Source organism: Nerophis ophidion, linkage group LG06 (assembly GCF_033978795.1).
Source record: "Nerophis ophidion isolate RoL-2023_Sa linkage group LG06, RoL_Noph_v1.0, whole genome shotgun sequence".
Lineage (NCBI taxonomy): Eukaryota > Metazoa > Chordata > Actinopteri > Syngnathiformes > Syngnathidae > Nerophis > Nerophis ophidion.
In genome coordinates, this window is record NC_084616.1 from 345 (window position 1) to 144523 (window position 144179).

Here is a 144179-nt window from a genome sequence, read left to right on the forward strand (position 1 = left end):
TTGGTACAAAATGCGGCTGCTAGACTTTTGACAAGAACAAGAAAGTTTGATCACATTACGCCTGTACTGGCTCACCTGCACTGGCTTCCTGTGCACTTAAGATGTGACTTTAAGGTTTTACTACTTACGTATAAAATACTACACGGTCTAGCTCCATCTTATCTTGCCGATTGTATTGTACCATATGTCCCGGCAAGAAATCTGCGTTCAAAGGACTCCGGCTTATTAGTGATTCCCAAAGCCCAAAAAAAGTCTGCGGGCTATAGAGCATTTTCCGTTCGGGCTCCAGTACTCTGGAATACCCTCCCGGTAACAGTTCGCGATGCCACCTCAGTAGAAGCATTTAAGTCTCACCTTAAAACTCATTTGTATACTCTAGCCTTTAAATAGACTCCCTTTTTAGACCAGTTGATCTGCCGTTTCTTTTCTTTTTCTTCTATGTCCCACTCTCCCGTGTGGAGGGGGTCCGGTCCGATCCGGTGGCCATGTACTGCTCGCCTGTGTATCGGCTGGGGACATCTCTGCGCTGCTGGTCCGCCTACGCTTGGGATGGTTTCCTGCTGGCTCCGCTGTGAACGGGACTCTCGCTGCTGTGTCTTGGATCCTCTTTGGACTGGACTCTCGCGACTGTGTTGTATCCATTGTGGATTGAACTTTCACAGTATCATGTTAGACCCGCTCGACATCCATTGCTTTCCTCCTCTCTAAGGTTCTCATAGTCATCATTGTCACTGACGTCCCACTGGGTCATTATTGTCACCAATGTCCCACTGGGTGTGAGTTTTCCTTGCCCTTATGTGGGCCTACCGAGGATGTCGTGGTGGTTTGTGCTGCCCTTTGAGACACTAGTGATTTAGGGCTATATAAGTAAACATTGATTGATTGATTGATTGATTAACGCCGATTTCCGCGCGGCAGTTGCTGTGGGGGAAGGCTACAGACGAAAGGCGGTGGTGCACGCCCCATCTGCATAGAAAGGATCTGGTGTCGGCAGAGGTGAATTCCGGTCCACCGTTAGATGCTAGCTCCTCAGGCGTCCCATAACTGGCAAAGGCTCGGCGCAGGTGGCATATGAGGTCTGTTGCGCCGGCAGTCGACCTGGATATGAGTGGCCAGTTGGAGTAACGGTCCACGATTACTAGGTAGTGTACACCCCTATGGACGAAAAAGTCTGCGCATATAGCTTGGAAGGGGTACACAGGTAAAATGGGGGGAATTGGTGGCGCCGCAGGCTGAGAAGGTGCCATACGGTTGCAGTGTTCACAGTTCGCCCGGGTTGTGAGGATGTCGGCCGTCATACCTGGCCAGAACACAGACGATTCCGCACGGGCAGTCATCATGGAGACGCCCTGGTGAGCGGCGTGTAGGGCGTAGAGTACTTCGTCGCGGAGGGAGGGTGGTATCACTACTCTGTCCCCGTACAGCACTACTCCGTCCATCGACGTGATGTCCTCGCGGTTCCGAGTGCCAACTGGTCTGCGTGACATCGCGTCAGAGGCTCTGTTCTTCATGCCTGGTATATGTATCATGCGGAAGCGGTAACGCAGTGTCTTTTCCTTGAGGTTCCCGAGGCGGGGGTTGGGTATGTCGTCCAGCGCCCTGTCGCCAAGGAGTTTGAGGAGGGGCTTGTGGTCCACTGCTATGATGAGGTCTTTGCAGCCCAGCACGAAGTCTCGTGATTTATCCAAGGCGTCGGCGACTGCCAGTGCCTCGCCTTCTATGGGAGCGTATCTGGACTCAGCTGCGTGGGTAAATCGGCTGCCAACTAGGGTCACCTTCCAGCCATTAGTGCAACAGAAGGGTTTGACTGGGAGGCATAAACAATGCTTTTGGAATAACCAGAAGCCGACCCCTTCCTTTGACCAGTCCGTCGCGAGGCATGTGGGCTTGGATTTGTCAAAGATGCGGACGCCTCGCTCGATCTCCTGGACGATCGTCGCCTTGGACTCGCGGAAGACCTCCTCCAGCTCCGGGGACCACTCAAAGCGCACGCCATGCGGCAGGAGCTTCCGGAACGGTTGCATGCGCTCGGCCATACTGAAGGCATAAGCCACCTGGTTGACAAGGCCGAACCATGACCTGACGTCGGGGATGTTTCGTGGCCGGGGAAAGTCTCTGATTGCGTCCAGGTAACGACTGCATGGCCGTACGTCGGTCATGGTGATGGTGAAGCCGGCAAAGTCCACTGTGGGAGAGGCGAAGACGAACTTCTCAGGGTTGAGGATGATGCCATTCCTGCCGGAGACGTCGAGCCATCGCACGGCCTGGAAGTAGGCTTTTTCAATGTCGTCAGCCCACAGTAATGTGTCTTCCACACACTTGGTCTTGTTACCAATGTCTGTGACTACCTCGTCATATCACCGTGAGTAGCCGTCTCCTGACGCTATGTATCCCTGCGAGGCTGAGAGGTATCGGTACCTCCCCCATGGGGTGATGAACGTTGTCTTGTGGCGATCATCCTCATGTAATGGGACGCTGTGGTAGCCATTCCAGGCGTCGAATACAGTTTTGTACATGCCACTGGGCACCTGCCTCGCCCGGTGGAAGGGGGACTGTGTGTGGTGAGTTTCACGAACAGCATGTTTGTTCAGGGCTTGGAAGTCAACTGTGCGCCGCGGCTTGCCGTTCTTTTTGCACATATTACCATGCGGTGACACCATGTTACCGGTGTGCCAACCGGCACCTCCTCCAGTACGCCGAGACGAACGTCTTGGTCGAGGCCAGCCTTCACCTCGCTCTGCCAGTGTATGGCTACTGGGATGGGTGTGTGGTGGGCCACTGGCGTTGCCTCATTATCGAGCATGAGGCAAAGTGGTGGGCCAGACATCCTGGGCAGGGGCTGGTGAGGTCTTGTGTTAAACGTACTCTGAGCATACAGCTACAGGAGGTGCCCCCGTAGCGCCTCCCTGTTGGCCTCTGTAGCTGGCATGGGGAGCGTAATAGGTGTGACTGGAGGCTCGGCGCGTCGGGGGCAGTTACATGGCTCCGAGGTCGCCAGGTTGACCTCACCCAGAGTTGGGAACTTTTCAGATATCATGCCGAGATCCACGCAGGCTGTGCGAGACAGATATATGCGGTCTGAGGTGTCGGTCACATATGCAATCTGGCGCGTTTCCAGCCTCCGGGCGTCGCTGCTGCTGCCGGCGAATCTGATGATGGCGGCCCCAAGGATGCATATACCTTCATTGTTCGCGGCTCTCATGGTCATTGATACAGGGATGAGGTCGTCTGTGCTCAGACCTAGTTGCTGGGCGACCTTGACGCCGATCAGACAGCTCTGGCACCCTGTGTCAGCCATGGCGGGTAGGGTTACAGCACGGGTGTGCTTTCGAAGGTCGAGTCCCAGCGCTTTGTAATCTTCACGCTCGATGGCGAGGGTGAGGCGGATGTATTGCTGTGGGTTGGATGGGCGTTTCGTCCACTTGTCGCACATATCATCATAAAGGTGGTGGGCCAAGGGCAGTGTGCAGATCTTGTCGTGGGCGCTGTCCATTGTGAGTGTGCACAGTTCTACATGCGCTGCTGTCTGTTGTTCCTCGTGCGCCCCATCAGCCTCTTCTGGTGGGGGTCTGGATGGGCGGCCCCCCAGACAGACTCTGTCGAGGTGATTTTGCCGATTGCATTTCTTGCACGTCTTGCCATATGCAGGGCATTCAGCGCGCCGGATGCGCCACTGCGGTGTCTTGCCATGACCTGTTCCACCACAATAGACACAGGGCTCCTCAGGTTTCGTTTTAGTTTTTTCTCCCCTTTGGCCCCCTTTGCTGCGGACGTCTTGCTGTTTCCCTCGCCGATATGAACTGCTGATCGAGTCTGTATTTTGGGTGTCAAGCAGGCGTGAGGCTGAGCGCTTCCCTGATTCTTTAGCTTCAATGTACTCTACCATGTCTTTTAATGGCATATTTTGATTTTTCTCGCCCAATAAATCCAGCTGTATCTCTTGGTCTGCTATGCACCGAGCGATCACATCATGCAGTATTTCCTCTGTGAAATCATTCATCTGGCCACAGTCCTCTTTTGTGCATTTCAGTTCGTATTTGCATGTGCCAGCCTGCCCCTTTAAACGAGCGTGGAATGACCTAATGGGCTCCTCGTGTCCCTGCCGCATGTTGGATAGGGCCACCCTGGCCACCATGATGTTTTCTGCAAGGACGGCGAGTGCTTTCATAGCCAAAAGAACATCCTTTTCATCACTATCCACGAGGCTTTTGCCAGCTGCGCGAGTGAGGTCTTTTCTTAGCTCCTCCTCGCAGCACTCGAGTAGCTGCGTGACTACGTCAGAACCGGTTAATTTGGTTCCTCTTTTGTATTCGTCCCAGCGGGTTAAGAAATATGAACACGTCTCGGCCGTTCCCGCCAAGGCGATGGAGGGTCGCTTGAGCTTCTCTACCTTAGCATTCATGTGTGGCTCCCTGGGGGCTGCAGTGTGTGTGGTCGCATGGATGTTCAGCATCGCCGCCACCACTGCCGCCTCTTCGTGCCGAGCCGTGTATTCACAGTTTGCGATAGGGCAACGTACCTCCATTGTTGGTTTTACTGGTTTGCGTTTCACCTTCTTTGTTTTGATGACTCACTCACTCTTCGGTCAATGGCGTGAATGCATTCGCCGCTCGCTCATGCGTTGTTTGCATTCCGATGTCGGCAAACTCGGTTTGATAAAGTCCATGTTTTGTTATAAATAAGAACGATCTTCCATTTGTTCACGTTGCTTTAATAAATTATAGCAGTGAAATACAATAACAAAACATGTTATCAACGTATTCCTAAGTGCCGTCTGGCATAACTTCAACACGTCATCCACTTCCTGTTTGCGTCTGTGTCACAATAATAGTACCGTGGTGCAACATTCTCTATAGTGTGTGAATGTGAGTGCGAGTGTTGTCTGTCTATCTGTGTTGGCCCTGCGATGAGGTGGTGACTTCGCCTGGGTGTACCCCGCCTTCCGCCCGATTGTAGATGAGATAAGCACAGCGCCCCCCGCGACCCCAAAAAGGGAATAAGCGGTAGAAAATGGATGGAAGGATGGATTATCCTACTGTAAATTCAAACTGATTTGTCTCAGAGAATACGTGGCACACTCTTCTTGTACAGCAAGTATCGGTATGCTGTTAAACCGAGAGATTAATCTACTACAAAATTACAATTGTGAACGTACAGCATTTAATTCTACCAATGTCATTAACCATAAAATCACAGCTCTGTAGTTGAATTGTGGGTTAAATAACCATAAATGATTCCCGGGCGCGGCACTGCTGCTGCCCACTGCTCCCCTCACCTCCCAGGGGGTGATCAAGGGTGATGGGTCAAATGCAGAGAATAATTTCGCCACACCTAGTGTGTGTGTGACAATCATTGGTACTTTAACTTTACAGTAAATTGTTGTAAAGATATTTCACAATAAATTTCTGTAAATGACACTGTAAAAGTAATGCAATTATTATCCAGTAATTTGCCGTGAATTTACACTGACATTTTCTTTCACAGTGTTGACTTTTACCTTTTATCAGGAATTGGAAAACGACAGTGCATTGAATTTTCCATATATGACATGGAAAATATTCACACTGGTGTCCTTATAACAGCTCTCCTCAAATGTGTTTTGATATAAGAGCTGTCTTTCAGCTATTTCATCTGCTTTAAAGTACCAAAAAAATAGGAAAACAAGTTGACTTTATATGCTTAACTGTCTTTCATTGTATCCAATAATCCATTTGCAATTGTTTTTCCAAAACGCAAAGTATGTAAAAACCCATTGGGTTGAGTTTTTTTCTTGCCCTGACGTGGGATCTGAGCCGAGGATGTCGTTGTGGCTTGTGCAGCCCTTTGAGACACTTGTGATTAAGGGCTATAAAAAATACACTTTGATTGATTGATTGATGATTGAAATAGCGTCTAAACTTCACAAAATGCCACAATTTCAGACGGCCATTGGCAATTTCTGCCGATTCGTGGTGGGATGACGTCAAGATAGGAACGCTTCTGCACTCTGACCATATCAGCATATTAGTCATACTGGAAATATGCCGACAAAGTCTGCATTATTAGCATTGTTTTTGATGGGGAAGGGATCTGTGGTTCCTACCTCTATGTCACGGATCACGTGACTGACTTTCTCATTATCTCTTAAAATGACTCAGGAATCTCTGGGAGATTTTTGATATTTTGACCATATCTATTTATTCACAAACATCGTAAATCTTCTGGTGTCATAAATAAGATATATATGGTAATAACTTCAAAATAGAGGCAACTAGTTTTTCCATGGGCTTCACGGTGGCAGAGGGGTTAGTGCGTCTGCCTCACAATACGAAGGTCCTGCAGTCCTGGGTTCAAATCCAGGCTCGGGATCTTTCTGTGTGGAGTTTGCATGTTCTCCCCGTGAATGCGTGGGTTCCCTCCGGGTACTCCGGCTTCCTCCCACCTCCAAAGACATGCACCTGGGGATAGGTTGATTGGCAACACTAAATTGGCCCTAGTGTGTGAATGTGAGTGTGGGTGTTGTCTGTCTATCTGTGTTGGCCCTGCGATGAGGTGGCGACTTGTCCAGGGTGTACCCCGCCTTCCGCCCGATTGTAGCTGAGATAGGCGCCAGCGCCCCCCGCGACCCCGAAAGGGAATAAGCGGTAGAAAATGGATGGATGGATGGATAGTTTTTCCATTCTACTGGTACTTTAAGTTGCTATCAAACATTTGAGTAACAAGCATCCCTGCCATTAGTTGGTGTAGGAAATGTCACAGTGAACCCGTAAGATCTGACTAAAACATCTAGGCCTCTGTTCCTAAATATTCTGAGAATCCTTTCAGAGAGCTCCTAACTTAAACTAAAAATTCCTAGCAAAGAGTCTTATTGATTCCAGAACATTCTCACCGAACTCGTAGCAAAAAATGGACAAAAACCACAATGAAGAGGTTCAGTTTCTTTAAAGCTGTGATTGGTTAATCCTAAAAATTCGACACAAATATTTTTTTAGAGATTACGGACAAAAGATGAACCTCCAATCGCTGAACTTAACCATGGAAACTAATCGAATGAAGCCTGTAATTGTAAATAATATTTACATAAAACCATTGGGATCAGAACCATCCTTGCTTGACCAGGCACACCCTCCCAGTGTTGAAGTATAAATATTTGGGGTTGTGGCACCAGCCACTAGACTAGATCTGACCAATCAAAGTCCAAGACTAGATCTGACCAATGTGCATGAATGGATGTAGCCTACTTGATGTGAGGCGAAACGGCTTCTAAGACAAACCAAACAGTTTAGTTGTGATCGATTGAATGCCCTGAGAATACAATGACCTGGATGAGTGAGAACACCCATCGATATTTTACATTAAAACAAATATCTGTTAAATGAATAGTAAACTATACTTTAAAATTATCCTACAAAATGTGTGACAACTTAGGCTCACTTGCATAGTATTCACATAGTAACAGTCATATTTATTAGCTCGAATTAGTTGTCCTGGTGGTAATGTTTGCATTTTTCAACTTTCAACAATTCAACTCAATTGGGTATATACGAGGGTAAAATGGCTCAGCTTTTATTAATGTCTGTAATTGCTGACCGGCCCCACAGGAAGCAGTGTTGGTTGGCTTTGATTTGGGGTGGTATTGCATCATGGCGTTGGGTTGGAGAAGCAAGTGCATATGAGAGCAACCACAAACTTGATTCCAGCATGATCCAATCCGTAGCATTTAATTAATTCACTCTCATCCAGTGTTTGGAGAATAGCTCTCATGCCCCTTCCGTCCTCCACTTTAAACTTTAGTGCTTAGGAGTCCCCTAAGGACTAAAATTTGAAGTCCTCTTTCCTGCTCTTAACAGATCTCATCTTAGGAGCGCTATTAAGAGGTAGGATTCTCTAGGAATAGCTTTTATCTTTACGAGGATCTATTTTTACCTTAAGGGGAAATTCTAGAAAAACATCATAATTCTAAGAATTTTCAAGAATTTTGGGCACCAGGATCAACTCTTTGCGCTAAGAATCTTTAGGAATACAGCCCCTGGTCTAACTAGCTATCTTTAGCCTATAGCTTGAAATTTACATACCTTTTATCCAATCATGGTCAGGAAAAAGTGAGTGCGAAGGACATTGCTGGGAAAAAGAAGTCGAGGATTTTCATTGAATACAAGAAAGAAATCTCCAAAAACATGACAGAGCGTGTTGTCACTGTCAGTCTGCACGCCAGCAAAGAATGTTATAATAATACCTAAACGGTGGACATTTATCCATTAAAATATGAAAAGCTGCGGTTGGTGTGTTTGACAGAGAAGCAGCTGGAAGGAGATACCATAGAAGCCCACTCGCTGAGGTAAATGCTATACATTATTATTACATTACTTCATAAAACTACTGTAGTTATTGTACTAGATTCTTTTGTAATATTTTTTATACAATATTTATCATATAAAAGTTTGGTTTCCAAGACATGTTTCGAGTTGAAATAGTGCTGCATATGCAGGCAATATTACCACCTACTAGCAAAATAAATATTATATATATATATATATATATATATATATATATATATATATATATATATATATATATATATATATATATATACCCCGTTTCCATATGAGTTGGGAAATTGTGTTGGATGTAAATATAAACGGAATACAATGATTTGCAAATCCTTTTCAACCCATATTCAGTTGAATGCACTACAAAGACAAGATATTTGATGTTCAAACTCATAAACTTTATTTTTTTTTGCAAATAATAATTAACTTAGAATTTCATGGCTGCAACACGTGCCAAAGTAGTTGGGAAATGGCATGTTCACCTCTGTGTTACATCACCTTTTCTTTTAACAACACTCAATAAACATTTGGGAACTGAGGAAACTAATTGTTGAAGCTTTGAAAGTGGAATTATTTTTCATTCTTGTTTTATGTAGAGCTTTAGTCGTTCAACAGTCCGTGGTCTCCCCTGTCGTATTTTACGCTTCATAATGCGCCACACATTTTCGATGGGAGACAGGTCTGGACTGAAGGCGGGCCAGGAAAGTACCAGCACTGTTTTACTACGAAACCACGCTGTTGTAACACGTAGCTTGGCATTGTCTTGCTGAAATAAGCAGGGGCGTCAATGATAACGTTGCTTGGATGACAACATATGTTGTTCCAAAACCTGTATGGACCATTCAGCATTAATGGTGCCTTCGCAGATGTGTAAGTTACCCATGCCTTGGGCACTAATACACCCCCATACCATCACAAATGCTGGCTTTTGAACTTTGCGCCTATAACATTCCGGATGGTTATTTTCCCTTTTTGTTCCGGAGGACACTACGTCCACAGTTTCCAAATATATTTTGAAATGTGGACTAGTCAGACCACCGAACACTTTTCCACTTTGCATCAGTCCATCTTAGATGAGCTCAGGCCCAGCGAAGCCAGCGGCGTTTTTTGGTGTTGTTGATAAATGGGTTTTGCTTTGCATAGCAGAGTTTTAACTTGCACTTTAACTTGCACTTACAGATGTTGCAACCAACTGTCAAATATTGTTCTTAAACTGTTCGACAAGTTGCTTACAAATTGGTGACCCTCGCCCCATCCTTGTTTGTGAATTACTTAGCATTTCATGGAAGCTGCTTTTATACCCAATCATGGCACCCACCTGTTCCCATTTAGCCTGCACACCTGTGGGATGTTCCAAATAAGTGTTTGATGAGCATTTCTCAACTTTATCAGTATTTATTGCCACCTTTCCCAACTCCTTTGTCACGTGTTGCTGGCATCAAATTCTAAAGTTAATGATTATTTGCGAAAAAACAAAATGTTTATCAGTTTGAACATCAAATATGTTGTCTTTGTAGCATATTCAACTGAATATGAGTTGAAAATGATTTGCAAATCATTGTATTCAGTTTATATTTACATCTAACACAATTTCCCAACTCATATGGAAACTGAGTTTATATATATATATGGAGAGAGAGAGAGAGAGAGAGAGAGAGAGAGAGAGAGAGAGAGAGAGAGAGAGAGAGAGAGAGAGAGAGAGAGAGAGTAAATATATTTAATAACACTCTCATGTATTTGAATAAATTGTGGTGAATTACTACTTACATGTGCCGATAATATTTACCGTATACCATAACAGCCAAGGGTTCCTCATTAACCCAATATCCGGCTGACTTTTATGACTGTTATTTCTTAATCTTACACACTTCTCTTGCTTGATCATTTCAAATGTCTGCCATTTAATACAGTAGACAATGATCTCTGTAAATGTATGTGTTTCAGCCCACAGAACTGCAGATATAGTAGAGAACACTGCAAAAAAAAGACATCAGGTCCAATCCCCCGTCATTGTGATCGATAATGAAACAGGGTGTGAAGGCAATGACAATAAACCGGGGAAAATGATGTGGGGGAGGAGAAGAGAATAAGAAACACATAAATAATGGCAGCCACCAAGCGGCAGTGCAGACCGGGTCATTTGTCTCCAGTGAAGGGAGGGAGGAGGTAATGTGTCTAGTAGTGGAGCTCTAAGTCATCCAGGCTCAATATAAAGTGGTTTTATTCTTTACTGAGGCTGCACACTTTGTCTCTGCATGAAGAGAAGAAAACAGTTCAGCTCCCATCAGTCATATTGTAGCAAAACACTATTTTCCTCAGACTCACATATGCTGAAGTTTACAGTAAGTCTACGTTGATTTTTCCACTTTTGATAAATAGTAGTTTCATGATATACTGCTTAGCATTTAATGTAGAGTGTAGTGTGTTTTTTATGGCATGTTGTCATTATGGAATGCACACATTTGCCGTCGTCTTACCAACGTGCAGTCAGGGCACAATAAGTTGTCTTGTTTTGTGTGTTGGTGGCTTTTGCAGCAATTTATTTTCTTCACAAACTAAGAAAATAAAAAAGGGCCTAACTCCCAATAGTAAAATAGCTATGAATCCAAATGGTGATCCATGTCAACCTCAAAATGTAATCATTTGTACCTTATCCCGTGAAAGATATTTGCTAAGGTTTAATGAAAATGTGCCCATAACTTTTTTGTAGCATCTTTAGCAGTATGAATTAAACCTCATGAAGTTGATTGTCAGTTATCCGCTGTTTGTCTCTGTGGGTGGAGGTGGGAACATCACTGTGAGGAGGCGTGGCCAGCGGATCTGCAGAGTGGCGGGGCACGCCGTGGCAGACTCCGAAATGGCTGCGAGGAGGCGTGGCCGGCGGACCTGCAGCGAGGCGGGACGCGCAGGCTCCGAGACGAGCATCCGGTGCGTAGATGGCCCACCTGGGCACAGTCAACTAATCGACCTGCACTGTGTAAAAGGGCAGAAGCAGAGAAGGACGGCGAAGAAGGAGTTGGAGAACCAGTGCATGAGGAGCGTAAGCGGCAGAGAGCAAGACGCAGACGACGACGTGCGGCTGAAAAAACAACCGAACCCAGGTTAAGAACCACTGGTATATAATAACACATTGTGGCAAAATTAGCAACATGTCTCAAGATTGGCAAGTCAAGTGATACTCTGTTTAGAAAAGAATAAAAAACCCGTTACTTAGATATAATTTTGATGAGGATCCAGGTAAAGGTGCGGAAGCAGAATGTTGCTGACTAACGCAGTAATCTGAATTATGCTTTAACCGTCATACTGTAGGCAATATGTATCCATAAAGGTGTTCTATTTGTGGCAGACGTACATTGCTATTTATTGAGCTTGAAATATCTGCAAACATAAAAAAAAATATATATATAAAAAGGTCTAATTTGTGCTATCCCAGTGTGTTTTGTTTTCTTGCCAAAAAAACAACACCCCCGTGCATGTACTGTGGTGTTTTGGTCACAACCCTCCTGCTGCAGCCCAGATGGCAGTGAAGCCCTCCCACCACAGCAAAGTTCTGAGCAGCCTGCCTTGACAGGCGGAGAGGAGACGCTAGGGAGAAGGGAACATTACAGCACCATGTTCATCATAACACAAGCCATGAGACGAAGGGTGCAAATATGGGAACCTGGCAAATTAATAGATGATATTGGCAGACTTCAGTGAAAATCACACCATTTTTGTATGACACAAACATGCACAAAAGTTTGCTTATTTCATTGTTTATATATATATATATATATATATATATATATATATATATATATATATATGCATATATATATATATATATATATATATATATATATATATATGTATATGTATATCCATCCATTTTCTACCGCTCATTCCCTTTTGGGGTCGCGGGGGGAGCTGGCGCCTATCTCAGCTACAATCGGAATAAATTCAGTTTGTTTCATGTTCAGGACTTGCTGTGCAAAATCATGGAGATTAGGATGCAAGTTGGATTCCTGGTAAATGTCATAGTGCCTTCAAGCCAAACACGTAATTTGCAAAGCCAATTCCATGTGTGTGAAGTATATTTCACATATCAAAATGTCCTAGGAGTAATGATTGACAGCAGTGCATTCAGTTATTATGTATATAAACCAGGTTACCCAGTAGAGGGTGCAAGAATACTATGTTGTAGTACATTGCTGCAGACAGACAGACAGTAATGAGAAACATTTCTATCAGATGACACAATGTCTGATGAGGAAGACATGCAAATATGATACATTTTAATAAAACATTCATATGTCAAAACTAAAACATGTTTCTGCTTTTAAAATTTACAAACGTACCATACAGTGCATGCAAATTATGGACTGAGTTATCAGAAGCAGTGAGACTTGAGGCGCCCTTCTGACTGTTATGAGCAGTGGCCTTTAAATCACTCAAGTCAATTAGATGTTCTGCCATGAATAAGCAAGCACACGGCATGGATTTTCTAATGGCTTAGCAGGAGGGAATATTTTCTGTATTCCTGATGGGATATGTTTATTTTTTAGTCCGCAGTTGTTTCATTGAGATGGATGGGACTAATATGATTATACTTATACACATTATTTGTTGGGTACAGAAGGAAGGAGATGGCACAGACAGCCGGGTTGTACAAACCCTGTTTCCATATGAGTTGGAAAATTGTGTTGGATGTAAATATAAACGGAATACAATGATTTGCAAATTCTTCTCAACCCATATTCAATTGAATACACTACAAAGACAAGATATTTAATGTTCAAACTCATAAACTTTATTTTTTTTTTGGCAAATAATAATTAACTTAGAATTTCATGGCTGCAACATGTGCCAAAGTAGTTGGGAAAGGGCATGTTCACCACTGTGTTACATCACTTGTTTTTTAACAACACTCAATAAACGTTTGGGAACTGAGGAAACTAATTGTTGAAGCTTTGAAAGTGGAATTCTTTCCCATTCTTGTTTTATGTAGAGCTTCAGTCGTTCAACAGTCCGGGGTCTCCGCTGTCGTATTTTACGCTTCATAATGCGCCACAAATTTTCGATGGGAGACATGTCTGGACTGTTGGCGGGCCAGGAACGTACCCGCACTCTTTTACTATGAAGCCACGCTGTTGTAACACGTAGCTTGGCATTGTTTTGCTGAAGTAAGCAGGGATGTCCATGATAACGTTGCTTGGATGACAACATATGTTGCTCCAAAACGTGTATGTACCTTTCAGCATTAATGGTGCCTTCACATATGTGTAAGTTACCCATGCCTTGGGCACTAATACACCCCCATACCATCAAAGATGCTGGCTTTTGAACTTTGCGCCTGTAACAATCCGGATGGTTATTTTCCGCTTTGTTCCGGAGGACACCACGTCCACAGTTTCCAAATATAATTTGAAATATGGACTCGTCAGACCACAGAACACTTTACCACTTTGCATCAGTCCATCCTAGATGAGCTCGGGCCAGCAAAGCCGGCGGCGTTCCTTGGTGTTGTTGATAAATGGCTTATGCTTTGCATAGTACAGTTTTAACTTGCACTTACAGATGTAGCGACCAACTGTAGTTACTGACAGTGGTTTTATGAAGTGTTCCTGAGCCCAAGTGTTGATATCCTTTACACACTGATGTCGGTTTTTGATGCAGTACCGCCTGAGAGATCAAAGGTCCGTAATATCATTGCTTACGTGCAGTGATTCTCTGAACTTTTTGATGATTTAATGGACCGTAGATGGTAAAATCCCTAAAATCCTTGCAATAGCTCGCTGAGAAATGTTGTTCTAAAACTGTTCGACAAGTTGCTTACAAATTGGTGACCCTCGCCCCATTCTTGTTTGTGAATTACTTAGCATTTCATGGAAGCTGCTTTTATACCCAATCATGGCACCCAACTGTTCCCAATTAGCCTGCACACCTGTGGGATGTTCCAAATAAGTGTTTGATGAGCATTTCTCAACTTGATCAGTATTGATTGCCACCTTTCCCAACTTCTTTGTCACGTGTTGCTGGCATCAAATTCTAAAGTTAATAATTATTTGCACAAAAAAAAATGTTTATCAGTTTCAACTTCAAATATGTTGTCTTTGTGGCATATTCAACTGAATATGGGTTGAAAATGATTTGCAAATCATTGGATTCCGTTTTTATTTACATCTAACACAATTTTCCAAATCATATGGAAACGGGGTTTGTAGTTTTATATATATATATATATATATATATATATATATATAAACAGGGTTTGTATATATAAATTGTATTATATATATATATATATATATATATATATATATATATATATATGTATATATATATATATATATATATATATATATATATATATATATATATATATATATATATATATATATATATATATATATATAGATTAATAAATAAATACATGGGTTGTACTTGTATAGCGCTTTTCTACCTTCAAGGTACTCAAAGCGCTTTGACATTACTTCCACATTTACCCATTCACACACACATTCACATACCGATGGAGGGAGCTGCCATGCAAGGCGCCAACCAGCACCCATCAGGAGCAAGGGTGAAGTGTCTTGCTCAGGACACAACGAACGTGACGAGGTTGGTACTAGGTGGGATTTGAACCAGGGACCCTCGGGTTGCGCACGGCCACTCTCCCACTGCGGCACGATATATACTGTATTATATATGTATATATATATATATATATATATATATATATATATATATATATATATATATATATATATATATATATATATATGTATATATATATATATATATGTACATATATATGTACATATATATATATATATATATATGTATATATATATATATATATATATATATATGTATATATATATATATATATGTATATATATATATGTGTGTATATATATATATAATACAGTTTATATATACAAACCCTGTTTCCATATGTATATATATATATATATATATATATATATATATATATATATATATATATATATACATGTATATATGTACATATATATATTTATATATATATAACAAATAATTTAAATCAACAAGGAAAATTGAGTGTGACGGATCCAAAGTGTGTGTGTGAGACTATGTGTGGTGATTAGCTGTTGAGTGTTACCGGTAGTGTTGAGAGAGAGGCGGATGATCAAGAGGGACAACGCAGAGCTCGGAGGTCCGTGAGCAGGCAGGAAGTTGGGGGCTTTAGCGAAGCGTAGAAGGTCCGTGTCCAAGTGGGAGGTGAGATCCAAGAGGCAGTCAGGGAAGCAGAGGGGAGACGAGACGCACGCCCTTTAATGCGGGAATGTGGGTAGGCTGCTGGATCGACAAGGACAGGTGGGACAATCAACTCGGAGGGAGAGTAGCACAGAGAGAAAGACTTGTATAGAGCTTGCTAGGTTTGGCTTACTGTACAGGCATACTTGCCAACCCTCATGATTTTCCTGGGAGACTCCCGAATTTCAGTGCCCCGGGGCACCTATTCTACCGAATTTTCCCGATTTCCACCCGGACAACAATATTCGGGGTGTGCCTTAAAGGGACAGCCTTTAGCGTCCACTACAGCCTGTCGCCATGTCCGCTTTTCGTCCATACAAACAGCGCGTCGGTCCAGTCACTTAATATATGCAACTTTGACACACACACATAAGTGAATGCAAGGCATACTTGATCAATCAATCATCAATGTTTATTTATATAGCCCTAAATCACAAATCTCTCAAAGGACTGTACAAACCATTACGACTACAACATCCTCAGAAGAATCAACAACCATCCAGGTCACACTGGCGGTGGTCGTATAAACAACTTTAACACTGTTAGAAATATGCACCACACTATGAACCCGCACCAAACAAGAATGACAAACACATTTCAGTAGAACATCCGCACCGTAACACAACATAAACACAACAGAACAAATAACCAGAACCCTTTGCAACACTAACTCTTCCGGGACGCTCCAATATACACCCCCGCTACCACCAAACCCCGCCCCCCAACCCTGCCCACCACAACCCTGCACCCATTTCCCAAATTTGGAGGTCTCAAGGTTGGCAAGTATATCAACAGGACAGGTCGCTACGTTCTGGCACGGGATAGCAGGTTGTGCAGGGTTAAGAAGGCAGGTCTGATCATCAGCTTCAGGTGTGCTGATTGCTGATTTATTGCAGCCACCGGCTGCAGGAGATAAGGGCCCGTGGGCTCCGCAGGGCTTACTGAAGAATACGCAGAGGCATGCGCTTGTGTTGTGACAGTATTTTTTGTGTATGCATGCATGCACGCTCTGCCTCTGTATGTTTTGAGGGCCATATTTCCGGCTATGATCAGTCATATTTTGTCTATTCCGGAGAACCGGCGTTCTCTACAGTAGACATTTGATTTGAGTATAAAATATTTTCTCAGAGTTAGAGAGCGTTCTGCTGTTTTTAAGAACCTTCTGCAGAAAAGCTGGTCAAAGACTGTACTCTAGTGTTTTTAAGAATCAGCTTCAGAACACAATTTTTTTAACCAAACTCATGGACCATACGTTGATGAAGAAGAGAGGACCTAGAATAGAATATTGAGGAACACTACTAATATACCTGCAGAAGATGAACAAATGTCTACTCACTGCATCTGAAGAAAACAAGGTAAAGCAACTCAACAATGTGTAACTGCCAAAAAGGAGAGGACTTAAAGGGGTGACTTGAGAAAAGCCTCAGTTATGTAAATTGCAAGTTTGGACCTCAGTGTCCTATGTTTGCTAGCAAGGTTAAAATGCCAATGTGTTTACAGTGGTCCAACTTCCTCTATACAACAGTAGTGTTAGGGTCTTGGTCAAGGTGTTGACACCAGGATGCAGAGACGGGAGGAAAGGTTGAATTGTAAAAAGGAAAAAAATGTATTTGTCAAAAAAGGTTAACAAAAGGCTATGGGGGAGAAGCGCGCGCCATGTAACACAGACAAAAACTGGTTCCTCAGTGGTCGGCAAGGGGAAATGGCCAGGGAGCACTAAGCACAGCAAAAAAGTAATTAAACTCTCATGGATGAGAATATAACTCGCTGCATTAAACATCATCATCAACACAATTTGTTGACATAAACCCTCAGAGGTGCTACTTTACTTAAAAACAAAACAAAAAAGAGTAGCAAAAGCAGCTCCAAGCTTGCGTCACAAATTCTACACAGAATAGAATGATTAACGAGGCGATAATCCTGTTGACGGGACATATTGTCTTGATGTATTTAGAGCAGCCCCCCCCCCCACATACACACACACACACACACACACACTACTAAACATACATATACTGTACGTGAATGTGGCGCCTTTTCTCCTTCTGCAAAGCCGAGTAAGTGGGAGATCATTTATAATCCAGTGACAATATCTGGATTAGTAGGAAACGTCATGGTCATACTGATGAATGATGACAATCTTAAGTTTGTTTTAGATTGTTCTATTTTTACTTCTGTAAATAAAAATAGATCAAAACAATTATAAAGTGACCGCCACTGCAGAATACGGTGCAGCGTGGCTCAGATACTAAGGAGGCCATTCAGATACTTAAAGTTTTTTTTTTTTTTTAGATATAAGCATATTGTCTTTTACAAAACGGAAATTAATATTCAACAGGCTCTAATACAAAATTACAGGACAGAACAATAACAGATTAAAAATTAAAGCTGCAAGCAGCGTTGGTCGGGTCCGCCGTTGGCCGCCGCCGCCTCCGCCGCCTCCGTGTCCCGAGTCCCGATCTTAGTCAGACCAACATAGAGGTCTTTTTTTCATGTCTCTACGACATTCCTAACAGAAGTTACAAGCAGTTTTGTCTGGAAAAAGGTGACGGCTTTTTACAAAACTTTTATTTTGAAGGGGTAATTGCCAACTTCCTGTTGATTTCAACTGAAAGATGCCAATCATCAAAATGTAGGTCTAAGTGAGACCTACATTGAGGTTTTTGTTTCATGTCTGTCTGACGTTCCTACCAGAAGTTACAAGCAGTTTGATCTTTTTCCTCTTCCTAGGAGCAGTTTTTTCTGTGTTTTATTCAAAAATTGCAATAAAGCGCAATTTTGAGTTTTAAGGTTTGTTTTTTTCACTAGATCGCAATTTCTGCCAGTCCTGATGTGTGTGCCAAGTTTGGTGAGTTTTGAAGCATTTTAAGGGGGTCAAATTACAGCTCAAAGAGGCAAAAATAGCGTTTTTTTCAAAAATGTTGCTTTGAATGAGTTTTTGCAAAATTTCTGTTGATTTTGGGTATAGACGTTTTTTATTGGAAATGTAGGTCTTAGTCAGACCTACACAGAGGTTTTTGTTTCATGTCTCTACGACATTCCTAACGGAGGTTACAAGCAGTCTGTGTTTTGTCTCTTACTAGGGGGCGCTAGCGCGCAATTTTCATTTTTGGGGTTTGGTTGCTTAATAAGTTGGTCTGCCGCTCCATACCGATGTGAGTGTCAAATTTGGTGAGTTTTGAAGCATGTTAAGGGGGTCAAATTAGGGTGCGAAGGTGCGAGCGCGCCTTGGGTTGCCGTCCCCGAGCCCCAGGGCTTAAGACGCCTTCGTCCCACTATTTAATGCATTGTGAAAGTAATGCAGTTGTTGTATTGAAGCGAAAATATCTAGCTTCCTGTTGATTTTTGCCAAAGTATGTTAATTATTCAAATGTAGGTCTAAGTTAGACCTACATAGTGGTTTTTGTTTCATGTCTCTCTGACATTCCTACCGGAAGTTACAAGCAGTTTTATCTTTGTTTTCTTCCTAGGAGCAGTTTGTCCGTGTTGTATTCCTAGGGGGCGCTAGAGCACAATTTTGAGTTTTGGAGTTTGGTTTTTTCATCAGCTCGCAATTGTTGCCAGTCCTGATGTGTGTGCCAAGTTTGGTGAGTTTTGAAGCATTTTAAGGGGGTCAAATTACAGCTCAAAGAGGCAAAAATGACATTTTTTAGGAAAATTTGCGCAGGGGTTCTTTGAACGCGCGTAAAATCAAAACCGGAAAACTTATCACAATTTTGTCCGACCACTTTTTTTAAAAGGGTTCAATCCCTCTCCTGTGCGAGTTTGAAGCCGAAACGACAAACGCACTGGGAGGAGTTTCGATTTGAAAAAGGTGACGGGTTTTCACGAAAACTTTTATTTTGAAGGGGTAATTGCCAACTTCCTGTTGATTATTTCTGCTAGCTGTCAATTACTAAAATGTAGGTCTAAGTAAGACCTACATAGAAGTTTTTGTTTCATGTCTTTCCGACATTCCTACCGGAAGTTACAAGCAGTTTTGTCTGTGTTTTCTTCCTAGAAGCAGTTTTTTCTGTGTTTTACTCAGAAATTGCGCTAGAGCGCAATTTTGAGTTTTTAAAAAAAAAAATTTCATTAGATCCCAATTTCTGCCATTCCTGATGTGTGTGCCAAGTTTGGTGAGTTTTGAAGCATTTTAAGGGGCTCAAATTACAGCTCAAAGAGGCAAAAATTGCATTTTTTGTGAAAATTTTGCTTTGAATGGGTTTTTGCAAAATGTCCGTAAATTTTTGCCCCAGAAGATACAATTATGAAATTTAGGTCGAAGTCAGACCTACATAGAGGTTTTTGTTTCATGTCTCTACGACATTCCTAACGGAAGTTACAAGCAGTCTCTTTTTTTTTTTCCTAGGGGGCGCTATTGCGCAATTTTGATTTTTATGATTTGGCTGCCTAATATGTTGGGAAGGCATGAAAGACCGACGTGTGTGTCAAATTTGGTGAGTTTTGAAATATGTTAAGAGGGTGAAATTGGGGCGCGACGGTGCGGAAGAAAGAAAGAAAGAATAAAACGTTACAGGAACAATAGGGTCCTTGCCTATGGCAAAGGACTCCTGTGGAGTCCTTTGCCATAGGCAGGGCGGACCCTAATAAAACCATAAAACATAGACACGAAATGGAAGCTATAAAAGATGATGCAAGTGTTCATCTATTTTTGTTAAAAGAGGAACTGCACTTTTTTCTGAATTTTGCCTATCGTTCACAATAAGTACGAGGGACAAGAAGAAAAACGTATTTTTATTTTTATTTTATTTTATTACCAGAAACACCATGCCTACCGTTAAGCATTGTGGTGGTAGTATTATGCTCTGGGCCTGTTTTGTTGACAATTTAACTGGTGCTTTACAGAGAGTAAATGGGACAATGAAAAAGGAGGATTACCTCCAAATTCTTCAGGACAACCTAAAATCATCAGCCCGGAGGTTGGGTCTTGGGCGGAGTTGGGTGTTCCAACAGGATAATGACCCCAAACACATGTCAAAAGTGGTAAAGGAATGGCTAAATTAATTAGAATTAAGGTTTTAGAATGGCTTTCCCAAAATCGTGACTTAAAAACTATTTTGAGAACATGTGGATAATGCTGAAGAAATAAGTCAATGTCAGAAAACCAACACATTTAGCTGAACTGCATCAATTTTTTTCAAGAGGAGCACAGACTTGCCAGAAGCTTGTGGATGGCTACCAAAAGCGCCTCATTCCAGTGAAACTTGCCAGGGACATGTAACCAAATATTAACATTGTTGTATGTAAACTTTTGACCCAGCACATTTTCAGTAGACCAATAATAAATTAATAAATAAACCAAACTTCATGAATGTTTTTTGTGACGAACAAGTATGTGCTCCAATCACTCTATCACAAAAAATAAGAGTAGAAATTATTGGAAACTCTAGACAGCCATGACATGATGTTCATTATAAGTCAGTGGTTCTTAACCTTGTTGGAAGTACCGAACCCCACCAGTTTCATATGCGCATTCACTGAACCCTTCCTTAGTGAAAAATAAATTTTTGATTCTTTTTTTCATATTCAAGAAAAAGTTATATGTTTTTTTACTGGTGCACAAAATGAACCATGCATGAACATCACCTTGCTCAAAGAACAAAACCAAGACAGAGCATGAACTCACAACAAATTACACACCTTAAACACATTACCATGAATTGATTGACGTGGACCCCGATTTAAACAAGTTGAAAAACTTATTTGGGTGTTACCATTTAGTGGTTAATTGTACAAAATATGTACTGTACTGTGTATACTGTACTGTTTCATATAATGTATTCTCTTCCTTTGCAATCTGCTAGTAAAAGTTTCAAATCGATCAATCAAACAACCTGCAAATCAGATGGAAAATTAGAGGGAACATTGTTTGGGGGTATCCATAATACGCTGTCAGGGAGAACTTTTTATTTATTCGATAAGTCGGATGTGTCCTTATCTCCATGGCGGAGGATCCGCCAAACCCCTGAGGCTGACTCACCGAACCCCTAGGGTTCGATCGAACCCAGGTTAAGAACCACTGTTATAAGTGTATGTAAACTTTTGACAACAACTGTACATACCGGTATATTAAAACATTGACGTTTTTAAAAGATAGATTGTGATGCTTTTGGAGAAGGGTTGGCCGTGGTTGCATTTGAAATCGGAAAATGCCACCACAGACGAACATCTTACAGACAGACTCAGAAAGTGGGTTGTAAATGTGACTGCGGGGCAAAATATACACCAAAGTATATCCAATACATTGTATCTAGCTCACAAGGCAGTGTGTTAAATGTAGTTTAAAATAATCGTAGGTCCCCTTTAATCTAAATGTCAAATGACTTGTATTTATATAGCTCTGTTCTCTAGACACTCCCAGCACTTTACATATTGAAACCCATTATCTACATCTTTACGTTTCTATATTCAAACCAGTGTGTGTGCCACTGGCAGCAGGTGGGTAAGGTGTCTTGCCCAAGGACACAACAGCAGTGACTAAGTTGGTGTAAGCGGGGCTCGAACCTGGAACCCTCAAATCGCTGGCACGGCCGCTCTACCAACCGAGCCATGCTGGCACCAACAAGCCCTTGACAGTTAAAATGCATGTCCTCCCTTCATTAACCGTAGGTGTTGTATCACCCCTCCAGTCACATGAACAGCAGGTTCGGGGATCTAAATGGATATAGACAAAGGTCAGCGATGGAATAATAAATGAGACCACACGGCTCAAACACAAGACGACAATGCTACCCAACATGCGAAGGATAAGGACGTGTAATGTGAACAAATGTGAAGCAGTGCCTTATTTTGTGTTCCTGCAACACAATATTGCCCAGTTGGGACAGAACAACAACAGGTAAATGCCAGTAAAGTGTCTGTCCCCCCCTCAAAGGTTGCACCACCATGCCCTGAGGAGTAGGGCTGTCAGTACGTGGACACAATCAGGACTGTACCATTCATAAGATGCAAGGGGGGGAAATGGTGGGAACAGGAGGGAACAGTGATGCTCAGCTGCGCAAAACCCCCCCCGAACACACGGGACAGCTTTTCACCCGCCAGTGTTCACCAGCCTGTTTAATTTGTGACCTGGCAACCTGCCTCTCCAGAGGGTGGCTGGTTGCATGGTGCGCCAATGATGGAGAATGTATGATGACAGGTTTGTGGTAAACAGCACATGTGCACACAACTGCCATTGACCATTGCTCAACAACAATAATGCAGTGAGCTCAGTGGGGAATGCCATATTTTGCATGGATGTTAAAAACAACTATTTATGTTACGGTAGAGCTGGTATGTTGTCGTCAGTGTGTAACTGTTTATTTATTTTTAATTTGTGTCAAACTTTTTAAAATCAAACCCGAATTTAATTATATGCATTGTTTGTACTTTAATTCATATGAAATTATGGTAACACTTTAGTGTGGGGAACACATATTCACCATTAGTTAGTTGCTGATTAACATACAAATTAATAACATATTGGGTCTTAATTAGTCATTATTAAGTACTTATTAATGCCTTATTCTGCATGGCTTTATTATACAACCAGTAAGCCATTAACTAAGAGTCTTCCCTCAATAACTTTAGAATTAACCCTAATCCTAACCCTTATATGTTCCCCTAGTGTCCAGATAACTCTAAATTAAGTTTTTGTTACTTTAATGAGCAACTAATTAATGGTGAATATGTTCCCCATACTAAAGTGTTACCGAAATGCTGTATGTTTTAGTGCAAAATAACACATTTATCACAATGAAAACATTAAGTTGCTTATGTTCTTGGCACAACCCTGACCAAAGATTCCATCCATCCATCCGTTTTCTACTGCTTATTCCCTTTGGGGCTGCGGGGGGCGCGGGTGCCTATGTCAGCTACAATCGGGCAGTAGGCGGGGTACACCCTGGACAAGTCGCCACCTCATGGCAGGGCCAACACAGATAGACAGACAACATTCACACTCACATTCACACACTGGGTGTTATGTACGTGAAGGGTGGAAGGAGACGACAACACGAAAAAACTCAGGTTACCAGGTTTATTGTAACTTTTGATGATTGTGTGGGATGTGTATGCCTCTCGATTTGTTGGTTGCAGGACTAAGTGGGAAATCAACAATGTAAATAGTACCAGCGGATGTTGTACGTGCGTGATTGATGAAATCTTCATCAGTCCAAGAGGGTGAGGCAAAAGGGAAGTCTAGGGACAGGCAGGAGGTCGAGGGCAGGAGAGAAGCGACAAAGGGTCATGTCCAACCAGGGGTCGAAGGTCAAGGGAGACAATCCAAAAATCCAGATGGAGGTTGAGTAACAAAACTCGAGCACACAGAACACACCGGGCACTGCGAGGGAAACCAGGGACAAGAGTCAACAAGACAACAAGGGACACGGAGAACAAGAGCGAGAACAGCGAGAGGGAAGCCAGAGACGTAATGCTTACTACAGAGAGTTAACGACGTTCCGGCGCAGGTTCTAAGGAGTGACTGGTCTTTATGCTGTCCTCCTGATTGCTGTCAGGTGGGCTGATTGCTGTCAGTCTACAACTGCGGCGAAGCGTGGGTGTGAAGTACTCAGAGCGTGCGGGGGCGTGTCCTGGCATGCTGCCAGACAGAGTGTTTAATCTTGCTGTGGAAGGATTGTGGGTTTGAGACCGCGCTGTGACAGTACCCCCCCTCCTTAGGCGAGGCATCTGACGAGCGTCTGAGGGCCCCCAGGTTGGCACGGAAGAAGTCCTCCAGAAGAAAGGGGTTGGCAAAGTAGGAGGCCGGCACCCAAGATCTGTCCTCTGGTCCGTATACCTCCCAGTCGACCAGATATACCAGCCCCCTACCCTGTCGACGGACCCTGAGGATCTTCTTTACCATCCAAATCGGGTCACCGTCTTCAAAGAACCTAGGAGGGGGCGGGGCAGGGGTAGAGGGGGATAGAGTGCTCTCTGCCACCGGTTTTATCTGGGACGCGTGAACTACCGGATGTCGCTTGACTGAGGGTGGGAGAGCCAATTTAACAGATGCCGGGTTGATTTTGGAAATGATGGGATAAGGACCAACAAAATGGGGAGCTACATTCTTGGATGGTACCTGGAGGCTAAGGTCCTTGGCTTCCAGGTACCTCCAGGGTAGCAACATGACACGTTGTCCTGACTAATAGGAAGGTGCCGGGATTTGCACTGCGACATATCCTCTCGGATGCCCTCACCAGGGCCGAACGGGCGGCTCTCCACACTCTCTGACATCTCTTGGTGTGAACCTTTCTAGATGGTACTGCAATCTTGAGCTCCTGTTGTGGAAACATGGGATGTTAGTAGCCCAAAGAACATTCAAAAGGGGACATACCGGTGGCGGAGCTCTTCATGGCGTTGTAGGAATACTCCACCCAAGGGATGAACTTGTTCCAGGAAGAGGGCTAATGTTGGGCAACGCAGCAAATCATGGTCTCCAAACTCTGGTTGGCTCTCTCGGCTTGCCCATTGGTAGCTGAGATAGGCACCAGCACCCCCCGCAAACCAAAGGGAATAACCGGTAGATAATGGATGGATGGATGGATGGATGATGCTGATGAGCATCAGCGATTTTACATGGCGATTTCAACACCTCGAAATTTGGTAATGAAAATGAAAATGAAAATGCACGTTACAATCAAACATCTGGTGTGTAATAAATACAATAATTACAAACTAAAAACTTTACAGGGTGCAACATAGGACTAGACTGGCGCAATCAACTTAATAGCAAGGACTACTTCCAAACTAGGCAAAACAATGTAGTCTATACACACCTCCCATCTAACATTTTGGAATTACAACTGCGTGCAAAACATGCTAATGAATTTTAACAAATTAGACTCGGAAGCGTAATAAAACAATAACAACTGGACATCACAGCTATATTAATCAGCTTTTTTTTTAAACGTAAAACAGTTTATTTAATTATTAAAAAAGATAGAATTTGTTATGTCGACATCGAGAGAAGTTAGATGAGATGGTTAGGGCATCTGGTCAGGATGTGTTTAGGGCATGTTTGGCCTGGAGAAGGCCACGGAGAAGGACACGTTGGTCAGACTATGTCCCCCAGCTGGCCTGGCAACGCCTTGGGATCCCGACGGGGAACTGGATGAAGTAGGTGGGGAGAGGAAAGTCTGGGCTTCTCTTCTTAGGCTGCTGCCCCCGCGACTTGACCTCGGATGAGCGGAAAATGAATGGATGACATGGATATTTGTTAACACAGAGAAAAGTACAAAAAATTGGTACCGAACAGTAACGGTATCGATTCTGAGGTACCTTGAATCGTTACTGTATCGATTCAAATGTGAAAGTTACCCTATTTGGAATTTTTACTGAGTAAACATGGACCAAACCAAAACTACACATCACAGAACGTGAACTGCTAAAGCACCAAGAAGGAAATAAATTTACATGTTTGGTCCTGCACTAGGTACCCCATATTTGTAATTGTATCAGTGTAGACACAGAAATGGACTCTGTCTGAATCTCAAGGTGTCGACACTGATACAATTACAAATGTAATGCGGTGCATATATATATATATATATATATATACAAATCCTCTTTCCAGTGTTCTATTTGTATATATATATAAATATGTGTGTATATACAGTATACACAAATATATACATATATGTACAGTATACATATACACATTTGAAAATCCTCTTCCCAGTGTTCTATTTTTATCTCTATCTACATTCTCACCGTCACTATGAACACTACCTAGAGTGTGTTCCTGAAGCTTTACAGTGAGTAATGCTGCAGCAGAAAAGTCAATGTGACAATGGCCAGGGGACACCGCTTCTCCTCTTGCATGATTTAAAGGTGTGATAAGCTCTATGTTTACATATCAGGTCACACGTCACATACAATCACAAACAAAAGCACGAGGCCAGGGTTAACCAACGGGTAATGTTGTGCTCCACTAAAGTGACCCATTCACAGACGTACAGCCAAATACCAGTAGGTACTACAGGGTGGAAAGAGTGAATTGGGAGGAGAGAAAAAATACTTGCAGGCTGAATAACCATCATATGATCTGTGGTTGCCATGGAAACTGATCCCAGCAGTCAGCCCTTGGAAAGTGAGTCACATGAATTGAAGGAGACAGGAAACACACTGCGCATATTTGCTGTAGGATGACGCAGTAACGTGTATGCATGCGGTGTGTGTGTGTGTGTGTGTGTGTGTGTGTGTGTGTGTGTGTGTGTGTGTGTGTGCGTGTGTGTGTGTGTGTGCGCGTGTGTGTGTGCGTGTGTGTGTGTGTGTGTAAAAGCGATGTAACACAATGTTTTCTACAAACTGTACATTAGTTTGAATTTTGTCAAGTTAAAAACATTTATATGAAAATCAAAATAAACGCCTGAATACACCTGTCACTTCAACAGATGCTATGTCTGAGAAGCAGCAAATTATATCTTTAAATGCGCTAATAATCATTGCAAAATGTATATAATTTCACTCATTCTGACAACCGCAGTGCCACTCTGCTAGTTTTGGTGGAAAATGGAAGAAAACATCTTAGGACAGACTACAATTTTTCTACAATCGTCTCTATGTTTCAAAGGCATACCCGATACAAATCCTCATTTTGTTCCTAGCTTTGTCATCAACAGGTTGGGAATCGTAACGACGCCTTTTAAATTTACTAAGGTCTGACATGTTTAGTAACTTTACCAGTGGCAGTAGATCGACGAAGGTGGCGGTGCATAAATGGCAACCTTAATGTGACACACTCACAGACTTTTTAATTGGTCAAACGGTGGAGGGCTGAGCGGGGCATCGAAATGAAAACAACAACAATATTTCGGGGCTGTAAATCTAATTTTGAAGCGAGCATATCCCGTTATCAGGTATAAAGGTATTTGAAAAAAACATGATTTATTTATGCGTTTTGAAAAATCAGGGCCATTTAATGATCACTTGACATGAATTTATTACATATGGCACCTTTAAGTAACACATAATTATTCTTAACTGCAATAAAAGTGTCAAAATAAGTTAACCACAGTTAAACAACCATCTTTTAAATGTTATCATTTTAATGGAGAGAGACATGACTCTCAAGGTAGAACTATTGTCCAATAACGGAAGGGTTCCCTGTTTGAATCCCCACGTGCTGCATTCTTGGCAAGATAATTTACCCATAGGGTCATCCAAACATCATGTTTACTTCACTGACCAAGAGTCTTACCCATGACCTGGATCTAGTGAACACGTTGAAAGCATAAGACAAAAACACGCAGTACAAATTGCAGATGTGAAATTTTTATTTTTTTATTTTTTCGTTAACATTTTGTAAGTTCCACTGCAGTCCAAGCAATATTATTGGGAAACAATATGCCCTGCATATTCCTGGATTTTTTAAAATATTATATTTAGATAAGATGGTAACAATTATTTATCTATACAAATTTTAAAATGTCGACAAATGCATTTGCAACTAAAAAAAAGTAAAGAAAAAGCCCAATCAATAAAAAAAGTAAAACAATCAAATGTACATAAGTTTTCACAGCCTTTGCATGACACGACAAGTCAAACACAAATACAAATGACGGAATAGAAATTGGGGCAGCACGGTGTGAGAGGGGTTAGTGCATCTGCCTCACAATATGAAGGTCCTGAATAGTCCTGGGTTCAATCCCCGGCTTGGGATCTTTCTGTGTGGAGTTTGCATGTCCTTCCCGTGACTGTGACTGTGTGAATGTCCCACTTCCAAAGACATGCACCTGGTGATAGGTTGATTGGCACCACTAAATTGCCCCTAGTGTGTGAATGTTGTCGGTCTATCTGTGTTGGCCCTGCGATGAGGTGGCGACTTGTCCAGGGTGTACGCGCCTTCCACCCGATTGTAGCTGACATAGGCACCAGCGCCCCTCGCGACCCCAAAGAGGAATAATCAGTAGAAAATGGATGGATGGATGGATGGATGGATGGATGGATGGATTAGAAATTAAAAGAGTAAACCAAACCAAATGTCTAAGTGTATTGATTGGTGATAAAATTAACTGGAAATCTCATGTAAAAAATATACAACATAAAATAGCAAGAAATACGTCAAAAATGAGTAAAGCAAAACATGATTTAGACCAAAAATCTCTCCATATTCTCTAATGCTTGCTAGTGTTACCATATCTGAGTTACTGTGTAGAAATATGGGGAGACAACTACAAAAGTAAACTTCATTCACTAACTGTGTTAAAAAAAAGATCAGTTATAATAATACATAATGTTCGATAGAGAGAACATACAAACCCTTTATTTATTGAATCGAAAATACTGAAATTCCACAACATAGTGAATTGGCAAACAGCTAAAACTATACACACAGCAAACTACAATCAGCTGCCCAAGAATATTCAACAATTCTTCTCAACAAAAGAGGAAAAATATAATCTTAGAGAAAAATGTAATTTAAAACATTTGTTCGCACGTACAACACTTAAGACCTTCAGTATATCTGTATGTGGAATTAAATTATGGAATGGATTAAACAAAGACATCAAACAATGTACTAATATGATCCACTTCAAGAAACTCTTTAAACTTAAAGTGTTTACAAAGTACAAAAAAGAAGAACCATGTCAAACATTCTGAATTTTTTTCATCCACCCATTCATTTTCTAGATATTCTTACTTATCTCATCATATGAAATATAATTTACTTCACAAATTATTATTTATTTATTTTTAACGTTATTATTAATGAAGTATATTGTGAATAAATTGAGAACAGGAAGTGAACAAAAGTTTTAGGAACTGCTAAGTAAAGGAAAAGTTGTACGATTAAATAAGCTCTGCAACTTCCTACTCCTTTTCAAACATGTTGAATAGAGAAACTTGAAATTGTGATTTATTATGTTGTAGGTATGCATGTTCCAAATAAACACAAACTCAAACTCAACACTTTGTTGATGCACCTTTGGCAGCAATTACAGCCTCAAGTCTTTATGAATACAATGCCGCAAGCTTGGTACACCTATTCATGCGCAGTTTCAACCATTCACCTTTGCCCATTCCTCTTTGCCGCACCTCTAAAACTCCATTGAGTTGGCTGGAAAGTGTTGGTTTTCATCCAGGATGTCTCTGTACATTTTAATTTTCCTGAAGGAATGCTCCTAAAGGAATCAGTAAAGTACTATCTATCTATCTATTGCTGCATTCATCTTTCCCTTCTACCCTGGCTCTATTTCCAGTTCTTGCCCACATCTGCGGTCCAGTCCAAGGTTTCTCATTGTCATCCCATTGTGTTGAGTTTTTTATTGCCCTGATGTGGGATCTGAGCCGAGGATGTTGTTGTGGCTTGTGCCGCCCTCTGAGACACTCATGATTTAGGGCTACATAAGTAAAAATTGATTGATTGATTTATTTATATCCATCCATCCATTTTCTGCCTCTTGTCCCTTTCTGGGGTCGCGGGGGGTCGCTGGAGCCTATCCCAGCTGCATTCGGGCGGTAGGCGGTATACACTCTGGACAAGTCGCCACCTCAACCCCGCCCACCTAAACCGACGCAGGAGGGGTTGGTGGGCGGGGGGGGGTTGTTGCTAGCAGGGTTTATAATGTATCCTGGAATAGTCATGGTTGCATGGGATTCTGGGTATTTGTTATGTTGTGTTTATGTTGTGTATGAGTGCGGATGTTTTTCCAAAATGTGTTTGTCATTCTTGTTTGGTGTGGTTCACATTGTGGCGCATATTTGTAACAGTGTTAAGTTGTTTAAACTGGCACCCTCAGTGTGACCTGTATGGTTGTTGAACAAGAATGCCTAGCAATCGCATATGTGCGTCTGCAAAAGCCACAGACGACACGTGACCTGCCTGTTAAGCTGTCTATACAATTTGTGGAGGGCACTAAAGACAGTGCCATCGTAGCATGCCCCTTACTTTTGTTGATTGGGAGTTACACAGCAGACGTTCGAGGGAATAGTCACTCTGTTATCCGCGAGTCTCCCTGACAAATCGGGAGGAATTGTATGCGTGATGCTAATAAGGGGCATTAATATAAAACTCACTGGCCGCACTAACATCAAATCTTCATATTTAATTGCGGGTCACGTGTCTGAGACCCCTGGTTTGTACATAGCACAAATCCAAACTAAATTCTCTATACAATGTTATTTCATTATAAATTTCAAGAGTCTTGTGGCTCCCATTATTTTGTGAAACGGGTCAAAATGGCTCTTTGAGTGGTAAAGGTTGCCGACCCCTGTTCTACGGGTAACAAATGCATATATATGTCATCAAAACATGCTGTGTGTACTGGTATAAATTGTGAATGGGGCGTGGGATTTGTGTCTACAGCGCCAATATACCTGCAATACTGCAGCTGTTTTGTCTTTTGTTTAGTTTCATGGTCATCTGCTGACGTGAGCGCAGAAAGATGAGTCAAACCTGCGTCACGCATGATCGTGACTTGCCATAGTAATGTTTTTTTTTTTTTTTTTTGTACTTTGCGCCACCACCAGCACGTGGAAAGGAAGTGTAGAGGTATATGTGCACAGCACGTAACTCCTCCATCGCCCCCATAGACGCCATCCACACCATGCCCACTCTACCTCCGCGGATTTAATGGTATTATTATTATTATTATTATTATTTTTACCAGAGCACAATAGTCTCCTGCGTCAGACCTGCCGCGCCATGCGTGTCCTGTGAGCGCCAACCGCCGCCTGGCTGGATCCTCCACGAGCGCAGTGATGTTGCACACGGACTTACAGTAGCAGAGCCTCGATGAAGAACATTTCATTCGCCACGGCGTCCTAACGTCCTAACGCTACCTCCACTTTTCAGAAGGTAGGTGCTGTCTTCTCTTTTTTCCCCCCCTTTGGTTTGACAATCTTACGACTCCTTTCGTGTCAATTGAAATTAGTTCCTCATCGTCCACTCCTACTCCGCCCAGCATTTGTTTGTACTTCTTGTAAAGGGGCGCCATTTCCCCCCCACCTTAACACGCGGCAAGCATCACTTTAGCATCGTTTGTCATTCATCACCATGCACATTTGTCTCTTCATTGGGACGATCAGCGCCATGTCCTTATTTGTTTAGTGATTCAATTGACCTTGATGAGGCAGCAGAGGTCATATCCACCTTTAGCACAATGTAGCTCCTGTCTGTTGTTCTTATCTCCATATATAGAGAAGTTGTATTTCCCGTTCTGTTTAAAGTCTAAATGATATTCATGTCATCTAAATGGCATACAGTAAAACTAATTATTGCCAAGGTGTCAAAGTCAAGGCCCGCGGGCCAGATCCGGCCCACGAATGAATTATCTATGGCCCCCATTTTTATGACTTGATGGGATACAAATACATTGCAATGGGGATAGGTTGATTGGCAACACTAAATTGGCCCTAGTGTGTGAATGTGAGTGTGAATGTTGTCTGTCTATCTGTGTTGGCCCTGCGATGATGTGGCGACTTGTCCGGGGTGTACCCCGCCTTCCGCCCGACTGTAGCTGAGATATGCGCCAGCGCCCCCCGGGACCCGAAAAGGGAATAAGCGGTAGAAAATGGATGGATGGATGGGTCCTTTTGATTGATTGATTGATTGATTGAGACTTTTATTAGTAGACTTCACAGTACAGTACTTATTCAGTACAATTGATCACTAAATGGTAACACCAGAATAAGTTTTTCCAACTTCTTTAAAGGCCTACTGAAATGAGATTTTCTTATTTAAACAGGGATAGCAGGTCCATTTTATGTGTCATACTTGATCATTTCGCGATATTGTCATATTTTTGCTGAAAGGATTTAGTAGAGAACATCCACGATAAACTTCGCAACTTTCGGTGTTAAGAGAAATGCCCTGCCTCTACCGGAAGTCGCACACGATGATTCTGATGTTTTTAGAGACATTTACTAGGATCATTCTGGGAAATCCCTTATCTTTCTATTGTGTTGCTAGTGTTTTAGTGAGTTAAATAGTACCTGATAGTCGGAGGTGTACATCCACGGGTGTCTTGACGCCAATGTCTCAGGGGAGTCGACGGCAGCTTTATGGACGACACAAGCTCAGCTTTTCTTCGGTAAGAAGAGACTTTTTACCACAATTTTCTCACCGAAACCTGCTGGTTGATATTCCGTCGTGATTCATGTTTGCTTGACCGCGCCTCGATCCATAGTAAAGCTTCACCACCCGTAATTTTAAACAAGGAATCACCGTGTGTTTGTGTGGCTAAAGGCTAAAGCTACCTAACTCCATCTTTCTACTGTGACTTCTCCAATATTAATTGAACAAATTGCAAAAGATTCAGCATCACAGATCTCCAAAATACTGTGTAATTATGCCGTTAAGGCAGACGACTTTTAGCTGTGTGTGTGTGCAGTGCTCATATTTCCTTAAAACCTGTGACGTCTTGCGTACACGTCATCATTACACAACGTTTTCAAGACGAAACTCCCGGGAAATTTAAATTTGTAATTTAGTAAACTAAAAGGGCCGTATTGGCATGTGTTGCAATGTTAATATTTCATCATTGATGTATAAACTATCAGACTGCGTGGTGGGTAGTAGTGGGTTTCAGTAGGCCTTTAAGTCGGGGTCCATGTTAATCAATTCATGGTATAAATATATACTTTCAGCATAATACAGTCATCACACAAGTTAATCATCAAAGTATACACATTGAATTTTTTACATTATTTACAATCCGAGGGGTGGAATGTGGAGGGGGTTAGGTTTGGTTCGTATCAGCACTTCAGTCATCAACAATTATGTCATCTGACAAATGGACATTGAAACAGTGTAGGTCTGACATTGTAGGATATGTACAGCGAGCAGTGAACATAGTGAGCTCCGAAAGCATACAAACAAGTATATACATTTGATTATTTACATTTGATTATTTACAATCCGGGTAAGTGGGATGTGGAGAGGGGAGGGTGTTAGTCTAGAGTTGTAGTTGCCTGCAGGAGGTTTTTGGAGGTGCTGGGGTACCAGGAGGTGCATGCGTAATTGAAAAAGGGTTGAATGAGAGTTCCCGCTAGAATCTTCACAATTATTTTGTTGATCAGAGAGGAGATCCATCCATCCATTTTCTACCGCTTATTCCCTTTGGGGTCGCGGGGGGCGCTCGTGCCTATCTCAGCTACAATCGGGCAGAAGGCGGTGTACACCCTGGACAAGTCGCCACCTCATCGCAGGGCCAACACAGATAGACAGACAACATTCACACTCACATTCACACACTAGGGCCAATTTAGTGTTGCCAATCAATCTATCCCATGGTGCATGTTTCTGGAAGTGGGAGGAAGCCGGAGTACCCAGAGGGAACCCACGCAGTCACGGGGAGGACATGCAAACTCCACACAGAAAGATCCCGAGCCCGGATTGAACCCCAGACTACTCAGGTCCTTTGTATTGTGAGGCAGACGCACTAACCCCTCTGCCACCGTGAAGCCCCAGAGAGGAGATTCTACATAGCTCGGTTAGTAGTGCGGCTGTGCCAGCAACCTGATGGTTTGAGGTTTGATCCCCGCTTCTGCCATCCTAGTCACAGTCTTTGTGTCCTTGGGCAAGACACTTCACCCACTTGCTCCAAGTGGTTTAAAAATGTAACTTAGATAGTGGGTTTCACTATGTAAAACACTATGAGTCAATAGAGAAAAAAGCGCTATATAAATATCATTCACTTAATTCACCTATAACTTTCCTCTGCAAAATGTTCGATTGTGGAGGCGTTGCCAGATTGCAAAGTAAACCACACCCCACCATGTCCAAATGTATCATAATTTATCCTTTGAATGTGTCCACTGTTAAAATATGTATCTTGGAGTCCTCACCACATTTTCTTTCCAGACACCGTCAAAAGTACATTTAGTAAACAATATATCGATTCATCCTGTCACAGCATTAGGTACACCTGATATCGAGCTGCATTGAAAAGCTGCTTTTAGCAACATTTATGTCACTGCATGTCAGTGTGTACATGCCAAGATTAGATCAAAATAATAATAGTGATAATAACAACCTGCCTTTTTTGTGTTTCCTCTTAGCCTGAATACCTAATGTCCAAATTAGTACATCCACCTCGCTGTGACATCATGAGGTAGCCAGATTGCAAAACCCTGCAAACAGAGGCATCCAAAAGAGCATGCAGGCTCACGCCAAAATGCATGAATCTTATGCTTTGATCCTTTGACATTGTTTTAACACAAATACCCAACATTGTAACAATAAATCAGAAAAAACAAGCCCTAACCCCATTTAACATGTTTATTAAACATGTTTAACATTATGTTCTTGTTAACAAGTAACTGTTATTCACATTAAAATGTGGCTATTACCATAGATATCCACACAGTCTATCGGCCAGGCCAATACGTTTCAATTCTAGTGAACGTGTCAGTTACTACTTCGTTACTACATTCGCACTATACGGTTCTGCCAGACCGAAGCCCTCAACCAAATATATTCAGAGCTTCTGTTTTTCACAGACCCCGGAACATGGCGGCTCAATTCAGCAAAAATCAGCTAAATTATCTGGTTTATTTTCAAAATAAAATACTGCTGATGGTATTTTTAACCTTGAAACATTTTAATAGGCAAGGACAGACCTGAAGTCAAGTTGTATGATGGATAAAGAGGTGCTGATTTTGGTGGTCCAAAAAACAAATAATAATGTTACAGGCATAACGTGGATAGCTATTTTGGGGGCCTGTGTGAACTGCGACCTGACGTGGGGGCGGAAAAAGCAGGGAATGAGTGTGTGTGGTAACTCACCAGAGAGTTTGTTACTGGTGTGTTGTTTTTTGCATTAAATACAAAAATAAAGGAGTTGTTCTGCAAGGCAAAGCTGATGTCCTTTGTAGTAGTCAAGTCGGTATTAATTGACGGACGGCAAAGCATGGAGAAGTTCCGAGGCGTAGCCATTCAGCAGCCATTAAGCATCACGTGAAATCTGAGGTTACGCCTTTTGTCTTATTAATGTAGTATTTTAAGATGGAAGTGCTTAAAAGAAAACAAAACAGTGTCATGCGGGATGTGCATAATACTTTATATTGGTCGACTGTTCCGTCATTTTGTTTGTACTCAAAATTTCCATACAGTGCAGACCTGGGCAAAACATGGCCCGCGGGCTGCATAACCCGAGGACGTTTCCCAAAATTAGTTTTTGACCTTTAACATGTAGACTGTAGTCGCCATTATGATGTGCAGCGCTGTTTTCAAATTACCGTAAGTTTCAAACTAATGCAAGTATTTCAATGGTTGGAAGCTGTGCTTTTGAGTGATGTACAAGTTATTACACTTATCTGTGTCTCAGCAGCTACAGGCAGACGAGGCAAGACGCAGTGTGGTCGAGGTTTGTTTACAAAGCGGCCAAAATGACTCGGAAGCTGAATTTTACAATAAAGTTCTTTGGAAAAGTGGTATCATATCTGATTGATTGGTGTTTTTTGCTCTTTGCGGTCATATTTTGCTGTATTTGTTCCAATTTCATTGAACTTTGCTTGATTTTTTTGTTTGCCTGGTGGTCTCTTTCAGTAAAAAAAATAAAAATTCCGTTTTTTCAGGTGGGCTGTCATAATGTTTGTAGCATTCTGTTAGACATTATTCTGAGTTTTTGTACTAGTGTTCTTGCAAAAAGGGACCCAAGAACACATACTGTACAACCGATTTTTACACACACACACACACACACACACACACACACACATATATATATATATATATATATATATATATATATATATATATATATATATATATATATATATATATATATATATATATATTCTCGCCCGGAAAAGGGTAGAGTGCCATCTCCGGGTTGGGGAGGAGACCCTGCCCCAAGTGGAGGAGTTCAAGTAACTAGGAGTCTTGTTCACGAGTTTGTGAGATCGACAGGCGGATCGGTGCGGCGTCTTCAGTAATGCGGACGTTGTATCGATCTGTTGTGGTGAAGAAGGAGCTGAGCCGGAAGGCAAAGCTCTCAATTTACTGGTCGATCTACGTTCCCATCCTCACCTATGGTCATGAGCTTTGGGTCATGACCAAAAATATAAGATCACGGGTACAAGCGGCCGAAATGAGTTTCCTCCGCCGGGTGGCGGGGCTCTCCCTTAGAGATAGGGTGAGAAGCTCTGCCATCTGGGAGGAACTCAAAGTAAAGCCGCTGCTCCTCCACATCGAGAGGAGCCAGATGAGGTGGCTAAGGCATCTGATCAGGATGCCTTAGCCACCCTAGGGAAGTGTTTAGGGCACGTCCAACCGCTAGGAGGCCACGGGGAAGACCCAGGACACGTTGGGAAGACTATGTCTCCCGGCTGCCCTGGGAACGCCTCGGGATCCCCCGGGAAGAGCGAGACAAAGTGTCTGGGGAGAGGGAAGTCTGGGCTTCCCTGCTTAGGCTGCTGCTCCCGCGACCCGACCTCGAATAAGTGGAAGATGATGGATGGATATTTATATGTATATATATATATATATATATATATATATATATATATATATATATATATATATATATATATATATATGTATATATATATATATATATATATATATATATATGTATATATATATATTATTTATCTGTTCACACCGACCCCAGACACATTTTTGTCTCTCAATGAGGCCCCCGAGTCAAAATAACCGAAGTCTGCTCTCGAGGGCCAACATGCTGTATTGTGTTCTTTAAATTTACTTGTTTGCTTCCGCAGCTGTCACCGCCAAATCGACTGACCATGAGCGCCAGTAAAAATTGATTGATTGATTGATTGATTGATACTTTTATTAGTAGATTGCACAGCTCAGTACATATTCCGTACAATTGACCACTAAATGGTAACACCCGAATAAGTTTTTCAATATTTGGAAAACTACCTTAAAATGTGTTGCCAGAGACGTCAGGATTTTGAGTCATTCTGCGTTGCAAATGGGTCAATTGCGTTAAAAAAATGATTAATTAAATTAATAATGACAAAGGATTAATCTAAATCAACACATTAACTTTGAGAGCCTTGTAGTTTATTTCAATGTGATATATGTGTTAGTGGTGCTGAAAAAAAATTGCCATTCTTTTTTATTCTGTTTCTGAATTCATTCATAATTTTTAACGAATGCACTTTTTTATTAACATTTTTTGTAAGAAAATACATTTAAAAAAATAAAGTTTTTAGGCCATTTTGTTGCTCACTCGCTGTGTGTATACGTCATATGTCAGCAGCCAAGAGCAGGTTTTTTTCAACGTATAATCTATTTTGAAAAGTTTTTTTAGTTTTTATACACAATTATAATTATTGCAAGAATCGATTTGAATCACATCCCTAATATTTATGCACTGCTTTGATGATAGGTAGCACATCATATGTAAGTTGCTACTCATTGTTTAAAGCATGCAAACAAAGACAGGGTTTATGTTTCAAAGCAGTTGGGATGCGTGTTACTAAGCAACAAGGAATCAACTGAATCAAATGAATTCTTCTTGTTAGTTGATATTCCAGCTGAATAAATAGCAAAGATGACCTACACCCTAAACTGGTCACCAGTTAATCACAGGGTGATTATGAAATGGGTGGGAATGTTTGGATTTGGCCATCAATTGTGGGAACATATGCACAAAAGTCAGCTTTGTAAACCTTTATGTAACCAAGGCCCCCCTCATTTTGTTAGTCTGTTTCTAAATGATCCCGTAAATTTTGGTAATCCCCTACCCAGCAGCCCACAATGCATTACTTATACAGCAAGTGTGTTATTTAAATTCAGATATTTTGATCATGCCAAAGGTTTAGATATTATTTGTAGACCTTCCTTTACGATTTGACTCGAGTAAATGTGTCAGTTTGCCTTTGCTGGATGGTTGACTGTCATCACACCAGAGGCCACAACAATCACATCCATCTCTGACACAGTCCAAGTGATTTGCAGCCAGCTCTCAGTGGATGTCACGTCTGTTTGCCATGGTGAGAGGAGAAACAGGCGGCCACTGATGCTGCAAGAGATGGCACCTCAATGTTGCAGGACGAGCCATTGCTTAGCAACCAGTCCAAGAAAAACAAGTCCAGTATAGCCGTGTGAGGGAAATATTGAACCTGTGCTGTGATTAACACTGCGGACAAGGACAATTGATATAATGTCCAAGAAGACACACACACCTGCGTCCTGAAGGTGTTTGCACAAGGTTTCACAATAATTTATAGTACCTTCCTTTTTTAGAGTTGTCTGTTAGTAGAGATGTGTTGCTTATGAAGTTCGTGCTGAATGTATGAAATTTAACATGATGTCAGCCAGTTTAGTGTGCATGGTAATGCCTCCATGTTGTGTAAGAGTAAAAGGTCAGACCTGCTGCGTGTCGTGACTACTTCATGGCCACTGTTGAGGAATGTGATGTGCGTGCTGCTGGTGCGGCCTCAGGGTGGGCTTAAAGTCCGCTCGATTAGCTGGTAGTGGTGCTAAGACCAGTCACATTGAACGAACGAGCAGCTCTGATCCCAGTCAAATCCATCTGTTCATCCACTGTCGTGGACTTGTCGGATCAAAAACCTCTGGCTTCTATTCTCGGCTTGGGAGCTACTTGAGTTTGGTGCAACTGCACTGTGCTATAGCAACAGACTGTCTGCAGCTAAGTCCTCCAACTCCATGTGTTCCCAACATTATGCATTGTTACTGTGATATTTAGCTGGCTTGTCGCACCGTAGGCTTATTGCCTCACAATGTTTTCATGTAATGTTTAAGCCCCCCGCTTTTGACACTCATGGGTTCCCAGCCATGTTGGCTTGCAATTAATCCTGGGCCAAGAGTCAGTAAATCAATTAATCGAACAATTAATTGAAATGGTCTTGATAACTTTGATAAATTCTCATGTCCCTGTGTTTTGTTTTTTCTTTCGTCTCTTCATCCTTCACAGCACTTGAACGTATTTATTCAATGGCAGAATTAAATGAACCGAGTGAACCCTCTTTTCAGTCATCCACAATCTTTGTCTCGGAGGGCAGAGGCAGGACCCCTAGCTTACACACACTGTTGTGCTCAGACAGAGCCTCGCTAGTCACCAGTGAGAAGTACTGCAACATAACAAAAACTTGGAAGCAACAAGGCGATTGCCAAGCGTGTTGTCCCATTGTGGGAAATTTTAGTTACATATTTTAGATACAAGATTGATTGATTGATTGAGACTTTTATTAGTAAATCGCAGAGTACAGTACATATTCCGTACAATTGACCACTAAATGGTAACACCCGAATAAGTTTTTCAACTTGTTTAAGTTTGGGTCCACGTTAATCAACTCATGGTAGATACTTTGATACTTATAGGTATTTTAGATATTTTAGATACAAACAAATAACCAGGATGTGCCCATGAACACGGACAAACCAGCAAGTATGCTGAATTTGTTGGAAAGTAATGGCAACAAAAAAAGACACCAAAACAAACCCACACGACCCAGTTTTTCCAACCAGGGAAACACTGTGCTTCAAGTTGTTCATTGTTTATTAAAGTTAAATTTTTGCTCTCAGAGCAATGTATTTAGGGTAATTGATTTTATTTCTATTGTTTTTTTTATGTTTTGGATTATTAAAAGCTCTTAACCCACCCTTGATCACCCCCTTGGAGGTGAGGGGAGCAGTGGGCAGCAGCGGTGGTGAATCATTTTTGGTGATTTAACCCCCAATTCCAACCCTTGATGCTGAGTGGCAAGCAGGTAGGTAATGGGTCCCATTTGTATATTCTTTGGTATGACTCAGCCGGAGTTTGAACTCACAACATTTTGCCACATTTAGTGTGTGTGTGTGACAATAATTGGTACTTTAACTTGAACTAAACTTACAATGGTAAAAATAAATGACAGAGAAATCAAAGTGTATTGTGTTTGAAAGGAATATTTGCTTTGATATTAGGATTACATTTGTGCTTAATATGGTCTCAAAAGTAATACTGGTATTAATATTGTTCATAGGCTTATTTGTGGGACATTATATTGACTATAGCGAAATGTAATATCAGTACAGAACTACTTGCAACAAAAATCAAATATGATCAAATCATATTATGATTTGTCATATTTAAGGGTTTATATTGTTATAATAATAACTGGTAACTTAGCAACTTATTGGATTGTATGTCATTGACCATTTGCCCAAGGATGATAAGATGTTGAGGACATCTGTATTACATGAATGCGAGCATGTCTTCCAAGGCACACAATCCACTCTAGTCATATTATTGCTAACACTTTTGGTGCCGGTAGTTCAACTTTCCAGTCTGAAGCAGCACATTTTTTGAGAATGTTCTTCAATGAGATTTAATTTGAACAAACACTGCTTTTCAAATGTCACCACGCTGTGGCTGTTGTCTGACTAACATGTATCAAGATGTGTGGTTTACCCCCCTGCCCAGTGTAAAATCAGGATTTTCGCAGCACATTTAGCAGCTTTTACACATTGTCGTGTCATTTTCAAAACATCTGAGGACAAAGCGATACTAATGATGCTGTTGAAACTGATGGGAATTTAACCACATTCTCCTCAGATCAGTAGTTACACACTTAGACTGCTTACTGCCGGTCACGATAATCACATGACTTAACTTTGTAATAATAGCTTGTTATAGAAACTGGCTGGTAATTCAGCTGCTGTGTGTCCTTCATTATAATGAAGAGGATTAGCAAAAGGCATCAACTGAGAGCTTCAAGTGTAGCACTGGTACTACTGTTTTTTTTGAGTGGCCATCTTTACGTATACTGGGAATACTAACGCCAAAGATGTTGGAATGAGTTTGTAGGAATTTGTTAGCATGAGGTTCTTTACCCTCTTTACCAATGTTGATGAAAAAGGGCTACACTGTGTGTTTCAGCAGTTTCAGTCCAGGATTTTGTACGATTTTGACACAAAGTAAAGTCCTATTTTTTTTTTTTCAATCTGAAAACTACTGCTTTTTGTTAAAAAATGAAAAAAATCACAGGGGTGCTATTTGTAATGGAATTGACAAACAAAACAACTTCATAAATGTTTTTTATACTGTATGTATCAAAACATTTTTTTTTTCATTACAATTTGTGTTTTTGCACTATTTTTCCATTTTTGATGGTTTAGTTTTTTATTTTTCTACAAAGGGTTGTGAAAAAAAAACATATTTAATCCCATTCCAATTCGATTAATTATTTTTCAAGAATCTATCCATCCATTTTGTACTGTTTTTCCCTAACTGGGTCGTGGCGGTGCTGGAGCCTATCCCAGCTGCATTTGGGCAGAAGGCAGCGTACACCCTGGACAAGTCACCACCTCATCGCAGGGCAGATAGACAGTCAACATTTACACTCACATTCACACACTAGGGCCAAATTAGTGTTGCCTATCCTCAGGTGCATGTCTTTGGAGGTGGGAGGAAGCTGGAATACCCGGTGGGAACCCACACAGTCAAGGGTACAACATGCAAACTCCACACAGAAAGATTCCAAACCAGGGGATCGTACCCAAGACCTTTGTATTGTGAGGCACACGCACAAAACCCCTGTTTCACGCACTGCCCTTTTCAAGAATCTATTTAAATAAAAACAATTGTTTTTTTTAATGAATTTATTCATCAATCCAACAAAACAATACATAATAATGCAATCAAATTCCAAAACCGAACCCGACCCAGCAACATTCATAATAACAATAAACAGAGCCATTGAGGACATACAAACATGACACAGTACTATCTAAAAGTAGTGAAAAAAAAAATGAATATTATCAATGTTAGTAACGATTTCAAAATAGCAGTGATTAAAAATCCCTCATTGATATTAACATTAAAAACGTGAATACAAAAAATAATAATTAAAAAAAATGAACAATGCATCGCATCTCATAAGTTTGATAACACACTTTGTCCAATATTTTACACAAAGATGTAATAAGTCATATTTTGGTTCATTTAATACTTAAAACAAATTTCAATAATGGATCCCATATTCCAATATATGACTCATTATTATCTAAATATTATCTAAACTAAATGCAGTTTTTTCTACTGATATCATCTCCATAGCTTGTGTATACCAGTCAGTATGAGTAGGACTATCAACATCTATCCATTTGTTTAATATTACCCGTTTTGTTATTATGCATATTGAAAGAAATGCATTTTTACCCTTTGATGACACGTTACTAAATTGATGGAGTCCCCCAAGAATACAAGTTTGCGATGTCATTCGGATGTTTATATTAAGAAATGTGATTGTTTCTTTTGTTGTTTTCAACCATAACTCTTTTATTCTCCGACATTCCCACAATAAATAAACAAGAGTTCCCTGAGCTGCCCGACACTTCGTACATACCTTGCTATCTACCACACTGATTTTAAACAGCTGAGAAGATGTAAAATACAATCTATTCAAGATCTTAAATTGAGTCAGCTTGTTTTTAATGCTCCTAAAGGGCTTATTGGTATTTTTCCAAATATCATTCCATGATATGTCTCATTCATCTAAAATGTTTAAGTCCATCATCCATTTCCGAAACACATGCATCATTTGCATTTCTAGTGTGGTGTTCATTTATTATTCCATAAAATAGTTTAATTAATTTCTTAAATGTATCTTGATTAAAAAGTGCATCTTCCAGTTCATGACTATTTAAAGACATAGTTTCAGAGGATATGTATTTATTTACAGCGTGTTTTAAAGAAATAAAATTAAAAAAATTATTTCTGGGTACTTTATATTGATCAACTAAATCGTTGAACGGTTTAAAAGAGTTTTTATTAATAAAATGATGAGGTTTAGTAATACCTCGGTGTTTCCTTGTTGTCCATTTAACCACATTTTTATTAATTATGATATTAGGATTGTACCAAAGCGGTTGATTTACAGATGTCATTGGGTTGATTCCTAGTATTTTCTGACACAATTTCAGAATGTTAAAGGTGGCTTCTAATGGGCTTTGCCACAATTCGTTAGGTATTTTTTTAAATATAATATAAACTGCCCACATCAATGTCCAAATTCATTAACATATGTTTTTTTCTATGTTGATCCAGTCCTTATCTGCAGAAGAATGAAATAAGTGGCTTGCTTGTTCACAACCGAAGGAGATATAATAATGTAACAAGTTTAGTAATTGCAGTCCTCCTTTATCTTGTGTACAAGACAAACTTAAATATAAGCATCTGGCCTTCTTTCCACACCATATAAAATGTGATATCATTGTATGTATTTTCTTAAACCAACTTTTATTAATTAGGACAGGCATCATTTTCAGTATATAAATAACTGCTGGCAGTATACTCATTTTTACTATGTTTAGCCGACCCCAAAGTGATATTTGGAGACGTGACCAGCGTTCCATTTTGGATTCTATATTATTTTTTAAATGTTTAAGATGTAGATCTCTGCTTGTATAAAGGTTTGGTGTAACATGTAGTCCTAGATATATGATTTCTGCCTCTTTCCATTTAATTTTGGATTCTGAACTTGTGATTTCTTGCTGTTTTTATTAAGTGGTAATATTTCACATTTGTCCCAATTGACCTTATACCCTGATAAACAGCCATATTCAGTGATGAAATTATTGACATACTGAAGGGAGGAGTTAACATGTGACAGGTAGAGAATTATGTCGTCACAATACATCGATAGCTTATTATACTGAGAGCCAAATTTTATACCATGAATATTATTTTCACTCCTTATTTTTGCAGATAAGTGTTCAATAACCAAATTAAATAATAATCCAGATGCAGGACATCCTTGTTTTACTCCTCTTTTTAACAAAAATGGTTCTGAAATATGATTATTGGTTTTGACTGATGCCACGGTCCTTGTATAAAGTATCTTAATCCATTGTATAAAATTATCTCCAAATCCAAATTTACCTAATGTGCAAAACATAAATGACCAGTTTATGTGGTCGAATGCCTTCTCCGCATCAACAGTACATATTGTTGTAGGATAAGGGAGACTTCTAGCATAGTGAATAACATTAAACAATTTTCTTGTATTGTCTGAAAATTGTCGACCTACCATGAAGCCAGTTTGGTCAGTATGAGTTAATTTTCCTATTACATTTGATAATCCTGTGGCTAAGATTTTTGCCAAAATTTTATTGTCCATATTGGCTAGGGATAAAGGACGACAATTACTGCAAATCAATGGGTTTTTATCCTTTTTATGTATTAATGAGATATGAGAAAAATTGAAGGTTGGAGAAAACAATTGTTTATTAAATGAAGATTGGTACATTTGTAATAATAGAGGAGACAAATCTTCATTGAATATTTGATACAATTCTGTATTGTAGCCATGTGGGCCAGGAGATTTATTTTTTGCAAATGAATTTATAGCTTTTTGAATTCCCATTAATTGTATAGGTTCCTCCAGTGATTTTTTTGTCATGCTCTGATAAGGATGGCAGTTGTCCATCCATCGATTTCTACCGCTTATTCCCTTTTGGGGTCGCGGGGGGCGCTGGCGCCTATCTCAGCTACAATCGGGCGGAAGGCGGGGTACACCCTGGACAAGTCGCCACCTCATCGCAGGGCCAACACAGATAGACAGACAACATTCACACTCACATTCACACACTAGGGCCAATTTAGTATTGCCAATCAACCTATCCCCAGGTGCATGTCTTTGGAGGTGGGAGGAAGCCGGAGTATCACGGGGAGAACATGCAAACTCCACACAGAAAGATCGCGAGCCTGGGATTGACCCCAAGACTGCAGGACCTTCGTATTGTGAGGCAGACACACTAACCCTTCTGCCACTGTGAAGCCGTGAAGGATGGCAGTTGTATTGCGTCTAAATATTGTTCTAAATGTTTCATTGATTCGCCCAACTGTTTGATTCGAACACTGAAGAAGAAGAATTTGAGGGATTCGTGAATGAGGAATAAATTAATAAAGTGAGCTTTACAAGTTTTTTTTGTGTGTTGTTTGAGCAACGTTGAGTTATTGATATATTATTGCTTTGCACTATTTCGAGTGTTACTATATTTTGATTGCACTAGCGTTTGATTTACCGTAAAAATATCAGATTGTTTTTTACGTGTTCATTGAATCGGGAAAAATAATATAACAGCTGTTTATTCATTTTGGGAGTGAACAGAGTTGTCAGAACGCTGGTTTGTAATCTATTAATAAAGTTTGACTGACCTATCTGACTGTTTTGTTGACATTACCTTTAGCGCAGCTACATCTAAAGGATGCATAACGTAACCCAGCCTCTACTGCAGCGTCTATTCAATGCGCCTTATATATGAACAAAGTTTTAAAATAGGCCATTAATTGAAGGTGCGCCTTATAATCTGGTGCGCCTTATAGTGCGGAAAATACAGTAATCACACCAGTATTATGATTCTATATGTCTACATTAAAACATTCTTGTTCCTACTGCATTAATATATGCTCCTTTTAAACTTTCATGCAGAGAGGGGAAATCACAACTAAGTCAATTTACCATAACTGTATTTATTAAACAGTTATTAACCAGTGGCACAAACATTCATGAAATTTCCAAAACAGAAAGTCCAAGATTGTCAGAGACATTTTAAAACAAGCTTTTAGTGCACTTTTGTGCATGATGTCACTATGACGTATCAAAACAATACTAAAATAAAGTGTACTTTTTGTACAGAACGTCTCTACAATAGTTTAAAACAAATAAAATGCACTTTTGTGCATGATATCACACAAAATATTTCAAAACTGTCAAATAAAAATGAGCTGTATAGTAGGAAATCAAATAGTGTATTTCCTTTGCTATGTGGTAGGTTACTGCAGGAGTTATCTCCTTCTGTTGTTGACTATTTTTTCATACGGTGTAGATGTGGAAATGGTTGCTTCGGCATTTTGTTGGCTGTGGAATTGAACGGAGATGTTGACATGCGGCGTTTCAAGCACTCTTCATTCTCTACGGGGTGACTTTTTAAATGATGGTACATTAGTAGAGCTGCTACTTTTTGTAGCAACGCTTTTGCCGCATACTTGACATTACGGTTGTCTGTTCCACATATTCCCGCTTGAAGCCAAACCATGCGAGACAATAGACCCTGTGGTGTTTTTCTTGGGAATTAATTATTCCTTTATTTTTTACCAGATTGGCACCTTCTCTCTCTCATATTTTCACTTGCACCTCTCCGCTAGCATCACAGCTAACGTTACCCATGCTGCTACCTCTCTGCTCGGTGAGAGCGTATGACGTTGCACGCGCGTCAGTATGTGACGTATGTTAGAAGGTGCGATTGTTTTATGTCTCTGTGAGATGGAGAGACAACAAAGCGTTAGAAATGCACGTAGTGAAATGCCCGCAGCTTAAAGCAACTGCGTGAGAATATATACTCGAATATCACAATATAGTCATTTTCTATATCGCACAGAGACAAACCCTCGATATATCGAGTACATTCGATATATCGCCCAGCCCTAAGTAGAAGTAAACTTCTGACCAGAAATGTATATTTCCTGACTTTCTCCAAAATGTCTTTTTACAGAAGCACAACCTCTTCTCCCTGGCACCTTTCCACTTCTTCTTGAACTCCAAATTAAACACCTCCAAAGTCTCCTCTCTTCACCGTCTGCACGCCTTGGAGGAACATTCCTATTTTTCTAGCCATGCCAAATAACACCAGGGTGACCCAGCTGGAGCACAGCAGTGAGCCGGTCACTGAGTCTGTGGCTGACCTGCTGTCTCTGGAGCACCCCATGGACTATAAGAGCAGTCAGATGAGCATGGGCCTCAGCCCGGGCTCAACTGCCCCGGTAAGAGCACTGCTGCCTTCCCCTGACCCTGATGCAGAGGACGGACGGCCGGCATGGAACAACAAGATGCAGTACATCTTGGCGCAGGTGGGCTTTTCTGTGGGTCTGGGTAACGTCTGGAGGTTCCCCTACCTGTGCCAGAAGAATGGCGGGGGTAAGTGGATGGACATTATTTTTTAGTGTTTCATTAACTGTAAAGAATTATGCTAATTTTTCATTTCTAGTTAATTATTTGAACCTTCGTTCCGCTGAGTACTTACTATCAGTGTTGGGTTAATTACTGAAAACCTGTAACTAGTTACAGTTACTAGTTACTTTATTTCAAAAGTAGCTCAGTTAGTAACTCAGTAACTTACACCAAAAAGTAATGCGTTACTGTGAAAAGTAACTATTTAGTTACTTCTTTTTTTTACAAGGCTCCATTTAATGCCCTTATAGACTTCATTTCAGTACTGTTATTGTACTACAGAATAATACAATTTGTTGTTTAACTTGACATACATTTGCATCACTGAACTCTGCTAAGCAATGTGGTCAACATTCAACACACAAAGACAAAGATATGTTTCAAAGGGCCAATTTGTTTTAGGCCAGGACAAATTGACAAAACTATTTTAGATAGCTGCAACATAACATACAAAATTAAAAAAGAGCATAACAACATGTCACAACATAGCTGTAAACCTGGTTTCACCCAAGGATGCCACACATGACATACCAGGCGTTCCTTTCTCTGAAGGAATTCTGAAATAAAATCATGTCTTCAGGAAATCAGTGCTGTACAGAAGCCCAGAACACTCTACACATTTCCCCAGTTTTAGTTTAGAGATAAGGAAAGATTGGCCTGGCACACGAGGACCCCTCTTTATGTTTGTGAACTTTATAGTCTATACATTTAGAGTGATGTGATAATCTAACACTCTAGAAGACTGGAATGAAAGAGCAACAGTGTATAAGAAAATTCAGTGTGTGTACCTTCAGATCTGAATGAAGAGCAGAGGCAAAGTTTTGAGTGTTTTCTTTAGCTTGCTTTCCATTTTTATGTACTCACTGTCCAGGTACTTGGAAATGTTTTCCGTGCCATTTGCCATTTGACGCCCGGTATCATGCTAATTAGCTGCCTGAAAGCAGGTGACTCCACTGTAATGGGTCTATCAACTTTGTCCTGGCTAGCAGTCCGTCCGTTAAAATTCATCCACCCGCTGTTGGTTAGGTGGTGGTGGAGGTGAAGGTGAAGTGGCATCGGAGTCTGTGTCTCTCTTTACTAGCTCCGTCGAAGTTCTTTCGTAGGTGTTTCAGCAGATTGGAATTACTGTTTTGGGCAGTAGATAGGATCTTTGATCCAAGACACAACTTACATTTAACTAAAATGTTATTTTTTTTGTGCTCGACATAAGAAAAGTAGTGAGAATATCTCCATGTTAAGAAACTTGACTTCGGCTCCCCGATGATGTCTTGTTGTTAGTAAACACAAACACCCCCCCACCCCACTCCCACATACACACACACACACACACACACACGCACACACACACAGGTGGACGACACTGCAACTCTCCAATAAAACACACTTTTTAGCCAGTACTACATAAAAAATACCTTAAAATACCGCAGTAAGGCATCATGTAGTAACGGTAACTGAGTTACTGAATATAAAAAATAACGCGTTAGACTACTAGTTACCGCCGAAAATAACGGCGTTACATTAATGCGTTAATTTGTAACGCGTTAGTCCCAACACTGCTTACTATCCAATAAGCTTGCAATAATGGCATTTAGTAAAAATGTATTCCAATATACCAATTACAGATACACATATATGGTCATATCTATTGACATTAGTCTCACAAAGGACCTATGAATACAGTATTGCAATCTACATTTAAAAAAACTTCCTTGTGGTCTAAATCAGTGGTCCCCTTTTTCATGAAAAAAAAAAAAAAAAAAAAATTCCCCCCTCCGTCCCCCGCGGGACAAATGATCAAGCGTTGACCGGTCCGCAGCTACAAAAAAGTTGGGGACCACTGGTCTAAATGATATATAGTGGGTATGTTTTTGTATGACTTTTGCCCCACTGTCACATTTTAACCCGCTTTCCGAGTACTGTCTGTATGTTTTGATTGTGGAGGCCTTCCCTTTATATGCAAATTAACCCTTCCATTCCACAATCTCTCCAAAAGAATAAGAATTTGTCTTTTGAAACTGTTTAAATATATGCCTTAAATACGAACATCGCCGCTATTTCCCCCCCCCAGTGATTTGTAGGTCAAATTACAATAAATACACCTGCACACTCTCATGCCGCGATTAGATGAAAATAATATTTTATCCCAGTGTTTTTCAACCACTGTGCTGCGGCACACTCGTGTGCCGTGAGAAATTGTCTGGTGTGCCGTGGTAAATGGTGCAACTTTATCTAATTAGTCCAAAAAATATTTTTTGCACATCAATAATTATAATCTTCAAATAATGTGCCATTGTCAAGTGTCTGTGCTGTATAGAGCTCGGCAGGGAAACCATGTAAAACTCCATATCAGCAGGTGGTAGCAGGTAGTTCTTTGCTTTGTAAGAGTCGGAACGCGTCGAGGATGGTTTGTCGTGATCCCAATATGCAGAGCACAGCGGGAGATGGCGTGTAGGTAAAAAGGTAAGTAACGCTTAAACCAACAATTAACAAAACGGAAAGGAAAAGGTATTGAATCTTAGGGATGGCTATGCAAAATGTACGTAAAACTGAACTGCCTACAAAGTAAACAAAAAAAGGATGCTGGACGACAGCAAAGACTTACAGCGTGTGGAGCAGAGATGGCGTCCACAAAGTACATCCGTACATACATGACAATCAACAATGTCCCCACAAAGAAGGAAAGCGTCCGCACAACTGAAATAGTCTTGTTTGCCAATACAAAGCAGGTCAGGCAAAAGGAAGGTGTGAAGCTGCTACAGGAAAACACCAACAAAACAGGAGGGCCCACCCAAATAACAGCGCAAGACAGGAACTAAAGCACTACACAGAGGAAAACAACAACAAACTCAAAATAAGGCACGACAAACTGACGGAGTTTCATTTTTTAACGTTTTGTCTTTTCTTCATTCCAAAAATATTTTGTGGCTCAAAATAGTTTGAAAAACACTGCTTTATCCTACCTGCTATTCTGTCTCCTCAAACTACACAGTACACATGGCAAAACCGTTCTGTGTAAAATGTTTTGGATAAATAAACAGGGAAATAGTTTTCTTTTGTAGACGTCAGAGCAGTCTGGAGGACATGAGACTAGAAGAAATTATACAGGAAGATGCAGGCAGAAGCCAACAGTCTGGGTACACGGAGCACAGTGGAAAGGAGGGGCCATGCAGTTAGAAAGCATGTACTAGACTGCCCACATAAGTACGTCCAGCAATGTGCGACAACACAAATGGCCTGCTGTTGAAAAAAGACTGCCAAAAACAGCGCTCAGAGGCATCCAAAACTGCTTGCAGGCTTACGTCCAAATGAATGAACCTCATAATTTGAAGCTCTCTGCTGGAAAAACGCGAGCGGTAACATCACTAACTGTTATCAACAAATTAATTTGCCAGGGATAGTTGGTAATACTAGGACATTTGACACAAAAGAGGAACCAGACTACCATATGTGGGAGTTACCATACAATTTATGCTGAGCTGGGATCATTCTTGCATATACATTGCAAAACTTCACGAAGCTATTAAACAAAGATACATTGACTTGGCACGGACACGGTAAGACAGACATGGCAAACTACATTACTGTCTGTCCCTGGCACACTTATTTACTGTTGTCACAACAGGTGTTTGTCGGACTTGACTGATGTGCACGTGGTCATTTTGATAATATACGGTATACAGTATGTGGCACAGTTTATATGGCACAGTCTTCTTGGCCATGTGTTTGTCCAATATGTAGCTCCAACTATTTGCACAATTATTGGTAAACATAGTTACTGGTAGATAGAATTTCGTCCTATCAGTCGGCAACATATTGTATTATCGTTTTTTGTCGACAACGACGACTAATTGTTGCACCTCTATATGTGTCTTTATTTGCATTAAGATTGTATCAATTAACACTATCTCTAAAGCTTACATAAGTAATTTTATAGACTTGTGTCTAGATGAGTGACTTGAGCTGCAGAAGTTTATGGTAGGCAGATGAGGAACTTGATTGAGTAATTGATTTATTTTGATGATAAATACAAACCCCATTTCCATATGAGTTGTGAAATTGTGTTAGATGTAAATATAAACGTGATACAATGATTTGCAAATCATTGTATTCCGTTTTTATTTACATCTAACACAATTTCACAACTCATATGGAAACGGGGTTTGTAGAAAGGGATTTTTTAATTATTAAGCTCTAAATTTAATTTTCATTTTATTTTATTGATTACACGATAGGCACGTTTAAAGTAATCAGTGCAGCGTTATTTTCACTTATCTACTTGGCCGGTCTTCCCTCCAGATCCTCCATGATAAATTGGGTTCCCTCCACCAATGGGTACAGCCAGCATTGTTTTTTTTGTTATTTTTAAAGTTGCTTGCATGCGCCCGGTAAGATAGGATACATGTGACCGGTCTTTGTTTAGGAGATTCACAACCTGGTCCCTACATGCCATGGAGAGGAAAGTACTCAGCTGACTGTCACTGCATCAATATGCTTTGCTCAGAATAGACATCAAAGATCCATAAAAGTGGGCAGCAAGACAGCAGCAATTTGTGATGGATAATAATGCCACTTCTGAGTATCATAACACTTTCCTTTGTCTGCTAACTTTTTAATCATGGTAATGTCATTTGGGTTTTGTATGGCTGCTCCAACAACAAAACATTACTTCTCTGGAAGATTAAACATGAAGATAAATTGTTTTTCTATCTGTTTTAGGCGCTTACCTGGTGCCCTACTTCATCCTCCTCCTCCTCATCGGCATCCCTCTGTTCTTCCTGGAGCTGGCGGTGGGTCAGCGAATTAGGCGTGGCAGCATTGGTGTGTGGAACTATGTGTACCCCCAGCTGGGAGGCATCGGGGTTTCTAGTCTGATGGCAAGTATGACCTTGTAACCGGATACTAGTGATTGCTTTTTAATGCACGACTACAATATTATTAATCTTTATATAAAGTGTATGAGGTGACTTAACCCCAAAAGCAGTGTACTTACAGCGTTCGTGGTGAATGTGGGTTAAAAAAATCGATGTGATGTTTCAGTAAAGAAGAAGGCAATGGAGCCTATCATTCTGATATCCTGCTGGGTGCAAGGCTCGAGTTTTACACATAATTGAGGGAGTCGGTTGCCTTGGTGATAAAGGGAAGTTGCAGTATCCAGATTTATTTCAACATTTCTAATTGCTTCCTCACAGCGACATTGCTCCATTGAATCCGCTCCCTTTACACCATTCGTATTTTAATACATGCACTCATGCTCTGCTCACTGGTTAATTAAATTGCCTGTGCAACGTAAGCTCATGTGATCGTTGAACATGACCATCATGAGAATAGCAGCCTTCACTACAATAGGCAGCACTTTGTTCCTTTTTGCAGTCAATTTAGCTTTAATTTCCAGGATATAAAGCACATTTTTGTCCAAATTTTATTTTGTACATATATTGGCCCTATGATTCTATAAGTCACAGGTGTACACATTGAAACATGAAAGAGTTACAGAGGTGCTAGTGTTCGTTCACAAACGAAACAAAAGATGATGGTCTACCAGAAAGGTCAATGGGCGCCATCGTTGTCCTCCTCTTGCGGTCCGGCCTGTCGAGGCCCGTGAGTGGTGGTGGATTTCCATTCCGTGTGGAGGCTGTTTTATTTTTCGATGGTCGGGTCGATCATCTTTAGCTTTTGGGCTGTGTCTTGTGCATTTTGTCGTGTTTTCTCTTATGATAAGGGTGAGTCCATACTGCACTAAATGGCCGACTCAATAATTGCCTGAGTGCATTTGATTAAATGTGAAAATGCCGTTTGACAATTTCATTGGTCTAATTGGCGGCATGTGAAGCCTGTAAAAATGCAAAAATCCTTAGAATATCCACAGCCTTGTATAAAGTGCAGGGTTAAAAGCGAAGAAAAAAATAGCGGCTTATAGTACCAAAATGACGGTATTAGCAGGGGCTGAATGATGGTTGGTTGGATGGAAAGCTGGATGTAGGGTTGCGCAATATAGACGATTTATAATATAAATAATATACATTTGGCAGACAATAGAGCTTTTAATACTATCATTATATCATGATAGTGCATGTTGATGGCACATTCTAGCCGTGTCCTGCAATTTTGACAGCAACAAGCGATTATAATGGCAAGCCTCGCTCTACAACTCAAAGCCACTTTTAAGTCACCAACCCTCGCTTCCGTGGCAGCAAATGAACTACGTTTCTTACAAATATCCTCATTGTAGGATGAGCAGTAGCTAAACATGCATACAGTAGGAGGTACGACTTCAAACGAACGTGAAACTCACTGAACTACTTCCATTTGGAGACTTCCGTTCTGTCCCAAGGGACAGAGAGCAAGAGACTTTTGCACAGTGCCTGTGTTTTAAAAGGTGTAAATCTTTATTGTTTTACAGTTCTCTTTTATGTATTTTAAAATGTATGTCTTAATGTATTACTTTTTTGAAACTGCTCTGTGACATGTGCTGTTGACCTCTTGGCCAGGTCACCCTTGTGAAAGAGATCTTGATCTCAATGGGTTTCTTATCTGGTTAAATAAAGGTTCTATATATGCAAACCACTATCAAGCCAGAGCTTTTATTTGTAAACAAAGGTCAAAGAATTAACGGGTAGATTAATAATAGTTTTGACAAAATAATATAACCAAAAATTATGCAAAATGTTACTGCATACATCAGCAGCCAAATTAGGAGCCTTTGTTGCCTATTTTGAAATGGTTCTATCACCATTTACATACCAAATAATATATTGCAATGTCAATTTGTTTCACAGAAGGTTGCAATTTATATCACAAAAAAGACTTTAGGCCAAATCGCTCATTTCTAAATAATATTGTAAAATATTTGTAAAAATGTAAAAAACAGTGTAGGATACCTTTTTATTTCATTTGAAAATCACTTTTTAATTGTTATCATTCAGTTCAGTTGAGTTTCAGTTTATTTCTAACATGCATATGATACAATGTAATGCATCAGATATTTTCAGTTGTTTCATCACAGCACGTCCGAAAAGGATTAGGAAGAAACAGAGCTTATTTAATCCTGACCCTTTTCATACCGTAGCAATTGTGTCCTATTTCCTTGTTCTCTGTAAGATAACAGTGAACAGATAAATAATAAACCAAAAATATACCATAGTAAGTAAACAAATATTAAATATATAAATAATCTTTGTCTCAATAAAAAAGATTTAAAGAATAAAAAGGGTCCAAGATATTTATCATAATTCTTGTTCTGTGTACTTTGTGAACACCTGTAGTTTTACCGGTCTCTTAAACTGCATCATATTGGTGCTTTGTTTGAGTTCTTTGGTTAATCAATTCGATAATTTAATCCCACATACGGATATGCTAAAGGGTTTAAATTTTGTACGAGCATACAAAAATTTTGAATTAGATTTTCTTCTAAAGTCATATTTCTCCTCTTTTGTTGAGAAGAATCTTCCTGATTAGTTAAGAAAAATGTTGGTTTTACTGCCCTGTGTGCGTGTGTGTGCTTTTCCTTTTCCTGGGTTCCCTATACAGGGCTACATAAACAGTATGGCTAGTTTTTGTTGCGATCCGTGACTCCGATCTTCACATATTACTGTTTATTTTTCCATCTTTGTTCTTATTCTCCGTTTGATCCGTTTATTTACCGTTTAGTCCATCACCATGGTTACTTATTAATTTCAGCTGTTACTCCCGGTTCCTGCACACCTGTTCTCTGTTAATCACCTTCCCTTTATAAGCCTTCCTCTTTTCAGTCTTCTGCCTGGGACTCTAGTTTGTTTTCACACAACGGTACGTCTGCTTTGCACTTTTGCTTACATGCAATTCCTGTAGTATTCTCGTGAGCTCTCACGCTGCGCAATTTTATTTATTCTTAGCTCTCATGCTAAATGTTTTGTTTTCCCCTTTGTGTGCCTATGTGCCAGTTTAATTTACTATTTGTTTATCCTAGCTTTCATGCTAGCGTCTTTTGTTTCCCTTTCCTTATCTCCAGTATTTTTGTTTATTAGCACCTCTTGTTATTCAAATAAATAGTTAAACCTTACCTTTGCTGTGTTCTATTTCGACGCATACTCGAGGGAATCGAACCCAGCACCACGATGCCGAACAGACGTAACAGTTTTGCATGTATTATTATTACATATTTGTTAAAAAAAACACTTCTGGTTGATGATGGAACAATAATAAAAGACAACAAACTTGGTAAAGAAAGCTCTTACGGTGTCAAAGGAGAGGAAGTGACCCATCAAGTTGCCGTCACGTCAGCACCGACCTTTTGTCAGTCAGCGATTGACCTCTACTGTGGTAACGTTTGGCCTCTTACTCTGATGAGATTTCATCAATCTAAACTAACACAGGGGAGAGGGACGATTCTGGCTGGGGGCAGCGAGGCGTAGTGTGTGCTCCGATGTGGCAGGAGGGACATTCAGTAGCTATAAATACCTTCTTACACCGGACCCCAGCCTCGACTGCTGAGAGCCAACAGCTCAATAATTCATACGCACTTTTGAGTTAAGCTGATGTGTGCTCAGCATCCCTTGCCTGACGCCAACATTCAAGATGTTTGTGTGACACACGTAACAATGTTGTTTTTTTCTTGTTATGCATCAGGTTTGCGGCTTTGTGGGCCTCTACTACAACGTGATCATCGGATGGAGCATCTTCTACTTCTTCCAGTCTTTCCAGTACCCGCTTCCTTGGGCTGAATGTCCCGTCCAAATCAATGGAACTCAAGCCAGTAAGTGAACAAAAAAGCGGCAAAAATTATATAGAAAAGAATGGTTTGGATGGTTAAATTTATCAGGTAATGGATTTTTGACACTCAAATTGGTATTGCATATATATAACATTTTTAAATGATTATTTACTATTAGACATTGTCCTTCCCTGCAGCAGTGGGGCTGCCATTATGCACAATGTCTGGCAGCTTATAGCTTGCAGTGCAGACATCATTTTTCATCAGCATTATGTTGTCTACTTTGCTTACAAATCCAGCTGGAATTAAAAAAAACAATCTCTTTAGTTCAAAACAAATCATTTAAACACGTGCACACACAAGCACTTAGGTTCACTTATACTGGGATCACTTTATTGCAGCTTCCACAATTGCGAGTAAGCTGCTTCACTGACTTATATAAAGTCATACAAGCAAAACCATGGAGATGTGAACGGTGGCATTGGTGTTTGTGCTGCGGGCAAAATTTCATTTTACATTACAGTTCAGGATGCAGTGATGTCAGGCAAGTGCAGAAAAGAAGCCCCCTTTTTTTAGAGAGAGAAAACTCAGGTAACGCAAAAAATAAAGATGGTGAGCTGAGAAGTGCACAGAGAGCAAACGTGTATAAAGCGCAAAGCTAACGAAGAAAATGATCAAGCCCCATCAGGTCTGGCATAAGTAACATTCTGATTGCCAATGAGGGACAGGTGAGGGACTAAATGCTCAGACCAGATAAGTAGTGAGCTAATGTTTTAAAGGCCCACGGCACATTCAAAAAATACTATTTAAATAAACAAAAACATAAACAAAAGTGAAATAAAAAAGCTTAAAGACTGAATGTAATTTAGAAAAAGTTGCAACGTTAACTAATAAAACAAAGCTGTTTTTTTTTCTTTCTAACTGTCATTGCTCAAAACATTATATTGAATCAAAATCAATGTTATTATGAATTATTGACCTATCCAAGTTTCTGATTACTTCACATCAGATATTCCACTAAGAAAAATATTTTTGGTGGAAGATTCAGCAAATTTGTTAAATAAATAATCCAAAAATGTATATTTTGTTGTTTTCTTACCGTACCGAAAATTAACCGAACCGTGACCTCTGAACTGAAGTACGTACCAAACCGAAATTTTTGTCTGCCGTTACACCCCTAGTGTTACATCACCTTTTCTTTTAACAACACTCAATAAACGTTTGGGAACTGAGGAAACTTATTGTTGAAGCTTTGAAAGTGGAATTCTTTCTCATTCTTGTTTTATGTAGAGCTTTAGTCGTTCAACAGTCCAGGGTCTCCGCTGTCGTATTTTACGCTTCATAATGCGCCACACATTTTCGATGGGAGACATGTCTGGACTGCAGGCGGTCCAGGAAAGTACCCGCACTCTTAAACTACGAAACCACGCTGTTGTAACACGTGGCTTGGCATTGTCTTGCTGAAATAAGCAGGGGCGTCCATGATAACGTTGCTTGGATGACAACATAGGTTGCTCCAAAACCTGTATGGACCATTCAGCATTAATGGTGCCTTCACAGAAGTGTAAGTTACCCATACCTTGGGCACTAATACACCCCCATACGATCACAGATGCTGGCTTTTGAACTTTGCGCCTATAACAATCCGGATGGTTATGTTCCTCTTTGTTCCAGAAGACACCACGTCCACAGTTTCCAAATATAATTTGAAATGTTGACTCGCCAGAGCACAGAACACTTTTCCTCTTTGCATCAGTCCATCTTAGATGAGCTCGGGCCCAGCGAAACCAGCGGTGTACCTTGGTGTTCTTGATAAATGGGTTTTGCTGTGCATAGCAGAGTTATAACTTGCACTTACAGATGTAGCAACCGACTGTAGTTACTGACAGTGGTTTTATGAAGTGTTCCTGAGTCCATGTGGTGATATCTTTTACACACTGATGTCGGTTTTTGATGCAGTACTGCCTGAAGGTTCAAAGGTCCGTAACATCATAGCTTACGTGCGGTGATTTTTCCAGATTCTTTGAACCTTTTGATGATTTTACGGACCGTAGATGGTAAAATCACTAAATTCCTTGCAATAGCTCGTTGAGAAATGTTGTTCTAAAACTGTTCAGCAATTTTCTTACAAATTGGTGACCCTCGCCCCATCCTTGTTTGTGAATTACTTAGCATTTCATGGAGTCTGTTTTTATACCCAATCATGGCACCCACCTGTTCCCAATTAGCATGCACACCTGTGGGATGTTCCAAATAAGTGTTTGATGAGCATTTCTCAACTTTATCAGTATTTATTGCCACCTTTCCCAACTTCTTTGTCACGTGTTGCTGGCATCAAATTCTAAATGTAATGATTATTTGCAAAAAAAAATGTTTATCAATTTTAACATCAAATATGTTGTCTTTGTAGCATAGTCAACTGAATATGAGTTGAAAATGATTTGCAAATAATTGTATTCCGTTTATATTTACATCTAACCCAATTTCCCAACTCATATGGAAACAGGGTTTGTAGAATTTGTTTAGAAATGTGGCAGTAATAAATAATGGTGATATGAAATGTAGAATTACAGGAAAAGTAGACGTTTTTTGGCCGTGGAAAATGTTTAGGCCAATTGTCCTGAATGTGCTGAATTGTAAAAATTGTCCATTTATTATGAATGTGGTACTTTTGGCTGTGTGTCAAAATATGTTGAAGAATTTGACGTTGGAATGGCTCGAAACTAACCGCTACGTTATAACTAATAACAAAAACAGGCAAATTGTTGATTTAGCCATAACTGTTAAAGTAGTTGAAGTGCCAACAGTCAAGGTAGGCAAATCATGTCAACAACACATCATGGAATAAAAAGAGAAAGTTTAAAGGAGGCACAATTGAAGCGAGGACAGTTATTGTCACATGGTGTGGAAAGAACCACCTCCAGCTCAATGTGACGAAGACCAAGGAGCTGGTTGTGGACCTGGGATAACATATCTCGAGAGTGCTAGCAATTTAAGTGGAACACTGAATTAAGTTTTCTTGTACACCACGTTCAAACATATGAACGTGGGAGCTTATACACATGGTTCTGTTATCAGATTGAAAATCTCATGTTTTGGACACTCGGGTGAAGAGAGAGGCGGAGCTTTAAACTGATTACCGCCAGGTGGTGAGTCGGCTTCGATGGTGGGGGAGGATGCCAGACAGACCTGGCAAGCCCAAAGACAATATTGAGGGTCTGCTGGGCTCATCTGGCAGAATCTCACGTCAGAGAGAGTTTCAATTCCCTCCTCCGGGAGAATTCTGAACATGTTACGAGGGAGGTGCCAGATATTATGGCTGAGTGGACCATGTTCCGTGCCTCTATTGTCGAGGCAGCCAATCAGAGATGAATGACTTCCGGACAGCTTTGAAGCAATTCTGGACCACCTTCCGCCCCCTTTAGGAGGGTTAAGCAGTGCTCTGTCAACAATGTGTATAATGGGGATGGTGTGATGCTGACCTCGACTGGGGATGTGGTGAATCAGTGGAAGGAATACTTCAAAGACCTCTTCAATACCACCAACACGTCTTCCTATGAGGAAGCAGTCCCTGGGGACTGCGCGGTGGGCTATTTCTGGGGCTGAGCTTGCCGAGGCAGTTAAGAAGCTCCTCCGTGACAAGGTCTCGGGGGTGGATGAGAGTTGCCCGGAGTTCCTTAAGGCTCTGGATGCTGTGGGGTTGTCGTGGGTGACAAGACTCTGCTGAATTGCATGGACATCGGGGGAAGTGCCTCTAGATTGGCAGATTGGGATGGTGGTACCTCTATTTAAAAAGGGGAACCGGAGGGTGTGTTCCAACTATCGTGGGATCACACTTCTCAGCCTTCCGGGTAAGGTCTATTCTGGTGTACTGGAGAGGAGGCTCGCTGAATAGTCAAACCTTGGATTCAGGAGTAGCAGTGTGGTTTTCGTCCTGGTCGTGGAACTGTGGACCAACTCTATACTTTCGGCAGGATCCCTTGAATTTGCATGGGAGTTTTCCCAACCAGTCTACATGTTTTTTGTTGACATGGAGAATCCATAGTGTCCCTCGGGTAGTCCTGTGGAGAGTGATCAGAGAGCCTGATTGTGGCGGTCCGCTTCCTGTATGATCAGTTTCACAGCTTAGTCTGCATTACCGGCAGTAAGTCGGACACGTTTCCAGTGAGGGTTGGACTCCGCCAGGGCTGCACTTTGTCTCCGATTCTGTTGCAGACCCTGTATCGATCCTTTGTGGTGAAGATGGCGCAGTGTTCTCAATTTACCGGTATCTACGTTACTATCCTCACCTATGGTCATGAACTAGGGTTATGACCGAAAGGACAAGATCACGGGTACAAGTGTTTGAAATGAGAATCTTCCGTCGGGTCGTGGGGCGCTCCTTTAGAAATAGGGTAAGAAGCTCTGTCATTCGGGAGGAGCTCAGACTACAGCCACTGCTCCTTCACATCGGGAGGAGACATATTAGATGGTTCGCACATACAGTCAGTATGCCCCCCGAACTCGGGATCCCCCGGCAGAGCTGAACGAAGTAGCTGGGGAGAGGAAAGTCTCGGCTTCTCTACTTCGGCTGCTGCCCCCGCGACTCAACTTTGGATAAGCAGAAGAAGATGGATGGATGGCTGGATCGTGTTAAACCAAGAATCGATTTTGAATCGAATCATCACCCCAAGAATCGGAATCTAATTGTATTGAAAAAGCCACACAAACATTCGCATGTTGCAAACAAGTCTGCCAGGACAGGTGCAGCGTGAGGCAGGTATAAATAGCTCTCTGATTAGGTGAGCATCCCGACCACTAATCAGAGGCATGTGCAGCGAATCAATGTCCTATGAAACTAAACCTAAAGAGGGTGCTGAAAACAGAAATAGACAATAAACTAAGGATATTACAACTAAACATAACATGATTCAGACAAAGGATCATGACATATACAAGTTTACCATAAACTGGCGTGAAAATAAATATAACTTGACCACACAAAGGTTGCAATTTGAATCTGTGATATTGATGCATCCTTTATTTTCCCACTGCCCTTTTTGTCCCACAACGCAGTCGTGGAGCCAGAGTGTGAGAAAAGTTCAGCCACAACGTACTTCTGGTACCGTAGAACGCTCAACATCACCAGCAGCATCGACGACACTGGCGGACTCAACTGGCAGATGACTCTGTCCTTGCTGATCGCTTGGATCTTGGTGTGCTTGGCTGTCATCAAGGGCATCCAGTCCTCTGGGAAGGTGGGCAGTCGCCATGCACTCAATAAACCCATCCATCACTATAAATGCGGCAGCTTGTGGCCGTGTCCACACCAACACCTTTATTGTGACCTTAAAAAAAAAAGCATTTTGTTACATCTATGTGGACGTGTGACATTCAGGAGTGTGGCAGGCTTCTCCTTGAGTTAGGTAAGTCAGGTTGGAGTTCTCAGATGATGTTTATTTTACAGGTGTCCAAAGTGCAAAAACAGCAAAATAGTGCAAAAAATATTACATTGAAAAAAACTCAAATGTTAAAAATATATTTATGATAAACTAAAAAGGTGTTCTTTAACAACTCAAAATCCAAGCACTTGATCAAAAACTGCCATAGACCGAAAGACATCCATCCATTTTCTACCGCTTATTCCCTTTGGTGTTGCGGGGGGCGCCGGTGCCTATCTCAGCTACAATCGGGCGGAAGGCGGGGCACACCCTGGACAAGTCGCCACCTCATTGCAAGGCCAACACAGATGGACAGACAACAATCACACTCACATTCACACACTAGGGCAAATTTAGTGTTGCCAATCAACCTATCCCCAGGTGCATGTCTTTGGAGGTGGGAAGAAGATGGAGTACCCGGAGGGAACCCACGCATTCACGGGGAGGAACATGCAAACTCCACACAGAAAGATCCCGAGCTCGGGATTGAACCCAGGACTACTCAGGACCTTCGTATTGTGAGGCAGACGCACTAACCCATCTTCCACCGTGAAGCCCAACCAAAAGACAAACAGACCAAATTGGCTCCATTTTAACCTCAAAACCCTTCGCATTTGGCGTCATTAGCTTGTTTAATAATAAAAGAAAATATATACATACATACATATACAGTAAGTAGCACTCATATTATAAATCAAAACAATACAGTTGGTCACTTGATCAGTACTATGCAGAGGAAAAAAAACATGTTTAACTTCAACCAAACAGTAACAGTCACTTCTGATGCCGGACGATGCTGCTTGTCGGGTAAGGTCTGTTTGATCATGTGTGTGAATAAATAGGAATAAAGTACACACAAGTGTTAACCCTTATCTCAACAGAAAACGAGGGGGAATGGTGTTCATGGGATAAAATTTGATAAATGTACATTTGATTTATCCTTTTAAATGAGGGCATCGGCCTGAATGTTCGGAATTGCTGTTCACCTGCCAATGTTTTATTAAGTAGAATAATGCTGCCCAAAAGAGTTGCATTGGTGGAGGTATTTTTCAATAGAACAGGTTTTTTCAAAGTAAAACTCGTGCGGGAGTGCAGCAACTTGAGAAAAGTAAATCAAAGCAGCATTTGTCAAACAGGCTAAGCTAACTTTAGTTATATATAAAGGCAAATTATTGTTTAGGTTCCATTAGGAGCAAACATGGTGAGGAGAAAACTACTAAAAATATGCTCTAGGGCAGGGGTTCTTAAACATTTTGTCCTCGAGGCCCAACTTTTTTATCACCAAGGGTCCTGGGGCCAACTGAAATATTTACACTAAATTAGTAATTACTTGATTATAATCGTATTCAGTCATTATAGCTAACATTCATAAAGTTCAACAGTTAACAACCTTGTGAAATTATAGGAAACCCTTTGGTAACTAAAAAAAAAAAAAAGGTTCTCAAACTTTTTTCCGCAAGTACTACCTCAGAAAAATGTGGTTCTCTATGTAAAACCATGATGACCAACATTTTTAGCGAGTGTATTTAACATTTTTGGGCACTGTAACATTACACACAGTTTGAACAATAACACTGTTTGAATATAGGAAAATAAAACACTGTATTTAAATAATGATTTAAATAGAATGAACTGCACATAATTAAGTGATTCTTTGGCCTACCACCAGTTAGAGCCAACGTACCACTAGTGGTACTCGTACCACCGTTTTGAGAATCATTGATTAAACACTTAAACTTTAGGCTTAGGTCAGGCTGATTAGAACAATAACTACTACCCAAATATACTCCATAAGAAGGGAATCATAGGAAATTATGAAAAATAAATTTACTTGCAATTATGTTGTGCTAAAATGAATAAACTCAGTAACTATCCTATCAGGCAGTATAGCTCGGTTGGTAGAGCGGCCGTGCCAGCAACTTATGGGTTCCAGGTTCGATTCTTTATTCCGCCTTCCTAGTCACTGCCGTTGTGTCCTTAGGTAAGACACTTTACCCACCTGCTCCCAGTGCAACCCATGCTGGTTTGAATTTAACTTAGATATTGGGTTTCACTATGTAAAGCGCTTTGAGTCACGAGAGAAAAAGTGCTGCATAAATATAATTTACTTCACTTCACTATCTTTTGCACTTAAGAAACTTTTATTTGACATTAAATTGCAATCGGCCCATTTGGACCACAGCGGAGAAAGATATATTTTTTGGTGGTCCTCTGGGGAGAAACACTACATTAGAGCAAAGGTGTCAAATTTGTTTTTTGATGTATTACTTTAATGAAAAAAGTTACCACCGTTTTTGTTACAGTGAAATTCTGGTGACTGAGCTGCCACGATTTCTTTCGTCCATAGTGTACAATTTGATAGAAAACTTGCTTTGAAATCATGAGTCAAGCAGCTATTTGATTATTTATTATCATTTTAACGAAAAACATGTTTGGAATGTATAATACAGTTGTCCCTCATCACATCACGCTCAAATATTGTGGCTTCCCCCCAGAACATATTTTTACTATTTATTATTTTTAAATCATATTCAACAATTTATTTAAATTAAGCATTTCAAGCAAAAAATGAACTAAAATATCAATACTACAGTTGGCCAATATGTGACACAAAACCAATCAGAGATCACAGTTCAGTATTGTTGCCAATGATTGGCTCAGTCTCTGGCAACAGTACTATATTACATTAAAAGCATGTAAAAATGACTACCGGATGTTTTTTCATGTCTAGACAGCTCTCATAATCTTGAAAATGTATTTACAACGTAGTAAACCGTATTTTTAGTCCATTTATAATTATTGATTCCCCCTTAGCGCGAATAAATTTTTCACGATCATGTCAGAAATCAATAAACGAGGAATAATGCAATTACTCTAGAATGTTTGTTGCATTATAACAGGTGTCGGGAATCTTTTTTGGCTGAGAGAGCCATGAAAGCCAAATATTTTAAAATATTATTTCCGTAAGAGCCATATTATATTTTTTTTAACACTGAACACAACTAAACGCGTGCATTTTTAAGTAAGACCAACATTTCTAGAGTATAATAGGTCTCTTATTCTTTGTAATAACATTGTTATTCTGAAGCTAACTGTGGAGGGGGCGTGGCCTGTGGGCCTGCAGCAAATCTGGGTGTCCCAGGAACGGCTTCGAAATCAGCGACAGGTGCGTAGACGCCCACCCGGGCCTTGTTATCTAATCACCTGTCGCTCTGTTATAAGCAGCAGCCAGGAGGAGAGACGGGGTTGGGGCTGGAGCCACAGCGCGAGTGAGAATAAAAGAGAAAAATACAATTACTGGAAAGCAACTGAGACACTTATTGAAAAATAAAACAATATTGTAACCCTGAAAAGGGCTCTCATGTCGGTGCTTGGTGGTTTGAAGAACCACCAGGAGGGCAAGCCCCACAATAACCATCCATCCATCCATCCATTTTCTACCGCTTATTCCCTTTTGGGGTCGCGGGGGGCGCTGGCGCCTATCTCAGCTACAATCGGGCGGAAGGCGGGGTACACCCTGGACAAGTCGCCACCTCATCGCAGGGCCAACACAGATATTAATAAATAAATTACTTTTTACCATTAACACAACTTCTTGAACATAAAAAAACATGAGAATGTTTTATATTTTAAACGTTATTTTTAACACTGTGATTACAAGTGGAATTATTCATTACTTATCGTCTTAAGGGATGTCAGCTCAGATTTATCCGAGAGCCAGATGCAGTCATCAAAAGAGCCACATCTGGCTCTAGAGCCATAGGTTCCTTACCCCTGCATTATAAGATCATATTAAAGTTTAAAATATATGCAATTACATGTAAGAATTTCATTGTTTTCTGTCACAATGGAAAAACTGAAGATAAAGACAAAGTATTTTATTGACACATGCTGTTTCCAGGCTTTCATGGGGCATATAAAAGGATGTGGCAGGCCAAATCTGGTCTCCAGGCCTTGAGTACGACACCTGTACTCTGGAGAATCAGTTTTTCACAGATCCAGAGTTGTTCTGACTGCATCCTAAACCAGTGCCACACATAAATTAAAAAAAAAAAAAAATCAACAACAGCAACCCTGTGGTTTGCAGTCAAGTAGCACACTCTATTTTGCCTCCATCAGATGAAACATTTCAACAATACTCAAACATCTGTATCGAGAAAGTGAGTCATTTAGCACGGTGCAATATCCAACTCAATGTTTCAAAATGAGAAGCCACAAGAGAGAGTTCATCATAATCGTCATATTTTTCAGAACTTAATCCAATTATCAGAGCCAAGATGGTTCCATGCCCCCTGAAGGCAGCAGAGATGTTTGACTCATTTCTTCCAACCTCAACAAAATGTAGTGGAAATGTTTGTGAGTGCTTGTGGGTTTTTTATATGTTTAAACCTGTGTGTGAGGCATCCTGAAGAGTGTGTCCATGGCAACATGACCCAATGACTTTGTCTCCCTTAGGTGATGTACTTCAGCTCACTCTTCCCTTACGTGGTGCTCTTCTGTTTCCTGGTGAGAGGCTTGTTCTTGAGAGGAGCAGTGGATGGCATCGCCCACATGTTCACCCCAAAGGTGAGCACTAATAAATGATCACATTGCATTCAACTGCGCTGTGCATTTATTGCACCTAGGTTAGAAGGCGTGATGAAGACCTTCCTGCCATGGCGTTGTCAATAAATCATGCTAAATAGAAATGTAGCATATGTGACACTTCTGACACTTTCTCTATAAGCATGTTTGGTGATATCATGGCTGCCTGGTTTAGATCAAGGCCATTGCCATTCACAAAAGGCAAAGTGGCATCAATATACAGCAAGTGTTGGGGTGATGTTTCCCTCTAGTGGGGAGTGTTTGCAGTTACATGCAAATATGTGGACTTTGTGTCGAAGGCTCTGTGCATTGCAAATGGTTTAATTTATTCATACTGTCATTCAAAAGCTATTTGTACAGTACAAGGCATTATAAAAGTTAAAAGGTTCAAAAGTTAATGAGTGAACCGAAGCAAATAATCACAAAAAGCAGATTAATTGTGCAATTTATTCTGAAAGCGCATTTTCATATATCCTAGAGCAACTTTTCCACCACAGAGCGGGTTGGGGCCCTCTCAAATATTAATGCTGAACTAGTAGTATCGCTCTTAATTTTAGTCACATTCAATGATTATATCTGAACTACTTACAGTTAACCTTGTCAAATGATATGAAACCATGAGTTAATCGCACATGAATAAAGTTAAAAGTTAAAGTACCAATTATTGTCTCACACACACTAGGTGTGGTGAAATTTGTCCTTTGCATTTGACCCATCCCCTTGTTAACCCTTTGGGAGTTGAGGGGAGGTGTGAGCAGCAGCGGTGGCCGCGCTAGGGAATCATTTTTGGTGACTTTACCCCCAATACCAACCCTTGATGCTGATTGCCAGGCAGGGAGGCAATGGGTCCCATTTTTATAGTCTTTGGTATGACTCGGCAGAGGTTTGAACTCACGACCTACCAATCTCAGGGCGGACACTCTAACCATAAGGCCACTGAGCAATAAACTTTAGGCTTACTTCAGCCTAAGGTTTATTTCGTTTGGTTTGCTGTCATTGCAGACATTTTTATTTGCACTTTGGAGTCACAATTTATTAAACTGTCCTATTTATTATGTACTGCTATTGATATACTATTTACATCATAATGTACAGTACAGGCCAAAAGTTTGGACACACCTCATTTAATGCGTTTTCTTTATTTTCATGACTATTTACATTGTACATTGTCAATGAAGGCATCAAAACTATGAATCAGCACATGTGGAGATACTGTATGTACTTGACAAAAAAAAGGTGAAATAACCCATCCATCCATCCATCCATTTTCTACCGCTTATTCCCTTTCGGGGTCGCGGGGGGTGCTGGCGCCTATCTCAGCTACAATCGGGCAGAAGGCGGGGTACACCCTGGACAAGTCGCCACCTCATCGCAGGGCCAACACAGATAGACAGGAAACCTTCACACTCACATTCACACACTAGGGCCAATTTAGTGTTGCCAATCAACCTATCCCCAGGTGCATGTCTTTGGAAGTGGGAGGAAGCCGGAGTACCCGGAGGGAACCCACGCATTCACGGGGAGAACATGCAAACTCCACACAGAAAGATCCCGAGCCTGGATTTGAACCCAGGACTGCAGGACCTTCGTATTGTGAGGCAGACGCACTAACCCCTCTGCCACCGTGAAATAACTGAAAACATTTTTAATATTGTAGTGTCTTCAAAATAGCCATCCTTGGCTGTGATTACTTGTTCCCACACCCTTGGCATTCTCTTCAAGAGCTAGTCACCTGAAATGGTTTTCTAATGGTTTCGAAGGAGTTAGCTCATCGAGAGAATGCCAAGAGTGTGCAACGTAGTAATCAGCAAAGGGCGGCTATTTTGAAGAAACTAGAATGTAAAACAGCTCTCACTGGATCGGTTCGCAGCCGAGTGTGAAGCGACCGGAATGAGAATCAGCACCTCCAAGTCCGAGTTAATGGTGGTTGCCCGGAAAAAAGGGTGGAGTGCCATCTCCGGGTTGGGGAGGAGACCCTGACCCAAGTGGAGGAGTTCAAGTACCTAGGAGTGTTGTTCACGAATGGGAGAAGAGTGGATCGTGAGATCGACAGGCGGATCGGTGCGGCGTCTTCAGTAATGCAGATGTACCGATCCGTTGTGGTGAAGAAGGAGCTGAGCCGGAAGGCAAAGCTCTCAATTTACCGGTCGATATACGTTCCCATCTTCACCTATGGTCATGAGCTTTGGGTCATGACCGAAAGGATAAGATCACGGGTACAAGCGGCCGAAATGAGTTTCCTCCGCCGTGTGGCGGGGCTCTCCCTTAGAGGTAGGGTGAGAAGCTCTGCCATCTAGGAGGAGCTCAAAGTAAAGCCGCTGCTCCTCCACATCGAGAGGAGCCAGATGAGGTGGCTTGGGCATCTGGTCAGGATGCCACCCGAACGCCTTCCTACGGAGGTGTTTAGGGCACGTCCAACCGGTAGGAGGCCACGGGGAAGACCCAGGACACTTTGGGAAGACTATGTTTCCCGGCTGGCCTGAGAACGCCTCGGGATCCCCAGGGAAGAGCTAGACAAAGTGGCTGGGGAGAGGGAAGTCTGGGCTTCCTTGCTTAGGCTGCTGCCCCCGCGACCTGACCGCAGATAAGCGGAAGAAGATGGATGGATGGATGGATAGAATGTAAAATATGTTTTCAGTTATTTCACATTTTTTGTTAAGTACCGTGCATAACTCTACATGTGTTCATTCATAGTTTTGATGTCTTTAGTGACAATCTACAATGTAAATAGTCATGAAAATAAAGAAAACACATTGAATGAGGAGAAGGTGTGTCCAAACTTTTGGCCTGTACTGTACATAGTATCATTCTTTGGTTCAGTCTTGGGCTTCAGGTTCTACATTTCGTGCCATCTCACTTGTGCTAGCCTAATACGACTATAAATGAGTAATACGAAAGTTGATGTTGCAAAATAACATCAACTTAAACTTGTGTGAAATTATAAGAGCTGACATTTTGCCACTGCTCTTTACCCCAGCTGGAAAAGATGTTGGAGCCACAGGTGTGGAGAGAGGCAGCCACCCAGGTGTTCTTTGCGCTGGGTCTGGGCTTCGGAGGAGTCATTGCCTTCTCCAGTTACAACAAGCGAGACAACAACTGCCACTTTGACGCCGCCCTGGTCTCCATCATCAACTTTGTTACGTCCATCTTGGCCACTCTAGTTGTTTTTGCTGTCCTGGGCTTCAAGGCAAACATCATGAACGAGAAGTGTGTTATAGAGTGAGTATGTCATAGCAAATGTCAACCAGTTTATCAGAAGCTGTTGTTTTTAGCCCAACTCCTACAAATTCCCCTGCTTCTCCACTTACAGGAATGCCGAGAAGATACTAATGTATCTGAATACCAGCGTGCTGAGCAAAGAGCTCATTCCTTCTCACATCAACTTCTCCCACCTGACCACACAAGACTATGCAGAAATGTACGGAGTCATTAAGACAGTGAAGGAGGAAAACTTTGCCCAGCTAGGCCTGGACCCTTGTATGCTGGAGGATGAACTCAACAAGGCAAGTGACCTCTCATCTTCTGTCAAATATTACACATACAGTCGTGGTCAAAAGTTTACATACAATTGTAAAGAACATATTTTCTTGGCTGTGTTGGGTTTCCAATCATTTCTACAACTCTTATTTTTAGTGATAGAGTGATTGGAGCACATACTTGTTTCTCACAAAAAACATTCATGAAGTTTGGTTCTTTTACGAATTTCTTATGGGTCTACTGAAAATGTGACCAAATCTACTGGGTCAAAAGTATACATACAGCAATGTTAATATTTGGTTATATGTCCCTTGGCAAGTTTCCCTGCAATAGGGCACTTTTGGTAGCCATCCACAAGCTTCTGGCAAGCTTCTGGCTGAACTTTTGACCACTCATTTTGACAAAATTAGTACAGTTCAGCTAAATTTGTTGGTTTTCTGACATGGACTTGTTTCTTCTGCATTATCCACATGTTTAAGTCAGGACTTTGGGAAGGCCATTCTAAAACCTTAATTCTAGCCTGATTTAGCCATTCCTTTTCCACTTTTGACGTGTGCTTGGGGTAATTGTCCTGTTGGAACACCCAACTGCGCCCAAGACCCAACCTCTGTGCTGATGATTTTAGGTTGTGCTGAAGAATTTGGAGGTAATCCTCCTTTTTCATTGTCCCATTTACTATCTGTAAAGCACCAGTTCCATTGGCAGCAAAACAGGCCCAGAGCAAAATACTACCGCCACCATGCTTGACGGTAGGATGGTGTTCTTGGGATTAAAGACCTCACCTTTTCTCTTCCAAACATATTGCTGGGTATTGTGGCCAAACAGCTTAATTTTTGTTTCATCTGACATCACATGGACCAAGACAAGACCTTCTGAAGGAAAGTTCTGTCTGTATTTTGGACTTAAACCAGTAGCCAAGTTCTAATAAAAATATTTACAGACACCCAAATAACCTAATGTTGTAAAAGAAAGTGAAAATGGTGCAACAAAAGACAAGACTGGCACATTCGACTTAATGGTAAAGACTACTTTAACATCATCTATGTCTTGGAATTTCAACTGCATGCAAAGTGTACTACTATGCAATACTTTCAAAATGAGACTCAGATGTGTAAGAACTGGACAGCACAGTTACCATTATAAGCTCACTGTCAAAAAAAAAAAACAGAAATACATCCCAGGTATCGGCAATCGGCACCGTATCGGTACAAATGTGGAAGGTGTCCACCCCTACTTACTGTTAAAAAGTAACTGCATTTTTTGGGGAAATGTTGCAGATCATTTACATTCTCTATGTGAAGCAAGATCATACAGGTATATGTCTTTCTTTTTTTGCAAATTCTAAATTTAAAAAAAAAAGACAAGCAAGAGGTGGCTAACAATGTACTGTATCTACAGTAATTGGATTCATATAGTCTGCCTCTATAAAAACATCCAAAAACTGCCAACTATAGTCCATTAACATGGCGTGAGTTGTATAATAACTATTTATTACCGACATTGGTTTTTAAGAGCCAACGCAGAGGAACTATTTTTAGTGGTAACACGGCGCCTTGATCAAAGATGTAATTTTGACCTACTGAGTTGCTTTATTGCAGCTGAACTGGTAAAAAAAAGTCTGTGCTGGAGTATAAATCATGCTTCTCACCTAGTAGTAGTCGAAGGTTGTGTCCATAAGGTGAGAAGTTATTCAACTTTAAAATTCAATTTACACACAGACATTGATAGGAAGACACAACAAGATGCCGTTTGTTTACATAATTGTTTACCTGTGCGAGGATTGTGATGAATTAATCTAAACAGGGAAGACAAGTCCTGTACTGAAAGATACAAACATCCCATCAGTCTGCATCCAAGTAAGAGCAGACATTGTACGATAAGTGATTGTATTGTTATGTTCGTAGTTTGTATTTCTCGTTCAAAACTTGTAGCTCATCTTCCATAGATTCCGGCGTAAAGAATATAATTTCTGGATCATGAATGGTTCCAAAGTAGTCATTTTTGCCTCTCATTTGTAGTTGTTGGAAATAGTGATGTTGCAACCAAATGCCTAAAATGATCAGAATACGGTTGTTGCCAAAAATGTGCCTATTACTACATTGTATACAGTATATACTTACATCATGCATACAAAACATTAATGGAAGTTTTTTTATGTTTTAGAGCACTTTACATGCGGAATAGATTGAATCCCCATCACCTGCATTAGCCTCCTCTTGCTAGTGTGTATTTATGATTTAGAATGCATAAAAAAGAAAAAAAAACATGTATTCTTGTGAATGATGGGCAAAAATCCACAAAAAGTGCAGTACCCCCTACCTATAATTGGTCAAGTTATTTGTTGAAGATAGTTAACATGTTCTGTTCAATTTATGCATTTTCATCAAGTTCTAAGGCTAAATAATTAACTGTTATTGAGATATTTTGCATATGATAAACAGTATCTCTAATTATTAGTATGTTTAAATCACTGTTTGGTTTATAGATACAGCAATTATGCCACTTTTTAAGGTTCCCTTTTGTGGTCAAGGAAAACACTTTTTTTGCAATAAGATCTTTATTATCACATGTACAACGTATGTACAGCGGAAGCAGCAGATGCAGATGGATCTTTCCTATTGTCTCTTCTTTTCTGCTTCTTGCAGTCGGTTCAGGGCACTGGCTTGGCGTTCATCGCCTTCACAGAAGCCATGACGCACTTCCCTGCCAGCCCTTTCTGGTCTGTCATGTTCTTCTTCATGCTGATTAACTTGGGCCTGGGAAGCATGATCGGAACCATGACGGGCATCACCACGCCCATACTCGATGCCTTCAAGGTCCGCAAAGAGATCCTGTGCGGTGAGTCGACTCGTTTTGAATGTCTTACTGCTTGTGTTGTCCATATAAGTTCTGACTGCATGTTTATGTCCCTCAGTGGTTTGCTGTGTCATTGCCTTCCTATTGGGTCTGCTGTTTGTGCAGCGTTCAGGGAACTACTTTGTCACCATGTTTGACGACTACTCGGCTGGATTGCCGCTCACCGTGGTGGTCATCCTAGAGAACATCTCTGTGGCCTGGATATACGGCACTAAACGGTACTAGCATGTGAAACTAGAAGTCTTAAGTCCTCCATCATTAATGTTTGTTTGTTATTGAGCAAAAAGATTTTGGTGCCCCGTATAGGAAATATCTTCATTATATCTCGCAGGTTCATGCAGGACCTGGAGGACATGCTTGGTTTCAGGCCGTACTCTTTCTATTACTACATGTGGAGGTACGTGTCACCAGCTGTGCTGGTGGTACTGATTGTGGCGACCGTCATCGAGATGGCCATCAGCCCCGCGGGATACAACGCTTGGGTTGAAGCCGAGGTTAGTGAGTCTTTGTTCACCGTTTTGTGCGTTTCATCAAAGTACCAAATCTTCGCAATGACTTCTGTCCATGCACAGTAAACTATTCAGATACTCCAGGAATTTGCGTTGTTGCGATTGCGCCAATTCAAGGGAATTTGACCAATGCCTATAATTGGATAGGCAGCCTCACTACTTTGTCCCATCGCCGAGATTTTGGACATCATCACCCTTTTTAACTAATCGAGTTTGTCCCTAAGCAGTGTTCAAATGCACTCGTCAACTCTAACCCATTCAATTATACCTACTTTGTTTGTTTTGTAGACAAACAGGGAAAAGCAAGGTGTAACAATATCTCAACAATTTATTCCTCTAAAGGCACAACGCTTGTATTTAATTGTAGCTCAGACCCTCGTTTGGTTCTTGGCTCCAGCACTAAGCCCTAGACCCGGGGTGGGCAACCCAAAATGTTGAAAGAGCCGTATTGAACCAAAATACAAAAAAAAAATCTGTTTGGAGCCACAAACAATTAAAAGCCTTCTATAAGTGATATAATGAAGTCAACACATGATATAAGTGTCTGTATTAGCTATATTAGCCTACTATCAAAATGATTATGTGTCGCAGGCTGACACATATCTTTGTTGATAGAAATGTTGAATAGTAATGTTTTTTTAAAACATTGGAAAACATTAATAAATCAGGCTTCTCAGGGGGTGAGATAACTACTCTAAACGACTGGCTTAGAAATGGCCAAAGGTACAGATGTGTGTGTCCAAGTTAAGGAAAATGGCAGGCTGTATTTTTCTAATGGATTTATAACAATCTATGCAAGCTGGGTTACGTTCGCTGTGGTCTGGAACAACATGGCACACAAACCACTATCAGAAATGCAGACAACATTACATACAGATAATATGTCATGAGAAATGCTGATATAAATTAAATACACAGAGGACATGGGAAATTAAATAAGCTCAAATATACCTACAAGTGAGGTATAATGATGTAATACATAAGTAAAGCTAGACTAAATAGCATGTTAGCAGTCATGCACTGACCAAATATGCCTGATAAGCACTCCACACAAGTCAATAACATCAACAAAGGTGTGTGCATTCACACATAGCATAAAAAGATTGGTGGACAAAATGAGACAAACAATGAGTGGCATAAAATATGTCTTTCTCTGGCATCGTGGAAGAAAGTTGTACATGTAAACAAACTACGGTGAGTTCAAGGACCGCCAAAATTAGTAGGACAAAACGGCGCTCGCCAAATACTCCCAGCAGAGAACCATGTTTAAAATAAACAGTGGGATTTCTGACAATTATGGATGTTTGTGTCACGTTGTCCTCATACAGAAACCCTATTAAAACAAAAATATTTTTCTATTTTCATACATGTTTGAAAACGCTCCAGAGAGCCACTAGGGCTAAAGACTAAAGAGCCACATGCGGCTCTAGAGCCGCAGGTTGCAGGCCCCCTGCCCTAGACCCATGTTCTTATTCCCTCATTCACATTGACAGGGATGCTTACATGTGATAATGAGCTCTCCACCTCCAAAGACATGCACCTGGGGATGGGTTGATTGGCAACACTAAATTGGCCCTAGTGTGTGAATGTGAGTGTGAATGTTGTCTGTCTATCTGTGTTGACCCTGCGATGAGGTCGTGACTTGTCCAGGGTGTACACCGCCTTCCGCCCGAAAGCAGCTGAGATGGGCTCCAGCATCCCCCGCTACCCCACAAGGGACAAGCGGTAGAAAGTGGATGGATGGATTTCATGACTGCCACAAGTGGTGGAAAAGAGTATTACAACTGAGTACTGCTGCGGCCCCTACAGACCGAGGTTGAGAAACAGAAATGTTTTTGGCGGCACTCTATGCCAAGCCTAGGCAATTATTTTGACTAAGGGGCCAACATTTACAGAAAAATATGTGTCTGGGGGCCGGTATTATTTTTGGGAACACAAATACAAAACCGGGCAGCACGGTGGAAGAGGGGTTAGTGCGTCTGTCTCACAATGCGTAGGTCCTGAGAATAGTCAGGGTTCAATCCCGGGCTCGGGATCTTTCTGTGTGGAATTTGCATGTTCTCCCCGTGACTGCGTGAGTTCCCTCCGGGCACTCCGGCTTCCTCCCACTTCCAAAGACATGCACCTGGGGATAGGTTGATTGGCAACACTAAATTGGCCCTAGTGTTGTCTGTCTATCTGTGTTGGCCCTGGGATAAGGTGGCGACTTGTCCAGGGTGTACGCCGCCTTCCGCCCGATTGTAGCTGAGATAGGCACCAGCGACCCCAAAGGGAATAAGCGATAGAAAATGGATAGATGGAGCATACAAAACCTCACAATAATGTCTTATTGAATGCTAAAACGTTATGACAGACCGCCTTTAAAAACGGAAGGGAATGGGTTGATTGGCAACACTAAATTGTACATGAAAATAAAGAATGTGGGATTTACAATATTAACTATGAAACATAAAACACTAAATATTGAAAACATTTGAACGCCGCACCACCTCTGCATCCACATATTTTACAGTTAACAAAAATGCAACAAACACAGCCAAATAAGAATGCCAAGGGTAAAAAAAAATGCCTACAATCGGATATATCTGATATACCACTAAGCTGTAGAAGTTTGTTGTAAAAATCTCCTTCCGCGTCTGTCCCTAACACCCACGTTTTGGCTTTGTGGAAACACTCCCTACTCACACTGCTTGGTGCCTCGTCTGAGCTGCTGTGATTTACATTACCATAGTAGTGAAGTGAAGTGAATTATATTTATATAGCGCTTTTCTCAAGTGACTCAAAGTGCTTTACATAGTGACACCCAATATCTAAGTTACATTTAAACCAGTGTGGGTGGCACTGGGAGCAGGTGGGTAAAGTGTCTTGCCCAAGGACACAACGGCAGTAACTAGGATGGCACAAGTGGGAATCGAACCTGCAACCCTCAAGTTGCTGGCACGGCCACTCTACCAACCGAGCTCTGCCGCCCCATAGTAACTAATTAGATGACCATAGTAACTAGTATATCATGCAAAAGTGCAGATTCCAGATTCCAACCATTGAAAGACTTGGTATAGTAGAAGACTTACGGTTATTAGACAACATCACTGGACATCATAACGGCAAATACACATTCCAGCTTAAAGATCTAAAAAAAAAAAAATTGGGAATGTCCGGCGGGCCAGATTCAAAAGCTTAACGGGCCGCATGTGGCCCCCGGGCCTTAATTTGCCCAGATCTGTTCTAGAGGATGCTCGCTGGGCCCTGGCCATATGGTAAAGAAACACTGCTCTAACACTATAAAACAAGTTTAAAAAAACTATTTATTCAATTATGATTAATCAAAATGAATCCAAAACTGTAATTAATTACATAAAAATGTACAATATAACATATAATATTTGTATATATTACCAGAGCTGGAGCATGCAGGATTGTCCTCAAAAAGTACCTTAGTGCAACTTCCTGCTTATCCATCTTGTTGCCTTGTGCTTCAATGTTTTCCTCCCCATCTTTTGCTATTCTCTCCATCATTGTTTCTTTGTCAGGGCTCAGAGCGTTTCCACAGCTACCCACCCTGGGCTTTAGGCATGGCCTATTCCCTCATCGTGCTGGCCATGCTGCCCTTACCTCTGGTTTTCATCGTCCGCCACTTCAACCTCGTGTCGGACGGCTCCAACAAGCTGTCAGTCTCTTACCGTAAAGGCATGATGAAGGATATCTCCAACCTGGAGGAACAGGACGAGCAGCGCTTCATCCTCAACAAGAACCCCAGCGAGGCTCCTTCTCCCATGCCCCCTCACCATGCCTACCTGGGGCCCGGGGGTACCCAGGAGATGACCAACACCAACTATGGCACCAGCACCAAGACAGGCTACCAGAACATCGGCTCGCCCGAGTCCGAGCTATGATGCAGCATTTCGCAGTGCGTCGTCCGGAGAAAAGAAGAGAAAAAAAAAATCCACCGACGTGTTTTTTTTCTCCATATCACCTTCACCTGTCAAGTGATCAGTAGACGTTTTCCAAGCTTCAGGTGTGCCCAATTTGCCATGTTCTGAATAATAATCCCACATTTAGGAGGTGGTTTTCTGAATGTAAAGAGCACAATCTCGTACAAATTGTTCACCCTACATGGTCACAATACTAGTGTCTGAAACGTGATTGTGGTGTTGTTAAACAAGCACATTCTTATTTGTGCTACTGCGGGACAGATGCAGCTATATTTCCAGCATCTCTGAGCCTTAAAACAAAGCAGCACTTTTTCTTTTGCCATCATATCTTTCTTAGACAAACACAGCTCCGTGTTTGATCCCGGTTGTCCAACCAATCATGTTAAGCGCAAAATGCTTGTGTTTGATCAGCTTCACGCTCGCCATTGCCGGGGCTCGGTGGTGTGAGTTTTTTCATTCAAATGCAGAAATGCCTGTTTGGGCTTGTGCGCCACTCCTGAATGTGAAAAGGTGGGTAAAAATAGAGTTGTGCGTTACCCAGTGGAAGCCGTGGCAACGCGCCATAGATACAGAGCCTTTTGTGATGACGAGGAGGAGGAGAGTGGACGCCTTGGCTTTTGTTGGCTGCACTTGCACATTTGCTCAGCAATAGACGAGACGGTTTACTGTTAATCCGTTATTTACCTTCATTATAGAACATTCCGACACCTGGAACACAAAGGCTATATTTTGATGTCTGTACATGTGTATTTTCCTGTGAGTGCAATTTTTGGTGGATTCAAATTGTACAGTGATGTAACCATATTGAAGTGGCAATACACTACTGTAACCACTAGGGGTCTCTGCTGGTCAACAGAGGAGACAATGCCCCGCCCCCCTTTCCCTGTAGCCCCTTTTCGAGGCAAAACCAATGCTTGAGACTGATCAGGTGTAAAGTGATGCACACACAGGTCAGTCCAGGGGCGCCGCTAGGGATTTTGGGCCCCATGAAAAGAATCTTTACAGGGCCCCTCTATCTTTACAGGACCCCACTGTATTATAATTTCATCATCATTAGGGGCCTCTCTGGGCCCCCCCCCTCCATCATGGGCCACTAGAATCCGTCTCCTTCACCCCCCCTTTTCGGCGCCCCTGGGTCAGTCACAGTGTTGGGTGCCTGCGGAGCGTCTGTTTGCCTTATGCTTCCTGTGCCAGTTCGTTCTTGATGATATACTTTAACTATGTGCAGTTTTAATCAATGTTATTTCGTCGTGTCCACTTGAACACTGTAATTAGATTGAGACCCTTGAGTTGTTTTGTTAAGCACACACTTTTAGAGGGCAGCTTTGTGGGATTTGAAGTCAATAGCATGCACTTATGAGGGTTTGAAGGTGGTCAAAGCGCTTTAAGTTAGGTTAGGGTACTTTATTAGTACCCAAATGTGAACTCGTTTTGCAGCCAGCAAGATCAGGACTTCCATTGAATATAGAGAAAAAGTAAAATGATGAATAAATGAAATTAGTTTACTTCGGTCATATAATCTACCATTTTGTGTGATCAATTTAACAGCACAAATTATACATATTAACAATCATATACATAAACACACAAAAAGAAAAAGAATGACCGAAAAAGGAATAGGCTGAAGCCAAGACTTATATTTGCCTATCCTATACATTCACTGAAAATTAGATTGCCTGTAACATCAATGGGATGAAAGTAATTGATGCTATATTTTATATTTTTCCATTATTTCACCTTTGAAGGCTTTCTTAAACCTTAACAAAGAGTTAATTAAATAAATAATTAATGTACCAATGATTACAACACTCACGCTAGGTGTGGTGAAATGTGTCCTCTGCATTGAATCCATCCCCTTGATCACCCCCTGGGAGGTGAGGGGAGCAGTGGGCAGCAGCGGTGCCGCGCCCGGGAATCATTCTTGGTGATTCAACCCCCAAGCAGGGAGGTAATGGGTCCCATTTTTATGGTCTTTGGAATGGCTCGGTCGTGGTTTGAACTCACAACCTACCGATCTCAGGGCGGACACTATAACCACTAGGCCACTGAGAACTACATGTCGTCAACTCATCACTGAGCTTGTTCCAGCATTTTACTCCTAAAACTGAAATACATTTGTATTTATATTCGTTCTTACTTTACATATTTCAAAAATCAATACCCACCATAAATTATGGTTTTCGCCTCTTAATTTAAAGAACCTGAGAATACAAGCTGGAAGGCTGTTGTTCTTTACTCGAAACATAATTTCCATTGTTTTAAAAAAAAAACACAATATCTGAAAATTTTAAAACATTACAACTTATGAATAAGGGATTGGTAGGTTCATAGTAGCACGTTTTGTGTATTATTTTAGTTACGCTATTTTGAAGTTTAATTATTGGGTCTATGTTTGTTTCATAAACATTTTCCCAAACTTCATGTTAAATATAGAAAAAAGAAAGACTACTATTACATATGCAGACATTTCTTATTCAGCATGTGTCTTACTCTATAAGGAATAATAATAATAATATGTTAGACATGTAATTCATGGACGTACCACATAACCAGCATTGGTAAGATCATAAAATTGTAAATCAACTAAAGGTTCTCCATAAAAAAGATAACATATATAATCACAATAAAGTGAAGTGAAGTGAAGTGAATTATATTTATATAGCGCTTTTTCTCTAGTGACTCAAAGCGCTTTACATAGTGAAACCCAATATCTAAGTTACATTTAAACCAGTGTGGGTGGCACTGGGAGCAGGTGGGTAAAGTGTCTTGCCCAAGGACACAACGGCAGTGACTAGGTTGGCAGAAGCGGGAATCGAACCTGCAACCCTCAAGTTGCTGGCACGGCCACTCTACCAACCGAGCTAAACCGCCCAAAGTAGGACTTGGAGCAATCCACAATAAAGTATCATAAATAAAATGATAAATTACACCAAAACAAACATGGGCAAAAAGATGGACTACAACTTGTTTAGTTAAGTTATGGCAATTGGTACAAAACTGCATCTGTACTGTTTTGTTTTGCCTCTTGAATTAAAATATAATTATTCATAAACACTGACTGCACAGTATCAGGAGCAATTCCACCTACTGCAGTGTTTAAATGACTGGAACTTTACATTTTTAGGTGAGACGACAGGGCTGTCTAGTAGTTGACCACATGTCACCTTACATAGTGGAACCTCGATTTACGAACTTAATTGTTTCTTCAACATGGTTCACCAACCGAAAAGTTGGAACAAAAAAGAAGAGTTCGAATAGTGAAGCAGAGTTCCCCATAAGAATCAATGTAAACATGAATAACAGGGGGTGAATAACTTAACAATCTCTTTTTTTTAATCCAAACAACACAACAACATAACAGCAAGCTTAAATGTCAACACGTATTCTTGTTGGTGCGCTCTAAAACCCCAAAAAAAAAAAAAAAGCAACTAGTTTTACCATGTGCTTGGGAATATTTGTGCCAGCGTTGAACACTAGGAGTTTTGGAGTGTCAAATGAATAACTTTGATTTATATCGCGCTTTTCTAAACACTCAAAGCGCTCACAGAGAAGTAGGACTCATCATTCATTCACACCTGGTTGTGGTAAGCTACATCAGTTGCCAAAGCTGCCCTGGGGTAGACTGAATGGGCAGTGGCTTCACATCGTCACCATTATCGTTAGCACAAACAAGCAGTGTAAGGCGATCCTTCACCATATTGTGTCTAGGTAGTGCCTTTTCCTTCTCTGTAATAAAGGTCCGCTGTAGCATCTTTTTTGGTCTCATCCCAATTAAAGTCTTTCTGTGTAACAAAGGCCCCTCAGCTTATAAAATCCCCGAACTGGAGGAGTCGCAAGTCAGTCACACAAAGTGAATTCTAAGTGCTCTGACCGCGCCAACAATTGTAGAAATAAATCGTATACTCCAGCACAATCGTAGAAATAAACTCATCAGAATTGCCACTTGGCGTTGAAGCTCTGCAAAATGACAGAGTCCAGGTGTATAGGATGACATGGGGGCCCCCCATCTCTTCAAAATGCAAAATGAATGAAGTAACCATTGGTTGAAACATGGTCCGAACACAGAGGCATATTTGGGGCGATTGTAAACGTTTGTAAACCGAAACGGTCACAAATAGAGGCATAAGATTTTGTTGAAATAACCCACAAAATATGTTAGAGGCTCCAAAAGCACTACAGTCGTTCCTCGCCACGTCACACTTCAAAGTTTGGGGCTTCACCATATTGAAGTAGTTTGTTTTTTAAATAACCAATTCTTGGTGTTTCGGGGCTGAATTAAACATTCTCAAACATAAAATGGCTAAATGAGCAATAAAATACTAACTCGACAGTTGTATTATCCACGAGAGTCAAACGAATCAAAGTGCACTTTTCAGTATCGTGGCCAGTGATTGGCTCAGCTTCAGGCAGCATTACTGTATTGGATTAAACAGTGTAAAAGTGACTATGGCTGTTATTTTAGGTCTCATACTGTCAAAACCTGTCTTTAGAAGGTCGTAAACAGTTTTTAATGCTCTAGCAATGAAAATGTACAATTCATAATTAATCATTCATACTTCACAGAAAGTAATTTACCTCGGTTAAGGCCTGGAACCAATTGACAATGATAAACGAGGGTTTACTGTATAACCTTCTCAGATCCAGCATCCTCTGCAGTGGACGTCTGTATTTTGCATAACAGGGCAATTTTTTTTTTTTTTCAAAAGGTGTAACTGAAAAAAAGCAATAGCCCAAAAACAAATGTCCACTAAAGAAGACATTGGTTCGAAGGACAAAATATTGATTATCATAGGATGAGTATAGAATTTGGTACTTTTATTGCCACCAAGCAATTCAAACGGTGCCATATTTCGAGAGCTCTGTTGCACATGACGCCATGAGCGGGTGCCTCGAAGATATTTTGGAAAAAAAAAACAAGTATGCATGTTAGAAAATGCTGGAAAATAAGGTTGTATTTCTCAAAATGTTTTTGCTTGAAGCTAATATAATTGGAATTAGCCTTAGACATGCTACTGATTAGCATCAGCGATTTTACATGGCGATTTCAACACATCCAATTTCGGTAATGAAATCTACAATTACGATGCACCTTACAATCAAGTGGCATGTACCTATTACAAGGTACAATACTTACAGGATAAATCATTTTAAGGGCGCAACAAAAGACTAGAGTCATCTGACTAGACAACACATTGTCTATGCAATACTGCCATCTAACGTTTTTGAATCGCAACTGCATGCTAAGTCTACTTTTTGATACTTGCAAATGAGACTCAAAATTTTGAGAAAAAAAGACCCACAGCACAGTTATTATTAAACAAATAACATGTATTTCCACATGAACACATGCAGAAGTAGCGAAAATTGGTATCGTATTGATTTTTAAACGTAAAATGTAGCCATCTCTAATTATCCAAGATGATGTACCGCGTGTCTATCTTGTTTGCCTGTTGCACGGTTGTAAGAACATACCTATAGACAACAACTGTTGGAAAGAGAAAACTGCTCGGTTATGATTTTCCTTATTTCAGACATGCTTAACAGCGTTCCATTAACGTCCATCACATGTTTACACTTGCACAATTCAACATGTCTGACATCCATCCATCCATTTTTCTACCGCTTATTCCCTTTGGGGTTGCGGGGGGCGCTGGTGCCTATCTCAGCTACAATCGAGCAAAAGGCGGAGTACACCCTGGACAAGTCGCCACCTCAACGCAGGGCTAATATATATATATATGTTTTAGTCAATTAGTGCATGAGGAATATATATATATATGTATATATACAGTATAAATATATTTATATTAATATATATAATTATTTATATTAATATATATATATATATATTCCTCATGCACGAATGAGGAATATATATATATGTATATATATACAGTATATATATATGTATATATACAGTATAAATATATATTTATATTAATATATATATATACATATATATATATATATATATTCCTCATGCACTAATTAACTAAAAGAGTGCGCACTTGCCGCACGCTCGCCCGACACTGCGGCGCGATGATGTCACGTTATCAATGAGAAAATGTATTTTTAGACAACAAGTGATAGAAAATAGATTAGAAAGGACACATTTAAAAAAATTACTTGAAAATTTCTGCGGGCCGGATATTGTATGCTGCCGGGCCTCATTCGGCCCACGGGCCTTAGTTTGGGGTCCCCTGATCTAAGCTTTGTAAATTCCGGGTATTATTCTCTATTCTTTCATTATCATATTTTCAGAATGTGTTTGTTCTATTTTTGGCCAAAGTAAGACAACGGAATCAATCTGAAGTTGTCTTTATTTTTTAGTTTCAATGTCATGATTTTAATGCGCAGATTTCCCTCCATGCGGCCCCTTGAGCTCAAATGAGTTGGACAGCCCTAATGTACAGTATTACAGCATATGTAACAGCTGCGGCACAAAACAAAGGGCAGCATAAAAATAAAGAGTAGATCCAGCAGAAAATAGACATTAAAAACAAAGAAAGGAAGCTAACAGAAAAGGTCGGACAAATTGAAATAAATAAATTGAGACTTCCCGCAGGCTGGATTTTGGACGCTGGTGGGCCGTAGTTTGGGGACCCCTGCTGTAATCTGTCAAAGCCCTTGTCTTATAAAATGCATTGCCTTCTTTGCTGTTCTTACTGTACAGTAACAGTAAAAACATTTGATCAGACTGTACTGTGCATACTTGGAAGGAGCTAAAAAGACAATGACTTACTGGAAAGGAAACAATGCACTTGTATTATCATTAGACTGCAGCGGGTTTTTTGCCCTTTTGCCACCAGCAGAATATAACCCCATCTTTTTTTTAATAAGAATCGCTGGGTTGGGATGTGTTGTCGATACAAGTGACCCTCAAACTCCCAGGTGAAGGTATACCTTTGGCCTGCAGGGGAAGAAGAGCTGTCAGAGATTTTTGGAAAAAAAAAAAACGCATTTGAGGAAGCACAGTAGTGAGCACAAAGCAGCCACACATGTCTCTGGGTGAGAAATGAGCTTCAGCAGCCGGCGAGCTAAAAATACTGCCAGCCAGCCAGAGTGAATTAGGTGAAGAAACGTATTGATCATGTCAGCTGTTCATCTTCAAGGAGTCTGCACACAGAATGGAAGCACTGGCATGGGCCTGGTATCACCACAGTATCACTAACTTTAATGGTATCAGCATATCTGCACAATTTATATGAAAAAAAAAGACAATTTTCCAATTTTCTGCTTCTCTCAAAGCCCCTCTAATAACTAAGTAAAACACTGTCACGTGATACTCAATGTAGACAAATGTATTGGGACACCTGATAAACTTGAATGAATAAATTAAAATAGTATCCCAATACATTTGTCCATGTCTTGTATTTGTTGTTTCCACGGGTCTTCTTTGTCTTCTAAGTTGCGTTAAATATGTATTTCTAGCTTCAGTTTCTGAAATTAATATTTTTAAAAAAATAGAGTGATATTATCTATTTATTAGTGCAAATAGTATAAATATGTGTGACTAAGCTAAGGTTATATTTATTGTATTTAAACTGTAAATATTGATGTACATTCTGAGACATTCACAATAAGTATATCTAGTGAAAGTGAGCAGGTGTATACTTGAGCTGTAAATAAATAATAATAATTGTATATTTTGAAATATTTTTTTGATTTTTGTACAGTAGGTCAATTTACTGTCGCGGTCATGTCTGTTTGTGCGTTGGTGGTGGTACCCGAGTCAACATGGCCAAGGGATGTGTGATGCATTTTGTGTGGATGTGCGTGTGTGTAAAGTAAAAGTGTGTTAAGTAAATGTAGGTTTTTGTGTAGTTTCTCTGCTCTCACTGTTATGTGCTGCTGATTATGGGACCACTTCTGTAAACTCTTTTGTGTGTTTCTTCCTGCCAACAGCAGACTGGCAACATAAACAATCAATGAGATGGAAAGTTAAAATGTTGTCATCCTTTATTTATTGATTTATTTATTTTTTGGTTGACCAACTGTATAACTTAACATAAATTAGCAAACAAAGAGAAATAAAATGATCACTTTGACTAAAAAGTCTATAATGTGTGTCTGTTTTGTGATGTGCGTGTAGTATTTGAGATACAGTATGTTACGTAACACGCAAAGGAGTGCAAAGAGAGCACAACTACAACCAGATATTTTAGAGACTAAAATGCGAATACACGTTGAAAGACGTAAAGCCTTCTCATCCAAATTAATTTAGTTTTGGGCTTCCGACAAGCTGCTCCGCCTTCCTTGAAAATTTGGCCGTGAGGGATGGAGTGGATAGTATTTTTTTTTAAAGACAATGTGTTCAAATCATGGCTCGATTCACATTCACACAAGCAGAAATACCAGTTTGAAATTGTAACCACAATAGTTAACTGCAGATTATTTGCACACAATATTGTAAAAGTGTATTAACTTTTAAGGGGGAACTGCACATTTTTTGGAATATTGCATATCATTCACATCATTCATATATATATATATATATATATATATATATATGTGTGTATATATATATATATATATATATATATATATACATATATATATATATATATATATATATATATATATATATATATATATACACCGTATTTCCTTGAATTGCCACAGGGCATATAGTATGCGCCTGTCTTGAATTACTGCCGGGTCAAACTCGCTTCCCAAAATAATTAGCGCATGCTTAGTATTACCGCCTGGTCAAACTCGTGACACTTCCTCTGTCATCATTTTCAAAATGGAGGAGGCTGATTTCAATACCGGTAATTTGAAATCGCATAAAGGGAAGAAGATTAAGAGCTATTCAGTCGGATTTAAGGTCCAAACTTACATCACACTTAAATATTTACTGCATACCTTTGGTAAGTGCTGGAGTGAGAAGAGGTTTTAAAATAATTAGCGCATGCTTACTTTTACCGCATGCCTTTGGTAAGCGCAGGAGTGAGAAGAGGTTTTAAATTAATTAGCGTCCCGGCGGCAATTCAAGGAAATACAGTGTATATATATGTATATATATATGTATATATACATACATACCTATATATATACGGTGTATATATATATTTATATATATATATGTTTATATACATACATACCTACATAAATACATATATATATGTATATATATACATATATACACACATATATATATATATACATATATAAATATATATAGATATATATATATGCATTATATACATACATATAGATATATACATAATATACATATATATATATGCATAATATACATATATATATATATATATATATATATATATATATATATATATATATATATATAAAAGCATGGAGCACGTGGAAGACGCTCGCAACAACAAATTGATGACATCTGCGCTCATCTACCAGACCTGGGATGCAAGCATAGGCCTTTGGTTGATACCAGCACAGGCGTGAGTAAAACTGAATTAAGTAATGCTGATAATACTGGGCCCTATAAACAGTATAGAGCTAAGATTCCAAATAACGCAGCTTCTTCCAAACAACGAGTTTCAAACTGCAAACCATGCACAAATATTATGGGACCAAAATTCAAAGCCTAAAGGAATTGATTAACGTGGACCTCGATTTAAACACGTTGAAAAACTTATTCGGGTGTTACCATTTAGTCGTCAATTGTACGGAACATGTACTGAACTGTGCAATCTACTTATAAAAGTATCAACCAATCAATCAATCAATATTTGGGGGTCACCTTAATATTAGAAGTGTTGTCCAAAAGACTGAACAAATCCAGCAGTTATTGTCAGACTCTAATCTGGATTACCTTTGTCTATCGGAGACATGGTTAAAACCTACAACACCTTTTGCTGCAATTAATGTCCCAGGGTACAAGATTTAGAGAAAAGACAGATTGGTGGGAGAAGTTATGATCTATGTAAGGGAAAACATTAAAAGTGAACAAATAACCCTCACAGTAGATAACTTTGAGTGTGTTGGAATTAAAATCACATTGTCCTCAGAAATGTATTTCAAGGTAATCGTTGCATACCGACCACCCACAGCTAAAGACATTTGTCTCAGTTCATTTTCAGACATCCTCAAGCAGCACAGTATGAAATTAAGGGAGTAGGTTTGATTTTGAGATTGGTGGGGACACAAAAGTGCTCCAAGGCAGCACTCTGAAAGTTTACTCTTTTTTTTTTTTACATTAGCAATCATAATTTCACGTCATGCAGATGTTATAGAGTAAAGCAACTAAAATGAAAGCAAAGGAGACAACTTCGAAGAGTTCTCATCTTTAATCTTTAGTGTAGGGCTGTAGTGCAACTGTGCATCATACTGTCAATTAACATAGCCTACTATGTAACGACAGATACATTAAGGACAATGACCATAGAGCTTGATGGTACAGTTACTGCCTGAGCAAAAAGGCTTTTACTAAATATGAATATTACTTAATATTAATTAATTATATTTTATAATTGTAAAATCACATGATCATCTAGTGAGGTTTTATTGTTTTTCCACCACAACGTTTTGTTCATTGGTATTTTCAAATCGTTGCTCACTTTTACACAAATACATGAAACTAAAAAATAATTTCAAAAATAAAACGGAAAGGTGAAATCCGGCGATGTGATTGGCTGTTAATCGTGGTTTAAATATTGAGCACGGCTACTATTCTAAAGCCTTATCACAGCGCAGGCTATCACTCCGCCTCAGGCACGTATGACTGGTATGAATGGAAGTTGTTGTCATGTATCCATGACAACAGACTGTTGCAGTCCGTAGCAAAAGACAGCTGATGTTTTTACGATGTTAAAAAACGGACTAAAGTAGTTGAATTCACATGTTTAACTTTAACTTTCACCTACGGGGAGGGTTAACAATGGTAAAGGGGACCGAGCATTGACTTTCACCTGAAAAAAAGCGGAGGAAAAGACGAGATGCAGTGCTAATTTGGAGCTAACGTCTGGAGAGATGCGACTATTTTTTCCACAGTGAGGCTATTTTATTGGATAATATGTATTTCTCAATTGATTGATTGAGTATTCATATTTCATATTGCCTTTATTGGTAACCGTTTTATAAAAGCAATATATCACTCCAGTCCATGGTATATGCTCATTATAGCACTCTAAGGGGCGTGACTGCAGTGATATATTGTTGAATTATTCAATATTGTGGAGCCTCTATACACCCTTGAAGTAACTTACAGTTTGACTCCTAAAGAAGTTTCTTATATCCAGTTTTCTTTTATTGACATCCTTCAAAACCTACAGCACACACGCACGCAAACAGACACAAACACAATGTCAATCACAGCACTGATATTAAAATCCATCTAGCTACCGTGTGCCAGGAACAACAAATGCCGAACATGTTGACAACTTACACTTACTTACAACTTACAAGTTACAACTTACACTGACAGTTGACCTGCCTCTCGTCCGCTCGCTAGCAACTAGCATGTAGGCTAGCTTTTACAATCAGAAGGAGTGACAGCGGGGACAACCAATCACACGTAAGTTAGCATGAAACCGGCAACCAATCAGGCAGCGATATTTAGGTTAGAGGCGGGACTTCTAGCAGAGACCGACATTTAACCCTTTCTGTGCCATAATCATTGACTAAACATTACTGGCAGCGCTTGTATTGATAGTGACTACACAATAGCGCCTAGATATTGGTAGGGACGTGTGCCTAGCATCCTTACCCAATTCTACGCTCTTGTATGAAATAATTATTCGTTATGGGGGACTTTAATCTGGACTGGCTGAATAAATCACGTAGAAAGAAACTTAAGGATATTATAAACGGCTTCTACATGACACAAATGATAAACTGCCCTACTAGAATTACACATTCCTTCCGAACCTTGCTGGATTTGGTATTTACTGATAAACCTGATCACATAAAAAAAACTTACAATTTACTAACCGGCTTATCAGACCATAATATCACATTGATAACACGGAAGTTGTCAAGATTTAGGTATCACAGCCAAAAAGGTGCACAAAAATGCTTGCCCTATACCCCTAAAAAAGAGCAACACTTACACGAGAAGGAACTTAAAACTGTACCATGGAGTGACATAAATTGGATAAGCACTGGGCTTCACGGTGGCAGAGGGGTTAGTGCGTCTGCCTCACAATACGAAGTTCCTGCAGTCCTGGGTTCAAATCCAGGCTCGGGATCCTTCTGTGTGGAGTTTGCATGTTCTCCCCGTGAATGCGTGGGTTCCCTCCGGGTACTCCGGCTTCCTCCCACTTCCAAAGACATGCACCTGGGGATAGGATGATTGCCAACACTAAATTGGCCCTAGTGTGTGAATGTGAGTGTGAATGTTGTCTGTCTATCTGTGTTGGCCCTGCGATGAGGTGGCGACTTGTCCAGGGTGTACCCTGCCTTCCGCCCGATTGTAGCTGAGATAGGCGCCAGCGCCCCCCGCGACCCCGAAAGGGAATAAGCGGTAGAAAGTGGATGGATGGATGAACAAGCCTGTGATGACCTAATGACAAAAATCAAAGAGATTATCCGTAAATACACTAAAACAAAACCCAGAAAGAAAAGTGCTAAAATAAAAATACCGTAGATTAATGAAACAATTTGGATTCTGATGAAAAATCATGACTCAGCTCTCAAAAGAGCAATTAAAACATGTCTAAATACGGATCGTATGATTTTTAAAAGTTTGAGGAACAAAGTTACAATGCTGCTGCGGAAAACTAGGGCTGACTTTCACTGAGAATTAATCAAAGCTGCAAAAGGGAACATTAGACAGTTATGGAAAACCATTGACAAATGGATGGATATATATATATATGCAGAACTTTGCTGCTCGTCTGCTAACACAGACCCGCAGACGTGAGCACATCACCCCTATATTAGCGTCCCTTCACTGGCTCCCTGTGTGTTATCGAATCAATTTTAAACTCCTTCTATTTGTTTTTAAGTGTCTAAACAACCTCACGCCAACACATATCTCCGACCTCCTTCAGCCTTACAGCCCCACCCGATCCCTAAGATCAACCGATCAGCTGCTACTGACAGTCCCTGACACAAGGCTGAAGCTTAGAGGTGACAGAGCTTTCGCCGCTGCTGCTCCCAAGCTCTGGAACGACCTACCTCTGAGTGTTAGACAAGCCTCCTCTCTTCCTGTTTTTAAATCTCTCTTAAAAACACACTTTTATTCCTTGGCTTTTAACACTAAGTGATATCCATCCTGCAATGGCGTCCCATTATACACCTGCTGTGAACCTGTTTTTATGTTTTTATGTTTTATTTATTAATTTTTTATCATGTTCTGTTTGTGTTGTGTTGTTTGCTCGGTTCTCGTACTATCTTTTAACCTGCCCATTGTACATAAATGTGCTTTATAAATAAATTTGATTTGATTTGACTAGACTCGACTTGTTATATTCCTATTTTTACTGTTAGATTTTTTTACTCTTGTTGTTGCTTTTTATTTTTATTCTTATAGTAATATTTTCGATTTTATTTCCATGTAAACAACCCATTATTTACTTTGTACTAACTTTTTAAATTCAATCTCAATTCTGTACACTGGAATTTAAATTTTCCTGAAGGAACTCTTCTGAAGGTAAATGGTAAATTGGTTATACTTGTATCGCGCTTCTCTACCTTTTTTTTTAAGGAACTCAAAGCGCTTTGACATTATTTCGCTAACCAGGACCCATGAGGAGCAAGGATGAAGTGTCTCGCTCAAGGACACAACGGATGTGCTTTATATGGTAGAAGGTGAAGATTGAACCAGGAACCCTCAGGTTGCTGGCACACCCACTCTCCCAAATACGCCACGCCGTCCCCAAGGAATCAAAGTACTATCTATCTATTAAAATTGAAGTACCACTGTACTGCTTTAGGTAATAGTTTGGCAGATTGGTAAACAGCATTAAATTCGCCATTAAATAATTGAAGCTCTTAACATCGAACTCCAGCAGCACGGTGGTAGAGGGGTTAGTGCGTGTGCCTCACAATACGAAGGTCATGGGTTCGATCCTGGGGCCGAGATCTTTCTGTGTGAAGTGTGCATGTTCTCCTCCTGACTGCGTGGGTTCCTTCCGGTTACTCCGTCTTCTTTCCACTTCCAAAGACATGCAGCTGGGGATAGGTTGATTGGCAACAATGTGAATGTTGTCTGTCTATCTGTGATGGCCCTGCGATGAGGAGGCGACTTGTCCAGGGTGTACCCTGCCTTCCGCCAGAAAGCAGCTGAGATAGGCTGCAGCATCCCTCGCGACCCCGAACAGGACAAGCGGTAGAAAATGGGTGGATGGAACATCAAACTCTTCTCCTGTAACAATGTGTGTTTCTGTCTCTCTTAACATGAGTTTTTTTGTTGGCCTTCTCTACAAAATCCAAATAAATGTATCTTTACTTGTTGACATTGAGTCACTCTTGATCACTTAAAACACTCCACTGCTTCTGCAGTGGAGTGTTTTAAGTCTCGTGTTAAGACCCATTTTTATTCTCTGGCTTTTAACACTGCGTGAGTTGTGTGGTCCTCTGTTGTCCCTTGTGTTTTAAAATTGTGATTTCTATTTACTGTTTTAATTGATTTTACCCTTTAAAATCGTTTTTAATCATATTTATTTTGTATTGTTTTTATATTGGTTTTATAAGTATTTATTTTTTAATTTTTTGTTTTTATTCAGTCATTGGTGGAGCTCAGGATAGTATTTGAATATTGTTTTTAATATTGTTGTCCAGCACTTTGGAAACATTTTGATGTTTAAATGTGCTATATAAATAAAGTGGATTGGATTGATTGGATTGATCCAGTCTTCCTCAGTTCCGCCTATGAAAAAAAATGTGCTACTTGTGCATTGCCTTGTTTGCTTATAATATTCCAACACTGACCCAAAGTGGGCCCTTTGCCAGATTATATAGACTGCCATGCACTCTTAGTTGATTTATCATGGCCTGTCGACAGGAGGGACGCACCATCCGCACGGTCCATCACCTGCTGCTTGGCCCAGATTTTCATCACGCGGGGTCGTGTCGGGTGAACATCTGCACAACACTGCGGTTAACCTTGTCTCGTCGCAGAATACACGACTTCTGGTGTCAAGAGTGCAATTGCAATCTCACTATTGAGCAGTGGATTTAATCAAATGTTTCGTTCCTAGAGACCATCTCGCAGTCTGCAGAGTGAAGTTGCTTTAATTGATATTGGACGACCTACACTCTGGAGCTATGTAAATGTCTCAGTGCATCCTGTAAATACATGTTTCCCACCACCTGACCCACACAAATAGGCCCACCGGATGTGATGCAACACATGAAACAAGGGTTAATGGGAATCCCACCTGCGAGCCTGCGGGATCTTTTCTTAGAGGTTTATCTAAACGCAAGGCACACACACAGCCAGGAGGCCACTTCCCATTTTCCCACTGCTCGGCCACCTGATCCAGGAAAAGAACCGCGGACATTTTTTTTTTTTTTTTTTTACACTTTGACCGTCATTTTCCTGGCGGAGGCGTTGCAGGGGCAGAGAGCCATCAGTCACATTCTCACATGGCTTTTTCAGCTGCTGTCAGCCTCCACACGCGGCAGAGAGCAGATGGTCCTCCGCCAGGCCCGTTCAGTGGGCTGACCTGACAGCCAGGACAGCTCATTACTGTTTGACCAGCCATCTCACAGCAAACACAGCTGAGCTTGAACAACATCCCCACTAAAGGGGCCACATGTTGCCGTGTGGAAGGACACACTTTGATTTTATGCGTGAATCTTCCATTCAGTCGGAATCATCTCAATTGCATTGTGTTCAGGCATGATTTTTATTTTTTATTTTTTACCCTACATATGTCTGTGCATCTTGCAGTGCTCACTTGCATGCTAGAGGCGTAATCGTATTTTTGGTTTAAAATAAATAAATAAATAAATAAAAGGTGCCTACATGCTCTACTGCAGTGGTTATCAACCTTTTTTCAGTGATGTACCCTCTGTGAATATTTTTTTAATTCAAGTACCCCTCATTCAGAGCAAAGCATTTCTGGTTGAAAAAAAGAGATAAAGAAGTAAAATACAGCACTATGTCATCAGTTTCTGATTTATTAAATTGTATAATAGTGCAAAATATTGCTTATTTGTAGTGGTCTTTCTTGAACTGTTTGGAAAAAAAGATATACATATAACTAAAAACATGTTGAAAAATAAGTGATTCAATTATAAATAAAGATTTCTACACATAGAAGTAATCATCAACTTAAAGTTCCCTCTTTGGGGATTGTAATAGAGATCCATCTGGATTCATGAACTTAATTCTAAACTTTTCTTCACAAAAAAGAAATCTTTAACATCAATATTTATGGAACATGTCCACAAAAAATCTAGCTGTCAACACTGAATATTGCATTGTTGCATTTTTTTTTCTCACAGTTAATGGACTTACATTCATATTTTGTTGAAGTATTATTCATTAAATATCTTTATATAGGATTTTTGAATTGTTGCTATTTTTAGAATATTAAAAAAAAAATCTCACGTACCCTTTGGCATACCTTCAAGTACCCCCAGGGGTACGCGTACCCCCATTTGAGAACCACTGCTCTACTGCAGTGTTGTTCAACCACTGTGCCGCTAGTGCCAAGGGAAATTCATGTAATTGGTCCAAATATTTTTTTTTTCCAAATCAATCATTCTAATCTGCAAATAATGTGCCGTTGCTTAGTGCCTGTGCTGTGTAAAACTCAGCATTGTAACCTCGTAATACTCCATGTCAGCAGGTGGCAGCAGTTCAGTTAATTGCTTAGTAATTGTCGGAATGTGTCGGGTGAGACGAGGATGATCACAATATGCAGGCCATGTATTTGGCACGCCCTTGCTTGCCTAACAGAATTGCTAATACAACACCCAGTGGACGCATTTAGAACAGCATTTTCTTTCATTTAAAAATGCAGCTCGATTTTACACTTCTCGCGGGCCGGATTGAACCTATTTGCGGGCCTGATTCGGCCCACGGGCGGCATGTTTGACATCCCTGTCAAAGACTGGCGTTCGCATACACCCATACACCGTCAACGGTTCCACGGGAGGTGGAACAGCTGGCTCTCTGGTGCAGTCAGAAACATCTAGAGCTGAACCAGCTAATACGAGGATGTTTGTTACTCAGATTTTAGCTTTTAACTTCAGGCATAATAATTAGCCGAGAGACAACTCTTTTCTCAAAATAACCTTACAGGGCTCTTATGATTTTTTTTTGTACATGAATACACTTCCTTGTTGTTTACAAAACATGTAATGGTGGTACTTTGGTCAAAATTGTCCACAAATGTTGTTTTATAGACCATTTTCGGGCCGCTTTTTGACTGTCTTGTTGCGAACCCGCGTGACCCCAAGATCCAGGAACCAGGAGAGTGCAGAGAGCCAGTATTTCATCCATGGATGAAGTACTGGCTGTTCAGAGTCGGGACCCAGGATGGACCGCTCGCCTGTGTATCGGTTGGGGACATCTCTGCGCTGCTGATCCGCCTCCACTTGGGATGGTTTCCTGCTGGCTCCACTATGGACGGGACTCTCGCTACTATAATGGATCCACTTTGGACTGCACTCTCACCGTTATGTTAGATCCACTATGGATTGGACTTTCACATTATCATCTTAGACCTGCTCAACATTCATTGCTTTCGGTCCCCTGGGGGGGTGCGGTCCTCTCCAAGGTATCTCATAGTCATCATTGTCACTGTCACCAACGTGGCATTGGATGTGAGTTTTTCCTTGCCCTTATTTGGGCTCTACCGAGGATGTCGTTGTGGTTTGTGCAGCCCTTTGAGACACTTGTGATTTAGGGCTGTATAAATAAACATTGATTGATTGATTGATTAAGTGATGATCAGGTAAGAGACTTTTAATACTCAAAACAGGGAAAGAAGCAGTCGTGCATGTAATGTTCTTAATATAGTCAATCCTCAAGCCCTGAGGAACAGGCGAGGCAGGCATATACAGCAGCCTGATTGGCAACTGCGACCAGGTGTGCCAGGCTGCCAGTCAGAAACAGGTGAGGAAAACGAGTGCGCAGAGGAGACATGCAGGAAATGGGAATCAAATAGGAGCACTGGCAAGAAATAAACACAAAACAAGAAAACGCAAACAGAATTGAAGTGACAGATCGTCACATATCTCTTCAAAATTAGCTGTTTTGTGGGAGGTCTTATTAACATGTCTCCGCTTAGTTCAAATCCCGGCTGAGTCATACCAAAGACTATAAAAATGGGACCCATTACCTCCCTGCTTGGCACTCAGCATTAAGGGTTGGAATTGGGGGTTAAATCACCATAAATGATTCCCGGGCGCGGCACTGCTGCTGCCCACTCCTCCCCTGACCTCCCAGGGGGTGATCAAGGGTGATGCGTCAAATGCAGAGAATAATTTCGCCACATTTAGTGTGTGTGAGACAATCATTGGTACTTTAACTTTAACTTCAAAAGCATCTTCTCTCCAATAGACACATAGTTTTAGTGCATCCATAGTAAGTCTACAATTAGATGTAAGTTAAAAACATACGCTAATTTGTATTTGAAATGACAAGAGCGGAGGATGCATGTGTATGTACGAGCAAGTCTTCCCCACAATAAGAGGATAGAGAAAAAGAAGTAACTTATCGGACTCGCGCAAAGCCCTTTGGGTAAATTACTACCATATTGTTTTGATCTGTTGCAGCAGGTCATATCTTTTGTTGTTTGCGTAAATTATTCGCCTGTGTTTAGTGTGTTTTGGTTTCATGCGTCAGGCGGCTCCTTTGTTTACTTTTGTTGCTAGGAGCGATAGCTACACACCTGTCGTAATTTTATGATTAGTGTTCTCACCTTTTGTAAGGCTAATCATCTCCCTTATTTATACCGGTCTCATATGATTGTCCATTGTTTGCCACACATGACTGTGTTTGTTGGTTTTATTGTTTGTTTCACACTACCTATGCAATTGATTTTAGAGTGAATCGCAATTCTTACTTGTAACGATTCCTAATCGATTGAAAATATTAGAATTTTTTATTTTAAATACTAATTTTTTTTTATTTTTTATTTTTTTTCTAAATGCTCTAGCCACTCAAACCAATCATTTTGTTAATGGAGATTTCAATAACTGCTGTACAGATATACTTTACAAAAGAGAAGTGTCAGATACTTTGCTTGTTGCTTAATTTGTATTTAAATATTTGGATAGAATTGTATTAAACAAAACCAGTTTTCTCCGATGCAATATAGAAATGTAATACAACTATTTATCTATTTGATGGAATATTGTAGAACTGGTACCCAATGTTATTGACAAAGTATTGATTTTGAAACGAGAATTGTTTTGAATCGAGATTCGATTCTGAATTGAATCGTTACCCAAAGAATTGAATCGAAAGAAATCATGTGGAGCCCAAAGATTCACAGCCCATACTAAGTTTCACGATGCTTATCTTCATGCCACGCAAAGATAGTGCTTAAGTTGTGGGTTTTCGCCTGGTGTGTTGAAGTAAAAATTAATCTTACCAGCAAACTGCCTGATGTCCTCTGCATTATTTGGAATTGCAAAACTTCACAACATGCCGGCAAAAGACAGGCGATTTTGTGGAAGACCTCTGTTTTTAAAGGAATCCTAGAGTGGAAAGTCAATGAAAATGCACCATTGCACAGAGCGGTTTTCAAAAAGTGAATCTGTGAGTTAGACACCACCACGGTCTCGGTGTACTCTGTTTTTGCCTGGCAACTATGACAAGTTGTCGAAACATGCTGCTAAATGGGGAAAATGAGGAAAGCTATGCAGCAGGTTAAGGTACAAAGTGCAATGATTCAGCATCCTGACCCTGATTTCCAAAAGTTGGACAGATGAGGGAGCCAGTGGACTGACAGGAAAAGTATTGGCAAAAAGGAGGTAAACAGAAAATGTAAAGTGCTGGACAGGAAATAAAGTAAATTACTAGAAACTAATAATTGCAATGAGAGATCATGACATGTATCTTGTACCCAACTTGAAAAATAGGGAGCATTTTATTTAAATAAACCTATTGAATTGTGTCACTGGGCTCTAATATCATATTCAAATGCCTTGAAATTATTGACACAGAATAGACGGTTTACCATAATAGAATAAATGCTAGAAGCTCTAATCTTTCATATGTAACCTTGTCTATCTATGACTAAGTGAAGGCTGGCACCTTCACAAGTGAGTTCACCTCGGTGACTCCAATGTCAGCCAGACACTCGATGAATGCCATTTCTTTGACTGAAGGCTGCAGATGAGCAGACGTTTAGAAAACCTATCCCCACCGGTCAATATTTAAGTATTACCTTCAGTTGGAGGCAAAGCCTTCACAGGCAGCATTAAATTTTCCAACCTCAGAATGACAGAGGAACGGCACTGCCTAGAATAAACAATTGGATGTTTATATGGGAAGCGTCCAGGTTTTATGCCAACAAAAGCATGAGGTGCTATACTGGAAATGTATTTCAGGGATGGGATAAGTCTATTTTAGAAAATGATCTGTCTTTTCACTGAATCACTGAATCTTTAATACCAAATCTCTGACTTTGTCTGAATGGGATTCAAAAATGGTCTGGTCTTATTAATCAAAGACACATAGCAAAGAGCCATGAATCTTATCACTCTGTGAGATTCTGGGATCCTTCTAAGACAAGTGAAGGCATTTTCCCAGTTCTTTTGTTGAACAGTTCCAAATATCTGGTCGTCATTCATGGTCCACAGAATCTTACTCTATAGGTCACAAATAGTAAAGCGCTGGTCTCAGTCTGCAAGTACACCAGTACCCAGAGGTGGGTAGTAACGCGCTACATTTACTGCGTTACATCTACTTGAGTAACTTTTGGGATAAATTGTACTTCTAAGAGTAGTTTTAATGCAACATACTTTTACTTTTACTTGAGTATATTTATAGAGAAGAAACACTACTTTTTACTCAACTCCATTTATTTACATTCAGCTTGCTACTCGCTACTGATTTTTATCGATCTGTTAATGCAGTCTTTGTTTGTTTTGTTTTGTCAGACAGACCTTCAAAGTAAGATCTATCACATGCCTGCGTTTCACTAATCAAATGCAGTCACTGGTGACGTTTGACTCCGTTTCACCAATCAAATGCAGTCACTGGTGACGTTTGACTCCGTTTCACCAATCAAATGCAGTCACTGGTGAAGTTTGACTCCGTTTCACCAATCAAACAGAGCCAAGCGGTCACATGATTAACAGCACTTTTTTTTAATATAAACATTTATTTATAAATTTCAACATTTACAAACAGTTGAAAATAATAATCAAAGTACAAAAACAGTACAAAACAGTACAAAAACAGTACAAAACAGCGCCACGGGGTTGTAAATTTAAAGTAACTAAAATAGAATGCAAAAAATATATATATATAAAATAAACAAAATGCAAAATTTGGAACACAGCATCATCGTTTTCACAGCTTTTTGGTTGTTAGAGGTAGAGAATGTTTTAATGTTGCGTTCTAAATATTGTTCAAAGGCACAAAAAACAGGTCGGGTATTGAGAAACTCACATTTATGAATACAAAACTTAACCGATAGTATCATGAGGTGGCAAAGGTAAAATTAATTTTCAAATTTTTTTTCAATACAGTGTAAAACCAAATATATATTATTAAATATATATTATTGTTTTAGTTGCTTAAGAGATATTCCTGGCTCTGAATTTGTTCATTACTATTTTTATGTTTTGTGTTTTTGTGTATTACTTGTTGCCGTCATCATTAATCGAACAGGTTACTCATCAGTTACTCATTACTTGAGTAGTTTTTTCACAACATACTCTTTACTTTTACTCAAGTAAATAGCACCTGGGGATAGGTTGATTGGCAACACTAAATTGGCCCTAGTGTGTGAATGTGAGTGTGAATGTTGTCTGTCTATCTGTGTTGGCCCTGCGATGAGGTGGCGACTTGTCCAGGGTGTACACTGCCTTCCGCCCGATTGTAGCTGAGATAGGCGCCAGCGCCCCCCGCGACCCCGAAAGGGAATAAGCGGTAGAAAATAGATGGATGGAAGGAAATATTTTGGTGACTACTCCTTAATTTTACTTGAGTAATACATCTCTAAAGTAACAGTACTCTTACCTGAGTACAATTTCTGGTTACTCTACCCACCTCTGCCAGTACCTTTTATTTACAAGCTCAATTGGTTCTAGGACCAAGCTTGTAACTCAAAACCCTCGTATCTTAAATCAGCCACGTCCATTAAAATCTATCGAAATCAATTTAATCCGTGCTTAGCCCACTCAAAACAGCACAGTGGTATCATGTAACAAGTCTTTTGGAATAAAATCTAACTTTTAGACAGTAGTTGTATGAAATAATGTAGGGATTCTCAAATTGTGGTATAGAGGCTCCATTTAGTGGTATGCCAAAGAATCAACATTTGATTCATTAATTACGTACAGTCTTTTATTTTCCAACAATCTTCAGTGTTACTGTTCAAACTGTGTATTGTTACAGTGGCCAAAAATATTACATATAGTTAACCTCCGCCCTGTTTTAACAAAGACTGAGGCCTACCACGCTAGTGTATTTTAATGTTGATCACTATGGCAGTACTTGGAGAGAGAATTTTTTTCTGTGGTTGTACTTGGTGAAAAATTTTTTAGAACCACTGAAATAATGTGTCAATGTACAGAACAAAAATGCTGGAGTCGTATCTCAAATTATTTCGTAAATAGAAGTCTACATTACGAAATGAGTCTGGACATTTAGTTGCAATCAGCTCATACACTCTCAGAAGTCAATTCAAGCACACATTTCTACACAAATTCAAGTTGGAACTAGCCTAATATGCAAATGGATCACATACAGGCATAAAACAGACCGCCCTGACTGCTTGTGTCTGGAATGTCGTATGGTGTGATGATGGTGTGCATTTAACCTTGAGCAGAAGAGAGACTTTTCCCTCTCGGGACAAAGTGATTTGAGATCATTCTTATAACTTACAATAACAGTATGATGGAATAATATAAAATTAGAAACTGCTGCATGTATACTGTGTCTCAGGATGTGTAACTAGAGCAATCAGGCTTCAGACAAGGTTATTTTCACAACAGAACATTTTAATACACTCGCTAATAACATTAAAACCAGTAATCGTATGTCTGCATAAACTTACTAGTTCAAATGATCCTAATCCCTGTGTCAAATTTCCTTTATCAACAAAGGTGAGTGCTCAGTTATGGGGGTTAGCTGGGCACTTATCAGCGCAGCCTGATGTTGAGTAAGCTGCAGTGTATGTGTGTGTTGGAAGAAGGTGTGTAAGTCAAAGAAGTAATATACAATACAAATTATCATTATTGTTATTGATGTGTCAGTTACAGTTGTGGCTTGGCATTGTTGACGTGGTCCCTGTCATGACGCGGAGTCGAATCCGCGTTTCCTCGTCGGCTGGAGCTGCGAGCGCCTCCCCTGGCAGCGTGATAAGATGCGCCTCTGCTGATAGCACGATAAGACGTGGCTCTGCTGATAGCACGCCCACGCAGCAACGAGCCTGCACACAATTAAGAACCAACACACCTGCACTTAATGAAAGGGAGCGGCATAAAAACCAGCAGACCCGAGGAACCTTTGCCAGAACGTCGCTAACTCTTCAGTAAGCATTACGTCTGGCATTCCTTTACCCATGATTTCCTTGCCTTTTTTTTTTGCTCTCTCTCTCCGTGTATCCCTGGTTCATGTTCCTTTGTGTTTTTATAGTGACTCCCGTGCCTTCCGTGATCGAGCCTTGTCATTCTACTCCCATCCGGATTCCTTACTGCTCTCCTCGATCCACGACTTCCCTGCTCGGACCCACATCACGCTGCCTCACTCCTGCCCACGACCCCTTGCCTGTCCACAAACTGCCTCTTCGCCTTTCCCCTCTTGATTCAACGAAAGATTATAAACAACACTCACAGACAACAACCCTTGGTAACATTTACATTATTAATACTACACATAGTCACACTCATTCACTTGGAGTAGCATACACACGTCGGGTACTCATCAAAGGTTTAAAATAAACATTGGAAATCGCAGTTCTGCCTTGGTTGTCGCCTCCTTCCCTCCTCTGTACACAACAGTCCCAGGATGCAGAAAAGGTAGGCGGTGTGTGAGTAGAAGGTCCCGTTATTAGATAAGTGGAAATAAAGCTTAACAAGAGAAACAGCACCGACATAGGAAGGGTAGTCAACCACGGATGAAAATACAAAATCACAAATGTCAGCAGGAGAAGCAAAGTATTCATTAGGAAACTAACATTGCTGTGCACTCGGTAATGCACAGGCACATTCTTAGAAGCGATACTGGCAAATATTCCCCTCTAATCAGTGATCGTCATAAACAAGATCTTAGAAATGTGTCTTCTATTACAGAGACAGCGCAGAACTCCACAAGTGTGTTTACTTGGAAATCTATGTATAGATGATCTGTGGTTTGGAAAATAATAACCGCATTCTATTACCAGTGTTGATACTTAAAATTGGCGTACGGTCAAATCCAGAAAACGGGTTATGCAAAAAAAATTCAGATGTATCAAAGTGTGCTCACGCACTAATCCAAGCACTTGTTTCTTTTACATCCAAATCAACGTGGAATTGCATGGGAGGGCAGCATAGACCAGGGGTGTCAAACTCAAATACAGAGTGGGCCAAAATTTAAAACCGAACAAAGCAGCGGGCCGAGGTTGAACAAATTAACCTTTTTAATAGGGACCCAAACAAGTTTTGCAATGAATATTGAACAAGCAAGGCTTATATAACTTTATAGTGACATGCAAAATCGAGTTTCAAATATTAATAATGATTAAAAAATATCAATGGCATATCAAATAAAATTTAAATAAAAATTGAATGCCTCTTTTCGGCGGTGGGGTTGGGTTTGGTGATAGCGGGGGGTGTAATGTATTGTAGCGTCCCGGAAGAGTTAGTGCTGCAAGGCGTTCTGGGTATTTGTTCTGTTGTGTTTATGTTGTGTTACGGTGTGGATATTCTCCCGAAATGTGTCATTCTTGTTTGGTGTGGGTTCACAGTGTGACGCATATTTGTAACAGTGTTAAAGTTATTTATACAACCACCCTCAGTGTGACCTGTATGGCTGTTGACCAAATATGCCTTGCATTCACTTGTGTGTGTGTATAAGCCTCATATATTATGTGACTGGGGCGGCACGCTGTTTGTATAGAGGAAAAGCGGACGTGGAGACAAGTTTTAGAGAACGCCAAAGGCAGTGCCTTTAAAGCCCACCCCAAATATTGTTGTCCGGGATGAAATTAGGGAGGGGCACTGAACTTCGAGAGTCTCTCTGGAAAATCGAGAGGGTTGGCAAGTAAGAGTGTCAGCGGTGAATGCAGTGTTACAGTGGCGGGCCAGCTCTAATTTTAATTTGATATTGCCTCAAGGGCCAAATGAAATTACACGGCGGGCCAAATTTGGCCCGCGGGCCAGAGTTTGACACCCATGGCATAGACCATGCTCAGGCCACGCCCCCTTAATGTATAAATTAGCGATGTGCCTGAGATTACACACTCAGCTGTATCAGAGTGTGTTATCTCAGTACTTTGTACAAGAATTGAATCAAAAAGTCTAACCTCCTATGATATAATAACGCTTTGAGTGATAAAATATTTTATCATATGTTTATTATCGTTGTTTTAGTTGGTATTGAAAGTGTGATGGATCCTTTAGATTATGAAAGTAGCCAGATTAGGTGTGAGCAGAGGATGAAATATTGGAGTTATAAGTGGCATCGTGACGCTAAAACAGGATTTTGTCTGAAGCAGGAAACATCCACATCAAGTCGGAAAGAGTCTCACTTGTAAAAAAATATATATATATTTTTCTATATATTAACTAGGGTTGTACAGTATACAGTCTTAGAATAGTACCGCGATACTAATGAATCATATTCAGTACTATACGGCCTCTGAAAAGTAGCGAATATGACCAATGTATGATACTGTAACGACTTGGCATCGGATTGATACCCAAATTTGTGGTATGCAAAAATAATGTAAAGTACCAAACAACAAAAGAACAAGATTATTACATTTTAACAGAAGTGTAGATAGAACATGTTAAAAGAGAAAGAGAACAGATATTAACAGTAAGTGAACCAGTACATTAATAATTCATTTTCTACCACTTGTCCTTAATAACTTTGACTAAATATTAAAATGGAAAATGACACAATGTGTTACTGCATACATCAGCAGCTAAATTAGGAGCCTTTGTTTGCTGACTTACTAATAAAAGACAAGTTGTCGAGTATGTTCACTATTTTATATGAAGACAAACTTGCAAAAAGAAACATATGTTTAATGTACCCAAAGATTTTGTGTTAAAATAAAGCTAACAATGCAATTTTTTGTGGTCCCCTTTATTTAGAAAAATACAGAAAGATATCAAAATAATTTTGGTACTGGTACCGGTACCAAAATATTGATATTGGGACAACACTAATATAAACAATTGTAGTTGCACTGCACTGTTTTTCTCGCAATGTTTCCTATGCATTCCCTCATTGGCATTAAAGGCCTACTGAAACCCATTATTACCGACCACGCTGTCTGATAGTTTATATATCAATGATGAAATATTAACATTGCAACACATGCCAATACGGCCGGTTTAGTTTACTAAATTGCAATTTTAAATTTCCCGCGGAGTTTATTGTTGAAAACGTCGCAGAATGATGACGCATGTGCGTGACATCACGGACTGTAGAGGACATATTAGCGCAGCACCAATTGCGGCTAAAAGTTGTCTCTTTTCATCGCGCAATTACACAGTATTTTGGACATCTGTGTTGCTGAATCTTTTGCAAGTTGTTAAATTAATAATGGAGAAGTCAAAGTAGAAAGATGGAGGTGGGAAGCTTTAACCTTTAGCCACACAAACACACGTTGATTCCTTGTTTAAAATTCCCAGAGGTGAAGCTTTACTATGGATCAGAGCGGTCACGCGAACATGGATCCCGACCACCTGTCAACCGGCAGGTTTCGGTGAGAAAATTGTGGTAAAAAGTCACTTCTTACCGGAGATCAGCTGAGCTTGCACCGTCCATCCAGCTGCCGTTGACTTCCCTCAGACACTGGCCTCAAGACACCCGTGGACACACCCCTCTGACTATCAGGTACTATTCAATCTCACTAAAACACTAGCAACACAATAGAAAGATAAGGGATTTCCCAGAATTGTCCTGGTAAATGTGTCTAAAAACATCTGAATCTGTCCCAATGCAATCGCCTTTTTTCTTTTTACTTTATTTTTTTTTTCTAGTCCTTCGCTATCAATATCATCATCCACGAATCTTTCATCCTTGCTCAAATTAATGGGGAAATTCTTGTTTTCTCGGTCCGAATAGCTCTTGCTGCTGGAGGCTCCCATTAAAAACAATGTGAGGACGTGAGGAGCCCTCACCCTTGTGACGTCATCGTCTGCGACTTCCGGTAAAGGCAAAGCTTTTTTATCAGCACCAAAAGTTGCGAACTTTATCGTCGATATTCTTTACTAAATCCTTTCAGCAAAAATATGGCAATACCGCCAAATGATCAAGTATGACACATAGAATGGACCTGCTAGCACCGTTTAAATAAGAAACACTCATTTCAGTAGGCCTTTAGAGCTTTCTGTAAATGTGAGGTTTGAAAGTGGTAAACAGGAAGACACTTACAAGCATCAGAAAGAGAGGGAAGTGGTGAGTGCAGAGTTCACAGGAACCAGCTGGGTTTTTTTCAAAATGAACAAGACCACAAAAACACTTTGGAATGATCACAGCTGTAGGATTACTAAACAAAGAAAAAGCAAGTACTGTAATTTTGCAAGAATAACATTCATTTATTTGGTGATTGCGTTATTTAAACATCAAGCATGCACAAAGCGCCATTGCAGCTTTTACCTCCTTCCAGGATACCTTACGAGACAGTAAGTCCTCAATGGATAGATATGAAATATGTGTCATGTGTCTGCAGACACAATGTGAAAAAGAATTTGAAAAACTCAAAATGGATTTTGTCAAAAAAAAAAACAGACCACACCCACGAGCAGATGGAAATACCAACAAGGCTTCCAGGAGGGAGGCAAACTGAGAGACTGCGAGCAGCTGCACAGTCTCATCCTGCAATCTGGTGTTTGCATTTCCACATTTTTGTCCCCTTTCCTGATTTATGCCTTGGCTCATTTTTCATGTCGCTCACATCCTGACTTTGTCTCGAAGTGCCCGAAAAGGTACATCATAGTTTCCAAATATATTACTGGAGCTTATCTACTCTAATGTTATGGTATGTATCCAATCTTTCTTCTTCGGCTCCCTAAATCCTGCTTAGGGACTCCACTGTCTGTCTCCTGTTGTCACGGCAACAGGCAGCAGCATCCGTGGAAATATTCATTCAGATTCTGCTCCCAAATAACTCGGCAGGCCCCCTTGTAACTTGGTCTTGTGGTATTGATCTTACTAATCAAGCCTGTGACCTGGAAATAGAACATGGCATGCATCTGTGAATACTGGTAGTACAGAGTCTTGCCTGGCATCGGATTTCCTTTGGGGAAACCTCCTGAGGACGTGGCCAAAAAGGAATTTTTGATATTGACCTTAGATGTGTCAAAAAGGTTTCATCCATTATCAGTTTTGCTATCAGTGAACAAGATAATGATTGGGTGAGAGGTGCTCTGTCCTTTTGTGCGTTGAGTAGCTTGATGTGTTGCATTGATCACTGCCTGTGGCTGATGTTAACACTGCTGGTGGTTACCATGGTTTCATCTTCTTCAACACGAAGTCTGTAAGGTGATGTTGGTTCCTTGTAATTACTTTGACACCATATTGAAAGTTAGTGTGAAAATAGGTGGCAAATTACCATCTGTGAAATGCATTGACGATAAGATGAAACACATAGAGCAGACTATTTGAAAAATACATTTTTGACGTTTACATGCAATCATTACTGGAATTGTGGAGGATTTTTACAGGGCTCCACCTAAATAATTTTAGTAATGGGTGCACAAGATTGAATGTATTTTGAATTTCCTCTCACTTTGCGGGGTGAAAGATATGCATAAAAGTTCAAATACATGCATCTACAACAAAGTACTACCTTGACTTACGAGTGCTCTGTCTCTTGGCTAATTGTTCTACTGTAAGTTGCGAGTAAAAAAATTGTGTTACGCGCCTCTACATCGCTAGTTGGCGTAGCGATTGTCAGAATGAACCCTGTAAGATCTGACCAAAATATCTGATCCTACTAGCTTAGAGCTAGATGGTAAATGGTAAATGGGTTGTACTTGTATAGCGCTTTTCTACCCCTTTTAAAGGAGCCCGAAGCGCTTTGACAGTATTTCCACATTCACCCATTCACACACTGATGGCGGGAGCTGCCATGCAAGGCGCTCACCAGGACCCATCAGGAGCAAGGGTGAGGTGTCTTGCCCAAGGACACAACAGACGTGACTACGATGGTAGAAGGTGGGGATTGAACGAGGTACCCTCAGATTGCTGGCACAGCCACTCTACCAACTTCGGAGATGGAAAGAACTGCACAGCTGTCTCCTGCATCTTGAGATCACAACTACCACAGCAATTCTACAAGTGTTTTGAGTTGAGAACTCCATCACAGAAACGATTAGTCTCGTAAGATTTATTAATATTTTTAGTGTTACGTGTACAGTTGAAGAAGACTGCACAAACAACGGGGCGTGGTTTTAGCTCTGTAGCTATTTATTTAATATTCCAATAGAAAGTGAAGTGAGTACTTAATCCAAAACTATGTATTGTGTGCGTCTATGTGAAGCGAGCATATGATGAGTTTTACCCGGAGTGTTGAGCAAGGTGCGGAAGTCCAAGAGGGGAAAGGCAGGCTCGGGGGTCCGTGAGCAGACGTGAGATCAAGGGCAGGAGCGAGGCATCAAAAGTCTGTGTCCAGACGGGAGGTCGAGATCCAAAAGTGGCAGCCAGGGAACCAGAGGGGATACGAGGAGGGGAGACACACAGCTCGTAACGCGGGAACGGAGGAAAGGCTGCTGGAACGACAAGAGACAGGGGACAAATGAACACGTAGGGGGAGAAACACACAGAGAGAGAGAGAGAGAGAGTGCATAGAGCTAGGGTTTGTCGGCTTACTGTACGGGAAAAGGTCGCTACGTTCGCTACGTTCTGACGCATGTTTGCACTGGCTTAAGAAGCCTAGGAGGCACATCAGCGACAGGTGTGTAGAGTTGATGGATTGTCGATTGAATGCATCCGCTTGCTGCAGCCGGAGTGGCGCACGGATGAATGCGCTCTGGGGTGCGCCCTGGCCGTGACATTTAGTTTATTTAGTTATCCTTAGAACGTTTCAAATGGATCTAATAAGACATCCCTAACTTGTGATGTTTGTAAAATGGAACTGTAAAACTGATTTGTTTGCATCACAACACAGCTGTATTCACTCTATATGATTTTTGATTGTTTGCAAAATGAAGAAAGCAGTGAAGTGATAGCTGTAATGTAAAAAGTAACTCATGTAGCAAGATATAGTAAACCAGGGGTGTCAAACTCCTTTTAGCTGGAGGTAAATGTATTCCCACGTGGAACGCACGGGTAATATCAAGGCATGATAACTTACTGTAAAAATACAACTATGACACCTTCAGATTGTTGTCTTTGTTTTACTTCGGCCCAAAATAGAACAAGCACATTCTGAGAATGTACATATCACAAATAATTATCTCGGCAAAACACTTCAAGTTAGTTGGAAGTTCTGAGGAGAAAAATGGTGCAGTTTGAAAAACACCACAAAGAACACAATTGTCATGATCCGTGGCCTGGATCATGTTTTGTTATGTTCTGTTAGTTTTGGACTCCCTTGGTTCCTGTTTGTGCACCTCTGGGTTTGTTTTAGATTCCATGGGGATTAATTGGGTTCACCTGCCTCTGGTTAGTGGTCAGTACGCTCAGCTGCTGCCAACCACTAATCCAGTGGTTCTTAACCTTGTTGGAGGTACCGAACCCCACCGGTTTCAGATGCGCCTTCACCGAACCCTTCTTTAGTGAAAAATAAAATGTTTTTTTTTTCTTTCCAATTCAAGACAAAGTTATGTTTTTTTTTTTACTGGTGCACAAAATGAACTGTGCATGAACACCACCTTGTTCAAAGAACAACACAAACAGTGCATGAACTCACAATAAATTACACACCTGCAAATAAGATGGAAAATTAAAGGAAAAATTGTTTGAGGTAGTATCCATAATACGGCGATAGGGAGAAGTTATATTTACACGATGACTCAGATGTGTCTTGACCTCAGCGGCGGAGTCTCCACCGAACCTCTGAGGCCGACTCACCAAACCCCTAGGGTTCGATCAACCCAGGTTAAGAACCACTGCACTAATCAGAGAGCTTTTTATTCACCTTGCTCGCCACGCTCAGCCTGGCTTCCTTGTTTGCTGCAAGAAACAGTTATGTTGAGTACTTCTATGTCTCCTGTTTCTAGTTCATGTGCTAAGCTTCGCCATAGCTCCCATTCTATCTTTTCAGTATTCTTGTGTTCTGCATGATTTATGGACAATAAATCATTCCTACCTTCACGCTTTTGTCCAGAGTTTTCCGTCTGCATTCCTGAAAGAACGACCCCGCATAAAGTTGCGACCCCGACGTGACAACAATAAACTAAGCTATGTCTACACTAAGCCGGATAACCCCTTAAACAAATATTTAGCCTAAGACCCGTTTCAGCCACATTAAACTATCGTTTAAGGTAACCCTCCTTGGAGAATTTTTTACACGTGTAAGTGTGCTGTGTATTTCTTGAATCTTCAGCTCTTAGCTTTGTATGGACTCATTGATCATTTTCAAAGTGAGTTTGAAGAGGAAGTGACGGCAGAAAAACCACACCCCACACAGGAAGGGACGTCAGAAAGAACGCGCCACAGCACAATTTCGTAACTTGGAGCTAACCACTGGAAATATGAAGGCAAGTCATCCAGACATGCCTGTGTTTCTCCTTCCGTCTGTACAGACACTTGTAGGAATCACACATGAATACCTTAAGAGAAAGCGAATGCAGTTATTTCGGATACAACACTTCTCAGACGACAAGAGAACTTTCCAATGTCCAGGTCAGCTGTGATTCTACTTAGCGAAAAACTTTGTCCATTTGTCGAAAGAGAGTCAACGAGAATGCGGGCTGTCGTGGATGTTATAACAAAGGTAGTAAAAATAGTGAGATTCCAGTCCAGTCCAGTCCAGTGAGGCCAGCAGGAGACCATCCCGAGCAGAGACAGGTCAGCAGTGCAGAGATGTCCCCAACCGAAGCACAGGCAAGCGGTCCACCCCGGGTCCCGACTCTGGATAGCCAGCACTTTATCCATGGCCACCAGACCTGTGCCCCCTCTTTCACAAGGGAGAGGGGGGCGCAAAGTAGAAAAGAAAAGAAACGGCGAATCAACTGGTCTAAAAAGGGGGTCTATTTAAAAGTTACAGTATACAAATGAGTTTTAAGATGGGACTTAAATGCTTCTACTGAGGTAGCATCTCTAACTGTTACCGGGAGGGCATTCTGTAGGACTGGAGTCCGAATAGAAAACCCTCTATAGCCCGAAGTCTTTTTTTGGGCTCTGGGAATCACTAATAAGTCGGAGTTCTTTGAACACAGATTTCTTGCCGGGACATATGGTACAATGCAATCGGCAAGATAGGATGGAGCTAGACCGAGTCCTGTTTGCTTCATGCAAATCCACATCAAATCCAAATCCTAAACCGTTAACATGCAACCGAAGCAAGTTACATGGACTGGACGGCAAGTCGAGTTGAATATTTAACATCAGCGTGGCCTGTACGGAGCGGATGAAGGTCGTGCATCATTCGTTGATGAACAGAGATGGCGCCTGACTGATTGCCTTCCCACCCACCTCTAAGGGGGGTGTCATCACTAATGCATTAGCAATTTGGCGGCCCCAGAGATTCGTGCAGCCATTCAGCCATTCTGCTAGACTGGCGCTCTGAAACGTCTTGCCTGTAATCACAGCGAGCACTGATTGTTAGCTGTAGCGCAAGAAAGCCATGTCGTCCAAATCTGCATTGATTTCACAATGATACACAGACTTCATTATGCGTAAGTAACAACGGACTCTGTAAGAGTTACCGTTAAGAAAAGGTCGGCTTTGCCAGCTTTTCTCAAATCTTTACAGTATATCAAGAACGGTTTCTGAGGGATGCCAAAAGGCATTCATATTCAAGTGCTGCAACTATTCACTTCCTTTCAACATGTCAGGAAGTGGGTGTAAAAGAATGCATCAAAAATGGATCCACTATTTCAGCGACTTCGGAGGCTGGCGTTAAAGAGGTAAATGCACATACTAATGGCTTTATTTCCTAATGGACTCTCTCGCTCTCTCTTTCTCTCTCTCTCTCTGGCCCAGAAGAAGCTTCTAGGTAGTCAATGCTCACTTGAAAGCGGCGTAAACTTTGTTTGACATCAGAGGAAGGAAGCGTTATCAAGTTAGTAGGTCACTCTTGAAACGATTCATGTTCAGGGTATAGATGCTCTTGTTAGTTACATTCACAATCCATTCTGGAGGTGAGAGGATGACTTTTCTCAGAAAATATTACGATTTACAGTACACCTGCCACTTTTTCGGTTTACAAACGTATACCTCGCTCCAAATATGCCTCCGTGTGAACCATGTCTCAGCGTACAAATCCTTTATTCATTCATTTTGCATGTCGCTTGAAGCCTCCCCAGGCTACCATTTTGATGGCATCCCTTCCTGTGTGTGGTACAAATACTTCCTATATGAGGCCATTTTTAAGAGGCATTGACGCCCGACGTCACATCCTGTTTACATCTTGTACACCATTTCGAAGAGCTTCCACGGTGATCTGCACTTCTGACGAGTATATTTCCGCAGTTGTCTTACCTTGCGCCTGTCAGAGCTGTGTCAGCCTCTCAGAGAGATCAATTTGTGTGTTCAGAAATGCTTTAAATGTGCCCAAACTCTCACAGTCTCCCTGTATAGCTTGGGGTTGCTAGACAACTGCTTTAAACTAGCGTTTTTAGCCAATTAGCATCTGGCTTGCGGCCCCTTCCATTCGAGGATTTTATCAACACAAGGGACTTGGTTTTGTTGCGAGTCTTTAATTGTGATGAGCCCAAAAAAGATGCCACAGTGGCCCTTTATTACAGAGAAAGAAAAGGCACTACCGGGTCACAAGCCAATGAAGGATTGCCTCACACTACTAGTTAGTGGTCGGCAGGTGAGCGTGCCGACCACTAACCAGAGGCAGGTTAACCCAATTAATCCCCATAGAAACCAAAACAAACCCAGAGGTTCTCAAAACAGGAACTAAGGGAGTCGAAAAATAACAGAACATAACTAAACAAAACATGACGCAGCCACGGATTATGACAATGTCATCTTACTTACTAAATCGGTCACAGTAACAGTCTAAATGTTATGTTTTCACTTCACCTTAACCCTGATCTGAACATGGAAGTGAAGCACCACCCACCTCTTTCTTTTAGTAGATAGTCAAAAAAAGTAATTACACATTACCAGATACTTTGTATAAGAAAGTTTCACAATATTATATCACTTAAATTCATTTTATATCATTCAGAAAACTGATAAGATGCACACACACATGCACTCGTCCTTCAGGTCTGCGGCGCCAGACTATCTGCTTGAATACGCAGCCGCATCTTTGACCTTCAGGCTTGTCGGTCTACTAGACATTAATGCATCATATTTTTGGCTTTTTGTATTTACTTGTACAAGACTGTAAGACTTTTTGTAACCCCGAGTAACCTCATGATGCATTAAATATGGTACAAAGCAGGGGTGTGGACTCGAGTCACATGACTTGGACTCGAGTCAGACTCGAGTCATGAATTTGATGACTTTAGACTCGACTTGACAAAATGTAAAAAGACTTGCAACTTGACTTAGACTTTAACATCAATGACTTGTGACTTGACTTGGACTTGAGCCTTTTGACTTGACATGACTTACTACTTTCCCCAAAACCCAACGATTAAAAAGTTATTCAGGAGCGCTCCGTATCTTCCCTTGTGTACGCGTGTCTGTCAGCGTATGTGCGCTACCTGTCACTACAACAGTCAATCAAATTACATCCACGTTATTTTTGTCACACAGCATTCAGCCAATCTGTCACGCCTATGGTTCATGTTTTGTTTTGGTCATGCTATGTTTAGTTTTTTGGACATTTAGTTTTGTTTTGGATTTCCTTGTTTGTCTTACCATGCCAACTGATTTAGTTTTCTGTCATGTCTGATCATGAGTTATGAATGGCCATATTACCCTGAGCACCCCCAATCTTATCTGTTCTCAAAGCTAAGCAGTGTCTGGCCTGGTTAGTACTTGGGTGGGAGACTGCCTAGGAATACCAGGTGCTTTTGACCCTCTGGACTCTAAGTTCCTTTTTTTCCCACTCCCTGTTTTGTTACCATGACAACCAATCAGTTCACCTGTCTTGTCTCACACCTGTTTTCACTTATGTTCATTATTTAAGCCACAGTTACCAGTTAGTCAGTCTGGCAACATCACCTCATTCACTTCATGCCTTGCTATGCTGTCCATTTTGTCCACGTAAGTTTTTGTTATTTATGCCACTGCGCAAGTGTTTTTGTTTCATGTTTGTAGTTTATAGCCTTTGTGCTAGTCTTTTGTTTCATAGCCCAGTTTTTTGTACCGCCATTGTGCGCGCTTTTTGTTGGTTCCTATTTTTAGTTTTAGTGTTAAAATAAAGATGTACCTTCCTTCACGCCGTTTCCACTCCATTCGCTTTGCACCTCGGGAAAACAACCCAAGACCAAGTCCAAGCCTGACACAATCAAATTGCAGGAAAACCAACGAAGAAGATCTCTCAAACAACCCGCCAGTGAGGAAAAATTATGCCAAAAATATTTTCGTTAGGGGATTAAAACTACGAGTTGGTCAACAAAAAACGAATTCCAGTATGCAAAGCATGCGGTTCGAAGATTACAGACGGAGACGCAACAACTTCCTACTTCGTTTGACATTTCAAGATGCACAATGAAGGGTAAGTTTTGAATGAAAGCTAACGTTTGTTGGCTGAGTAACGTAACTTTTATTTATTGTGTAGTTAAATCAGTGAGGCTGTGAACTCACTGCTAACGTTAGAGCCATAGACATCTTATAAGGGTAGCAGCATGGAGCGCTACTGCCTACTCGCGCAGACGAAACGCGGAGCCGCCATCTTGGAGTGGTGATCCACTCCACTCAGTGCAATTCATTTGGCAGGAGCAATTAACTGTCAGCACATTTAATTCATATTACCTCACTGAATACCAAACATTTTCAAAGGCTTTTTTGTCATACGTGTAGCTATGATAAAGGACACATGTTTTGGCGTGTTCCTAGTTTGCTTAACAGTAATATAATATTCTTATATACTATAAGTCAGTGGTCCCCAACCTTTTTGTATCCGCGGACCGGTCAACGCTTAATAATTTGTCCCGCGGCCCGGGGGGGTGTCCTTTTTTTTTTTTCTTCGTTGTCATGAAAAAGGGACGTTTTTGTCATGAAAAGGGGAGTTTTTTGTGGTTGGTGCACTATTTGTAAGTGTATATTGTGTTTTTTATGTTGATTTAAGAAAATAAAAAAAATAAAAAAAAATGTTTTATTTTTATTATTTTTTTTAAATAAAAAATTCTTCTGCAGCCCGGTACCAATCGGGCTACGGCCCGGTACCAATCGGGCTACGGCCCGGTGGTTGGGGACCATTGCTATAAGTGACCAGACGTCCGAGATCAAAACTGGGAATAATAACCCCAGAGAAGGGGGAAAAAAACGGTCAGCTATTTTTAAATTGAAGAAACAATATGATTAGGTTAGATATACATGTGTATATCCTACATAAACAATGTATGAATACATTAGATATCTATATATCTTAGGGACTTATAGACTGTATCTCCGTTTTTGCAGCAACAGAGAGTTTATTCTGTCTTGACACTTTGTATTGATATTTTCTATTACATTCTTCCCTTAAATAATAATGTTTACAGTGATTGTTATATATGTATTTTTTATGTATGTTGCTTTGGACAAAAGTGTCTGCCAAATACTTAAACATATATAAACACCTGAAAGTCTTTATATGAACTAAAACCACCAATCTGTTTCACTGGATTCAGAATAAAACCAAAGTCTGTCTTACCCAACAAAGTTAGTATTTGAATATTGTTACTGGAAGACTTATTCCTGGTTATAATTAGACTGTTAAGAGAGTATTGTCTTGTATTTTGCCTAAAATGAAACTGCATCATAATCAGTGGTGGCTGGTGAATTTTGTTTTAGGTGGGGCTGAAGTTTGTAAACCAAATCCCTGTAGGGGCGAGGTCATCTTCCCCCAAAATATTTCTTTGTGATTTTCACATACAAATATTGAAGATCTTTGCTCCTTCTCAACTCTGTGGTGATATTATTTTCACAAAATACAACCAATAGTATGTTAATGTTAAATCTTACTTATGAAAAGTAATCCCCCGATTCCTATTTTCAACAGTCCGCTCATTTGAGCAGGAAAACGCTGAACACCAGCCCGACATCTTTGTTTTCTTACTGTCAGTTTAGGCTGCTCGCCGGCACCTTGTCACCTCTTCAAGATGGCGGCCAAAGTGCTCGTGTAATAGCAGCCAATGCTGTGTCTACTTATAAGATGTCTATGGTTGTAAAGTCATTGCAAACACGACAATCTCTTGCGTCCACTGCAGTTCACTACTTTATTCATACTTTTTGTCAGGGGACTTTTTTTTAAGCAGGGTTGCATGAAGTACCTACACATAACGTTACGTTGGTGAATGCATCACACACAGTAACGTAACGTTAGACGGCGGTCAGCAGCACCGCGTATTTTAGCCACTTACAAAAAGACAGACATAGTGAAATAAAGGTTGGTTAAAATGTATACTATATTAAGAATATGTGTACATATTGCATAGGGCCCTTACATCTAAAAAGTGCGACTCTGTTCATTGTTATGTTCATGTATTTGTTATGTTTTTCATGTGTACGCACACATAAACACACAGAATATGAGATGAGATCAATGAGATAAGGTAAGAACAGGATAGAAACTGCTGTGGAACTAGTTACAATGCAATATTCCATGGAAATACAATGTTAACACGTTTGTGCAAATAAGTACAGTTGTACTTGTTTTTTTTAAATGTGTTTATTCTGTAAAGGAATGAGTTAAATGTTTAAAATGATGGGTTAATAGTGCTATTATGAAGTGCAATGTCAGCACTATTTTTTTCCTGCAGTTTTAAATGCACTTGTTTTAATAAATGCATACAGCATTTTAAAAGCATACACAATCTGTGTAAATACATTAGTCTGGGGTTAAAAGGACTTGAAATGACTCGAAACTCAAAATGCAGGACTTGGGACTTGACTTGAGACTTTCCAGACTTGACTTTGGACTTGACTCGGGACTTGCCTGTCTTGACTCGAGACTTGACTCGAGACTTGAGGGCAAAGACTTGAGACTTACTTGTGACTTGCAAAACAATGACTTGGTCCCACCTCTGGTACAAAGCTACCATTTTTCAAAAAGAGGAACTAACCTCAGACATTAATGTTGTAAAATTATAATCATTTTAGTTAGTTACACATCACTTTGACAAAGATTCCATTTGCCATGGACCAGCCTTAACCTTCATGAATTCTCAATGATTCTTTTTTCCTTGGGCTCGTCCGCATTATCTCGAAACCTTGGACTTTCTTACCCATTGGATTTGTTTGCTCTTATACTAAAAAGAGAGAGAACAATTGTTGGTCTTGGTTTATTTGTGGAGGCACCCACATATGTAGGAAATTGACTGACTTCTGCGGGTGTTTTGATTAATGGGGATTTTATCAGTGGATTGCACAGTACAGTACGTATTCCGTACAATTGACCACTAAATGGTAACACCCGAATAAGTTTTTCAACTTGTTTAAGTCGGGGTCCACGTTAATCAATTCACGGTATAAAGGTGAGCGACCAGCGTTTCCCTGTGACCGGTTTAAATAAATGATTGTGAAAACTTCCTGAAGACCCAACCTCTGACTGTTGAACACAAGAATGCGGTTACAGTCTCTTTTTTTTTCCCAAGATGGCGCCACTGTAGTGGCTGCTGGTTGCAGGAGCTCTGTGCTCTTGTGTCATTATTTTGTGTTCTTTTGCCTTTTGGTTCAAGCCATTCGGGACTGCACAAGTCGAAGTCTCTTGTTGCCTGTTGTCACCATCAAAACATTGAATGGTAAATGGGTTATACTTGTATAGCGCTTTTCTACCTTCAAGGTACTCAAAACGCTTTGACACTATTTCCACATTCACCCATTCACACACAGATGGCGGGAGCTGCCATGCAAGGCCCTAACCAGGCCCATCAGGAGCAAGTGTGAAGTGTCTTGCTCAAGGACACAACGGACATGTCAAAGTTGGTAGAAGGTGGGGATCGAACCAGGAACCCTCAGGTTGCTGGCCCGGCCACTGTTCCACCTCGTGACGCCGTCCCCTCTTTTGACGAGCTCCTACGCCTTCCATAGCCAGCTACAGCGCGTCTGAGATTCATCCTCAGGCGCCTGCAACAAGCCGAAACCAGAGCGTGGCAGACGAGGAGAAGCTGACCATAGACTCCGGCGCATTGTTGGCAAAGGAAGGTTAACTCTTCTGGTTATACTACTGGCAAATGTTCAGTCTCTGAAAAATAAAAGGTGGATGAACTCCAACTTCAGTGGAAAGACTCGGAAAGGAGGAAATTCTGCCCTCGTTAAACAAGCGTGATGCTTGGACAGTAAGATTGTAAACTCCTGCTTTGAAAATGTGGAATATCAGGCTTTGAAGTTAAGGCAGTTTTTTCTGCCCAGAGAACTGCAATGTGTTATTGTGAGTGTCATGTTCATCCCCCATCCGCTAAGAAGGAAGCTGCGCTGAAGAACATACACTATATTTCCAAAAGTATTTGGCCACCTGCCTTGACTCACATATGAACTTGAAGTGGCATCCCATTCCTAACCCAGCTTCAATTCTTCTGGGAAGGCTGTCCACAAAGTTTCGGAGTGTGTTAATAGGAATTTTAAACCATTCTTCCAAAAGCGCATTGGTGAGGTCACACAATGATGTTGGTTGAGAAAGCCTGGGTCTCAGTCTCCGTTCTAATTCATCCGTAAGGTGTTCTATCGCGTTCAGGTCAGGACTCTGTGCAGGCCAGTCAAGTTCATCCACACCAGACTTTGTCATCCATGTCTTTAAGGACCTTGCTTTGTGCACTGGTGCACAGTCATGTTGGAAGAGGAAGGGGCCCGCTCCAAACTGTTCCTACAAGGTTGGGAGCATGGAATTGTCCAAAATGTTTTGATATCCTTTCACTGGAACTAAAGGGCCAAGCCCATCCATCCATCCATTTTCTACCGCTTATTCCCTTTTGGGGTTGCGGGGGGCGCTGGCGCCTATCTCAGCTACAAGCCCAACTCCTGAAAAACAACCCCAGACCATAACTCCTGTCACACCACAGTTCACACTCGGCCTAATGCAGTCCGAAATGCACCGATCTCCTGGCAACCTCCAAACCCAGACTCCTCCATCAGATTGCCAGATGGAAAAGCCAGATTCATCACTTTAGAGAATGCGTCTCAGCTGCTCTAGAGTCCAGTGGCGATGTGCTTTACACAACTGCATTCGACGCTTTGCATTGGACATAATTTGTGAGGTATGGTTTAGATGCAGTGGATCGGCCATGGAAAACCATTCCGTGAAACTCTCTGCGTACTGTACGTGGGCTAATTGGAAGGTCACATGAAGTTTGCAGCTCCGTAGCAACTGACTGTGCAGAAAGTCTTACCACTATGCGCTTCAGCATCCGCTGACCCCTCTCTGTCAGTTTACGTGGCCTACCTCTTTGTGGCTGAGTTGTTGTTGTTCCCAAACTCTTACATTTTCTTATAATGAAGCACAGAGTTGACTTTCGAATATTTAGTAGCGAGGAAATTTTACGACTGGATTTGTTTTGCACAGGTGGCATCCTATGACAGTTCCACGCTGGAAATCACTGAGAGAGGCCCATTAGTTCACAAATGTTTGTAGAAACAGTGTTCATGCCGCAGTGCTTGATTTTATACACCTGTGGCCGGGCCAAGTGATTAGGACACCTGATTCTGATCATTTGGATGGGTGGCCAAATACTTTTAGTACATGACATGATCATGATGAAAATACTGTATTTTCCGGACCATAGGGCGCACTGGATTATAAGGCACAGTGCCGATGAATTGTCCATATTTGATCTTTTTTCATATACTGTATAAGGCGCACCAGATAATAAGGCGCATTAAAGGAGTCACATTATTATTATTTTTTTCTAAACGTAAAACACTTCCTTGTGGTGTACAAAACATGTGATGGTGGTTCTTTGGTCAAAATGTTGCATGGATTATGTTTTACAGATCATCTTCAACACGCTTTCTGACAGTCGCTTCCGGATGCGCCGTTTTGTGGGCAGTTTTATTTACGTGGCTCACCTTCGGCAGCGTCTTCTCCCCGTCATCTTTGTTGTAGCAGTGTAGCGTGCAAGAACGGGAGTGGAATAAGTGTCAAAAGACGGAGCTAACTGTTTTAATGACATTCAGACTTTACTTAAGTCAATAACGGAGCAGCATCTCCTCATCCAGAAACAACCACACAGGATATGTGTCCCATGAAAAACCGTCCAACCAGAACTCTCTAATAAACAAAGTTCCTTGGGTAAATAACGTAAACTCACTACACCGGTATATTTCAACGCTTTCATGGCGAGTTTACTGACAGATATACAGTAAGTAAGAACTTTACACTACTTTATATTAGAAATGTCAACAGCAGAGGGTGGATATCACATGACATGAAGATACAGAAAAAAAAGAAGCTTATCGACTACGGTGTCGGCACGGACTCCAAAAGCGGACTCGCGCAATACTTTTCAGGATTTATGTAGTTTCTAAATAGAGATCAGCAGGTACCAGAAGGTAAGAAAAGTTGCTTTTGCATAAGATCGCGAAACAAAACGCCAAATAATGTCTTACCTTATACACACATCATAATAATATTTTTTTTTGTCCTGTCCAGCTTCTCAGGCAAATCATATAGTTGATGTAGATGCCCATATCGACTGTTCAGATTTACTTTACAAAAGAGAAGTGTAGGATACTTTTCTTGTTGCCTTATTTGTTTTTGACTTTATTAAATGTACTTATATTATCATTTGGTGCAGCTGGGCCGGAGCAGGAGGGGATAGAAAGAGAAAAAAAGGAAGACAGATGGGAAATTGTGGGGACAAGAGGGGTATTAGACGGAGAGACAAAAACAACAACAGTTCACATAACAACAACAACAATAGAGCAACATCAGCAAATAGGATTTGTACAAATATGATGGTAAAAGTGATAGCAAAGAAGCAATTGATGAAATAAATAATACAGAAATGACATTGAGCATTATTACACTACAAATGTTGCATAACAAATACCAATAGAAATAGCGCTATTGATCATGAACAATACCAATAATTTACCAGTATTATCAACAATACAGTTGTTCTAAAGCAACAATACATATACGTAACGATAACTCGAGATACAAAAGAATGCAGAAAAATGGAGGGGAAGAATGAGAAGCAACCTATATTAACCTTGTAGATTGTTATAGTAACAATAAGTTAAGCTTTATCAGTGTGCCATGTGTTACCCAGTTTCTCCTAGGGCAACAATGTTAATATATGTTTGATGAAACGTGATTATGTGCTTGAGTGTATGTATGTATACAATGCATATTTTTTAAACTCTCATATTATCTGATCATGCCAAATATATTATTATTTACTGTATTGCAAAACTATTTTTGTGAGAAAAAAACTAATCTTTAAATATCTGCTTGTCACCTTTATTTATGATTTTAAAGCAATAATCAAATGCATTTTGATTACTCATGATTAATCACAGGTTATCACCTGCATGTATATTGTAAATTAATTTTAATAAATCGGCCTTCTGAAAGCAGCCATTACAGTGATGTGGCCCCTCAATTAAAACGAGTTTGACACCCCTGGTGTAGAAAGACTGGCATGACTCGGAGCTGACATCATCTCCGGTTAAACACGTTCACTGTGTGTTGTTAGCACTAGTTAATAAAGCCATGGCTGTGTCTCTCCCTGACCACAAGTAAGCCATTACAATAATGTATTTGCATGACCTAATAATGTAAAAACAAAGCAGAAGGCTGATCCCCATAGAACACCACTTCCCTCCACCCTGAAGACGGATTTAAATAAAGGATGCGAGACTACTGGTCTGGGTAAGGAGTCAGTTAAATTAGAACAAGTTTTTTCTGCTTTGAGTGTTTCAGAGTTGGACATGTGTTTTACTGAGGTGGCTAACTATGACGCGTGCAGTTTATCAAAGCAACAAACAAACAATCGGAAAATCCCCGTTACTGAGGTGGCTAACCATGATGCGTGCAGTTTATCAAAGCAACAAACAAACAATCGGAACATTCCCGTCGTATCAATTCCTAGATCTGGTCGTAATTATACTGAATGCACTGGGCATAATAAACACAACATTATTAATATTGCTACTACGGATAATTTGATCAAAAATTCCCTAAAACAGCCCACTACCTATAATATAGGTTTTTTAAACATAAGATCATTGTCTCCCAAAACGTTGTTAGTTAATGATATCATCAGAGACAACAATCTTAACGTCATCGGTCTCAGCGAAACCTGGCTTAAACCAAACGACTTTTTTGCGCTAAATGAGGCATGTCCTCCTAACTTTACACATGCGCATATTGCCTGTCCGCTTAAAAGGGGTGGGGGGGTCGCACTAATATACAACGAAAACTTTAACCTTAGTCCTAACATAAATAATAAATATAAATCGTTTGAGGTGCTTACTATGAGGTCTGTCACACCGCTGCCTCTACACCTGGCTGTTATCTACCGCCCCCCAGGGCCCTGTTCGGACTTTATCAATGAATTCTCAGAGTTCGTTGCTGATCTAGTGACACACGCCGATAATATAATCATAATGGGGGACTTTAATGTCCATATGAATACCCCATCGGACCCACCGTGCGTAGCGCTCCAGACTATAATTGATAGCTGTGGTCTCACACAAATAATAAATGAACCCACGCATCGCAACGGTAATACGATAGACCTAGTGCTTGTCAGGGGTATCACCGCTTCCAAAGTTACGATACTCCCGTATAATAAAGTATTGTCCGATCATTACCTTATAAAATTCGAGGTTCAGACGCATGTTCGTCAAACTAATAATAATAATAACTGCTATAGCAGCCGCAACATTAATACGGCCACAACGACAACTCTTGCTGACCTACTGCCCTCGGTAATGGCACCATTCCCAAAGTATGTGGGCTCTATTGATAACCTCACTAACAACTTTAACGATGCCCTGCGCGAAACCATTGATAACATAGCACCGCTAAAGTTAAAAAAGGCTCCAAAAAAGCGCACCCCGTGGTTTACAGAAGAAACTAGAGCTCAGAAATTATTATGCAGAAAGCTGGAACGCAAATGGCGCACGACTAAACTTGAGGTGCACCATCAAGCATTTAGTGATGGTTTAATAACTTATAAACGCATGCTTACCTTAGCTAAAGCTAATTATTACTCAAATCTCATCCACCGTAATAAAAACGATCCTAAATTTTTGTTTAGTACGGTAGCATCGCTAACCCAACAAGGGACTCCTTCCAGTAGCTCCACCCACTCAGCTGATGACTTTATGCAATTCTTTAGTAAGAAAATTGAAGTCATTAGAAAGGAGATTAAAGACAATGCGTCCCAGCTACAACGGGGTTCTATTAACACTGACACGATTGTATATACGGCGGATACTGCCCTCCAAAATAGTTTCTCTCGTTTTGAGGAAATAACATTAGAGGAATTGTTACAACGTGTAAATGGAATAAAACAAACAACATGTTTACTTGACCCTCTTCCTGGGAAACTGATCAAGGAGCTCTTTGTATTATTAGGTCCATCAGTGCTAAATATTATAAACTTATCACTTTCCTCGGGCACTGTTCCCCTAGCATTCAAAAAAGCGGTTATTCATCCTCTTCTTAAAAGACCTAACCTCGATCCTGACCTCATGGTAAACTACCGACCGGTGTCTCACCTTCCCTTTATTTCAAAAATCCTCGAAAAAATTGTTGCGGAGCAGTTAAATGAATACTTAGCGTCTAACAATCTATGTGAAACCTTTCAATCCGGTTTCAGGGCAAATCACTCGACGGAGACAGCCCTCGCAAAAATGACTAATGATCTATTGCTAACGATGGATTCTGATGCGTCATCTATGTTGCTGCTCCTCGATCTTAGCGCTGCTTTCGATACCGTCGATCATAATATTTTATTAGAACGTATCAAAACACGAATTGGTATGTAAGACTTAGCCCTGTCTTGGTTTAACTTTTATCTTACTGATAGGATGCAGTGTGTCTCCCATAACAATGTGACCTCGGACTACGTTAAGGTAACGTGTGGAGTTCCCCAGGGTTCGGTCCTTGGCCCTGCACTCTTCAGCATCTACATGCTGCCGCTAGGTGACATCATACGCAAATACGGTGTTAGCTTTCACTGTTATGCTGATGACACCCAACTCTACATGCCCCTAAAGCTGACCAACACGCCGGATTGTAGTCAGCTGGAGGCGTGTCTTAATGAAATTAAACAATGGATGTCCGCTAACTTTTTGCAACTCAACGCCAAAAAAACGGAAATGCTGATTATCGGTCCTGCTAGACACCGAACTCTATTTAATAATACAACTCTAACATTTGACAACCAAACAATTAAACAAGGCGACACGGTAAAGAATCTGGGTATTATCTTCGACCCAACTCTCTCCTTTTAGGCACACATTAAAAGCGTTACTAAAACGGCCTTCTTTCATCTCCGTAATATCGCTAAAATTCGCTCCATTCTGTCCACTAAAGACGCTGAGATCATTATCCATGCGTTTGTTACGTCTCGCCTCGACTACTGTAACGTATTATTTTCGGGTCTCCCCATGTCTAGCATTAAAAGATTACAGTTGGTACAAAATGCGGCTGCTAGACTTTTGACAAGAACAAGAAAGTTTGATCACATTACGCCTGTACTGGCTCACCTGCACTGGCTTCCTGTGCACTTAAGATGTGACTTTAAGGTTTTACTACTTACGTATAAAATACTACACGGTCTAGCTCCATCCTATCTTGCCGATTGTATTGTACCATATGTCCCGGCAAGAAATCTGCGTTCAAAGGACTCCGGCTTGTTAGTGATTCCCAAAGCCCAAAAAAAGTCTGCGGGCTATAGAGCGTTTTCCGTTCGGGCTCCAGTACTCTGGAATGCCCTCCCGGTAACAGTTCGAGATGCCACCTCAGTAGAAGCATTTAAGTCTCACCTTAAAACTCATTTGTATACTCTAGCCTTTAAATAGACTCCCTTTTTAGACCAGTTGATCTGCTGTTTCTTTTCTTTTTCTTCTATGTCCCACTCTCCCCTGTGGAGGGGGTCCAGTCCGATCCGGTGGCCATGTACTGCTTGCCTGTGTATCGGCTGGGGACATCTCTGCGCTGCTGATCTGCCTCCGCTTGGGATGGTTTCCTGCTGGCTCCGCTGTGAACGGGACTCTCGCTGCTGTGTTGGATCCGCTTTGGACTGGACTCTCGCGACTGTGTTGGATCCATTGTGGATTGAACTTTCACAGTATCATGTTAGACCCGCTCGACATCCATTGCTTTCCTCCTCTCTAAGGTTCTCATAGTCATTATTGTCACAGACGTCCCACTGGATCATTATTGTCACCGATGTCCCACTGGGTGTGAGTTTTCCTTGCCCTTATGTGGGCCTACCGAGGATGTCGTGGTGGTTTCTGCAGCCCTTTGAGACACTAGTGATTTAGGGCTATATAAGTAAACATTGATTGATTGATATTCTTTACCACATGGTAAGTTATACTACTATGATGAGTAATGACTTCCTGCTTTTTCCTACTTAACGTCAAACTCATTCCGAGTTTGTGGTGGGCTGCTGCCAGCATTATTGACAATTACGACCCAAGCAAGGCTCTGACCATAGATTGTTGGTCAAAAAAGGAGACTAGTCGTAACGTGCTGGTAAATAATGGTAATGGGGGTGGTGACATGTGAAAAAGTATGTTACTGTTACCATCACTGTTGATTTGTAATTGTAATGTGATTACAATAATGCCTTACAGAAAAAAAGTACAGTGTTTTTTGGACTATAAGCTACGACTTACTTACAGGACAAAAAATAATAATTTAAATGTACTTTTAAATTAAATTTATATTAAATTATAAAAAATGCCACTATTTTTTTCCAACCCTTTCAACCCTGCAGATAACAAAACGGTGCAGCTAATTTATGCATTTTTCTTCTCAACCGGCCATTATCTTTTGTATTTAATATTTTGACAAAAACACTGAAAAGGTGTGTTATTGTTCATGCTATAATGCCATCTTTTGGATGAGTGCGCTCACTGCAGGTGCTGCGGGTTGAAATTATTTGTTGTGCCTTTGAACGGTAAGTGTGTCCCGTTTTGTCTACTATTCCTAGTTTGTGAACCCGTTCTCAAACAATGGCAATAACAATTATTCTGATTCTGATTCTGATTCTATGCGTCCATTCCGTTTCTGCTCTTCATTCATTACTCCAAGCATTGTTTGTAAGTTTCATAATATAAGTAAAACAATTCATACTGACTAAACCGTCCTGTGTGATGTCTGTAGGAGGGCTCTCATGCATTTTTTTTATGTTCTATTGTAATGAAATCAAGGTAGGGTTGTTAGTAGGGCTGCAACAACTAATTGATTAAATTTATTAAAATCGGTTATAAAAATAGTTGGCGATTAATTTACTCATCGATTCGTTGGATGTATGCAATGCGCATGCGCTGGGGCTCTTTTTATTTATTATTTTTTTTTTTTTTCCTAAACCTTTATTTATAAACTGCAACATTTACAAACAGCTGAGAAACAATAATCAAAATAAGTACAAAAACAGTACAAAACAGCGCCAGGTCTGCGCTGAGGCTAAGTCTCATGTGGTGGCAGTGAGCCAGCCAATGATGTGTCATGTGCAGCTCACGTGACCACGCAGTCTCATTCGCTTGGAAGCATTGGACAAATGGCAGAAAACAGTACAGATAGTTCTGCGCAGAAACATCTGGAGGTTAATGCTGCATTGGAGAAAAGTGTACGACCTAAGTCGTCAAAAGTGTGGGAATACTTCACTTTAAACATTGCAAAGAAGACAGTTTCCTGCAAAACGTGCAGCATGGACCTCGCGTGGCACGGAAGTACCACATCGCTTCGGGAGCACCTGAACAGGAATCATGTTGGATCCATGGATGAAAAGAAAAACTCATGGTAAATAACTTTTTCAGTCTATAGTCCAAGTACATTGAGCCATTGTGTGCGTCTTTGTGACTTTTTAATATTTTGTTAATGAGGAGATTTTTTTTTCAGGAAGCGCAGCAGCAACTGTTGTGTATTGACTTTCAGAGTTCATTTTCTGTGTTGTTAAGAGTCGCAACAGGCATTCATAAGTTCAGTTTTTTTGTGAGTAACGTTAAAGTTATGTCTTTGTTGCTTTGTGGGGCTGATAATGTGTCTCCGGCGCATTTGACTCCGTTTTGAGAATGAAAATGCACGGTTAACAATTTGGAAATAAACGTAACGGACAGAAATATCTCAGGTTGGTTTCATAATGGATCAATGTACCGTACCCGATAAAGCCATAGAAATATATTTAGATTTGAGTGACGCTTCAGTATAACTAAACGTTATGAAGGTGCTGGAATATTTCATGCTATTATTCACAGGTAGCCTAAAGTGAATCCTTTATTATTCACCACAGAAACGTGTACTATATCTGACCCAGTTCCAGAGGTGGGTAGTAACGCGCTACATTTACTCCGTTACATCTACTTGAGTATCTTTTGGGATAAATTGTACTTCTGAGAGTAGATTTTATGCAACATACTTTTACTTTTAATTGAGTATATTTATAGAGAAGAAACGCTACTCTTAGTCCGCTCCATTTATCTACATTCAGCTCGCTACTCGCTACTATTTTTTATCGATCTATTAATGCTGAGAAGGGGTTTCCCTCGCAGAGGGACTTGCGGACACCAGGGCCGGTCTGCTGGGGGTGAGGACAGCCTGGGCGTGTGCGACGGGACTGCTCCTTGATGGAGGTCGGGCAGATGATTCGGGTTGTCGGGCCCCCAGCGCCCGCCCCCGATCCCGGGGAGACGTACGGTGTCCCGGTAAGGGTACAAGGGGGTACATACCGGGCAATGGTGGATTCGGGCTGCAAACAGACCATGATCCACCAAAACCAGGTTCGACCCGGGGTTTTGAGGCATGCAACACGGGGAAAAATTAGGTTTATTCATGGGGATGTGCACGAGTACCCTATTGTGCCAGTGGAAATTTATTATAATGGGCAAAGGCATAGTGTCAAGGTTACTGTAAGCGCGCACCTTACGCACCCCGTAATTTTAGGAAAAGATTGGCCGGTGTTTAACTATCTGGTGATGCAATGCATGGGGATGCGTTCACGGACCATAAGAAAAGGGAATGTTCGCGCAGTTTTCAGCGGTGACGAGGGTTCATCCGGCGCTGCCGAGCGGGGACCGGCGGGGGCTTCGCGGGAGGCCCCCCGGCTCCCCGCTGGCAACCTGCGGAGAATTTTCCCCTCGAGCAGTCCCGTGATGAGACCTTGCGTGCGGCCTGGGATCAGGTAGAGTCCATCGAAGGTCAGCTGGTGCATCCCGGGAAAGCGCGGATGATCCCCCACTTCTCAATTATTGGGACAGATTATATCGAGTGAGCCTTGACACCCAAACCGGTGAGGAATACACCCAGTTGTTGGTGCCAAAACGCCGCCGGGAAATTATTTTCCAGACGGCGCATGCACACCACTTTTCTGACCACATGGGGTATGATAAGAGACTTAATCGGGTCATGGTCCGATTCTATTGGCCGGGCATATGGGCAGACGTGCGCCGCTGGTGTGCTGCCTGCCCGGAATGCTAGCTGGTGAATCTAGCGGCCATCCCGAAGGCACCCTTGCGCCCATTGCCGCTTATGGAGGTACCATTCGAAGGAATTGGGATGGACCTCATCAGACCATTTCACCCGAGCACACGGGGATACCGCTTTGTGTTGGTGGATTATGTAACACGCTACCCCGAAGCAGTACCCTTGCGCTCCATCTCTGCAAAGAGTGTGGCGCAAGCACTGTTTCAGGTCATCTCCCGAATTGGAATCCCGAAAGAGGTTCTGACTGACCAGGGCACGTCCTTTATGTCAATCAATCAATCAATCAATGTTTATTTATATAGCCCCAAATCACAAATGTCTCAAAGGACTGCACAAATCATTACGACTACAACATCCTCGGAAGAACCCACAAAAGGGCAAGGAAAACTCACACCCAGTGGGCAGGGAGAATTCACATCCAGTGGGACGCCAGTGACAATGCTGACTATGAGAAACCTTGGAGAGGACCTCAGATGTGGGCAACCCCCCCCCCCCCTCTAGGGGACCGAAAGCAATGGATGTCGAGCGGGTCTAACATGATACTGTGAAAGTTCAATCCATAGTGGCTCCAACACAGCCGCGAGAGTTCAGTTCAAGCGGATCCAAGACAGCAGCGAGAGTCCCGTCCACAGGAGACCATCTCAAGCGGAGGCGGATCAGCAGCGTAGAGATGTCCCCAACCGATACAGGCGAGCGGTCCATCCTGGGTCCCAACGAGCGGTCCATCCTGGGTCTCGACTCTGGACAGCCAGTACTCCTATGTCCCCCCCTCCACAAGGGAGGGGGGGACATAGGAGAAAGAAAAGAAGCGGCAGATCAACTGGTCTAAAAAGGAGGTCTATTTAAAGGCTAGAGTATACAGAGGAGTTTTAAGGTGAGACTTAAATGCTTCTACTGAGGTAGCATATCGAACTGTTACCGGGAGGGCATTCCAGAGTACTGGAGCCCGAACGGAAAACGCTCTATAGCCCGCAGACTTTTTTTGGGCTCTAGGAATCACTAATAAGCCGGAGTCTTTTGAACGCAGATTTCTTGCCGGGACATATGGTACAATACAATCGGCATGATAGGCTGGAGCTAGACCGTGTAGTATTTTATACGTAAGTAGTAAAACCTTAAAGTCACATCTTAAGTGCACAGGAAGCCAGTGCAGGTGAGCCAGTACAGGCGTAATATGATCAAACTTTCTTGTTCTTGTCAAAGGTCTAGCAGCCGCATTTTATACCAACTGTAATCTTTTAATGCTAGACATGGGGAGACCATAAAATAATACGTTACAGTAATCGAGACGAGACGTAACAAACGCATGGATAATGATCTCGGCGTCTTTAGTGGACAAAATGGAGCGAATTTTAGCGATATTACGGAGATGAAAGAAGGCCGTTTTAGTAACGCTTTTAATGTGTGACTCAAAGGAGAGAGTTGGGTCGAAGATAATACCCAGATTTTTTACCGAGTCACCTTGTTTTATTATTTGGTTGTCAAATGTTAAAGTTGTATTATTAAATAGAGGTCGGTGTCTAGCAGGACCGATAATCAGCATTTCCGTTTTTTTGGCGTTAAGTTGCAGAAAGTTAGCGGACATCCATTGTTTAATTTCATTAAGACACGCTTCCAACTGACTACAGTCCGGCGTGTTGGTCAGCTTTAGGGGCATGTAGAGTTGGGTGTCATCAGCATAACAATGAAAGCTAATACCGTATTTGCGTATGACATCACCCAGCGGCAGCATGTAGATGCTGAAGAGTACAGGGCCAAGGACCGAACCCTGGGGAACTCCACACGTTACCTTAACATAGTCCGAGGTCACACTGTTATGGGAGACGCACTACATCCTATCAGTAAGATAAAAGTTAAACCAAGACAGGGCTGAGTCTGACATACCAATTCGTGTTTTGATACGCTCTAATAAAATATTATGATCGACGGTATCGAAAGCAGCGCTAAGATCGAGGAGCAGCAACATAGATGACGCATCAGAGTCCATCGTTAGCAATAGATCATTAGTCAATTTTGCGAGGGCTGTCTCAGTCGAGTGATTTGCCCTGAAACCGGATTGAAAGGTTTCACATAGTTTGTTAAACGCTAAGTATTCATTTAGCTGCTCTGCAACAATTTTTTCGAGGATTTTCGAAATAAAGGGAAGGTGAAACACCGGTCGGTAGTTTACCATGAGGTCAGGATCGAGGTTAGGTCTTTTAAGGAGAGGATGAATAACCGCTTTTTTGAATGCTAGGGGAACAGTGCCCGAGGAAAGTGATAAGTTTATAATATGTAGCACTGATGGACCTAATAATACAAAAAGCTCCTTGATAAGTTTCCCAGGAAGTGGGTCAAGTAAATATGTTGTTTGTTTTATTCCATTTACACGTTGTAACAATTTTTTTAATGTTATTTCATCAAAACGAGAGAAACTATTTTGGATATTTGCAGTATCCACCGTATATACAGTTGTATCTGTGTTACTATAACCCAGTTGTAGCTGGGACGCATTGTCTTTAATCTCCTTCCTAATACGTTCAATTTTCTTATTAAAGAACTTCATAAAGTCATCTGCCGAATGGCTGGAGCTACTGGAAGGAGTCCCTTGTTGGGTTAGCGATGCTACTGTACTAAACAAAAATTTTGGATCGTTTTTATTAATGCGGATGAGATTTGAGTAATAATTAGTTTTAGCTAAGGTAAGCATGCGTTTATAAGTTATTAAACTATCACTCCATGCTTGATGGTGCATCTCAAGTTTAGTCGTGCGCCATTTGCGTTCCAGCTTTCTACATAATAATTTCTGAGCTCTAGTTTCTTCAGTAAACCATGGCGTACGCCTTTTTGGAGCCTTTTTTAACTTCAGCGGTGCTATACCATCAATGGTTTCGCGCAGGGCGTTGTTAAAGTTGTTAGTGAGGTTATCAATAGAGCCCACATACTTTGGGAACGGTGCCATTACCGAGGGCAGTAGGTCAGCAAGAGTCGTCGTTGTGACAGCATTAATGTTGCGGCTGCTATAGCAGTTATTATTATTATTAGCTTGCCGAACATGAGTCTGAACTTCGAATTTTATAAGGTAATGATCGGACATTACTTTAGTATACGGGAGTATCATAACTTTGGAAACGGTGATACCTCTGACAAGCACTAGGTCTATCGTATTACCGCTGCGATGCGTCGGTTCATTTATTATTTGTGTAAGACCACAGCTATCAATTATAGTCTGGAGCGCCACGCACGGTGGGTCCAATGGGGTATTCATATGGATATTAAAGTCCTCCATTATAATTATATTATCGGCGTGCGTCACTAGATCAGCAACAAACTCTGAGAATTCACTAATAAAGTCCGAGCGGGGCCCTGGGGGGCGGTAGATAAAGGCCAGGCACAGAGGCAGAGGTGTGGCAGACTTCATGGAAAGCACCTCAAACGATTTATATTTATTATTTAAGTTAGGACTAAAGTTAAAGTTTTTGTTGTATATTAGTGCGACCCCCCCTCCCCTTTTAAGGGGACGGGCAATATGCGCATTCGTATAGTTAGGAGGGGATGCCTCATTTATCGCAAAAAAGTCGTCTGGTTTAAGCCAGGTTTCGCTAAGACCGATGACGTTAAGGTTGTTGTCTCTAATGACCTCATTAACTAATAACGTTTTGGGAGACAAAGATCTGATGTTTAGAAAGCCCATATTATAGGTAGTGGGCTGTTTTAAGGAGTTGTTGATAAAATTATCCGTAGTAGCAATATTAATAATGTTGCGTTTATTATGCGCAGTATACTTAAAATAATTACGACCATATCTAGGAATTGATATGACGGGAATTTTCAGATTGTCTACTTGGCGCTGCGATAAACTGAACGCATCATAATTTGCCACCTCAGTAAAACGCATGTCTAACTCTGACATAGTCATAGCAAAAAAAACATTTTGTGAGTTGTGTATTATTCTACGAAAATTGCTATGTCACGCACAATAAAGGAACTATACGGATTACTGGGAATTAAGTCAATCCGCACCAGTGTCTACCATCCGCAAATGGATGGACTGGTGGAGAGATAAAATAAAACACGGCTCGAGTCTGACGGGGGAGGCATGTGGAGGGGCGTGGTCCACGCGTTCCCTGCGGGCGGGGCATATGCGGGAGCCGGCTGGGAAGCGGATGATGGGTGAGTGTATACCTCAGCTGGAACGAGTTATCTAATCACCTGTCTCTTTATTAGCAGCGTTGGTGACCGCAGGGGGGGGGGAGACAGAGAGACACAAAAACGGCACAGAGGACTGCAGGAAAAGGACTGGCGAGAGACTGCTGAAAAGCAACGAAGAAGAGCTGCAAACGACGAGTGCCGAAAAAAGAAGAAAAAAATAAAAACTGTTGTCAATCCATTGTGGTGGTATCAGATGGTCCAGGAGAATCCAGTCAGCAAGATGTTGACAATCATGTTCAACGTAAGGCCATCTAAAAGGCCTTACTGATTGGCTATCGCAACTGTCTATCAACTGTATGTCCCCGTTCACTTACAGTACACGGACGCCTGCATTGCTGAATCTGAAGGCGTCTGGCAGTTTTGGCATGGCATGGCAACGTAAGCTTGCTGAATTCTGATTGGATACAAACTAAAACTAGAAACAACAGCGCTGGAGGAAGCATAATATGACATGAAAAGAATATGAATTGTTTTCGATATTTAGGGAAAGTAAATCAAAAAATATTTTTATCTTTAATTATGATCATGATTTCTAGTTATGTTAGGCTTTGCGGTGTCTTGGCTGGGTGAGCAGGTGTCGGACACCTCAGTCACCTTGGACGTATCCTCGCTCATCCATGCGGACTGGACACTGGCCAGAGTTGGTTGGCGGCCGAGAGTGGAGTCGGCTGTCTTGGTTGCTTTGTAGGGTCTGCTCCTGTCTCTGGCCATGCTCCCTCCACCCCAGCGGACGATGGCGTGGAACACCGCAGAAGCCACCACAGTGGAAATGTTTCTTTTACTTTTTATTCATAACTGTATGTAGAAGTGTCTGGTTGTATCTGCTGCTTTAATGTCTTTAATGTTCTTTGTCTTCTTTGATGTTTGATGTTTTCCTCTTACACACTTGTAAGAGGGATGTGTACCATGGCTATGAGTTGTTTTTTTCCCTTGGCCTCAGTCTGCACCCACTCTCCAGGGCCCAGACTAAGACCGATTTTTTTATTTTATTTTAATCTTTTATTTTTTTCTCCCATTTCCCCCCTTGTTTACCTGTATCTCATCTTTTTTGTAAGGGGCGCTGGAAGCCGGCAGACCCGTCAGCGATCCTGTTCTGTCTCCCTGTAATGTTTGTCTGATCTTGAATGGGATTGTGCTGAAAATTGTAATTTTCCTGAAGGAACTCTCCTGACAGAATAAATAAAGTACTATCTAATCTAATCTAGGCCATCAGAGAAGGCCTTGCTGGCCCTGACGGCACACCACTGGTCAATAGTCAGTTGTAGCATTCCTAATATTAATTGGTTTACTTTATTTGTATAGACTACTTTGCAAGTATGACATATAAAATAGGGATTTGGGGTCATAAAACAGAATACCACATTACAAATCCAGACGCTCACATTTTCCCCCTTCCGTCCAGACCAAATGATCTGCTAATGAAGTACTGCTGCAGCCTTGCTGTTTCCATTTGTCCTGCACAGCCAATGGAAACAGTGATACTAATTATTCACAACAGCCCTAACACAAAAACATTCTATTTGATATGGATCGTGCATTGTTTGCAAAATGCTTGATTGTAGTATAGGAGATTTAAAACAGGGATGTCCAAACTGCGGCCCGGCCCGCCAGCCTCTTTAATATGGCTCGCAAGACGTCATGAATACAACAAAGCGTCGCAGAGTGCTTTCAAATTAATCTTAAATACCAGACAGTCTCTGAATGCCACATATTTGCTGCAATCTCCTGGACAATGTCGGCAAATCAGACAATGACCCATGGATGTACTTTGAAATAATAGCACAACATTCACCTATACGCAGTGTTGGCCAGTAGCTCTTTACATGTAGCGAAGCTCCTGTAGCTTAGCAGTCGCTTTGCTACTTTTTAGACTCATGTAGCGGATTGCTTAGCTACAAAGATACAAGCTACAAAAGAAGAGGGAGGGAGAAGAGAAAGAGGAAAAGAGAGAAATGGACTAGTGGAACTCCACGGGCAGGGGTCAAAAATACACGGTAACAAGAACACACATTGAAGTGAATTGAGTTGAAAGTTTTTCTGCACATAACTATTATCAAATGTTCCCTAAACAAAATACAATTAATTGTTTTTATGTTTCATAATGATTGATAGGCGCTGTTTTTATTTACTGTAGGCAAAGAAAATGATTAACATTATAGGGTGGACCAAAGAACAGGCACACTAAAATAAATACATAGAGTGGGGTGTTGTAGGGCAGTGGTCTCCAACATGCGGCCCACGGGCCAATCGCGGCCCGCTTGATGCTATTTTGCGGCCCCCACCTTACTATGAAATTTTAATGTTAGTGCGGCCCGCAAGTTTTATATTGATGGCGCTTGACAGCGTTGTGTTATTTGGGTCCAAAATGGCTCTTTCAACATTCTGAGTTGCCTACTCCTGCGTTGGTGGAAAAGCGGCAAATGAGTGAAAGCGACATAAATGTTGCCATGGACACGAGGGTTTTCTTACGTGCCTGGCTGCAGTCACACCGCAACACCTGTCCGTCAGTAATAACAGTCCCCAATAACCTGGAGCAATTCAAACGGTTATTTGTTTTTTTTATTGTTTGATTTGCATTGCTTCACACAATGAACACTACATATATTTATATATGACGCCGGGTAAAACTCCGTAAGCCGTCACTTTTTTGCGCTCACTAGCCCGGTACTTTCCCGGCTATTATCCGCCGACCGCCGTGTTGTTGCAGGGAGGAAATGCGGAACGACACACACTGCGGAAATAACATTATTCTCAAACATGTCTTTTTCAAAGCCTGCAGTGAAGAGAATTCCAGGAAAAGTGGTAGATGCAATATTTCTTTGTTGAGCACAGGGGCACCCCGACGTGTCTTATTTGCACGGAGAAAGTTGCGGTGCACAAGGAATACAATTTGAAACGTCCTTATACAACTAGACATGCTGAAGAGTATGCAACATTTTTTAAAGAAATCTTTTCTTGCGGCCCAGCCTCACTCAGACTCTGCATTTAGTGGCCCCCAGGTGAATTGAGTTTGAGACCCCTGTTGTAGGGTGTCCCCTGCTAAATGACAGTTAGTTAAAGGTGTCATTTGTAGTAATGTGGCCAGAACTGCTACTCCAATCAGGGTCAAAAGTATGTAGCCCCTGCTCACTCTCCATGATTGAGGTTGCCAGATACACAGCCAATTCCGAATCCTACTCCAAGGAACTTCAAATGGCAATCGATATAGGTTTCTCTTGTTGATGTTTCTTGCAAGACAGTTTACTAAGTAATTAAGCCCCATTTTAGTGATGTCGATTAGCCAAATGTATTTGTAAATAAGTGGTGTCGATTAGCCAAATGTATTTGTAAATAAGGTGAGCAACAATATTTTTGTCGGGAGTCGGTACTTTCTGTTGGCATTACCCTGATAAAATGTCTAGTTTGACCGCACGGACCACCATTCAAATAATTATTTATTATAATACATAATATATTATATATCACATAAGCCTACTTTGATGGCAAGTCAAGGCCAACAGTAAATTACTGCCACATTTCGTTCAGCATAACTCCATGTTGCATCCAACCTGACGCACTGCATTCTCTTCCATGTACGCACATCACCATCTTTCAGTGCAGAGTGCAATTCTATGAGCCAACCCACGTTACGCAAAAACCACGTTATGCATAAATCATATAGCCTACTACCATGTCAATACACAAAGTAGAAAATTATTACATGTAATGCATTATATCGGGCCAAGCAAATACCACCCCATATGTGCCTGATGCACATACAGTACCAGAAACCGCAATTAGCCGTGCTGATGATGGAATGCATTTCCTCAGCATATTGATAACAAAATAGGCAATGACACTACCCATATCCACATAGGTTTTACTGTTCAAAATATATATTTGCCCTGTCAACTGTATGACACATCCGCATAAATTTCCCCTGTTCGTCTATATGTCGATGTTTCGTTGACCGAGTTAGCGTGTTATCTAAGTATTAAACTAGGAGCTGACCATCACACTAAGAAATTACTAGCTTTGTTAGACAAGATCATAGACCGTATTGGACAATAGAATTTACATATAAAATGTCCATTTCTATTTATTACAAGTAATAAGAAAATGTAAATGCTTTACTTACCTATCAAGGAGGAAATTAGCAAGATTGACGTCAGAGGAAAAAATCTTCTCCGCCTTCAATCGTCTCCATCTTTCAAAGGCATCCCTAATACAAAGCCTTGTTTTGTTATTGGCTTTGTCATGAATAAGTTGAGAATCGTAAAGAGGTATTTCAGATTTACTTAGGACTGACTTGTTTAGTAACTTTACCAGTGGCAGTATCTAGACGAAGATGGCGGTGCGTAACTTGCAACCTGGATATCACACACTCACTTACTTTATAATTGGTCAAACGGTAGAAGGCGGGGCATCGAAATGAAAACATTAACAATGTTTCGGGGCTGTAAATCTGATTTGGAAATGAGCATATTCCGGCTGAACTATCGTTATCAGTTATAAAGGTATTTGAAAATAACATGATTTATGAATACCTTTGACATATCAGGGCCATTTATTGATGACTTGACATGAAATTGTTACATAAGGCACCTTTAATAGTAATGGACCCTTACTGTGGCAGTTTGTTTCCTTACTTACACTCTGTTAAATTGACATTACTAACTATATAAGAACTTAAAATGTAGAATTAGGGGAGGAATTTCCAAATTTTGTTTGACTCTGTTACACAGTCAGGAAACAATGTTTACTTTAAATATTTTCAGTTGTATTGATTTCCGTTCATGTAAAGATGGAGTTTGTCATAGGGGAAGTGCACTTTTTTTTAAATGTTGCCTACCGTTCACAATCATTATGAAAGACATGTACAAACCCCGTTTCCATATGAGTTGGGAAATTGTGTTAGATGTAAATATAAACGGAATACAATGATTTGCAAATCATTTTCAAACCATATTCAATTGAATATGCTACAAAGACAACATATTTGATGTTAAAACTGATAAACATTTTTGTTTTTTGCAAATAATCATTAACTTTAGAATTTGATGCCAGCAACACATGACAAAGAAGTTGGGAAAGGTGGCAATAAATACTGATAAAGTTGAGAAATTGTCATCAAACACTTATTTGGAACATCTCACAGGTGTGCAGGTTAATTGGGAACAGTTGGGTGCCATGATTGGGTATAAAAGCAGCTTCCATGAAATGCTAAGTAATTCACAAAATGGGATGAGGGTCACCACTTTGTAAGCAAATTGTCGAACAATTTTAGAACAACATTTCTCAACGAGCTATTGCAAGGAATTTAGGGATTTTACCATCTACGGTCTGTAAAATCATCAAAAAGTCCAGATTATTTGGCGAAATCACTGCACGTAAGCAATGATATTACGGACTTTTGATCCCTCAGGCGGTACTGCATCAAAAACCGACATAAGTGTGTAAAGGATATCATCACATGGGCTCAGGAACACTTCATAAAACCACTGTCAGTAACTACAGTTGGTCGCTACATCTAATAATAATAATAATAATAATAACTTGGATTTATATTGCGCCTTTCTAAACACTCAAAGCGCTCACAGAGAAGTGGGACTCAACATTCATTCACATCTGTAAGTGCAAGTTAAAACTCTACCATGCAAAGCCAAACCCATTGAGCAACAATATCCTGAAACGCCGCCGGCTTCGCTGGGCCCGAACTCACCTAAAATGGACAGAAGCAAAGTGGAAAGGTGTTCTGTGGTTTGACGAGTCCACATTTTAAATAATATTTGGAAACAAAGGACGTGGTGTACTCCAGAACAAAGAGGAAAATAACCATTCCGATTGTTCAAAAGCCAGCATCTGTGATGGTATGGGGGTGTATTAGTGCCAAAGGCATTAGTAACTTACACATCTGTGAAGGCACCGTTAATGCTGAATGGTCCATACAGGTTTTGGAGCAACATATGTTGTCATCCAAGCAACGTTATCACGGACGCCCCTTGTCAGCAAGACAAGTGTTACAACAGCGTGGCTTCGTAAAAAAAGAGTGTAGGTACTTTCCTGGCCCGCCTGCAGTCCAGACCTGTCTCCCATCGAAAAAGTGTGGCGCATTATGAAGCGTAAAATACGACAGCGGAGACCCCGGACTGTTGAACGACTGAAGCTCTACATAAAACAAGAATGGGAAAGAATTCCACTTTCAAAGTTTCAATAATTAGTTTCCTCAGTTCCCAAACGTTTGAGTGTTGTTAAAAGAAAAAGTGATGTAACACAGTGGTGAACATGCCCTTTCCCAACTACTTTGGCACGTGTTGCAGCCATGAAATTCTAAGTTAATTATTATTTGCAAAAAAAAACAAAGTTTATGAGTTTGAACATCTAATATCTTGTCTTTGTAGTGCATTCAACTTAATATGGGTTGAAAAGGATTTGCAAATCATTGTATTCCGTTTATATTTACATGTAACACAATTTCCCAACTTATATGGAAACGGGGTTTGTATTTTTTTAATGCTTTCTAAATATTAAATAAATGCGATCAAAAGTCTGCCGACATGGTGCCGCTGTATTCTGCTATAAAGCACTTAAAAAACGTCTAAACAACTCTATTAAGGTTTTGTATACATGATGTAAGTATGTAATGTAATGTAGTGACTGGAACATTTATAATAACATGTAATATTTACATATTTTGATCATTTTAAGCATATGCAGAGCACTCATTCCAAAAACTGAGCCAGAAGGCAAAGCTCTCGGTCTACCGAGGTATCTACATTCCTACTATCTCACCTATGGTCATGAAGTGTGGAAATTAGTTTCCTCAGAAGGGTGGCTGGCATCTCCCTTAGAGATAGGGTGAGAAGTTCAGTCACCCGAGAGAGACTCAGAGTAGAGCCGCAGCTCCTTCGCTTGGAAAGGAACCAGCTTAGGTGGTTCGGGCATCTTGTGTGGATGCCTCACGAGCGTCTCCCTAGATAGGTCCTCGTTGCACGTCCCACTGAGAGGAGACCCCGCGGCAGGCCAAGTACCAGATGGGGGGATTACATCTCCTCTCTGACCTGGGAACGCTTCGGGAACCTCCAGGAGGAAGTTGCAAATGTTGCTCTGGAGAGGGAAGTCTGGGGGCCTCTGATGGAGCTGTTGTCCCAGCGATCAGATTCCGGATAAGCGGTTGAAGATGGATAGATGGATGGATGGATGGATGGATGGATAATTTCAAAAACGCATATTGGCGTATGCTTTTTATCCTCAACAACATAACTGCTTATTACTAACTGCAGACTTCATGAGAGCCAACTAACATAATAAATCATCACCTAATGTACAATGTCTGCTGTCATCGGAATGCCAACTGATAGAATCTTGTTATATTCCCGTTTAGATGAGGAATGACTCATAATTCTAGCGAAGAAAAGGGAGGTGGAACCAGGCGTCTTTTTGTGTCATTCTAGCCTTAACTGAGTCTAAATTGGCTGTCAAACTTGTTGGGATTTGCCTCAGCCTTCTTCTATCCAGGTGAGATGCATGGTCTATGATCTACAATAAACTTCCAAGGAGCAAGGAAGCGAGGAAACAACTGACCACTTGATGTAAACAGAGCAGCATAAACTGGTGATCACGTTGCCGCTATAAATAGTTTGTCTGCCTTAGTGCTTATAATAACAATATCACTAATGATTGGTTGATATTCAAGTTACAACATGCAAATGGAGTATTTTGAAGCTTATTGAATGGTCTTTGGGTTTTATTAGTAAGAGGGCATTAAAACAAATAATACATTCTTGTTTCATAATGATTGTGAACAAAATTCCCAAAAATTGCAGTTCCCTTTTATTGTATATTTAGTTCCTTTGACCGGGTTATTGTCATTATGCCACTGTGGGTTTTGTTAAAACAGTAATTTATTCTGTGCTGAAAAGTCTCCGTTAGAGTATATGTTATGGTGATTATTTATCAATATTATTGTTTCACTGCCTTTTATTTAATTTGTTCCCTGTGTTTTCACCCTCATTTTGTACATGGTACACAATTAAAATAAATAAATACAAAGCCAGAAAAAGGTTATGTTTCTAGCCAGTGTTTATTTTAATAAACAATTACACTGAACATTATTTATCTTATTTGGTGGAAAGTTGTACATTAAGTAATGTATTTTTTTAATGTAACTTTAATGTTGCAAGCTACTTTTGTCATGTAGCTTGAAGTGTAGCTTGCTACAATTCTCTGTGGGTAACTTCCCCTTTAATCAAGAGTAATTTGTAACTTGTAGCTCAGCTTACTACATTTTCTAAGTGGAATGCCCATCACTGCTTATCTGAAACAATCCAAACAAACTTCCCTAGTCGTGCTGCAAATTAAAAAAAATAGAAAATGCAACTAAGATAAAGGTCAACACATAGTCACACATAACACAGCCTGCTCACTCAACATTGTGGCTACTATGAAAAACGTTCAAATAAAAATCAAAATTACACCCATTTAAATCAGCTAGAGTGCATGGTGTGAAAATTGTAAAACACTTACTCCACACTTGTACATGTTTGGCACATTTTAGTTGCTGGATATTTTTGATTGATTACAAAACTTTAAAAAGGTCATCACGGAAGTAAACAAGGTAGGAGTGAAACTTTCACAAACTCTCTCTCTCTCTCTCTCTCTCTCTCTTTCCATATATATATATATATATATATATATATATGTACATACACATACACACACATATTTATATAAATATATGTGTGTGTCTACATACATATATACACATATAAACATATATGTACACTTATATATTGTATATTGATTGATTGATTGATTGATACTTTTATTAGTAGATTGCACAGTACAGTACATATTCCGTACAATTGACCACTAAATGGTAACACCCGAATAAGTTTTTCAACTTGTTTAAGTCGGGGTCCACGTTAATCAATTCATGGTAATACATATATATGTATACAGAAATATATAGACGTGTATATATACATATATATAGACATAGATGTATATATATATGTATGTATGTATATAATTACTTTACATGCAGTCTGGAAATTGTTTTAGTCCATGTGGTTCCCAAGTCATAAGTTTGGATATGAGCAAAATGCCCAGAGGAAAGTCAGCTGACTTCAAAAGCAGCAGAATGCCACACCGCAAGAGGGCCTCATGACGCCCAAGCCAACTTTTCTTCCCATAGATAGAACAATGAATATCAGAAGACACACACACTGGGTGAAAGAGAGTGCTGTCCATTAGCGGTGCACTAGAGGCTGGCCATCTACTTAATGCTTTTGTGGTGAGGGTAAACTCCCTTTAGGTTAGTTCCGTGCGAAATAATTATTCTGCTCTTCTTTACAGATCATTACATCTCCATTACTAATCACAGCGCTGAATTGATTTAATTTTTTTTTTTTTTTCAGGTTCAGTTGTTATGGTCAGTGGGCATGTCATAGAACTCTGCACTCAGGCAGGATCCTTACGGGAGATTATGAACAATGTTGATGGTGTGTGCCCCGGTGGTATTACACAAGTGTTTGATTACAGCTGAAACAATAGTTGTTTAGCGTGGGGGTGTTTATTTTACGTGCAAGGTAAGCGCTGCTTGCTTGGAACAACTTTTCACCAGTTAATGCTGCTATGTTTACATCATCGAGTGGTCAGCTGTTTCCGTACTTCCTTGCTCCTTGGAAGTAACCAGGGGTTATACATAAACCCCGTTTCCATATGAGTTGGGAAACTGTGTTAGATGTAAATATAAACTGAATACAATAATTTGCAAATCCTTTTCAACCCATATTCAGTTGAATGGACTACAAAGAAAATATATTTGATCTTCAAACTCATAAACTTTATTTTTCTTTTGCAAATAATAATTAACTTAGAATTTCATGGCTGCAACACGTGCCAAAGTAGTTGGGAAAGGACATGTTCACCACTGTGTTATATCACCTTTTCTTTTAACAACACTCAATAAACGTTTGGGAACTGAGGAAACTAATTGTTGAAGCTTTGAAAGTGGAATTATTTCCCATTCTTGTTTTATGAAGAGCTTCAGTCGTTCAACAGGGTCTCCGCTGTTGTATTTTACGCTTCATAATGCGCCACACATTTTCGATAGGAGACAGGTCTGGACTGCAGGTGGGCCAGGAAAGTACCTGCACTCTTTTAGTCCAAAACCACGCTGTTGTAACACGTGGCTTGGCATTGTCTTTCTGAAATAAGCAGGAGCATCCATGACAACGTTGCTTGGATGACAACATATGTTGCTCCAAAACCTGTATGGACCATTCAGCATTAATGGTGCCTTCACAGATGTGTAAGTTACCCATTCCTTGGGCACTAATTCACCCCCATACCATCATAGATGCTGGCTTTTGATTTTTGCACCTATAACAATCGGAATGGTTTTTTTCCTCTTTGTTCTGGAGGACACCACGTCCACGGTTTCCAAATATAATTTAAATGTGGACTCGTCAAACCACAGAACACCTTTTCACTTTGCATCAGTCCATCATAGATGATCTCGGACCCAGAGAAGCCGGCAGCGTTTCAGGATATTGTTTATAAATGGGTTTTGCTTTGCATCGTAGTTTTAATTTGCACTTACAGATGTAGCGACCAACTGTAGTTACTGAAAGTGGTTTTATGAAGTGTTCTTGAGCCCATTTGGTGATATCATTTACACACTGATGTAGGTTTTTAATGCAGTATCGCCTGAGGGATCAAAAGTCTGTAATATCATCGCCTACGTGCAGGGATTTCTCTAGATTCTCTGAACCTTTTGATGATTTTACAGACCGTAGATGGTTAAATCCCTTGCAATAGCTCGTTGAGAAATGTTGTTCTTAAACTGTTTGACAATTTGCTTACAAAGTGGTGACCCTCACCCCATCCTTGTTTATGAAAGACTGAGCATTTCATGGAAGCTGCTTTTATACCCAATCATGGCACCCACCTGTTGCCAATTAGCCTGCACACCTGTGGGTTGTTCCATATAATCGTTTGATGAGCATTCCTCAACTTTATCAGTATTTATTGCCACCATTCCCAACTTCTTTGTCACGTGTTGCTGGCATCAAATTCTAAAGTTAATGATTATTTGCACAAAAAAAAAAATGTTTATCAGTTTTAACATCAAACATGTTGTCTTTGTAGCATATTCAACTGAATATGGGTTGAAAATGATTTGCAAATCATTGTATTCCGTTTATATTTACATCCAACACAATTTCCCAACTCATATGGAAACGGGGTTTGTATATATACAGCTGACCACTCGATGATGTAAACATGATATATATATATGTATATGTATATATATATATATATATATATATATATATATATATATATATATATATATATATATAGTGAACTATATTTATATAGGGCTTTTTCTCTAGTGACTCACAGCGCTTTACATAGTGAAACCCAATATCTAAGTTACATTTTAAACCAGTGTGGGTGGCACTGGGAGCAGGTGGGTAAAGTGTCTTGCCCAAGGACACAATGGCAGTGACTAGGATGGCGGAAGCGGGGATTGAACCTGCAACCCTCAAGTTGCTGGCACGGCCGCTTTACCAACCGAGCTATACCACCCCATATATATATATATTTACACAAACATGTATAAATACACACACAAAAATATATATACATATACACACATATATATTTACATATACACATATATATACATCCATCCATCTATTTTCCACCACTAATTCCCTTTTAGGGTTGCGGGGGGCGCTGGCGCCTATCTCAGCTACAATCATAAAAACATATATATACACAAACACATATTCATTTACCATGAATTGATTAACGTGGACCCCGACTTAAACAAGTTGAAAAACTTATTCGGGTGTTACCATTTAGTGGTCAATTGTACGGAATATGTACTGTACTGTGCAATCTACTAATAAAAGTATCAATCAATCAATCAATCAATGCATATATATACATATATACACATATGCACATATATACACATATATACATACATATATGCATACATATATACATACATATATACACACATACATACATACACATTTATATATACACACATATATATACATACACATAAATATATATGTATATATACATACATATAGATATATATATATACATCTATATGTATGTATATATACACACGTATATATATATATATATATATATATATATATATATACATACATATATATGTATGTATATACATACACGTGTGTGTGTGTGTATATATATATATATATACATATATATATATATACATATATATATATATATATATATATATATATATACATATATATGCTTCTTGCTGTTTTCCCAATTTTTGCTAGTGTTTTTCTTTTTTTTTCTTCAAATGTGCCTAGGGCCAGTACTTGGCTTGTCAGCGTCCCGTCACAGGCGACCGATGATGGTCATGGTTGAGAGAAGAGTAGTTTGATGTTGAATGCTAAAAAACGTCCGATGCATTGCAAGAATTAGCCTTAATGCAATGTTGCAGCTCGATGATTTTTGTGCACGTCAGGCCATGTGTGTTTGCAAGTAGAGCGGGTGTCGTGGGCATCAGCATTTGGGGGTGTGACCGCGGTGTCAAGTGCGGCGGAAGAGAGGATGGAGATAAAGAGATAAGGCGTGTTCAATGGTAAAACTGCTCTGTTTGCGGGTCTGCTGATCGCTCTCTGGGTGGGGGTGTCACTGGTGTCATATTGATACTTTTTTTTCTCTGGTATTTTCACGATCAGCCAGTAGGGTCCCAAAAATAGACTGCTCGATCGGGACCAACGGGTTGCCGACCCTTGTGGAACAGTTCACAATCGATGGTTTGAATCTAATCAAGGTTATTGTTTTCATTTCCATGTACATTGTCGTTCTTTTTAACAACCCAGAAAACTATATAGCCCAGTAATACAACATTACTATTCTGTTGTAATCAATTATGTATACTTTAGTTACAGAGCTGCCAATATTTGGTGTGTGCAATCCAGTAGATCT

The 144179-nt window shown here is 40.7% G+C and overlaps 1 protein-coding gene across 2 annotated transcripts; it reads left to right on the forward strand.

Moving 5' to 3' along the window:
* The first annotated feature begins 31013 nt into the window (after positions 1-31013).
* On the forward strand, positions 31014-100861 carry LOC133554014 (sodium-dependent neutral amino acid transporter SLC6A17-like). 2 transcript variants are annotated; one of them, XM_061902336.1, is made up of 13 exons: positions 31014-31368; positions 46987-47408; positions 52158-52315; positions 56046-56172; positions 61186-61367; positions 66006-66116; positions 69112-69353; positions 69445-69637; positions 72257-72449; positions 72526-72685; positions 72799-72961; positions 100222-100499; positions 100604-100861. In XM_061902336.1, exons 2-13 carry the CDS (start codon positions 47108-47110, stop codon positions 100770-100772), a joined length of 2277 nt encoding a protein of 758 aa, XP_061758320.1. In that variant the 5' UTR covers positions 31014-31368; positions 46987-47107; the 3' UTR covers positions 100773-100861. The 2 variants fall into 2 exon arrangements, with proteins under 2 accessions (XP_061758320.1, XP_061758321.1); XM_061902337.1 differs by lacking the exons at positions 100222-100499; positions 100604-100861 and adding an exon at positions 76507-85073 and having other exon boundaries at positions 31018-31368.
* The last annotated feature ends 43318 nt before the right edge of the window (positions 100862-144179 follow it).

Coding starts and splice junctions, on each gene's coding strand:
- LOC133554014 (XM_061902336.1), top strand. CDS start 47,108: ATGCCAAATAACACCAGGGTGACCCAGCTGGAGCACAGCAGTGAGCCG. Junction 61,368..66,005: donor GCATCCAGTCCTCTGGGAAG/GTGGGCAGTCGC, acceptor TGTCTCCCTTAG/GTGATGTACTTCAGCTCACT. Junction 69,354..69,444: donor AACGAGAAGTGTGTTATAGA/GTGAGTATGTCA, acceptor CTCCACTTACAG/GAATGCCGAGAAGATACTAA.